A 144,179-nucleotide genomic window follows, 5' to 3' on the forward strand; every position below is an offset into this window, starting at 1 on the left:
GTTACTGGTTAAGTATTTCAATGTAAAATGTTATAGTTTGGGTGTATTAGAAGACTGAACTTTAGTTTTTTGTCATTATTAAAATGGGAATTTTGTTTATGTTTGAGCTTAACCCCACTCATAAAGACAGGCTCTTTTTTCGGATTAATAACTCGCTGTTTATGTGACTTTTTGGAGTAACTCCCTGTGACTTTTTGGAGTAACCAGCTGTTGATGTGACTTTTTTTGGTGGAAAGTCAGTTGCTGAGTATTTTGGGGGTTGCACACTGTTTAAATGTTCAGTAGTGAATGTCTTGCTTGTTTGTTCAAGGTATTATAATGATAGACATTGCCTTTATAAGAACAGGAAGTAGTACAGAGTCTCATTGTCAGTCCATTTTTATCTCAAGAATAATGTCACAGAATGTGCTTGTATTGATTGTCAAGTTTAGTATAGTTATGAATAAGAATAGTTATGAATATAATAGTTAAATTTTCAAATGGACATCAAGTACAATGGTATTTTGGGTGATTAGCCTGGGCTCATGTTTGCACAAACTTCGTTAGCGCCCGTGATAAGGGTCTAGACCGTATTTTGAAAACAGGTCATCTTCTATGTTTAATAACCTATTGCATTACACTATATATTATTAAGTCAACAATATCAAGTGCATGATCTGTTGTCATTTTAAAAACAAATTAACCCAAAACTTCATATTTTTTCAAGATATATAATTCCATATTTCAAAATTTTCAAAATCTTGTATTTTACGTTTACCTACAATTGTACTGGCTTAAAATTGAAGCAAACTGAAGCGAGGGAGGACAAAGAGGAGAGCTGTCAATCCCCATGTGCCATTACCGGGTATATCTGTGACGTGAAAAAAAATGACCATTTTATTCATGTAATGAAAAATAAAATGATCATTATAATACCCATTGAAAAAATAGATTGTCACCCACTCCATCATTAAATAAAAAAATACTATTATTCTGACCAGTGTAAAAATAGTGGTCATTATAACTACAAATTTGAAAATACCGGTCAAGGCCAGAAGTGACTTTTTAAAGGGGTCTGAGGGGTGTAAAAAACAGAGTTAAAGTGAAATGAAAAATTATTATAACCTCCTCACTAACCTAAAAGCACAAATAAATATTCAAAAGTTTTGAAAATTAAAACTTTCCGAAACGCGACGAAATTTCCGAAAGTAATCCGGACGCTGTTGTATGTTATTCAAGACAAAACACACACATATACATCTCTCTGGAACATGCTTTCCGGGGAATTTAGTGAGATACTCGGCACATGTTGCTGGATATCTGAAAGCAGTTACATACCATTATCACCTTTTATAAAACTTAAAAATTCAAATACTTAAAACATAAGGTGGCACAGTCACAAGTTGATCTTTTGTGTGAAGCACTGAAACTCTGTCATTGGTTGATTATCGCAATGACAGAGAGACGTTTGGAGCAAGTAACTCTTGATCATCTTGATCACACAAGGTTGTTCAGGTCATATCGACAATACTCTTTATTTGACTAGGCTTAAGAGATCAGGTGGATTGCAATACATCACCTTATTCAAAAATAATTAAGATTTATAAACTTAAGTAACCTTTTAAAAAGTTAAGCTACGACAAACAACTTGAAACATCAATATATACAAGAAATAATCTGTATTTTATTGCAAACTATAAAACATACAGCTTCTCATAGCAATCAATCATCTGTAATGATCTAGTTAGACTACCCCCTCTCTTTACCAAGATTAGACATAGAATACCTTAACAGCATATTCTTAGTACACTAAAACACCTCCAATTCTAAAATAATTATGAAAAATCATGCATTTTACAATTTCAACTCTCCAGATCAGCACACCACCAAATAAAACAGGTGGGTAAATTTGCTTTAAATCATGCTGGTAAAATTAAAATTGCTAATCTATTTTGAACCAAAAAACAAAAGTATTTATTTTTTAATAATATAAGTATATGATACTGTACATTAAAGTAAAAAAAATGATGAATATTTTGAAATTTCATTCGGCAATGATCAGATTAAGGTTCATTAGATGTGTACCTAATTTAAGAGTTTTTGGGAAACTTGTGAAAGTAAAATCAATTCAATTCAAATGCACAAACATCCACATTCTAGCTGTAATATTTCTAGTACATGTCTCGCAGATGATATACATGAGCTTTAGTCTCAAACATTACAAAATTCCGCCAAACATTTGATCAATCATCAAAAATCAATGGTCTCTGTGTAGCAAACAATGTAAAAATGACAACAGTCAATACACACTTCCCTGGGCCACAAATTAGAATGAAAGCAAAGGACGTGTAATAAAAAAAAATGTCACAGCTGCCGAAAAAGTTGAAAGCGTAACTTCAGGAATATCCTAATGCTACCAAATTCATAACTTTGAATCGCAAACATCTTTACAACAGTAAAACAAATCTGTTTAGGTGGATGGACAAAACAAACAAAAATTTCATTTAAAATGACAATATTAGGAAAATAAACTTTCTTTACACATGAAAAAAAACAAAATCATCTTAAAATGAAGCTTGGTGTATTGCTACAAACACAAAACCTAAAACAAAAACACTCCTTTCATATAATGTATTAAGTCTGGGCAGACACTGTATTGATGTTTTCTATTTACATAACAATTACAGTGCCAAGTTAACATGTATCGAGCTGTTACACAGTAAAATAATGACATAAATACTAAATCTGAGGTGAAATAACAAAGTAAGCTAAGATACAGAGATTTCAAATATGTTGCCAATGCACATGCATTTGTAACATGGTATACAAACATCCAACCAACCACCTGTATTTCACATGAAGATTAAGAAAAAAAAATCAATTTCAGTATATATAAATAAAAGAATTAGAAAACACAGTAAGTTAGACTACTTAATGTAAATGAGGTAAATCCCTATCTTACACATATCAGTACATTCGAAACAATGACAACATATTCATCAGTAAATATTGCTATTTATCAATCAATATCAATTTCAAAATTACATTTAACACCCTCAAATTATATGACACATCAAGTGTAAAGGCCACATGTTGCATTGAATGATCATGATGTAATGTACCCTGTGAGAGAAACTACTGTGGAATATTTTATTTTCGCTGGAATTAATTTTCGCTGAAAAGGCTTTTTGGGCGTTTTGCTTGGAATTTATTTTCACTGGTTTTTGAGGAGTTTAATGTGAAATATAGGAAAAAAAAGTATATTCGCTGGATTTTATTTTCACAGAATCATCCTTTCAGCGAAAATAGCAAAAATAAATTCCAAGCGAAAATAAAGTATTCTACAGTATATAATAGTTTTGGAAAACAAGAATTGAATAAGGCACTGCTATAATCCTGACCAATTATTTCATTGAGTTTATAGGCTTTCTATTTTGGAGGAATAAATAGATTATAATAAGATACAGTTAATAATGATTTCAAGTAATGATTTGATTGTAAAATTTATTATAGATCATAATATCAGTTCAAAGTTTCACATAATTTGCATTTTCAAAGTTCATAGATTCCATTTGTTGAATATCTACATTTTGTTAATACAAGTTTGTATGATTTGAATTTTTTAGATAAAAGATTAGTAATTTAAAGTTAATCTGTAAACTTGAATAATTTTAGTAATACCAGGTGGGAACTTTCCATCACACCAAGGAATAACACCAGCTTGAAAAGAGTCGCCCAAATGGTATAGTCGTAATCTACACTCTGGTGTAACTTCACTTATATTCAATGCATTAATTTAAAAACTTATTTATATGTATCTATACACATGTGCTATGTACCAGTTAATACAAATGCAATCCATTGTGCTGTGTATAACAGACCAACAGTACACCAGAAGTGCAAAGTCTATTTTCCAGATGTGGTAGCTTATTTAACCACAAAAATATTTAAAAAAAATGTTTTAAATTTTAGAAAATCAAAAATTTGTTAACAGTTATAAGTAATGTTATTTTGTACACAAATAAAAAAATTTAAAAAAAAAAACACTGTGCAATTTTTAGCTGTTAGCATAATCTTGTCTGTTTTTAGAGATTACTAAAAAAATCCACAATTTTCACTGCATTCTTTCAAATAATATCTTAAAATAAACATCATTTAAAACACATTTCAACAGAATTAAAAATAATGAAACACTGTCTGTACAGCAAAAATAACAAGTGGATCTATGGCAGTGGATCACATATAATTAGGGAAAATAGTACTACAGTCATTTGCAAAAAAAATTGAAAGATGTATAAAATATTTGGAATAAGACAAACTGATACTTGGCATCTGGCTGTTTGCCAATTTGCTTAGTAGTTTATTGAGTATTTACTGGCTAATACTCATTGCAACTTAGAATACCAGCCAATTTACATCCAATACTTAAAACATAAATAAAAAAATTCTTATTGTTATAGATGCCCAATATTTGTTTATAGAGTGGCTTGTCTCTCCTCCCTTGATTGCGATGTGTATATATTTCCGTTTAATGCAGCTCTCTGTAGGACTGGGGTTGTTGCTGTTATATGGGTTTCATGTGAACCTGATTGTTTGGCTGCAAAAAAAAAGAGAGAATAAAACAATCAATTCATGAAAATTGTTTTAGAATTTAAATAATTAAATTATTTAGAGTACATACAACTTAATAATCGCACAACAACGCAGAACATTATATACAACCCACATGAAGATAGAACACACAGACATTGTATTTATCCGGGTAAGAGCCCAGGGTGCTGAACATTGAAAATTGCAAAAAATAGGGGTGGGCCTATGCCCGGACATCCCTGCAAAAAAAATGAAAATTCATGAAAATTTACAACACGCAGATCGAACTGCGGCAGGGAATAGAATGACAAATGAAAACATGCCACAGAAATAAATGAACAATATGCAACATTAGAAGTACAAAAACAAAAAATTATTGCTTATAATGTGACAAATAAACCAGAAATAACAAAAATTGACAGTGAGAAATCGTTTGAATTAGGATTTCCCCACTGCCAAACAATAAGCACGCCCAATACGTGTGAACTCAAAATGTACTAAAATGTCAGGGGTTAAACTGCGTAAAATTATTTCCGGTTTCGACAAATTATGGAACAACTGTCATACATGATCAATAATAATTTACAAATTTACATTACAAATTATGAAAGTTCATTGTTGTTCCAAAAAACTTATCAGATCTTTATTTGTATGTTCATTGCCATCTAGTCAAAAGTCTCAAAGTTCAAGTCGGCGTCAATGTCGCCGTCGAACAAAATCTCTACAGCTTCGTACTGAATTTCATCCATGTCATGCACACAATTCACACTTTTAATCCACGAATTTCACTGTCTGCAGCTTGGCATTTTTAATTCATGTCTAATCACAATAAAGAGACAAGAAAAATGGGGTCGCTCTGCTACGATGGCAGACTTTTGTTCACAGTCTGATTGGCTGATTTGATTGGCTCTATCATCATAGAGGTCAAGTCAACACTGCTTTCTTATCAGACTAGACGCTCATCAATCATGGTGAAAGTTATCATTCAACAAGTATTTGTGGTTGAAATGTCTCACTATATGGATATCGCAGTGGGCTTGTAATAGGAAGATTTTTTTTTCCCAATAAGAGAAGAATAATTTTCATGACAGAAATGCAGCAGTAGCGGTGATGAAAGACGTTAAAAAAGTTGTCAGTCTTCGGCATGACATTGCAAAATGGCTGGCCCCAGTTATGGATTCGCAAGCTGCTACCAAATATTTTATGAAGCCAAAACAATGTGCTTTCAACCACTCTCCCAGGTACGGGTTGCTACAATATTGCAACATTGGTTTCATTGTCGATGACGCTAAAGTTCTATGACATCATAGCCAATGTATAAAGATTAGATTTGACTTCATAACTGAATATCTGTCTATCTATCAAACACCATACATACCTGCTACAGACTTTGTGGCTTGCTTCACTTCCTGAGCTAATGCTGCTTTCAAAGACAGCAACTCTTCTCTCCTGTGTTTTTCTTCCTCTATTTTATCTTTAACTGCCTCGACTTCGGCTTCCATGTCCATCTTGTACCAGTCTGACATGCTATTATTAATAAATACACAAATAATAAAATCAGCAAATAATTGGCAATCAGTGTTGATCACATGAGTTCTTTTGTACAGTGCGAACATGCAGTAGAATATTGCAAACAGACAAGACATCAGAAGATATCACATTGATATTGATAACATGCCATACTTGGCAAAATTAAAACTTTTCAAAGTATCAAATCTACAGCAAAATCAATAAACCTTCAATAAAACAAGAAAAACATAAATTCAAATATAATATAACTCAACAATGCAATAGTGATTAGTGTGTAGGTGCACAAGCAGCTAGTGCACGTATGCATACACAACATAGATTATCTAGATACCGGTAGATACAACAAGCAGCTTTTAGACACATGCAACAAGACATTCACGCTGGGTAGGACAAGGAAACAGTGATCAGGATATCATTGGAACACTACAACAGAGAGAATGATAGTATAACTTCAGCAGTCAGCATCCAAGGAGTTGGAAGCCAAGTACACAATAAGTACAACCACAACACGCACAGAAGCATTTTCTAAATCTACATGAAAAGCATAGTGTGATGTTACCATGGTTACTTACAATTCTCTAGGATGCCAGTCTTGTAGGCTATGAGAGAGAAGATATAAGCAACAAACAGGCGTTTCCATGATGGATTTTCACCAATAGCATGCGATGCAACAATACACAATCAGGACAAAAATAAAGCAAAGACAAAAAACAGACAGAGTCAGAGTAATTTGCAAAGGTATTTTGCAAGCAATAATGTATTTGCTGGCACATATATTTAAAAAAAATATTAGCAGAAGTAGTTATTCAAAAACAATAGCAGCAGTGCCGAAAATCTGAGTATGCAATCAGATTACAATCACGTTATTGGCCCACTCACTCAATGAAAGAATCAAGTATGCAATCAGATTACAATTACATTATTGGCCCACTCACTCAATGAAAGAATCAAGTATGCAACCAGATTACAATCATGTTATCAACCCACTCACTTAATGAAAGAATCAAGTATGCAACCAGATTACAATCATGTTATCAACCCACTCAATGAAAGAATCAAGTATGCAATCAGATTACAATCATGTTATCAACCCACTCACTTAATGAAAGAATCAAGTATGCAATCAGATACAATGACATTATTGGCCCACTCACTCAATGAAAGAATCAAGTATGCAATCAGATTACAATCATGTTATCAACCCACTCACTTAATGAAAGAATCAAGTATGCAATCAGATACAATGACATTATTGGCCCACTCACTCAATGAAAGAATCAAGTATGCAACCAGATTACAATCATGTTATCAACCCACCCATTCACTCAATGAAAGAATCAAGTATGCAATCAGATACAATCGAGTTATCAACCCACTCACTTAATGATAGAATCAAATATGCAACCAGATTACAATCATGTTAGCAACCCACTCACTCAATGAAAGAATCAAGTATGCAACCAGATTACAATCATGTTATCAACCCACCCATTCACTCAATGAAAGAATCAAGTATGCAATCAGATACAATCATGTTATTGGCCCACTCACTCAATGAAAGAATCAAGTATGCAATCAGATACAATGACATTATTGGCCCACTCACTCAATGAAAGAATCAAGTATGCAACCAGATTACAATCATGTTATCAACCCACTCACTCAATGATAGAATCAAGTATGCAATCAGATACAATCATGTTATTGGCCCACTCACTCAATGAAAGAATCAAGTATGCAATCAGATACAATGACATTATTGGCCCACTCACTCAATGAAAGAATCAAGTATGCAACCAGATTACAATCATGTTATCAACCCACCCATTCACTCAATGAAAGAATCAAGTATGCAATCAGATACAATCGAGTTATCAACCCACTCACTTAATGATAGAATCAAATATGCAACCAGATTACAATCATGTTAGCAACCCACTCACTCAATGAAAGAATCAAGTATGCAACCAGATTACAATCATGTTATCAACCCACTCACTCAATGAAAGAATCAAGTATGCAACCAGACTACAATCACGTTATTGGCCCACTCACTCAATGAAAGAATCAAGTATGCAATCAGATACAATCGTGTTATCAATCCACTCACTTAATGAAAGAATCAAGTATGCAATCAGATACAATCGCGTTATTGGCCCACTCACTCAATGAAAGAATCAAGTATGCAATCAGATACAATCACATAATCAACCCACTCACTCAAAAATGGTCAAAAAATTCTATTATAATATTTAAAGTTGTTTTTCAAGTAAAATATGTACTGAATGAACACAGAAGCTACCATTTTTCTTGTCAATAGCCAAAGAATTCAAGAATTCAGTTGTGATTTAGTTTTCATCATTTCAGAAGTGTCATAAAGTCATTGAATTGCATGCAGAATTTTCTTTTCAACTATCAGAGATGGACTATATGACAAAATTAATATTTGAAGTGAAGCACTTGTGACTATTGAACTCATGTTACTATTGCATCTGAGTGAACTTGGAACATTATATACTTCCAAGGTCAGTTGAAGTACAATATAAAAAGCAATGCATGATGGGATTTATTGTATTGATGATAACAAATAAGTTAGTTAATAACTGCTGCAATATGTCAGTATTCAATGAGTATAAATCACGAACATCATAACTTTCAGATTTGATTCTTTTCAAGTTACTCAATATTGAAATGGCTTTCAAATACGTTGCCAACAATACATAATAATAATAATAATAATAATACAAATGTAGTTATTACGCTACTGTAATCTGCTGTGGATACACAGTAAAGTAAAAATAGTGTAAAATAAAATATAAGTAATGCAACTAAAAATAACTACAAATTTAAAAGGTCTAATAAATACAAAAAAAATTAGAAAGTAATGAAATTCAACATTGCCAGTTTATCTGCTTCATTTTGAATCACTTACTCACTCATACACATATATACACACACAGGTGTTAATATTAAATACATTACATTTCTCCAAGGAAAATATATATTAAATGTGTTTGTGTGTTAAGAAACATACCAAAACAAGTTAAAATTGAAAAACAAATTGTGAAAGCAGCTAGAGCCAAAGAATAGAATATATAGAAATCAGCATGGGTAATCATAGTCCTGGTAATATTGGAAGAAAGAGGTATATTAATTGGATTGGAACCGCTAAGCATTTCTCTTCCAACTGAGACATATAGCACATGTGGTGACGTGAACAAACTAATTGATGGTGTAATTAACATTAAGCAAATGACGGTGCCGCTTTTATGGTAATTTGCATTATACAAATCTGTGAGGTATCACATAATTATAGTGACAACCAACACTATTCTCATAACACTGTCATCTCAGCATGTGCTTCTTTTTTGCGTGTAAAACATGAAAAAGAATATGATTTGTGAAACTCAAGATTAAATGTATCTAATATATATGCAAGATGTGTTTCTGATTTCATCACAGCCAACAATACAGTACACCTACCTGTGATGAGAGAGCATTTTCTTAAGGTGTTCGACTCTATCATCTTTTTTGACTTTTTCCTCCGGAGATAACTCCTCTTCATCGTCTTCGGGTACATATCGTTCAGGAATCCATACTTTTGGTGGAAGACCAAGCTGATGATGGAATGTGATTAATAATAACTAACATAACTTGACATTATTGATATGAATACACCAATTGGTGGATAGAAACAGGCGTGCATGGCCAACTATTTTCACAGTAATAGACATATACATGTAATACGTTGTTCTATGATTTGCCTAGTGCTGTGTTTGATCCAAAGGATATACGTCATATCATCTATTCATTGAGTTCAGTTGGGGGAGAAATCTGATAAGGCGTGATTGCAGTTTCATTCACATCTTTTCTCACATTTATACTACTGTAATTATTAAACTGCAGCAGTAAGAGTTAAAAAAAGATATAATTTTCATAGATTATAATATCATGGCAGTCGTCTTGATCCGCACAAGTGATTCATACACTTATAGCCAAAATAAACAGTCACGCCAAAATAAACAGTCGGCCCCTGTGCCATCCAGATTATAATTTCTTAGATTATCGCATTTTTGACCCCATCATCAATAACGTTTAATTGCTGTACAGATTTTCTGCTGTTCTACGTTTCAGCAGGTTTGATAATTTCAAATTAAAACATTCACAAATAAGGGACCATAATAGTATTTATCATCATCAAAATCATCATCCTAATGGATCAAACACTTAATACATTTTTATACCACTAGTTCACTTCAACACTGTACCACCAACCCATTACCAAATCAAATATTTACTCAACTACAGACACGAAAATCAAAACATATCTATATACAATAGACAAAAAAATGTATATAATGAATTAAATATGACAAGCGATTAAAATGCCAAGCAGTGCAGTGCATTATCCCGTAAGTAAAAAAAGCATACATGCACCAATGGTAACTTGTTGAAAATATTTAAGTACCCTACAGTCAAATTCACCATATCCAGGAAAGCTAAAACAGGAAACGAGGGGAAAAAGTACAAATACACCAAAATATGTAGTACTTCTAATGAAGGTTGTGTGATACATGACTTTAAACCACAATTATGAGAAGATAATTGATTCAAATAGAGACACTAATATTGCGTTTTTGTTTGAAAATTGATAATGAGTGTCTGAGTGTCTAATTATCGGATTTTTGGAAAAACTGCAGCCTGAATCGTAAGTTACACAAAATTTATTTAAATATATTTAAATTCTATCAAACAGCAATAGTTTATTATAAAGTTTTTTAGTATAATTAACGTTTGATACGAGTGAATGAAATAAGCACTATAATACAATGTTTGAGAACATGAAGAAAAAGGGTAGGAATTAGTCTTGTAAGTTACACAGCAGTCATGCTGGATTAGTCTGGTACCAAAGTGGGGAGAGAAGTGATGGTAAGACATGAAACACATGGACAATTAAGCACTGAATGTTTAAATTAATTGAATGATCAATTGACAGAATTGAGCACCTTGTCATAAGGGCCAGCTGCTTCAAAGAATAGATCTCGGAGGTATCGATTCTTAACACTGAGGTAGGTAGAAGGCTTTATACGATCAGACGATATGATGTTTCCGTCATCGTCACGAACCAACTGATGCAACAACATGAGGGGGGTATTACATATAGTAAACAGTATGAATGAATGAGAAAGAAAGAAAAGATTGAAAGAAAGAAAGAAAGAAAAATATGTTAGTATTAATTGCTCATTTGTTTTACTATTATTGATAGGACATATAATTAATATAGCCATGCATAATATGTATTGTCTTTCCTTTAAGTAGCTGCAGCCGTTGTTCATATTTGATGCAAGCAAATGTAAATCTGTTGACACAATCATATGGATCAAGCACTAACACACGTTTATGATTTTGTATTATTATGACATTGCTGATAACACTTTTCTGACTTTACGAGTAGTATATCTAAATAACCTTCATAATTTGATTTGTAAACAGAATTAAAAATTGACCACAGGTTCATAGACTCAGAAAATTCAGTCAAAAAACTGCTGACGAAACCGTACTGTTTTGCTACAATGCACACTCGGTGCGGAGAAAACAGAGAGTAAACATAAGGCAAGATGGCGCTGACATCTTGACCTTAATTGGTCATGTGTTACATGATGTGGAAGAAAATCTTTGAGGTCATGGGCTTCCCCTGGCCTAGATTTCTCTCTCCCTCATTGGCTGAATCGTAGATTAATGCCTGCAGTTCAAAATAGTCATTTTGACTGACCGGAGTCCATGGTAGGTAATTGAACGTAGTGAATTTTTTCCTTCAGCAAATATATATGCCAAGTGAAATTAATGTACAGGCATCTTGGTGCTGAGAAACCATAACGCTAGTTGTAGTAAAAGTGAGTTTAGGTCACCTCTAGAGGAACTAAAAAATATCTTTAGTAGTCCATAAATGTGGTTGCCATGGTGACTAAAATTGATACAACTTCACAAGGGCTGAATTGTATCAGAATTTTGAGCTGATAGATTGTTTTTTATACAGCATGCATCAAATATGAACAAAACTTGACAGAGTAAAACATACAGTGTATCATGCATGGAAAACATACAAAAGAAGACAAAGAGAAAACGGAGGGGTGGAAAGGGGGGATGGGCGCAGATACATTTACAGATGTACAGATTAAGTTATATTAAAATCAATAATCAACTGCTACAGTTAACTGATAAACATACTATTATAGTATTACATACTGGTTTCATCTAGAACAGAGTACATGTAATTATACAATGTTTTTGGTCATGAGTCCCAGGTGTTGTTTGAGCAGTGGTCTTACCATTTGTAATGTATTACTTTTTAAATATTAAGCTCGTGTTTTCAATTTTATGCAACATTATTTAATTATTTGTATTCATACTGACCTTCAAGCAATTTTTGTTATATATATTAAAATTTGCATTACATATATGTGGCCTTCCTAATATATTTTGATTTATGTTTTACACACCCCCCCCCCCACCCCACCCCACCCCACCCCTACAGAGATTGCACCATAGAATAATGTGACACTTCTATTCATTTTCATTAATCTGTTTCACCTACTGCAATTGGAATTCAATGCTGAATAAATTTACTATATATCAACCTGTCGCTAGTATATCTGGGAGGTAATTAAAATCAGTCTTAGTTTTAAAAATAAAATTGCAACATGGAGTGTGTGTAAATTAAATTGCTTTATTTTACATTTTTTACTCAATAAACGGATAGTTCGATACTATGATACATGTACCACTGCTAAAATAACACAGGATTTTAACCAATAAGAAAAATGCCAATCATGTTAAGTTTTTTTTTTATACAGCAATATCGCTGAATTAACAAAAAAAACATAAAGTAAGCAATTTGGTGTTTGATTTAGTAATAGTAACATTTTTTTATTTTATAGTCGTGAAAAGCATAATAGAAATTACATGGGTTGGTGCAAATGTAATTAACAGCTGTGAACGGTGAATACAAATCTGGGAATGAATGATTAGCCCTGGTTTGGTAGATAAAAATACCTAGGCATTAAACCCAGGAACAATGAATTCAAATCTGAGAAGAAATTAGACAAAGTATTAAAAACCCAGGAACAGTAATTACAGAAAAACCCAGGTTATAAGAGAACTTGAACAAAAAAATATAACAGACAATGCAATTAAAATGAGATAATAGAAATAAAACACAGAAACTGTTACAGATGAGTTGATGTGAACAATATTTGTTGTTGTCCAAAGACAGATTTCAGAAAATATTATAATACGAGATGAAAAATATAAGACTAATTTTGATTGATTCATTGAAAACTTCCGGAATGGTTAGCGGGAGGTTACCCTGCCTGTAATATACTCACCAGACCAAAACCAGTGGATTCATCTTTCACCACACTTTTATTTTCACCTACGACATAGTCAGGTGCATTAAAACCACTCGTGGCACCACCAGCCAGTGATTTCATGGTTTTTTCTAGATCAAGAATGGCTAGATCATCTTGAACTCTCTGAAATATAAAACATGACTGAAATGAAGAATCCAGTGCAACTACTAGACATTCTCCAGTGTATTGCAAGGCTAACTATCAGAAACATTTGGTACTAGGTACAAATTCTACCAAGCAGATAAAATTACATTCAGTGATGGTACTTAGTGTTTTGAGACTATAATTTGACACTATTTGTGGATAGGAATGAAATGTGGGAAATAATTAACAATTCAGCCTCGATATGAATTATACTGGTAGTTCCAGGATGTTATTCAACTCAAACACGAACTTGGGCTAATAAACAAACATAGAAAATGAATCAAAAGTAGACGAATTCCGGTGTCCAGAAAATCTTAAATAATTTGGTAAATATTCCCTGTCCCTTGTAAATATTCATACCAGTACATTGTATAATAATATGGTCAAAAAACACCAATAAACATACCACGTCTGAGTGCAAATATAACATAACATATGACAAATCACTACTAGGATAGATGCACTTTGAATACAGCCAAAACAAACGTGTGGCTTACAAGCACTTCCACTAGAGATCAGCTTCCAATAGATTAACTTTTTGTTAGTAACATGAACTACCAACAATTTATAAGATACAGGTATTCAAATTGTACATCCATATATGGTGACATATCAGTCGAACCCTAATGTTTGCTTTCTCAGACTATTAAACTCAATTGCACTTCTTGAAATACATGCTTGTCTTGTGGTCACCTCACAGTTTGTGTGACTTCAAATTGGAATCTTCATCTCATAGTGCACAGTTAAATAACCTTATCTTATAAATCATTGGTAAAATCTACACATGATACATTCACAAATATTGCAAGATGCTGGACATGCAATCTAATCTGCATCTTCCCATGTCTTCCTATACATCACCAAAAATAAAATTTATGATACATTTACCGATCATTTAGTTTTGTTCATCAAATGATTATCTCTGGAGTGTCAATTTTTGTAACGGATTGGTTGGTGCATGGTTAAATGAGAACGCTTTTGAAATAAAACATACGGTATTTTTGGGTGAAATTGCCACAATGTCACAAACTAGATTGAACACAAATGCCAATAGATGTATGCAAATTAGGATGTTGAAATGCACTCCCCTGATTGGTGTATAAATAATGCGATAGATGCGAGATGAATAAATTCGCAATAATCCTCAGTTTTGAATGTAGCATGCACAATTCGTTCAAGTTTCTGCTGAATAATTTGTGTTAAAACCAATGAAATGAAGACAAAAATATCTTTTGTACATCGGCAATAAGCCATCATCCAGTAATTAACATTGCACAGAAACAGTCCATATACAAACTCATTGCTGACTGGCTGCATGTGTCATGTTTCTGTCAATTATCATGAATAATACCCAGGCCAGGTTTATAGTGCTTATCTTGTGTTTCAACACTCTAGGTGCCAACCAGTCAAGCTGCACTGGAAGCTTATAAATAATGAGAACTGAATGAATCACTCCACACTTTTATGTTTCTGCTGTGTAACAATATTTTGTTAATGCTGAAGCGTTACATGTACATGTATGTGTACAATAATATGTGAGGAGGAGGGGGGAGGGAAGTGATGAAAAAAAAAACATTTAAAATACAAGATGCACAAACGATAAAAAATAATTCTATAAAATAATTCTATAACTAGTCTGAATCAAAGAACACCAATCGGGAAAGGTCTTGAGAGATATTAAATACTACAAAATATACTGCTGGTAAATTTATACCACAATACAGTAAGAGGTGCATGTTAATGAGATGTTAAGAATGACAGCATAATTCATGCATTGGGAGACAGCAAATAAACTATGACAGATTCATGCAATAAACGATAACAGCAAGCATTATCAATCACAAACTATATTGAGTTATCACCACATGCCTGAGAGGAGTCCACATCAGATACTATATACCGACTGTCTGCATTTAAACCACTAGGTAACGTTTGGGATCTTTTTGCCCGTACTGCAGCACGCTCAATAGCACTCTTTGATCTTATTCTTGGCTGTAAGGAGTTAGCAAGTAAAATTAAATAAATTTAACCCAAAAAAATAGACATGCATGCATAAACATAGGAACTGAAATAGCTTGTTTAAAGCAGGAGGGTGGTCACCTGAGCACCCGCAGGAATTGAGTCCCATGCGATGATAACAACACACGCTAAAAACACAAAGGCTCATGGGTAGCCGCTTGTTTGTAAACAATGACACGCTATGGCCATCTGACGCATGCGCAGGTGACGACTCCCTTGCTTTAAATAGTATTAAAGCCACACTGTAGATGTAACTGCATGTGTGTGTGTGACAAACAACGAAGGTATTATATCGCGTCTTTTTTTTTTTTTTTAGAAAGCTGCTAAAAACCCAGTGTGCATTTGAAGGCAAGGAAGTAAATACAGTAAAATGACAAACCAAATTTAGTCTTGGGCTTGGTCATAGTTCAACGCATTTTGTGACAAAAAAGTATTTGCTAAGACCCAGTTTATTATTTTATAGACAAAGTGTATTTGAATGTACTGAAGTACATTATGATGTGCGTGATTGTACATCAAAACCAAGCAGAGAACAGAATAACATCACAGTAGAATAGGCACAGTTGTGATCAGTGTGTTTAAATACCTGAAATGTGCAAATAAAATGAACCATCACAGCTTAATTCCATATATGCGATGTATATCACATCAATCCAGCTGGGAAAGACTATCATCTTCCTGATAAAACTAACACTGCATTATGCGTATTCAAAACAGCATGCTGCATAAAAAGGACAGAACTTACATTTACGCCATCTGTAGATCTCAATCCACCTTGTCTTCTGTACTCGTTTGGTATCGGTGGGGGAGCTGACTGGAGAGGGGCTTCAACCCTACTTCTATGCATAATTGGATCTTCTCCAGCTGACAGCGTTCTCTGTCGTCTTGTTGTAACGGTAGTGGTGGTCCTTTCAGAATCAGAATTTGCACTTGATGGCCGCCCAGTGGTTCGAAGCTGATCAGTTAAACGAGGGTAAGCATCATCTGAAAAAATACAAAAGAGTGCATGAAAAGTCTGAGCAGGTTAGAGAAGCATATTGTTTTTGTTGATTATACATGCTTGCATACTACATCACTGGTTTATGAAAAAAAAAATAAGAGTTTGATCTGACAATCAACCAATTAGCTGCTTAGATTATAATCACATGACTACATCCAGCCAATAGCCAACACTTACATCTCCCACCAAGTGAGTTGCTTCTACCATCAGGAGATCTTTGAACCCCCATATACCTCCTTGAAGGCAGTGTTCGCGATTTCCTTGCAGGACTTGTATATGTTCTATCTGCTGAAGATGATCTCTGCCGCAGCTCATCCCCATTGACTTTCTTCATTTCCTTTTCACGACTCCGCCGTTCAGACTCTCGTTTCACTTCTCTCATAGTATGTTTCGACTTGTCGCTTGCACTAACTGTACGTGGATGGCTGGCACTGGATTTAGGAGTGTACTGAGTAGCATCAGCCGGGGAGTCGGATCCTGTTTGGTAATACTTGGGTGGAGGGGGTCGGTTTGGCTGTTGCATAGGTGAAATGACTTGTATAGGTTTAGTCTTGCTTCTAGATGGAGCTGATGAAACTAGCTGTGTTGTTGTGTAAGTCTGATCTTTAGGAGGAGTGGCAGAATAAGATCTCTGTGTTGCAGGAGGTGGCTGTGCTAGTTGTTGTACTTGTTTCTTCATTTTCTACAAAGATTAAAAGATATTCATTCTACAAGAGACTTTCATATTGTATTGTTGATTATGATTTGGGTACATTTCAGCAATATTTAGCAATCACAGCAATGCCTATGTGTTTGCAGCTGGGTTAAAATTAACAGTGCCTGTCTAAAAAAAATTGAACTGTCAAAATGAAAAATAGCAGTTGCTAGTTTGTAGCAATAGATTTATAGTCCAGTTTCATAGTATAGTTTTTGTTGATTACTTACGGTTATCTTGTTTTTTACAGGTAATTTTCAATAAAAATTGGACAACTTTGTAAAGAATTTGCCTGAAATGTTGTACGTTTCGAAAATGACGGGCGTGGTCTGCATTCAGCTAACAAACTTTGAAAGTTTGAAATCACCATTATTCTACTCTGTGTAAACCTTTCAATGTCGTTACTAAGCATATTGGAAGTAGTATTTCGAAATGAAAACAAAAATTCACATACCTGTACTTTTTTAAAACTGTCTGATCTTTGAGGTGCTGCAGCTTTGGGCGGTGTTTTCATCTGAGATATATCCTTTGTACTCAATGAATCCAAGTCAGTCACCATGTAAGGACCAGAAATGTGGCTATCATCAACATGGGTCTTCTCGCTTAGATCTTTAATCTTAGATTCTGAAAATCATAAATTGAGCAAAACAGAAATTAACCATCAATGTGTACAGTTTAATGGAAAGTAATAGTGCTCGTTGCAATTTCAAGATCTTACGAAAAATAGAACTGCTGTAATTGTAGAACATGGTATAATATAAGAACAAAGACATTTTCAACTTTTAACAAATTATGTTACTTTGTCACAATTTGTTAGTGATTTACTGTGAATCTGAAGGAAGTCTATTATGTATCTTGTGAAATAATCCCAGTGCCACAACAGGGGTAAATATAACTGTCATTATTTTAGTTTTTGTTTTTATAAATTCATTTCATAGAATTTCAACAGCATCCTGATTTAGCATTACCTTCTACTGCTAATTCTCGAACTTGTTCCATTTCCGCTTGTAGAGCATTTTTCTGCCGTGATAAATCATCAATGATAACCTGTGCTTGATTCAGTTCTTTTTCTAACTTAATCTTTGCTCTCATGGATTCCTGTGACTAACAGAACACAAGTCATTGAAAATGACACAGTCCCCGTTAAGTTCTCTTTGTGCTCGTCATATTAAAGCGGAGGGGTTGTCGCGAGCATGTCCTTGAAACTTGAGTTCCAAGTGGCATATACAACAGATTGTTTATTTACATCAAAACACGTGTTTCGTGTCATAGTAATATGGCCAAAATAAAAACAGTCGTTATTCAGCCATCTTTGATCTGATTATGAAACACACTGATATGTATGATGTATGTGCCAAATACGAATGAAAATGGTACATATATTGTGGAAATATAGTAGTAAGGCCAAAAAGTCAGATGGCTGTCAATCAGCCATCCTTGACCAGATTTTGAAACGAATTGTCATGGACATGCATCCTAACATGTATAAAGTACATGTATGTGCCAAATTTGAATGAAAACTGACAGAGCACGTCCAAGATATTGCATAAAAAAACAAAAACAAGATGCCTGCCAGTCGACCATCTTTGATCCAATTGCAAAATAAATCGTCATGGACATGTATCCTAACATGTATAATCTATGTACCAAGTTTGAATGACAACTGACAAAGCATGTCCAAAATACAACATTTTCAAAAAACAAGATGGCTGCCAGTCGGCCATTTTGAATTGAATCGCTAAACCACTGCATGTGCATATGTCCCACATAAGGTACTAGGCACATGCAAAGAATGAACGGAATCGGTCCACAGGATTCTGAAATATGACGTTGGATAGACTGACACACGGACAGACGGACACACAGACGGTCGGACAGACAAACTCAGGAACTCACGGACGGTCGGGGACATGTATCCTAACATGTATGATCTATGTACTAAATTTGAATGAAAACTGACAAAGCATGTCCAAAATACGACATTTTCAAAAAACAAGATGGCTGCCAGACGGCCATCTTTGATCCAATTGTGAAATAAATCATCATGGACATGTATCCTAACATGTATAATCTATGTACCAAGTTTGAATGAAAACTGACAAAGCATGTCCAAAATACAACATTTTCAAAAAACAAGATGGCTGCCAGTCGGCCATTTTTAATCGAATCGCTAAACCACTGCATGTGCATATGTCCCACATAAAGTACTAGGCACATGCAAAGAATGAACAGAATCGGTCCAAGGGATTCTGAGATATGACTCCGGACGGACGCACGGATGCACGGACACATGGACGGACGGAGACCGAATTATAAGTCCCCGTTTTCGGACTTCGTCCGAACGGGGACTAATAAGATGGTTGAAAATATTAGATCATAAAAATTGAAAAAAAGAAGTACTGAAACATATTGACTATCAACAGAATAAACCTGTTATTGATAAGAGAGTACAGTATGACTTTATCAAAACAAAAACACAAGACACAATTCAACAAGCCATGCATGGCACAGCCCCTCTTGATTATCAAATTTAAGATATATAGTTTTGCTTATAGTAATATAGTTTGAACATAAACATGTCAGAGATATGGATCCAGAAGCTGATGCTTGGTTATAATTAAGATGACTGACATTCAGTCATCTAATCGTATCCAATCGTCAAATGAGTAGTTTTCCACATTGAGAGATATTGCTCTTGAACAGCATTAATTAAAACAAAATTGCCACCAGTCGGCCATTTTGAATCAGATCGTCAAACCAATCTACATGTATCTGTATATCTATGTCAATCAGTTAAAGCATGTTGAAAATATGGCACTAGAACTGCATTAATTAAAACAAAATTGCCACCAGTCGGCCATTTTGAATCAGATCATCAAACCAATCTACATGTATCTGTATATCTATGTCAATCAGTTAAAGCATGTTGAAAATATGGCACTAGAACTGCATTCATTAAAACAAAAACGCTGCCAATATAACTTACAGGAGACTTGTTTCTTCTCTCAGCTTCATCCTGCATCTTAGTTCTAAGAATTGTGATTTCATGTTCTAACTTCATATTTTCATTTGTTATAGTCTCTAGCTCCTGCGTAAAATATACAACAGAGAAATAGAATGACAACAAATCCATGCATCAACTAAAAGAGCTGTACTGGCGACCAGCCCTCGTAAAACAACAATCATCATCAGAATGTTTTGTCCCCAATTTGTTTTGTACGTGAATGAAACTGAAACCATCACTTGGCATCCTCATTAGGTCTGTGGCTTACTCGTTAAGTAATTAAAAGGTTGACCTCCTTTTTAGGTGTTCATCTTAGCTTTCTTCCTACCACTCACAGCCAACAACAACAATGTTATTGGCAATTGATCAACTTAAATTTGTTATTGTTACAGCATTTGGGGATTTCAAGTGAAAAACTGTGAAAGCATTAAGTGGATCACACACAGTATTACGATATTAAAGTCAGTAATGACACTCTGTAGAAATACATGCAGGCACTGAATGGAGTATATTAGACAAAGGAGGGATCTTTACACCAAATACACAGTCATGCAAAGTTAAAGTCAGTTAAATGAACTGTCAAAACTAGGCTAAGTCAAAGAAGCGATAGACAGAGAATAAGATTGGGCAGTCAGGGACTGCTGACGATAATTTATTTCATAAACCGGCGCTTGGTTGGCGCATGCGCAGAAGCCACCATATCCAATAAAACAGATGATTAAATTGCCAAGGTTTTTGCAATATGTTTTTATTTTATTGTTTTTCACAAAACCCAAATAACAATATAGGCTCAGTATAGTAATTTTTAGTACCATACATGTGTCAAACTTCAATAAAATGGTGTTTTTTGAACCATTTACTGTTGGTGTCTATGGTAAAAAGTCAGAACATATTTCATAATTTACTTTGGTTATCTAATTATGTTATTTAGTATAAATTGTTCCAAGAATGTCCATTTTTGCAGACAAAAATATTTTGAACTTGATAAAAACAAAAAATGTGATCCAAAGGCATTCATGATGAGACCATTTTGAAACTAAAAATTAAAACTAATAAATTTTTCACCTTTATCTCTTAGCTTAAATGTCCATTAAATAATGTCCTTAACCAATTTTCCAAAAGAGATTATTTGCTGATATATAGTTTTACTGTCTAATAATTTGTCTCTTAGTATTGAATTTAATATAGGCATTGAATTTCCTTTATATTTCGTGGTGATATGTCATTTCTAAAACAATTATTAGACACATTTTGTTCATTACAAACAAAAATAATACTGTAATTTAATTTTCACTGCTACAAAATGTTGTGATTTCCACAACTCACAAAATTTGTTGCAAAATTAAAGTTACTGTAGTTTTAAGTGTGAGATTAACTACAAAAAAACAAAAAAAAACTAGCATTCAGTGCAAAAAAAAAACACTCCACACATCATTACATATATACAAATCTCATTTACATTAGAAATGAGCTTGATCCAAAAAAGTTGATGCAAAATCTGAAAAATAAGGCGGTTTAGAAGATGATTTTACCCAAGTATCAGTTTGTAAATTTTGGAACAGGAAACTACTTCAAAAACTTCAATCAATATTTCCAAAATTGAACTAAATATATCAGGGAAAACATTCTCGATAGTATGTTTTATTTATTCTAATCAGTGATACAAAGTTTCTGACACAGGTTTTCTTTTCATCCAAACTATTATACGAAAATCAAAGAAAGCTTAGAAAGAACTCCCGTGTGCTGAGAGTATTGAAGACATAGTAAAAATTAATTCAAAATTACTTGTACTTGAGATATTGATGGAATAGCTGAAAACTAATTATGTAAATCAGGTAACTGATATGAACAGATTTAAGTGTAAAACTAATAAGGTCTGCACAATGTACCTAGTTTCATTGAAATGTGATTAGAACCCAAAAAATATTAATTATTATGCTAATTAGAGAGTTAATATGAACAGATTTTAACCCAAAATTAATCAGGCTGTCTATTGTCCTAGAGCATTTATGTACCAAGTTTTATTCAAATGTGATGATCAATACTTGAGATATCAGTATTAATTAATTATGTTAATTAAGTGATTAAGAAGCATACATATTTACCAAAAACTAATATGGTGTATAGTCCTAGGTTCATTGAAATGTGATGGGTACTCTTTAAAAGTTTCATTGAAATTCAATGAGTGGTTTGTAGACATCAGTGCAACAGCCACAGAACAGCAAAAAATTAACTAATTATGCAAATTAGGTAATTAATAGGCACAATTATTTATTCCAAAATTAATCAGGTCTCTGCATAGTCCTAGAAAATGTCGCAAGTCTCATTGAAATGTGATGATTAGTACTTGAGATATCAGGTGAAAAGCTGAAAATTAACTAATTATGCTCATAAGGTGATTAATATGCACAAATATTTACCCAAAAACTAATTAGGTCTCCGCACAGTCCTCAAGTAACTATGTACCAAGTTTCATTGAAATGTAATCATTACTACTCGAAATATCAAAAGCTGAAAATTAATTAATTATGCAAATTAGGTAATTAATATGTACTGATATTACCCTAAACACTACCAGGTCTGTGCAGTGTCATATGACATCTATGTACCAAGTTTTATTGAAATGTTATGATTAATACTTGAGATATCAGTGGAAAAGCCGAAAATTGATTAATCATTATGTAAATTAGGTAATTAAAAATATTAACAAATTTTTACCCAAAACTAATCAAATCTGCGCATTAGTTCAGAGCATCCATGTGCCAAGTTTCATTGAAATCCAATGAGTGGTTCTTCAAATATCAGTGGAACAGTCATGGAACAGCTTGAAATCAGTTAATTATCATTCAAATTAGATAATTAATATTCATAGATTTTTACCCAAAACTAATCAAATCTGCGCACTAGTTCAGAGCATTCATGTGCCAAGTTTCATCAAAATCCAATGAGTGGTTCTTCAGATATCAGTGGAACTTTATTTTAGCTGGAATTAATTTTCGCTGAAAGATGTTTTGGGTGTTTTGTATGGAATTTATTTTCACTGATTTTTGATAAGTTGAATGTAAAATATCGGGAAAAATTGTATATTCGCTGGATTTTATTTTCACTGAATCATTCCTTCAGCAAAAAAAAACAAAAATAAAGTAATTTACAGTATGGATTGAACAATGACATGCTGTTTGTGCAGAGAAATGGATGCAGTGCAAAGAAGAGCATCAAAGTATCTTTACTAGACCTAGTCAGAAATAATAGTGAATCATCAAAATTGGGGACAGTAGACAAATATTATTTTGCAGCATATCACCATGGAAACAAACGTAAAACTAATTTCCAATCTTTCTTGACATGAACATCTCACGAAATTTGACATTGTGATTCACTTAATATATTGTTATCTTACTTATACTTGTATATTTATGTGGTTACATATACATACAGTATGTTGCACATGTAACAACATAAATACAGTATGTTGCACATGTAACAACATAAATACAGTATGTTGCACATGTAACAACATAAATACATAGATAAACCATAGGAATTCAGAAATATTTAGACTGTGAATGTTTGTCGGTTGAGAATACAGATACCGCATACACCAATGTTAAATAAATCTCAGCCAGGAAAGAAAGATAGATTGTTATTGTGGGCATTCAAAAACAAATCAACACTTGTACAAGCGAGTAACAAATTTGAGTTAAATGCATCACATACCTTACTACCATCAGCCAACATGGCTCGTACTTTGACAAGCTCTTTTTCCAGTACTATTCTTTGTTTTTCTATTTCATGATATTCTGTAGGATTATCTCTATACTGATCTAAATGCTTGTTAATCCTTTCAAGGCCCTTCTCAATTTTATCCTGAAAAAGAATTTTTTTTTTAAAGAAACATGTTATAATGTTTGTGTATGACGTTTGTTTTTGCTTTAAATACTGTAAAATATGTCTTTTTCGCGAGCATGTCTTTTTCACGAATTTAGCGAGAGAACTGATTCGCTAATTCAAAATGTCACTAATGACTTTTTATCAATTCAAAATGGTCGCCAAACAAAGAAATCAACAATGACAAAAGAGATTCGCAAAATCAACATTTTGCTATTACCTCATTTTACCACAATTCACTAAAATTGCATGCCGCTTTTTCAACATGTTTTACAGTACAGTTCCCTGCATGACATACATTGTATCACTGTGAATAGTATATATACTGGTAGTGCAACAAAAACAATATTCCATGTCTGGGATAAGAATGTGTGCCACTATCCTGGCACATACAGATAATTTTACAGTTAAATTTCCCAAATTGGTACTCATTTGTGAATGAAAATCAGTGAGTGGTTTTGGCCTGCCCACTGAGTTTATGGCACACACACCCATGGTACGTATAGTAAGCAAATAACACCGAATAAACGGCAAGGTAAAGACTATGTCTAATTATAGTAAACACGTACTGCGTGCGCGACTCGAACCGGCGCTCGCGTACGGCACCTAATCACCTAGCTTCACGCCACTACACGTCTTCCCCTCGACCACCGGGCATCCCCAAAAAAGGATGCTTAATAACCGAGCTTATTACGTGCAGAGAACATGAAACCCGTCCACGGTACGTATAGGTACTTTTGACTTTCTTTGAAGTTCAACCTCTAATCGAAACTCGCAAGCTATCAATCATGGGTTTTGGTCCACAAGATATGAACTTGAATGGTGCATTTCAGCCCTAAAAGTATTGAGATTTAGCAACCACTTACCATATCTTCTCGAAGCCCACTCACGTAAGTAGAACAGTCTTGCAATTTCCTATCTAAATCATACAATCGTTGAAGCTTTTCCTAAAACAATCAAAATCCAACAACAACTGCTTTACTGTTTTAAAAAGTGTGCTTTTCTGTATACAAGTGACATAATTCAGAGAGAAGACAGCAGTAACAGTAGTAATTGAAGTTAATTGTGAGTGGTTATAATCAAGTTTAGTTGTTTTTTCTGGATCAACTGTGAATTGAATGTGGGGTTACTGTGTGTGAATAGTTAAACTGCTGTGAATGGGTAAATAGTTCTACGGGATTGCAGAAGAGGTTTTTGCCCTTAAAGGTGGAGAAGTATAAAACAACAAAACAAAAGTAGACAAACCCAGAACTGATCACCAAAAATCATGGCAAGCCAAGAGAAAGATGAAAGTCATGCAAAAAAATACTTGATTTTGAAATAGCCAAATATTAAAAAGAAGAACGGGTCACTACTAATTATGTTAAATTGCATTGTCGACAAAATGTTGTTTTAAGCCTTTGGCATGGCAAGTAGTATGTGTACTGTAATAAATGTAACAGCTACGATATTCGCAAAATATCTATCTGCCTTGCCAGCAATGGAACATCGCCATGCAGTTCCATGGTTCTGGTATTGATTGAATTTTCAGAATTCATCAAGTCACCGAATAAGATGCAGGATTCTCAGTTTGATGACAGAAGATAATAATATTTGATAAATTTCTATTTAGAATTGGTTTGAAATGCACTCAAGAATCTAGACTGACAAAGTCCGGACTTCTTTTTTATTTTACAAAAAGAAATAACGCATCTGCATCTGCGAGCATTTGATTAATTATTCATGATGGGTGTGTGAAAGTAAACATGACTGTTTAAAGGTTGACTCGATTCAACTGCACAGATGGACACTTTCTAAGTGCTTACTGAAAACAAGTCGATTTAAATGTCCAATGTGTATAAGTAGTCTTTCAAAATCGCCAGGACCTCAGAAGTGAAAGGTCACGTACATTAACATAGATAGGATATGACGTATACAGCTGCATTCGTTGTCAATGCTAGTCAACAACTTTTAATTACCATAATCACCGGAGTGATTCCGCTCCGGTTTTCACTCCAACGCAGGGAATCGCCTGCAGATGCGTCCAGTCAGGATTTCTTTCACAGTCATGCTAGTTTTTAGGATCACGTTAAAAAGGCTAAATTGACAATTATATTTTTTTGTAAAACAAAAAAAAAGTCCTGACTTTGCCAGTCTATCAAAAGTCTTGCACTGTATCCTGTATAACCATTAGAAGGACTCTGAGCAACAGAATTTGAAATATCAAAAATTATGCATTTCCTAGGTTAGTTGGATTTAGCGTACCCGAAGCAGAATCTGAACAGGAATGCCTGACTGGATTTATTGGAGAGAAGACAATAACTGGCATAATACATCAGTTTCCATTTATTATTACTCACGAATACGTTAACTTTCAGATTTTATTTTTTAACAAGTTACTCAAAATTAAAAGAGCTTTCAAATTGCCGACAATACAACTATAAACACACTAACTGCCTGAACTCCAAGAAATACACTCATTTTTTTTTTTTTGCCGCAAAAGTGTATTAAACAAGTGCTTCTGAAGCATTCATTTATTAAAGTATGAGTAATAACAAAATAATTATAATTAAAATATTTAATTATGATTTGAAAGACGACATTTTGTTTGAAGAATTTTTCGTAACCTTCTCAGAATGGCCAATCATTAAGGAAACAAACTAAAGTAAATTGCAAATAAATTTCATCGAGCCTTGCTAAATTCCACCTTTCTGTATCCCACCTGATTATTTGATTAAATTGTAAGTAAGACCAATGATAATACTCCGGGATTAGTATTATTATTACCTCTAAATCTCTATCATCTTTTGTTTCCAATTTTTTAAGTTCAGCTTCATGGTCATGCACCAGCTTATCCTCTTGGAGTTTTCGCGAAAACTCTATTAGTCTCTTTGGAGGGGTGTATTGGTCGCCACGCAACTGATATTGATACTACAAATCAAAAGAATACACACAAATTGGAGGGAAAAAAACATACAAATCAGGAAAAAGGGTTGGGAATGAAAACAAAGTAGATGGAAATAAATATAAAGTAAAATCATAAATAACGTTTTGTCTTTTTAGTTAAAAAAAAAGATTTTAAATATAAATTCAAAGTGAATTATACTAAAAATTCAAAAACATTGATTTTATCCATGGTGCATATACGTCTATAGGATGTTTCAGAAAACATAATCATGTGTTTATTTATTAACAGTTTATATTGGTTATAAGAAATATGATGATGCAAGATTAGTTTGTTAAATCAAATTAATTTAAGCATTAATAATTGTTAGCTTGAATCCCAAAGTGGGACATGGATGACAGCAAGTGCCATACAAGAGTAATACACAGTAAAATAAGACATTCACTTGTACTGCAAAAATAAAAATAAATAAATTAAACATCGCCCTCTATGGTACAAGCAATAAGATCATACAAAGCACCTTACATACATACATGTACTGTGAAACACTTCATTTTAGCTGGAATTAATTTTTACTGAAAAGAATTTTCGGGTTTTTTTTTATATGGAAGTTATTTTCATTGATTTTTGGCAAGTTGGATGTCAAATATAGAAAAAAAGGTATATTCACTAGATTTTATTTTCACCGAATCATCACTTCAGCAAAAATAAAGTATTTTACAGTATCCTGTTTGACACTGGTCAATAATGATGGCTGTGCTTGCGCACACCAAAACAGACAGTAGGGATTTCTAGCAGGACAGAATGAATTTTTCCAGGAGGGATTTCTCGCAGGACAACGAGGATTTCTTGCAGGATGGCAGGAATTTCTTGCAGGACAGAAGAGATTTTTTTTAGCAGGACTGTAAGGATACAGCACACGATTATTGGGAGTCAACTTTTTAGTTGAATAAAGGCATAATCATGCAAGTCAACCAATTTTTCATTATTTCACGAGGGGAGGAACAAACTCAAATCAAAGCAAACACACAAAAATGCAAAAGTTACGATGCTGGTTATCCATGTATCATTTTAAAGGGCGAGAACTGGGCCATATAACAGATACAAATTTACATATGTATATACATAATATTTATATTTTTTGATGCATGATTCTGAACTCAAACCCAATTATTATTGCACCCTTTCTAGCCAAATATTAGATAATCTATATTCTCAGACACCCCATTGCCCTATGTGGGCAATTCTCAGAATTTCTTTCTGTTAATGGAGATGGCTGTTGCACTGAAAAACATTGCATTTTGCAAATGACTGTTTATATGATAATATTTCCTTCAGGAACTACTAATTGTATTGCCAAAAAACGTGACACACACATCAGCAGAAGAATTCAGCACTAAAAGAACCCCCCTACCTTGTATAATTCTTGTACAACCATAGCATTCTCTCCTCCATACAGACTTCCCATTTTGACTAAATTGTCCACCAAATTAATCAGCGGCCTACTGACATCAAGGCGTTTTTCAATTTCATCATTTTCCTTTTTCATTTCCTCATACTTCCTCTGGTGCTCAAATAATTCCTGTTGGGTTCTTCTAAAGTCATCATTGTACCTATCGACAAATAACATACCCAGTTATATGCCGGTAATATAGTCACACATATGAAACACACATTCTGATTGGTTGAAATTGTAAACTAAAAAAAAATTTACAGCAAATTCAACCTTGTATATCATGGATAAATTTTGACAGTTAACAGAATGTTAATTAGTTTTATCATTCTTTTTATATTGATTCTCAAGTATTCCTTCAACATGTCCAGATAAACTGGGCAGCGTTGTATATGTGTTATAAGAAGTGCATTCACAAATGTATATGCTGTGTTCAAAAAAGTTTACACACCGGTTGATGTAATAACAGAAGCCTTCAAAACTTGTACATACATGTACTCTGGAGAGACCCTGTGTACATATTGCCAGTGATATTGGTGCCTTGTGTTGAAGCATGTGTAATAGCAATGTTTTTTACTGAACAAATACAGTGTATTCCTGCTGAACAACCAAGTTAAATATATGATACTCACTGTTTTCTATAAGATTGGCTATTTCCTGTGGGACCATGTGGATGTGCTAATATATCTTTCTCCAGTTCTATCTGCTGCTTCAATATATCTTTAGATTTTTCCATACCAGCATAATTTCGTCTTAACTGAATTAACAATAACACTAATTCCTCGTGCTGAAATAAACAATATTTATGTTACTGTTACACCCATGAACCATCATCTTGTTGTTTTCAAAATGTTTTTTTTTCATACATATAACTATTAATATCATGTTCTAAGGCATTTACATTTAAAGAAGATAATATTTATTATTCTACATCTGTCACCGTAATGCCATAAGTTACAGCATGTCGTAATTTTGCAGTATTTTACAGAGTATTTTCATTCTACCATATTAGGAAATGCAAATTCCAAATTTGGAATGATTACGCGCATAAGTGACCTCTAATAATAAAAACAAACATGGCTGCCACCAGGGTTTGAGCGGACTCCACACAAAGAAGTTTGCTGATTCTGTTCTAAACTTTTTGAATTTCGGCATTCCCATGATGTATCTTTGGAAGGCGAAGATGTAGAATAATAAGGTTATTACGAGAATACCTCAAAGTATGCACTCAGACAGTACGCCGTCGCACCAACCTCCGCTGGCGTTGGTCGATACTGCTGCTGTACTGTCTTTGTGCGTACTTTGAGGTATCCTATCCTATAATAACCTCATATTATACTGCACACATGTAGATCCCTTCAAATGAATCACTTGAAGTGCCTCAGTTGTCACACAATGCACATTTCATATTACACATACATGTACCATGTGTATTACAGCGTTCCCATACAGAATACGGTGTGGTGTGACAACTGTATTAGTTTATTGTATCAAATAAATAGTTTCAGGACTCACTGTTTTGCCCATGAGATCACCAGCTGATATACTAAGTCTTAATCTATGCCCATTCATTGTCATTAATTCGGGTGGTTTCTTTGACAATTTCTTCATGCGACCACCACCACCACCACCACCACTTCCAGGTGGGGGCTAGAAAGCAATAAGTATATTATTGGTGAGAAAAATTTGAGCAAATATAGAGGAAACATGTGAGAAAACTTAAGAACACAAAGTTGGTACATGCCACCTGCAAAAAATATAATCAAATAGAAAATATACATGTATTCCCCATATAGAAAAGAACAGCTGACACTAAACCCAACCTGCCACCGACACACAATGGAATATACCATCTGTGATAATAATTCCTTTTCTATGTATTTCACAAAGTATACCTTTGTATCCATGCGTCTCATTACTTTATCTACAAGATCTTCAGCCTGATTTCTGTATTGCTGTGGTTGCTGGTGGTATCCTGTCTCTAAGTCCATGACATCAGTTAGATTTCTAGACTTGCGTTCAATGTCTTCTAAACTTCTACTGCTTTGTGATCTGTAAGTGTGTTCTTGTGTTCCTCTAGGTGAATACTGTGATCGATTGGGACCTGTAACAAAGAGTTTTTTTAGCAGTTATTGATAGCAAACTCAAAGGAATATGACATTTTAGTTGATTGCCAACCAGGAGAGATATGAATGGGTGGCCCACCATGGTTTTCATGTAAAACTATGTGGAAAAGACTTACTTAATGCATGAGGCGATTCCTCCTGATGGGTGTATAGGTGTCTACTATCTACTGCCCTCTCCGACTGCTGATGAGATGGATATACTTGTCTTTCTGCAGAGTAATTTGGATGGGATCGATCTGTGGCATCAGTTTCCGAGTAATAACCTGATGGTGCCTTGTTAGGTGACCTGCAGTAATTAGTACATTATATCTCATATTATTTTCAATTTCAACACAAATGCTAGACTCTCAGAAAGTTTAAAACTAGGTGTTTCAGAAAGTAATTTTTACCAAATTGACACATTACACATGTAGGGGCACGTCTTGTCACACTGTTCAGGAGAGTCACAATAATTAGCCCAAAGCACAGTTTTCTGATCGTCGTTTTCACAAGTGACGGTTGTCAGACAGTGAAAATGCCTGGATGATTGCTCCTGAAAAGTGTCAATAACATGATACGCTGCAAGTGGTATCTAAAAAAGATTAAAAACAATGAATTTAGCTCACTTTATTTAAAATGCTGTACTCACCTATAATGACCATTCTGCTGTCTATGCTGTTGTTGAGGAGCAGGTCGTTTATCAGAAAATATATTGAATGTGTAAGGACTTTGTATGACAGTCCTCTGTTCTGTTCCCACACCTACTGGGCTCTGAAGAAATGAACGCTGCTCAGGGGACTTGCCTGGTTGCTGATAAGTGTTTGTTTCTGGAAACCGAAACACAAGCGGCTCCATTTCTTTCTTTTTCTGCAGATTTCTAAACTGTTCCTCATTTCTAAGCCTCTCATCCTCTTTATGTTTTCTGCTATAGTCATTCGGAAGAGGAGGTCGATGCGGTGTTGTGTTGGTGTTTTGAGGTGGTGTTGACTTATACTGTGTTGTGGTGTCCCTCCTTGCATAATCATTTACAGTGGTAGTTTTTTGGACTGGTAATGACTGTGTGGAAGTCCTTAAGGCATCACTACTACTGCCTTCCCTTGTTTTAACCCAATCATGGAGTTTTCGCAATGACTCCTGTCTCTGCATTTCCCTTGGACTGGATGGACTCAATGATTCAGGACTATAGTACTGTTGCTGTTGTTGTTGTTGTTGAGAAGGACGAAGTGGCATGGTGTGGTACTTCTCAGCAGATCGGATTGGCTCCTGGCGAGGTTCTTGAACTGGATATGAACTCTGTGATGGCAAGGTACCATACTTGACAGAATGTGATCTATCATTAGGAGGTAGGTCAATTTGCTGTGATTCTGGAGTTTGATAGGATGCATTCCAGGGCATTGTGGGGTACCTGACAGCTGGGGATCTCTGGTAATGTGCTTTTGATGGCAGAGTATGGCTTTGGCTACGAGGGTGCATGTCACTTGAAGGAACAGAGCTTGGAGCACCACTGTTGCCAGAATCCAAACTATCTCTTTAAGAAACAAGATGAAACAAGATGTTAACATTTGAAATATTAAGTGGTTATAACATGTGGTATATATTTATATTTTTTCGAGCAAACAGTATGAGAAAAATATCAATATTGCTTCAGGCAATACCACTTGTTATCGCCTGTATTAACTGTGAATAAACTCTTTATCATACCTTCAACTCTATCTGGTGTAAAATCACAAAACTGATCACAAGAATGAAGACGATCAAAAAGAGTAATGTCTGGGAGCTGAGAGCACAGTGTGTGCATGTTCTTAATGATTACGCAAGTTTATACTACAAAATGACAGTCACAGTGGCTCATCAATACTGATGATGATGAACATTGTGGTGAAATATTATGAAAAACCCAATAACTGTTTACACTGTCAAGCTCTTTTGAATGCTGGAGTCTCTTTGTGCCTCATTTCACAAAATAAACCTGTACAGCTGAAATTAAGTCCACTGGTCTCAATGTACACCAAATTGTGCATCAAAATGTTGGCATACAAAAGATTGAAATGATATAAAAACACTGGAAGAAATCTTCTACAAATATATTTACAGTAAATACACAGTTAATGACAAAGAAATGAAATCGAGAAACAAACCTTGGCCTGAGTTCAGTGGAGTATACTCTCTGTTGAGGTCGCTGGGTCTCATTTCCTGGAAATAAAATTAGTATTTTCACTCATGAGTAATCAAGAAATATTACGTGCTATATAACTGATAATGAAAATTTTCTCTTTTATTCGATCTATTCACCGTTATTCTCAACATTATTTTTCAGCTGCAGATAAAATACGGTACATTCTCAGCTTTTTTTCTAGAAGAAAACTGCAAAAAGGAGTACTGCAATGCAGCGGCGCCACTAAGTGGGGGAGATAGGGTTCTCCCCATCAGGGTGTAGAGTTTTTGATAATTCTAAGTTAAAATGGAGCATTCTATGGCTTCCTTAGGGCCAAAATTACGATCAGACAGGTCACAGTTGAAAACTGTGGCCACATGTGATCCCAGGTCAATCAGAATTTTATGGCTGCCAGAGGATCTGCTCCCCAGGGTAAGGGGGCGCATGGCCATGGCATGAGGGCGCTGCGCCCCTGTTCTCTTGTTTAAAAAAATCCCTGCATTCTCAAAAGGACATGTTACACTAATAGCTTGAAGGTTTACATACCAGGCTGTCTTGATGGGTATGGATTAGGTGTTCGACTGTTCACATGGTCACCATGTGAAGGATCTCGTCTGTGTGGATGCTGTGTGTGATGTGATTCTATCCGATCAGGTCCAGAATGCGGTCGATTCTTATTTGGGGATTGACGACTACGAGATGAAAACGTCTTGAATCCAGCTTCATCATCATCTTCATCTGGAAATCTTTGATTCTGGTTATCTGGCCTTTGATGTGAATCAGGTGTTCGGGAATCATTATGCGGCCTCCTATCATCAGCTGGCGGCCTTCTCTCATCAGCTGGCGGCCTTCTCTCATCAGCTGGCGGCCTTCTGTCATCAGCTGGCGACCTGTACTGAGAATGGTCAGCTGGCGACCTATAACGAGGATCAACTGGGGAAGCAAACTTTTGATTCCTTGCAGGTGATCGGTACCTGGGCTCCTCAATAGGTGATCTATAATTATGATCAAGAGTCCTTGCCCTGGGATCATCACCGGGTGTTCTATTCCTTGAATCATTACCTGGAGATCTAAGGCTATTGTAACTGTCAGGTGCACCTCTTGGAAGAGAGCCACCATACTCATTGGTTACCCGGGGAAGAGTTCTAGATTTAAAACCAGCATCGTCCTCATCCTCCCTATAGCTACCATTTTCTGTTGGCGTTCTACTTTCAATTAACTCCCTAAATAGGTTGAAACATAAAACACAATGACTCCACAATGGACACTTTTTAAGCTGACACAAAAATAAAATATTATTGAAAAATATTAAAGTGCAGTTGTCATCGCGCAGTGCGTGTTTGAAATTCATGTAAATAAACAATGTATTTTACATGCATTTTATACGTCGCTATGAGTCCCATATCGAACAGAACGCAACACAACGACTATCGCTCTTTAGCTTGGTTCAAAATTTACATACCCAGAATCCCTTCGCAATACAGTTGCTAAGGTCAACGACTTTATCCATTTATTCATGTCATGTTCTGTTTCAGCATGAAAATGATATGTCATCATATTTGCATGCTCACACTGAAAAAATTAATAACATTATAAGTTACCCTTTAGTGTCAAGCCCTGATGCCATAATTCGCACAGAGTATCTGCATTCTAACTTATTAGAAATAAGAATTCCATACTAGGAAATAAGAATTCCATATTAGGAAATAAGAATTCCATATTAGGAAATAAGAATTCCATATTAGGAAATAAGAATTCCATGTTAGTAAATACAACTAAGTTCACAACAAAAAATAATAATTATATAATTTTCACCACCTACACAGTAGACTAGATCCTTGCCTTCTAAACCAAACGGTTGATACAAAATTATTAGAAAAGGTATATACATTGTATAATCATAAAGAACAAGATCTGTTATGCATTAATACACCCATTGTAGTACTGTATTCATACATTAGTGTGTGGCATCCTCATGCATGTAATACCCTTATTTTCATAGTTTGTTATTTATTCTTGAATATTGAAAAACAAATCATTTTTGCAATATACTTATACAGTTTTTAATGAAATTTAAATCCTAGCTAAAACAATCTACAAATATCATTGATTTTTTTTTTCCAACTAAGATTTGTTTGTAACTCAGTAGCATCAACACACATTGAAAATCCCAGTGAATAATTAATCCCTTTACAGTATATGTATTTTATAAATATTTTACTGTAAACGTATAACCTTTTTGGTGGCATTTAATTTCTCTATTTTGTGAACATTCACTGGGTTTCAATAATTTAGAGAAAAAATGATTTCTATTGAAATTTGTAATGTTCTCATGGATTTCACTTAGCAGTTTTTACTTACATGTTTCAGTAAAAATATTACAATTAAATTCTAGAGAATACAAAATGAAGATATACAGTTGAAACTAACCTTGAATGCATATTTTTTATGAACCTTATCTTCTTGTATAACAGGACTAATAGTATAGCTTGGCAAGAGAACTGACATCAAAATATTCTCCTCCTCAGGACCTGTAGATAAACACAACTACACTTAAAGTGACACTGTCATCAAAACTCATCTGGGCATATCTGTTCAATTTGTGTGCATATTTTTGTGTTTTTTCTATCCTCTGTCTAGTCTGTATCTACATCACGCACACTAAGCAGTTCATTCAGATGGCTGTGGCTGTGAAGCTGCAAAGTGATAACTAGTACTTTAATATCAGATAAAAACCTGAAATTATTATTAATCACGACTTTAATTTGGTGAACTACACACTGTAGCTTGCATTTATTTGCCTTTCTGTAAATGCACACTAAGTTTGCAGCCAATCAAAACTGCTTGCTATGCAAGATTCAATCTCCCAGGCAGAGTTCTATTTCTAAGAATATATCTCTGCCACCATGTAATATTATGCTCGTCGTCACAGTGTTCCTACCGGTACTTTCAAAGACGTCCACAAAAACATTGCCATGCAAGTGTTTGATTTTCAAACCCGACGAATGTGTACACAGATTGTTTACAGATTCTAATTAAACTTTAATGACAATTATCAATAATTTAACACAAATTTTGCTGTTGTCCTATAAAACAGCTACATCCATACTATGACCTAATTGTTCAATCATTGAATCACAAAGATTGCCATTTACTGTGGGTGCATGGTCATAATAATTGATATTTTGATAACATACAATAAATTTTTTGTGCAATATGAACTGAATAATATATATATATAAACAAACTTGGTTCTTTTTCTCATATTGCCTGTATGCATGTGACATCACTATGCTCTAAAACGTCTGGCAAAACAGGCTCGTGTAGTCAGTGTAGTAAACTTGGACTGCCAATTGCAGGCAATTTGAATTTTTTTGATTCAGTAAAAATCAAATCTAGTGAATAAACCTTTTTCTCTATATTTTACATTCAACTCATCAAAAATCAGTGAAAATAAACTCCATAAAAATAGCAGAAATGCCTTTTCAGTAAAAAATAATTCCTGTTAAAATAAAGTTTTTTACTGTATCACATATTGTTGAAGGCCGATTTCATGTGCCCAATGAAATATTCAGTAAATAAACTTTTAGGATTTCAATTTGAATAGAAAACAAAGAGTGAACACACTTCCTGTACATGGAATGCCTTTCATAAAAGACTCATGTTGGACAAAAATAAAAACAAAAGCTGAAACCACAAATGTTCTACCACAGAGGGCGCTAAACAATTATTATCAAATGTTGAAAGACACAAAAGCATTTCTATCACACACAGGAATGTGTAATCTACTTATGTCAATAATTTAAAAAATGTAAGAGTTCTCCAGACAGAAAATCCAGATGCTGTAAAATGTATACAAATGCGCACTTAAACAATTCATAATATTTTCAATACTTACTTTTATATACAAATAAGCAAAAATCTGACAAAACACACCATCTCTTTCTCCATGTCTTCAACCCACTACTGTCCTGTTTATACAGCCACCCACGTACAGTCACATTAGACTTGTCTCTCCGCTTCACAGCAGGGGCTGCCTTCTTAGGCACAGTTTTCTTGACAAAATTTGGTTTCTCCATGTCAGTATTGGTGGAAAATGAGCTTACACTCAGCTGGTCTTTCTTTGGGGACCTTTATGGGAATTAAACAAAGAAACATTGTTGATGTGTTGTATTTAAATTTAAGTTAAGTAATAGTATTAAGTTAATGGAAGTATACAAACAAATCCTCTGATTTAAAACCCACAAATGTCAACAGTGAACCAGCAGTCTCGATCTTCTGTGATGTTCAAGAATTGTTAGGTACATGCTAATTTCATTTCTGTTGTAGGTATTATACAGTTTCCAAAACAAAAATTCAGTATCATATTTGCTCAATTCGAAACACATTCCCTTACACAGATGTGAAAACCCACCTATTGCTTCTTAACCAATCAGAATGCTTCATTGTGGAACTTTATATATACTACATGTATATAGCTTTTTCTCCTAGTTCTCATAAATTATATATAGATTATGTACTGAGGGTAATGTCAAAGATGAAACATTGACCAAATAAACAATAAAGGCTAGGTTCAAACTCAAAGCTCACACAACAGGTGAGGAGATAGAAATGCTGCTTATTGGGCTATGTATTTGAAACATATCGGTCATTGGCTTAAGAGCTATCCTCAGGAAATCCTAGCATTTTCTCCACAAAGACCAAAAACTCTCAGAAAATGGTACTTTGGGATGGTTGTTGAGACTCCCCTGAACAGTGTAACAAGATTAGCCCTACGTGTGTAACATATATAAATTTGGTTGTTCGGGATTACTTCAAAGTTGAGTTTGTGTTGTTTTCTCGAATTTTCACCGGCTCAACCGGCGTTCCATAGCAGCGCGCACAGAGCCCATAGAAATGCATGTACAGTGGTGCGCGTCTTAGCAACGTGGAACGTCTGGTGACGTAGCTCAGCCCTCGAGGATAAGATGTTTTTAGTTACATCATGAATATTGATCATTATGCAAATCTTACATATAATAAATAAATGAATTTTATGAGAACAATGACTTTAACATTAATAAACACACATACTTTTACTAATGCAATATGTAATGAACACTTTTTATAAAATATTGCACTTAAAAATAGGGGCATGGTCCCATTTCCATCACAACAATTACATGTAGAATTGATGACAGGAAATACAAAATGACTTCAAAAGTACAACAATTTCACAAAACTGTACATCTATAGATGGTTTGGGGTTTTTAAGTCAGAAAAGCCTCTTCAAGATATAAAGTCCTTCCACAATAAAACATCTTGGTCTGTCAGCCTTTATATCCCAGAAGAGCCCTTGTACTTAAGTTTAGCTTTATCTTGTACTTGAAAAGTCTATACTCATGATCAAAATGAATCATTTTTCAATAATCCAGCATAAAATAAATACAATATCTTTACGTGTTTATGTGAATTTCTAATATATGCATATTTATTGTGCCCATCTTTGCTTGTCCCATTATTTTAAACAACAATGAATCCCCCATAGTGCCATATTGGATGAGAAGAAGAGTCTATGGCAAAGATAATGTGTGAGGTGAAGCCAAACAAACACATTATCATGCCTTGACCCTTCTCTTATAAATCACCGGCATCAGAATTAAACAAATTTAGTTTTGGGGCTTTTTGTTAAAATGAATTTACTGGCGAGTAGAGTTTACATTATGTAAATTCTGATAGTAGTGATTTATAACATAAAATAGAACCCATCATTTATTCCCTAAATATTAAAATAATTAAAATAATCACCAGTGAAAAATAACGTTCTTATATTAGTTTATAAGTTTAATATGCAAGATTACAAATCCAATAGAATTGTGGGTAAAGTAACACACTGTTAAGAGATTATAGCTATTTCAACAGGCACGTGAAAAAATGTCAAAATAACTCTTACCAATAACGTGGTATAACATGCACTGAGGTTTTAAATGGTATATTTATTTACTTATAACACATTGTAATTCAGGGATTCGCCTTCACAACCTCTTTTATTAAATCTCCTAGCTTCCGAAAAAAAAACAAAAAGCTATTTGTTCAAGCACGGATTCAGGTATGCAGACGAAGTGAGATTCTACCGCAACAAAGCATGCTTTCAAAGCAACGTTATATTTAACTGAATAGAGCCTAATCTCTCATTTGAAGAGAACAAAAATAGCAATCAGCGTCATACAGAAAACATGTGACAACAACAAACAGAGCTTTCTTTTAAAAATAGAAATATGCTGTCGTTATTTCCATCAGTACTACCTAGTGGTATAACTTAATTTGCTGGACACAATGGTGGAATTGTTGTAGACTCAGAAGAAGAAATATATACTGTAATATTTGTGATGGTAAAGTCAGGAACGAGATCAGCCGCCACAGCGCGAAATATTAAACGAATGAAACTGAAAGGCACTCGCATGTCAGTTTATTTATGTCATCAATGATTCTCATGTGTGAATATGTGTATAAGAATTCACAGACAAATTTGATACATGTAGCTATTTCTGTGGTGAACTTTGACACTGTGATCACAACAGGTCAAGGAAAGGTCAAATAAATTAGCCTACATATATATGTACATGGTCATAGAGAAGGAAACTTACGATTGAAAAATAAGTTTTTATTTGATACATGTATATTGAATTAAAAATTTTCAGAGATCTTTCACTACTAAAATTAAAAATATGTACCGGTAAATAGTAAAATATGTATAATTTAAGAAGTATAAAAATACATGTATCATCAATATATGCTGTACATTATGTATTTAAAAAGTAACATGTAAAATGTACACTACCATTAGTATCATAGCTTTTGTTACAGGTTCATTACTAAAAGAAGAGGTACATGTACATACATTGTACTTATATCCACGTACACATGTGGGGCAAATTTTATTCAACGTGTGTAGCTGGTTGCTGAGTGTATTGACAGATGAATATAAATAATGTACAATGAAAGTATATTTTATAACAACAATGATGTAATAGGTATGACCACCTCAGCCATATTACACTGCACCATACACATGTTGTGATAATGGTGTCCCTTTAACTTTTGACCTTTAACCTTTTGAACACCAATATCAACTTTTATCATCTCAATGCCATTAAAAATTAATCTACAGAATTTTGTCTACGCTGATCAAGAAGTAGAAAATCCATTTGGTCCAAAGTTATAAAATAGAAATAATAGAAATGTACATAAAAATTGATGGCATTCAAAATGTACTCTTACAATGTTAACAAAAGATACCTACCTTTCTACAAGGTAATGTAAATCATCGGTTAATTCAGGTTGACCAGTGGATGGATGGTTAAATGTCGTCTTCCTTTCATTATGACTGCAACAAAACAATATCAAACCTTAGTCAGCAGCTGACATCAGGCAAACAGCAGATGGGCAGGGCAAACACAGCAAAACACAATCAATTGAATGAAAAATAACATAACAGACAGCAGAACAATAAGGGACATATAATTTTTATATCAGAAACTTTTTTTTTAAAAATGCTATTTGTTTACATAATTTATTTTTTTAGAAATGTTGTTCATTACCATGGTAACATATACATATTACAAATAATTGGGAATAATATACCTGACATTAATTTTCATATATGTATCAGAAAAATTTCTTAATAAATTTTGTTTACATTATTTTTCAGTTATTTCTTTTTAATAAATGTTGCTCATCACCATGACAACATATACAACTTACAAATAAATGAGATTAACCTATCTCACATCATAATTTGCATCTGAAATTGTGTACGATATTTACTTAAAACAGACAACTTTAAATTTAACACTCAACATATGTGATCTTATTTGACGCCCATCTATTACGTAGTTATATTTAGTATTAAGGTCAGCCAGGAGAATTATATTCAAAACATTATAATTATAGCATATAATAAATGCTTCTGCAATGAATGACTGTTATGACAAGATAATAACTGCCATTTTTGATAAAATAGTATTGTTTCTATGGCAACAATTCATATCTTTGTGAATTCAACTTCATCAACAAGGCAAAGTTCTGTATTTATTTTCGCTAGTGTTTAATTTCACTATTTTGAAGGACGATGGTCGTCACATCGTATGTGTTCGAAATTTCATGTAAATAAACAATGTATTTTACACGTGTTGTATACGTTGCTATGAGTCCCATATCGAACAGGACGCAGTGCAACAACCACTGCCCTTAAATGTTTTGTGCATATTTCCTAGGTTTTTATATTCACAAATTTGCCATGGAAATAATGAGTTTGACTGTTTTTTTATATTTTCAATTAGATTTAATTTACTCATACCAGATTTAACTCATCTGGGAAAAAAGCAAAATTAAAACCCAGTACCATAATTGGCACATGTATATTGCTAAATGATAGAATTTAGTTTGAATATCATCAAGCAGTAATTACTGGCTACATAAAATATACATGTACCAGCTACAACTTTTACACCCTTTCCCCTGAAAAAAACACACACACCCAGACTTCCTTTGAATGCTTTTCACTCAAATGCAGAATGAACGGGTGGTGGTCAGTATGCTAATTACAATTCTTCAGTGAATGCCGGGAGCGTGTCATATTTCTATAGCAACGTTATAATCTACTTCCAAAGTAGCTTTTTAGCCTGCCACACCCCAAAGATCACTGTATTTTACAACCATATTGTGTACATGGCACTGGTTTTGATACTACAGTATATTTACCAGTTAAATCTGATAAAAACGAGTAAAAAGTTCTCAATATATTGCAGTAATATGGACACAGTCAGCTGTAGATTAATATTCAAGATAATCATCCAAGTAAAAACAAGAATTAAAAGAGCAAAAATGAAAATATTAACTCTCAAGGCAGTGACTCAACAAAACTGAAAAAACATTCCTGACTGTTTAATAAGACTTGTCAGAAATCTAAAAACAGCCAACAGTGTGGTATGCATGACTAACAACAAATATTTGTTGGTAAAGTGCAAAGTTTACATGTGGGATCCAACATGTAAAGTCCATGAGAAGGAATATATTAAGGAATATATTCAGAGAATGAGAGACAATCAGCAGCAATCAGTGCAAACCCTCGCTGTCAAAAGATTTAATTCAGTTTAATAATTTTAAAATTACCTGGTACACAAAACAAAAAAACATTCTCATCACTTTATAATAATAACGTGAAGAAATGGGTTTGTAGTGTCACTGTGGGGAATATAAGTTTCCACTTTCATGATCTATGTAATTGCATTGATAGGGACAATATTTCAAAAAGGCTGCTGGTAATTTTGCTGTGTTTTTATTCACTGTTTTGATGAAAAAACGATGCTATTAAGGCTGTTTGTCAGCAACTAACCTTACATGTAATTTACCGGAGCAATTCCACTCAATTTGAAGTGTAAAATAACTGTGAATCACCTGTGTGTTCTCAATACATGCATTCATTCTTTATAGAGGCTATCAACAAGTACATTGAAAAAAATACTTCTAAAATCTCAAAAGTATTGGTACAACATTACTTTAACAATAGCTTTGAGGCCATTGTAATCACTAGGGTGACCAGAATACAATAGGTATTCTCATGGCCGTTATACCAGACAATCTATTTAGAGAGATATACAGTTCATTGTTGTTTATTTAGAATATACCACAGCACAGTATGCTAGTAAAAAGAACATTAACCCCATTGCTATATACTGAATTACCAACAATGCACATGAATCAAGATTTTACTAAAACTCACTACAAGAGAATCAATTATATAATTAGCAAAATCTCTAGTTTCAAATAAAAGCTGGTACAATATAACCATTTTTTGAGAAATATTCAAATGTGTACTTTATTTTCCTGACTAACCTTCGTTAAAGAGCGACTGTTGTTGTGCCACATTATGTTCAATCTGCGTTCAATAGACTATACAAAAATGCTTCAAATACATTATTTACATGAAATTCAAACGACAACGACCACCATCACCCTTCAATTATAGTAAAATGCACAAGAATCCCAATCAAACAAGATCCATTAACAACATTACATATGCATTTCCGGCCAATGAATTTATTAACTCCGCATAATTGCTTTCAGGACAGCACATACATTGCAATCCGCACAGTTCACTTCTGTACGTGTTCTCTAGACATTAATTTATTTTTCAATTTAAAACTCAGACAGGATATTCAGCATCATTCAATATAAATGCAATACATCAGTAAAACATCTGCAGGACTCTAAAGGGCATAGTATAGAATAGAAATAATAAGATATTTAGGCTATGATATTTGTAAATAATTATGCTCTGTACAAAGTTTACACTTAATTACATACATCAACAATCAAAAAAAAAATGCAACATTTGAAATTGATGCAATACACTGCCACAAGCTTCAAAAGACCAGCAAACTTAATTTTCAAACCAGCGAATAAAAATGTATTTTATATAAAAAAAAATTATTAAAAAGTTAATAATTTATATGTAATCAAATCATATAGAGATGTCTACATCACACACCAAGGAAAGAGCATGCAAATGTTCAATACAGATAATGGACGGTGTACAGAATGTATGGTTATAGTACATGTATAATGTAAAAAATAGTTTTGGTTTAGACATGCAATGTTCAGTTTAGACATGTTTATTTAATTTAATTTCTACAATGCATACACTAGTCTTTTATGCCATGAAATCAGACTGAGTACAACTTTCCATACAATAATGAACTAATACTCTGCTACACTGCCAGGCAAAAAGGCAGTGACCTAGTTTTCAGAATAATCAGACCAGCTGTTGTTGTTGTTGAGGAAATAAAACAACAAAAGCACAGTTTGATCACGTATATTCAAAACATGAACTGAGTGACACAAGTCTGTACAATTTGTCAGATTTTTAACAAGACTTTTTACAGTTCATTTTTCACAGTAATCAAAAAATTGTCTGTAATTAATAATGACAGCAACATATAAATATAGTAATGGGATTAGATTTACATCAGGCAGATTACTTGTAAGATTAGAATATTTCATTGAATGAAAAATATTTTCAATATAATAAACATTTGGAAGTAGATAAAAATAAAATTTTACAAGGGCAGCATGAGAAAGACATTATACATTATAAATATATAACTGGTATCAATACAAATCAATATTATAATTACAATTTATATTTTGTCTGTTGAGAAATGAACTTTAAAATTTAATTTAAAATATTATTAAGACATTTTATGACATTGTATATATAATAGACTAGAATCAGTCAATTGACTGCTAACTTTATAAATACTATGATATGAAGATTCTAAGGTCAAACAAGGTCATGTGCATTGAAGCAGAAAGGCAAATACCAAACTTAATTGTAAAAACCAAATCTAGTGTTAAATCTACAGACACTTGACAAAACTGTTAATTGGATTAGGATTATTAAAAGAAGGACAGTAAAATGATTTGAAGTGGAGGGGCCAACTGTACTTTATCTATCAGAGTTCAATCGCACATTAACACAAGAAGAAAAACAAAATCTGTGATGAACTATATTAAGGCAATATCATTTGTAATATTACAAGGAAGATGCTGTACCATTCATTCCTATGGAATTCATTTGTGAAGTATCACATTTTATGCATACATTAATCGATGAAATAAAGTCTCATACATGTATTATGCATTTTTTATTGCAGAGTCACACAGAGAGTCAGTCCTATCATACACATTGTGTGGAATGCAAACAACACTGATCAACTGGATGAAAAGCAGCTTGACAAATTTCATATTTATTAATTATTCATCCATCTAAAGATTAATCACTGTGCAACACTTTGGGCAACTCTTTCAGATTATTAAACATACATGCAATCATATATAAAAACCAAAAACAGATAACTAAGACTCTCCCCAGCTGACGCAACAGAAATGATCATCTAGCACACAGCCAGTACAACTAGAAGACAACAAGGTAACCTTATACTATTCTATGTCAATATTTCCTGTAGCAAACCGGAATTCATAATAAAAAAGAATTGTATCTATTTATCTTAATTTTAACATTTTTTCAATTAAATGTTTCATGTTGAATTTTTAAGATTTAGTAATTATGCAATGTAATTTACCCAACAAAACATTCATGTCAACCCAGACATGCAGCAAAATCAGATGACCGACCTTTGACCTCCAACAATTTAATAAAGTAATATTGGTCTCCACTACATGCACTAGCTACAAAGTATGAATCTAATCCAGCTTATGTTACCGGACAATTTGATGTCTACGTCAAACACAATAATTTCAAATTCCCTTCAAACTACAACTTTCCAAAAATTTCCAAATGAAAATATAAAGATATAAAATAAAAGCATTTCATTGAATGATAAACATTTTTAATATAATAAATATTTCAAAGTAGATAAAAATAAAATTTAACAAGGGCAGCATGAGAAAGACAGTATAAATATACATGTATAACTGGTATCAAACAAATCAATATTATAGTTACAAATTATTTTGTGTCTGTTGAAAAATGCACTTTTAAATTTGATCAGAATATTATTAAGACATTTTATGACATTGTAAATATAATAGACTAGAATCAGTCAATTGACTGCTAACTTCATATACTATGATATGAAGATTCTAAGGTCAAACAAGGTCAATATAAAGATATAAAATAAAAGCATAACACAACTAAATTTTGTAACATGAGAAGGAATGTAATTTCCATAAGATTGCGTGTCATGTTGATGATTAAATTAAGTTTCATAACAAATTAAAATTACTGGGATGAATATTTGATAACGTTAGATTTATACATATTTTTTTTCATTTCTTTGGGGCTTAAACTGTGGAAAAGAAATTGCAATCTGAGATATCTTACAGTTAAAAGTCATTACAATCCAAGACACTGCCTACGCTCCACATGACACATTGTGTACTATAGAGTGTCACATGAAAACTTTAGAAAACCATTATGGAATAGCGATATGAATTATAGTATGAAAGAAATGGTAGCAAGAATATATTTACATAATTAAACAATTGTAAAATATTCCCCCTGTAAAAAGAATATATACTGTCCTACTATGTCCTCCATCCATGCTCATATCACTCAATTACAGATATACCTCTTTGTAATTCATGTAACATCCACACAAAATAATATTAGTGCAACATACAAATTAAGAGAAATCCTACCTTGATTAGATTGTAACATCTAAGACTATATTAAAACAGTTAATGCCAAGAATCGTGCAAGGATGAACTGACTAGTAATCGAGTCAGCTGAGAAATGACACAATATGGCCAGATGTCTAGGTACAGATGAAACATGATGCATGTAGATTAAATGCCTTACAAATATAGACTGAAATGCATATCACACAAAGTTTTGACATACTTCAATTTCTTATTACACCCACAGATATAATATTCCTATCATTGTGCAACAGTGTGCCCTCTAGCAGGCCTGATTTTGTAGGGATCCAGAGTAAAAATGGAAACTTCAAAATTCAAGGGGAGATCGGTCTTCAAGAAAAAAATTGTATGCGACAGTACAGGTAAATTGAGGCATGGACAAAAAAAATGTGGTTCCTGATTTCTTTTGTATTTACACTTTAATATTTTGTTTTAAAAATGTGAATTTCATTTTACCAAGTAACAAATTCCATAACTACATCATAGTACATGAAAACTAAGTTATTTTGCAAGACCAGTAGATCAATGCACAAATTTCTGTTGTGAAAACGACACACCAGTGAATCAACACAACTAGTTGTGTCATAGCAAATCTTTGCTCTTCAATTTCAATAAAACATCATTTCACAGAGAATCTAGCATATTATACACAAGGTTAAATTAATTTTATCTAAAGAGAAGCTTAGATTGTAAACTCTGAATTAAAAAATATCTCTAGTTAATCTATTCGTGACTGGTTTCAAAATTCCCCAGCACATAGCATGGATTAGGTTTCCCAATTCATCCTTTCGAGACTTGTAGATAGATCTCAGGTTTTAAACTGGAGGGTGAGATGTACATTTCAAACCACACTTTTTGGAAGAGCTGATGGGTAATGAAGATGGTATTTAAGATGCGTCATGTTCTATAAATTCAGAAAGCTGGATATTTCAACTCTTCATGTAGTAATTTTTTTTATTCATGGGCAAAAATTTTGAAAAATGTAGAGTGTATTTCATTGAACAAGCAGATACTCTGGTAATTCAAAAAACTATGACACTGATCAAGTTGTAATCAAGAATTCCTTAAAATGCTCATCCTAAAATTCTATTATATTTAATAATTTAAAATGCATTACTCAAATGAAACTCTGGAACACGAAAAGATAAGAAATCTCTTAAAAATATGGAAAACATTTCACCAGGAATCATTCCAAAATTGCAATTCCAAAAACCTACAAGTCCAAATCACTATGTTGTTGCAATGTAAAGAAATTAAAAATTAACAATGGAAGATAATGAGAAGTGACTGGATGCACAGAGCATGCTGGGTAATTCCCCCATTGAACTTTAAGTGACATCTTAGATTCCCCTTGACCCCCTAGATAAATGACATAAAAGACAGATAACTGAAGTATGTATCAACTCTCTTCTGTCACCAGTACACTAATTACATACCCACTGTCAATACATTGACATCTAAGGGACAACTTAATAGGTGCATACATGTATGTGAATGTATACAGTACTGACTTACTGTAAAAAGGTTAATTATTCACTGGATATTAATTTTGCTTATTTCGCTGACTGGAAAAATACGCTAAATTAAAACCCAGTGAATATGTGAAATTGAGCATAGAACCCATTATCTAAATGATAAAACCGTGAAGTTAAAACACAGTGATAATGCCTGAAATGCAAAATCAGCGAAATTTAAACCCAGTGAAAATTAGTCATTTTATAGTACCAAACTGTACAGTATTTGTTTATCTTCGGCATATGCTGCTATGAAAACAAAAGCAACTGTCACCACATGAACACATCAACATGGAAAAACAAGACAACGGAAGATGGAAATAACTTAGAGGTGGCTTGTCAAACAACACTGGATGAGTCTGATGATGTCAAACTGTCAACTTTATTTAAACAAATAAATAGGAAGTTTAAACTGATGACTAAATACAACAGAATCAGGGTGTAACCTATAACATTTTCCACACTTTTGATCATATTGATGGCAGCATCAATCCATTACTTACAGATTTCAATGAGCTCAATGAACAGATATACTGTAAGGGTTTGACCATTAGAAACGTCTGCACAGAGAACTATGTTGACATGACAGGAGAAAAACACGTTTATAAAAAAATATTTCACACACTTGATCGAGAAAACCAAAAGAAATATTCACAACATCATCATGTTAAAAACAATCTAACTCAAAACTAAGTTAAATAAACAAAATCATTTGCGCATAAGTTCTAAAGTCAGTGCTCCGCCCCCACCAACACACCTACCCCCACGCATCCTATCAAATTACTAATAGATAATCCCTAAGTTCTAAAGTCAGTGCTCCGCCCCCACCAACACACCTACCCCCACGCACCCTATCACATTACTAATAGATAATCCCTAAGTTCTAAAGTCAGTGCTCCGCCCCCACCAACACACCTACCCCCACGCACCCTATCAAATTACTAATAGATAATCCCTAAGTTCTAAAGTCAGTGCTCCGCCCCCACCAACACACCTACCCCCACGCACCCTATCAAATTACTAATAGATAATCCCTAAGTTCTAAAGTCAGTGCTCCGCCCCCACCAACACACCTACCCCCACGCACCCTATCACATTACTAATAGATAATCCCTAAGTTCTAAAGTCAGTGCTCCGCCCCCACCAACACACCTACCCCCACGCACCCTATCACATTACTAATAGATAATCCCTAAGTTCTAAAGTCAGTGCTCCGCCCCCACCAACACACCTACCCCCACGCATCCTATCAAATTACTAATAGATAATCCCTAAGTTCTAAAGTCAGTGCTCCGCCCCCACCAACACACCTACCCCCACGCACCCTATCAAATTACTAATAGATAATCCCTAAGTTCTAAAGTCAGTGCTCCGCCCCCACCAACACACCTACCCCCACGCACCCTATCAAATTACTAATAGATAATCCCTAAGTTCTAAAGTCAGTGCTCCGCCCCCACCAACACACCTACCCCCACGCACCCTATCAAATTACTAATAGATAATCCCTAAGTTCTAAAGTCAGTGCTCCGCCCCCACCAACACACCTACCCCCACGCACCCTATCACATTACTAATAGATAATCCCTAAGTTCTAAAGTCAGTGCTCCGCCCCCACCAACACACCTACCCCCACGCACCCTATCAAATTACTAATAGATAATCCCTAAGTTCTAAAGTCAGTGCTCCGCCCCCACCAACACACCTACCCCCACGCATCCTATCAAATTACTAATAGATAATCCCTAAGTTCTAAAGTCAGTGCTCCGCCCCCACCAACACACCTACCCCCACGCACCCTATCAAATTACTAATAGATAATCCCTAAGTTCTAAAGTCAGTGCTCCGCCCCCACCAACACACCTACCCCCACGCACCCTATCAAATTACTAATAGATAATCCCTAAGTTCTAAAGTCAGTGCTCCGCCCCCACCAACACACCTACCCCCACGCACCCTATCAAATTACTAATAGATAATCCCTAAGTTCTAAAGTCAGTGCTCCGCCCCCACCAACACACCTACCCCCACGCACCCTATCAAATTACTAATAGATAATCCCTAAGTTCTAAAGTCAGTGCTCCGCCCCCACCAACACACCTACCCCCACGCATCCTATCAAATTACTAATAGATAATCCCTAAGTTCTAAAGTCAGTGCTCCGCCCCCACCAACACACCTACCCCCACGCATCCTATCAAATTACTAATAGATAATCCCTAAGTTCTAAAGTCAGTGCTCCGCCCCCACCAACACACCTACCCCCACGCATCCTATCAAATTACTAATAGATAATCCCTAAGTTCTAAAGTCAGTGCTCCGCCCCCACCAACACACCTACCCCCACGCATCCTATCAAATTACTAATAGATAATCCCTAAGTTCTAAAGTCAGTGCTCCGCCCCCACCAACACACCTACCCCCACGCATCCTATCAAATTACTAATAGATAATCCCTAAGTTCTAAAGTCAGTGCTCCGCCCCCACCAACACACCTACCCCCACGCACCCTATCAAATTACTAATAGATAATCCCTAAGTTCTAAAGTCAGTGCTCCGCCCCCACCAACACACCTACCCCCACGCACCCTATCACATTACTAATAGATAATCCCTAAGTTCTAAAGTCAGTGCTCCGCCCCCACCAACACACCTACCCCCACGCACCCTATCAAATTACTAATAGATAATCCCTAAGTTCTAAAGTCAGTGCTCCGCCCCCACCAACACACCTACCCCCACGCATCCTATCAAATTACTAATAGATAATCCCTAAGTTCTAAAGTCAGTGCTCCGCCCCCACCAACACACCTACCCCCACGCACCCTATCAAATTACTAATAGATAATCCCTAAGTTCTAAAGTCAGTGCTCCGCCCCCACCAACACACCTACCCCCACGCACCCTATCAAATTACTAATAGATAATCCCTAAGTTCTAAAGTCAGTGCTCCGCCCCCACCAACACACCTACCCCCACGCACCCTATCAAATTACTAATAGATAATCCCTAAGTTCTAAAGTCAGTGCTCCGCCCCCACCAACACACCTACCCCCACGCACCCTATCAAATTACTAATAGATAATCCCTAAGTTCTAAAGTCAGTGCTCCGCCCCCACCAACACACCTACCCCCACGCACCCTATCAAATTACTAATAGATAATCCCTAAGTTCTAAAGTCAGTGCTCCGCCCCCACCAACACACCTACCCCCACGCACCCTATCAAATTACTAATAGATAATCCCTAAGTTCTAAAGTCAGTGCTCCGCCCCCACCAACACACCTACCCCCACGCACCCTATCAAATTACTAATAGATAATCCCTAAGTTCTAAAGTCAGTGCTCCGCCCCCACCAACACACCTACCCCCACGCATCCTATCAAATTACTAATAGATAATCCCTAAGTTCTAAAGTCAGTGCTCCGCCCCCACCAACACACCTACCCCCACGCACCCTATCAAATTACTAATAGATAATCCCTAAGTTCTAAAGTCAGTGCTCCGCCCCCACCAACACACCTACCCCCACGCACCCTATCACATTACTAATAGATAATCCCTAAGTTCTAAAGTCAGTGCTCCGCCCCCACCAACACACCTACCCCCACGCACCCTATCACATTACTAATAGATAATCCCTAAGTTCTAAAGTCAGTGCTCCGCCCCCACCAACACACCTACCCCCACGCACCCTATCAAATTACTAATAGATAATCCCTAAGTTCTAAAGTCAGTGCTCCGCCCCCACCAACACACCTACCCCCACGCACCCTATCAAATTACTAATAGATAATCCCTAAGTTCTAAAGTCAGTGCTCCGCCCCCACCAACACACCTACCCCCACGCACCCTATCACATTACTAATAGATAATCCCTAAGTTCTAAAGTCAGTGCTCCGCCCCCACCAACACACCTACCCCCACGCACCCTATCACATTACTAATAGATAATCCCTAAGTTCTAAAGTCAGTGCTCCGCCCCCACCAACACACCTACCCCCACGCACCCTATCAAATTACTAATAGATAATCCCTAAGTTCTAAAGTCAGTGCTCCGCCCCCACCAACACACCTACCCCCACGCACCCTATCACATTACTAATAGATAATCCCTAAGTTCTAAAGTCAGTGCTCCGCCCCCACCAACACACCTACCCCCACGCACCCTATCAAATTACTAATAGATAATCCCTAAGTTCTAAAGTCAGTGCTCCGCCCCCACCAACACACCTACCCCCACGCATCCTATCAAATTACTAATAGATAATCCCTAAGTTCTAAAGTCAGTGCTCCGCCCCCACCAACACACCTACCCCCACGCACCCTATCAAATTACTAATAGATAATCCCTAAGTTCTAAAGTCAGTGCTCCGCCCCCACCAACACACCTACCCCCACGCACCCTATCAAATTACTAATAGATAATCCCTAAGTTCTAAAGTCAGTGCTCCGCCCCCACCAACACACCTACCCCCACGCACCCTATCACATTACTAATAGATAATCCCTAAGTTCTAAAGTCAGTGCTCCGCCCCCACCAACACACCTACCCCCACGCACCCTATCAAATTACTAATAGATAATCCCTAAGTTCTAAAGTCAGTGCTCCGCCCCCACCAACACACCTACCCCCACGCACCCTATCAAATTACTAATAGATAATCCCTAAGTTCTAAAGTCAGTGCTCCGCCCCCACCAACACACCTACCCCCACGCACCCTATCAAATTACTAATAGATAATCCCTAAGTTCTAAAGTCAGTGCTCCGCCCCCACCAACACACCTACCCCCACGCATCCTATCAAATTACTAATAGATAATCCCTAAGTTCTAAAGTCAGTGCTCCGCCCCCACCAACACACCTACCCCCACGCATCCTATCAAATTACTAATAGATAATCCCTAAGTTCTAAAGTCAGTGCTCCGCCCCCACCAACACACCTACCCCCACGCATCCTATCAAATTACTAATAGATAATCCCTAAGTTCTAAAGTCAGTGCTCCGCCCCCACCAACACACCTACCCCCACGCATCCTATCAAATTACTAATAGATAATCCCTAAGTTCTAAAGTCAGTGCTCCGCCCCCACCAACACACCTACCCCCACGCATCCTATCAAATTACTAATAGATAATCCCTAAGTTCTAAAGTCAGTGCTCCGCCCCCACCAACACACCTACCCCCACGCACCCTATCAAATTACTAATAGATAATCCCTAAGTTCTAAAGTCAGTGCTCCGCCCCCACCAACACACCTACCCCCACGCACCCTATCAAATTACTAATAGATAATCCCTAAGTTCTAAAGTCAGTGCTCCGCCCCCACCAACACACCTACCCCCACGCATCCTATCAAATTACTAATAGATAATCCCTAAGTTCTAAAGTCAGTGCTCCGCCCCCACCAACACACCTACCCCCACGCACCCTATCAAATTACTAATAGATAATCCCTAAGTTCTAAAGTCAGTGCTCCGCCCCCACCAACACACCTACCCCCACGCACCCTATCAAATTACTAATAGATAATCCCTAAGTTCTAAAGTCAGTGCTCCGCCCCCACCAACACACCTACCCCCACGCACCCTATCAAATTACTAATAGATAATCCCTAAGTTCTAAAGTCAGTGCTCCGCCCCCACCAACACACCTACCCCCACGCACCCTATCAAATTACTAATAGATAATCCCTAAGTTCTAAAGTCAGTGCTCCGCCCCCACCAACACACCTACCCCCACGCACCCTATCACATTACTAATAGATAATCCCTAAGTTCTAAAGTCAGTGCTCCGCCCCCACCAACACACCTACCCCCACGCACCCTATCAAATTACTAATAGATAATCCCTAAGTTCTAAAGTCAGTGCTCCGCCCCCACCAACACACCTACCCCCACGCATCCTATCAAATTACTAATAGATAATCCCTAAGTTCTAAAGTCAGTGCTCCGCCCCCACCAACACACCTACCCCCACGCACCCTATCAAATTACTAATAGATAATCCCTAAGTTCTAAAGTCAGTGCTCCGCCCCCACCAACACACCTACCCCCACGCATCCTATCAAATTACTAATAGATAATCCCTAAGTTCTAAAGTCAGTGCTCCGCCCCCACCAACACACCTACCCCCACGCACCCTATCAAATTACTAATAGATAATCCCTAAGTTCTAAAGTCAGTGCTCCGCCCCCACCAACACACCTACCCCCACGCACCCTATCAAATTACTAATAGATAATCCCTAAGTTCTAAAGTCAGTGCTCCGCCCCCACCAACACACCTACCCCCACGCACCCTATCAAATTACTAATAGATAATCCCTAAGTTCTAAAGTCAGTGCTCCGCCCCCACCAACACACCTACCCCCACGCACCCTATCACATTACTAATAGATAATCCCTAAGTTCTAAAGTCAGTGCTCCGCCCCCACCAACACACCTACCCCCACGCACCCTATCAAATTACTAATAGATAATCCCTAAGTTCTAAAGTCAGTGCTCCGCCCCCACCAACACACCTACCCCCACGCACCCTATCAAATTACTAATAGATAATCCCTAAGTTCTAAAGTCAGTGCTCCGCCCCCACCAACACACCTACCCCCACGCACCCTATCACATTACTAATAGATAATCCCTAAGTTCTAAAGTCAGTGCTCCGCCCCCACCAACACACCTACCCCCACGCACCCTATCAAATTACTAATAGATAATCCCTAAGTTCTAAAGTCAGTGCTCCGCCCCCACCAACACACCTACCCCCACGCACCCTATCAAATTACTAATAGATAATCCCTAAGTTCTAAAGTCAGTGCTCCGCCCCCACCAACACACCTACCCCCACGCACCCTATCACATTACTAATAGATAATCCCTAAGTTCTAAAGTCAGTGCTCCGCCCCCACCAACACACCTACCCCCACGCATCCTATCAAATTACTAATAGATAATCCCTAAGTTCTAAAGTCAGTGCTCCGCCCCCACCAACACACCTACCCCCACGCACCCTATCAAATTACTAATAGATAATCCCTAAGTTCTAAAGTCAGTGCTCCGCCCCCACCAACACACCTACCCCCACGCACCCTATCACATTACTAATAGATAATCCCTAAGTTGATCCTTATTTTTGGCACTATAAATATTTTTAAATTCCTAAAAAAAATGCCAATATGACGCGCGTCACTGACGAAGCAAGATTTACTGTGACGCATCTATGGTAGTTGTGCCAATTCACTGGCACATCACTGATGCAACAGAAAGTCATATATTGTCATTGTAAAACATGAAAAACCAATCCTTAGCCATCCTCAGAACAGAATGCAGCGTGACCACACAAACTTCCAGAAACATATCATCAAATAATTTTTATATACACAAGTCATAGTTTTTCACTTTGTTTTCCAATTACTCAAGTGTCACAGTTGGCTCTAGGTTATAATGCGGGAGGTGGTACATGTATAAAGAAGGTTTGAGCTTAATGATGTGGAAAAATATAAAGTAAACAGAATCAGTTTCTCTAACTATATGGTAGATGATATTACTGCAACAATTCCACAGCAGTCTACAAAGGAAGAGAGGTCAAAGGTTGACTTCATTTTATATGATGATATATGTCTTCATTTGAAATTCAATTTTGCTTTATTCTTAATAAAATTCAGTGAAAACGCATATACATGTAACTTCCATTTGAAATAAATTCACAAAAGTTCTTCAGTAATTTTCACCAGCTTTAAAAAACATCTTCACACTACATTCATTTGTTAGCATTACATGTACATGTAATGTTGAAATATTTTGGTATATTTCTTTAAGTAATAAAATACTCCAAACGAGACGTGATGTAACGGATGCATTGTAATCCCTATACAGTAATAAACATCAGTTATCACCTGTAGGCTCATTATTACATCAATATTTCATTTCAATTTCTTTTTCATTGGAGGCTATTGTATACAGACCGTGGCCCCCTTCAGCATAGTGCCCTGTTTCCAAACTACACGTAATTTTTAACCAAGAGACTGTGCAATTAGATTGGATCTGGCACAAGTGTTTAGACATTTAATGTACTGGGGATTTCCAGACATATTGATTTCATGCTTAAATCATAGGTATAGCTTTTGAGTTTTATACATGTACAAAGTATGTACGCAATCAATAGGGTTTAAAACCATTAGATCAGCGCCTTAAAAATTGTAACGTTTATACCTTGGCTATAAAAATGTCTATGTCTGCATAATCGTCAAAAAGCGGTTCCACTGGTGAGGAAGGAAATTAAAGGGCGGTAGTCGTCGTGCCGCGTCCTGTTCAATATGGGACTCATAGCAACGCTCGTAAAATACATTGTTTGTTTACATGAAATTCGAACATGCACTGCGCGACGACCACCGCGCTTTAAACTTATCAATCAGTTAGACTCACTACAAAAACTAACTCTCTGAACTATTATCTAAATCACTAAATGCTGACACAAGTATTGTAGAAGTATAAAGCTATTATAGCCATGCAGGTACGGCTTCCTCTGTCACTTCCAAATATAAAACATATGCCTCTACTTTGAAAGGTGGTTGTCAAAGCACAGCATTGTGTTCAATATGGGACGCATATCGAACGTACACAGCACAGGTATGAAAAATAAATTGTTTGTTTACACTAATTTGAACATGCCACAGTCATTTAATGCAAATTTAATACATGTGCATGTGTAACAGGAATATCGAACATGTCCTTCATAGATCAATTTGCATGTATATGTTGGAACATGCAATTGTTTCCACATCAGTCAACTCATCCCTGCCACTTGGCCATTTTCTGACAGCAAATAACAATAAAATTCAACCAGCTGAAAAACCCTGTACAAAAGTGTTATGAACACATTCAAATGTAATGTGGATCTCTTTAACTTGTATGGGCAGCATGTTTCATTTTTGAACCGATTTAATATGTTTACATCAAATGAATCAACAATGCAGCATGTGATGGAAATACAATCACAACACTGAACATCAACAATCACACAGACACAAATACTATACTATGTTTTTACTGGCATTTTTAGCTGTTATGTCTCACTAAATTGAGCCTAAAATTGATGTACAATAAAGAGGTTGTCCTGACAATACAACAAAGTATAAGCAGCTAGGTAATAAAGAATTCCATCAATCCTATTTTATTAAATACTGAAAATACTGAATGGATTTGTACATACTTTAATTCTGCACCATTACATGTACGCTGCAGTGAATTCTCACGCTGTCGTCTACAAGGGAGTGAGGTGAACTGACTCAATGTTAAACCTACACTGTGAACTCCCAGGGTGGAAATATGACAACTCAGTTGGATTCAAAACAAAATAATGATGTGATGGTTTTTAATTTCACAGAAACAGTCACGCCCAATAAAAAATATTTAATATCATTTTTTTTTTAATTTGATAATTTTATATAATTTGTTCACTAGAAATATTTAATCAACTTAAAGGCTTATCAATCCAAGTTCATTGTCAAATGACAGATCAGTTCATATAAGTGACATCAAAGGATATTGGTGAGACACACAATATATTTTATGTCCACAGTGAAATACTTTATACTTTATTTTCGCTGCAATTTCGCTAAAAAGCTTTTTGGGTGTTTTGTATGGAATTTATTTTCACTGATTTTTGATGAGTTTAATGTGAAATATAGGAAAAAAAGTATATTCGCTGGATTTTATTTTCACTGAAGCATCCCTTCAGCGAAAATAAATTCCAAGCGCAGGGTTCTCCACGAGGGGTTTTTACAGGGCGCCGCGCCCTGTTATCTGAAATTGGCGCCCTGTTTAAATTGTCAGCGCCCTGATATATTTCCTGTGCGCCCTGCATGATCCCAGACAAAGAATTGTTTACAAAACAGGCCAACACTCATTGTCTTCCGAAGATGATTCATCGTGCTCAGGGTAATTGGTTCATTGTTTTAAAGGCCCAGGTATACTATAAATACGCTCCTAAACAATAGGGATTATTTCCTTGCTTGTCACGCTGTAGTAAACAGCTCCAGCCAAGCTCCGGTAAAAACGTGTTTTCTCGAACTTACAGGTCGATTATGTCGTGCCAAAGTGGATGCATGTGACTATGAATATCACAGCAGTGACTGTGTGTAATATTTATGACAATAAATTGTGTACGAGCTGAGATTTTGGCGGATAAAAGTAAAAAACATGAACCGGGGAAAGGGATGCGCGACTAATCTTGAATAATTACTACTGTCAATCAAAGTCACGTGATGTTGGACCGCTGAAACAGGATGCGTCATAGGCTATGCAAGTGATTAACACCATGCATTAGAATAGCCACACCTCCAATTCACACTTGCCCGGGGCAAGTGAATTGGGCCTTTAAGGTGCAACTGTGAAAATTCCGGTTTGTTATTGCAGCAGGTCACCGTGAGGTGATAACACCACTAGACAAAAAATTACAAGTTTTTTCAACACGATTAAAAATGAACATGTGGCCAAGAAAAGTGCATTACCGTACCCATATTTTTACTGCCAGGGTGACGTCAAATATATAAAATCGTTATCGGTAAAACTATTCGTTAAACACAAGGTCTATGGTTAAAACCAAGTTCACGCCGTGACTAGGTAGCGGCAACATCGTCACCGCCGAGTGGAACAAAGGCAGCAACCGGGCAGCTATGCACTTGCATGATCGGTAAACGACCAGCGCAGCCAACGTACCATCACAGACATTGCTGATCACCAAAAAGTCCACACGAATGCTTGCTTGAACATGTAAATGTTTATATTTAAATGTCACTATTTAAAGTTGAATTTTCTTTAAATCATGATTTAAAAACCCCGGTAAAACGGCCATGCTTTCAACTCGCAACATAAGTGGAGGAAATAAATTTACTTGTGTTCTTTTGGAACAAATATTCTGATTGGTTGTTTTTCGCGCTTTGGCCAATCAAAAGCATCGTTACATAGTATCAGGGTGCACACAGTAAAATGAACTGTTTCCGGGTCATAGCTGATTTCAACGAAGCAGACATCAACAAACTTTCGATTCGAATGAAAATTATTCTTTTAAGTATGTATTTTGTTTTTTATACCTAATTCTATTATTTTTGATAGTAACTGTTAAATGCATATCGAAAATCTTCTATTGTGTACATTTTATTTCGTTTGATCACCTTGGTTTTTGGTGCCATTCATGCAAGTTTTTTAATGAACCAATTACGAACGTTTGTGCGACATACATTTTATTTTGCTTCGTCCAAATAAATATAAATCATAAATATAAATTTTTGCTAAAAATTAAGTAAAGCATGTATGTATCTATTTGGGAAAATAAATTAACAAACTTGTTACGTCTTTTTCTGGACTCGATCATTACTTGTAAACAACTTATGTCGCCGCTTGAGGAATCGTGCAGCTAAAATCAGCTGATTCAGTGATTGTACGTGCTGACGTTTACTTAATAATAGCTCTTCAAAATTCCTATTCATTTTGTAATAATAAATATATATTATGCATATGTAATAATATGTAGATTAATAGATTTTTTGGTTTCCATTTTTCAACATCATTGCCAATGATGCACGTTACAAATGTGCCACGCCCACTTCACATTGGCGCGCCCTGTTTAATTTTCAAACCGTGGAGAACCCTGAAGCGAAAATAAAGTATTCTATAGTACATAGTAATATAGCACAAGGAAATCTTGGTCTTTTGTTTTTATATGAAATTAATAATTATATACACATAATCAAGCAGCATTTCACAGATAATATTTTTTTGTGATTTGCATTTTTTGGACTGGATATGTCATCATATACTGATAATAAAAACTTGTTATTCACTGTAAAATTCATGGCACAGCTGACCCATACAAGCCTTTGGTTAAAACAATCAATGGTTGATAACCTGCAACAACTTTTTCAATGAGCAGATGGCGAATTACTTAAGAAATTCATATATACTGAAAACAGAAAAAATACATTATTTTTATCATTAATCGCTTTTTATCATCAATTGCAATTTTTGTAATACTTCCACATATACAGCAGGCAGCTGAAAGTTCAATAGAATCAATTATGTAACAGGCATCCTTGAATAACCTTTCCCCTTATCTCAAGGCTTCCCTTGTATCAGCCTACAATGTATGGCTAGCAATGCAGCCTTCACTTAAATTGTTCCATATTTCAATATGTCAACAGTCTGTTATTTTTACATTTGAACACTTGCTAGACTGAAAATACTACTCTGTCAACTTTTGATGGCAGTAACGCACCATATGTCACAAACTGTTTTGTCATAAGCACATTTACAAGTGACTGGAACACACAGTCTCATTCACCGCTAATGAACCAAGCTTTAATTCATCGTAGAATGCACTTGATGTCAAGATTTTAAACAAATATAAATTGAAGTAAGCATACATTTATAAATTATACAAATGTGCAGCTTGTTGAAGTCTATTGAAAGTTCTGTAAACAATTTCCAATGTACACCTACCACTAGCCCCCCCTCTCATTTGCTCCCTCAAATTAATTGTATATGCTACTCTGGAGGAGACCTATAGTTACCATGGCATACAAAACTGTATTGAGGGGCAGAGGATTAGGGTTTGAATTAGGATAAGGGTTAGGGGTACATTGGAAAGTCTTTCCAGACAACCCAATGGATCATCTTCGCTAGCCAAGGTTTAAGTTTATTCGGCCAAGCCTCTAAACAGACCTTGGCAGAACGAACATCAAATATGCATATTCTAACAGCGCCCCCAGTAGTCAGTTGCGGCTAATCATTGTCCAATCAGTTTGCGCGTTACAAATCTTTGGAGTTTCATTTTAAACGAAATGGTGGCGCCCATGAATCGTGATATATGTAATGATAAAATTGCGAAAGTTTTCGGTGTTGGTGCCCTCAAGCCTCATCAGGTACAGGCAATCGACGCAGTTTTGTGTGAGAAGGATGTCTTCATAGCGACAAAAACAGGAAGTGGAATTTTGTTTTATAATTTAGTACGTCCAAGCTGATTGGGCGGCTTGTTTCGAGGCGCGCCCAATCAAATCTCACTGCTTAAGATACACAATTAGCCTATGCGATCCTGCGCGGTATCGTGTAGAGGCCTATACTATAGGTCGAAGACACGGGACTGTGCGATTCGGACAATGCCAATGGATAGAAAGAAAATTGTCACTCAGATAACAACTAATGATACTTTTAATTTGTCTGAGGCAGACTAGGGGGTCTACTGCTGATGGTAACAATATCCTGTGCTAGGGAGTCATGCATGTCCTAGTACAACAGCTGAATTCCAGCAATGCATCTCTTTAATCAAATGGCCACCTGATCTCACACAAACACAGACACTGTCAATCTTATAAAGCTTCCAATAACAGTGAATGAAATCCATTAATTCAACCTTCAGTATTGTTTATTATTCCAGTATCACTGCAACAGATGCAACTCGTCAATACCACCAATTCTGTTCCACTTAGAAGTGAACATCAACATATATTACTTTATTTTCCCCAACACTAGACCAACAAATGGCTATCTAAGAACAAATGTATCCAGGGGAGGGCTTGGGTAGTGGAGTAATTCCCAATTTTTTTACTTGATTTTTAGCATGTGGTATTTGTTTATGTTTTCAGTTAATAACAGCCAAAATGTCATTTGTGGCTAGATTTTTTTTCTGGGAATTTAGTTTGAATTCAAGTGAGCATCAGGATTTTAAATGATCCACATCCCTTACACATGCAGTAAGTATACAACCATTTGAGAGAGCTCTTGACCACTCAGAAACAACTGTAAGCATGTTTGGTGCCATATAATCAATGAAGCAGTTTCAATGAATGCTTCAGTGTATCAACAATTTTTCATTAAAACATTTCGGCAATACATTTAATACTATAAATGATGTAAAAAGAGTAACACAAAACGAAATGTACTGACAAGGAAGTGCCAAGGAATTGATAACAATTACATGAACATAACCATCTGTGACTAGAATCTAAGATTAAGTTAACTAAGACTCAATTGTATCTTTTCTATTTTGTCAGATAATGGCAACATACATCAATATTGACAAGAGATTGGTGTTCATTACATATATCGGTAATAGTAATGGACCATGCATGTCAGTATGTATGTACATGTACTTACAATACACAAGTGCATGGACATCATATAAATTATGCACACACCGTCAGAACGCAGTCCTTATTTACATCATGGCAATACAAGTATGAGATATTTATAGACCACTAGTACATATACTAATGTATGAAGAGTATAATATTAATGGTATACCAGCAATAATTTTATAACTACATCACAAATGTATTGCACTTTGGAATTTGCAAAGTATATATAATAGACACCTGGGTTAAATTTCCAATAAATTATTTTAAAAAAATGTTTCAAGTGAATTCACTTGATGGATGGGTGATATAGGAGAGACTGTTGAAAGAGCAAGCACAGCTTATCAGCTTCCTCAAACGGAGGCCAACAACTATAATTTTAGTCACATGTAGATGTACTGCTAGGGGAACTTGAAGCCAGTGATTGAAGAGACCAACTGACTGGTTAAATAGATTATCTGACAGGTACACATGTTCTGATCATCAGATAGCCTGAGGTATGATTTATGTCAGAAATACATTGTACAAGTGTATATATTTCCTTTGTACATGTACCATGTGTATACATAAACTGGAGAAACAACTGTGGCCATAACAACATCAATAGCACAGAAAAAGAAGAGGGCCATTTGATTGTTACTATACTATTTACTATTTAGGGACTAACCACCCCAAGAGGCCAGTATCCTCAGGGGCGGACATCCGGGCATTTTCACCGCCTGGCAACCCACGGCGGTGAAAACAAAGGCCCAAAACTCGCAGAAAACGGTACTTTGGGAAGATTGTTCAGATTCCTCTGAACAGTGTAACAAGATTAGCCCTACGTGTGTAACATATGTAAATTTGGTTGTTCAGGATTACTTTAAAGTTGGGTTTGTGTCGTTTTCTCGAATTTTCACCGGCTCGACTGGCGTTCCACAGCAGCGCGCACAGAGCCCATAGAAATGCATGTACAGTGGGTGCTGTGCGCCGTAGTAACGTAGAAAGTCTGTGACGTAGCTTCGCCCCCGAGGATACCACAAGATTTGGACAGGATAAGTTTCCATCGTATACACATCCATAGCGATATGGAGTGAACTGACCAAATCATGGAGTGATGCGATAAGCAATAAAATGTTACAATGATTCAAGGTGAAACTACACAGAATTAACAGTACATGTGCTAAAACTATGCATATATACTGAGAATATATATATTTATGACAAAATATTAATGTGCAGCCATATATTTTATGTGAATCATAAACTGACTATATCCTTGAAGTCAGACTCTACAAAAGTAAGTAGGCTGTACAATACTGGTACTGTAACATAAACAAAGAACCAATATGATATACAAGTGGGCACCCCATTAGTCTACAGATGCCCATTTAATGACATTTAACTGCTAACATTTCCTCCTACTCTAAGCTATTTACTTTAATAGGTTGTGGTTGGCTCTTTCACACTAGAGCAATTTATTCAGTCACTTCAGAGCTTAAAATCCAATTATTAGTAGAACAAAAGTTTTAAAACACCAATCAGCTGATTTTCAGTCAACAACTCATGGTTTTATAACATGTTTTTGCATATAATGCGCAAGGACATCTCATTATTACTGTTCCACAATTTTGTAACTGAAATTGGCTAAACTTTCTGAAAACTCATTTTGGAAATGCATGCAATCACTTTTAAACTTATTGTATTTTTGTAATTGGACCTTAAATTGTTGTGTGGTTTAATGATGGACACCTGAGACAACAACTGACAATATTACAAATGAAATAAGTTTTGTTTGTATCAGTAATATAAATATGGTCTTGATATATCTCTAGTTTTGCATTGATGGAATAAATATAAAAAAAAAAAAATCACACCGACATTCACTGGGGTTGTAAAGACGGGGGGAGTCACACTGAGTAACTTTAAATCACATCACAAGAATTTCTATCAACAAACAAAATAAAACTTCTCATCACAAATTCACAAAATAGTCTCGTTTATAGTTTGCACATTCATTCAGAATTTTTGTCTGCAGGCTCCAAAATTAGGGTTCATTTCCAGAAATATTGAAGAATATACTAGAAAAAAAAAAGTGCAGAAAAATTTTGGCGAGAAAATTGGGTGGTGAAAAGGTTAAATGGTTTACAGAATAGAGGGCAAGTTAAAAATGACAAATATTATTCTGGCGATACATAATACTTACTACAGACACACATCTCCTGGTTAAAAACATGTAGTCTTGTGGGACCAACATTTGATATGCTAACTTATGTTAGATACATAACAAATTAGTAGCATCAGATGGCAAATTAAAACTAGTGGCATCTCACACTGAATATTGAATTACAAAAACAACTTTCCTAACACAAAATACCTCAAAATAAACCAGGACAGGGCAATGAACTCTACAACATGAATTGTAATATTAAATGTATGTTTTCTGGTCAATTTAGCTATGATTCAATAACTTTTGTGCATTGTTTGTGACTCTAATTCCATCATGGATTGAAGCTTCTAAAGTTTGTATAAAGAAAGGTGTATTTTAGGTCTGTGCCTCCACTCACTGCAAGATTTGGCTCCTCTACATGTACACCTGTACCTCCACTCACTGCAAGATTTAGCTCTTCTACATGTACACCTGTACCTCCACTCACTGCAAGATTTAGCTCATCTACATGTACACCTGTACCTCCACTCACTGCAAGATTTAGCTCTTCTACATGTACACCTGTACCTCCACCCACTGCAAGATTTAGCTCATCTACATGTACACCTGTACCTCCACCCACTGCAAGATTTAGCTCTTCTACATTTACACCTGAACCTCCACTCACTGCAAGATTTAGCTCTTCTACATGTACACCTGTACCTCCACTCACTGCAAGATTTAGCCCTTCTACATGTACACCTGTACCTCCACCCACTGCAAGATTTAGCTCTTCTACATGTACACCTGTACCTCCACTCACTGCAAGATTTAGTTCTTTTACATGTACACCTGTACCTCCACTCACTGCAAGATTTAGCTCTTCTACATGTACACCTGTACCTCCACTCACTGCAAGATTTAGCTCTTCTACATGTACACCTGTACCTCCACCCACTGCAAGATTTAGCTCTTCTACATGTACACCTGTGCCTCCACTCACTGCAAGATTTAGCTCTTCTACATGTACACCTGTGCCTCCACTCACTGCAAGATTTAGTTCTTCTACATGTACACCTGTACCTCCACTCACTGCAAGATTTAGCTCTTCTACATGTACACCTGTACCTCCACTCACTGCAAGATTTAGCCCTTCTACATGTACACCTGTACCTCCACCCACTGCAAGATTTAGCTCTTCTACATGTACACCTGTACCTCCACCCACTGCAAGATTTAGCTCTTCTACATGTACACCTGTACCTCCACTCACTGCAAGATTTAGCTCTTCTACATGTACACCTGTACCTCCACTCACTGCAAGATTTAGCTCATCTACATGTACACCTGTACCTCCATCCACTGCAATATTTAGCTCTTCTACATGTACACCTGTACCTCCACTCACTGCAAGATTTAGCCCTTCTACATGTACACCTGTACCTCCACTCACTGCAAGATTTAGCTCTTCTACATGTACACCTGTACCTCCACTCACTGCAAGATTTAGCTCTTCTACATGTACCACCAACTCAATGCATCTTAGCCCTCCCATCAAGCATGACAAACTTAAATGAAAAAGCCAACAATATTTGCTATGTTTTCTCGGTCAATTCCAATATTGCAGTTTCAAAAAGAGTTCAAAAATAACCAATTGTGGTTTCAATTGCAGGTTACAAAAGACATAATACAAACACTTCTTTCCATCATTCTAGTATCCGTGTTGAATTAAATGGTTGACCTTTTTCTCTGTACACTCTTCCCTACATCCCGCTGTTAATATGAACACACAAAGAAAATGACAGGCATAGACCAAACTGAGAATCAAGTGTTACTGTAACACAATAATGAATACATCCTTGACATACTGCTGAGTGTCCACTCAGTGTGTCCGTAAATAAAATGTTAAAGTGGCAAGGACTATAGAAGTTCATTCCAAGTGTACAATGCAGTTTTAATTGATAGCAGAATGTCAATCCCATAATGGTTTCTTCTCCCAAAGTACAATGTCAAGTTACACTTATAATGGAGAACTGACCCACTACTTTCAACATACTGTGAAATACTTTATTTTATAGCTGGAATAAATTTACGCTGAAAAAGCTTTTTGGGTGTTTTGTATGGAATTTATTTTCACTGATTTTTGATGAGTTGAATGCGAGACATAGAAAAAAAACATTCACTGGATTTTATTTTCACTGATTTTTCTACAGTAAACAATACTGGTTCGTATTGATGCAAAATCGGTGACTTATTGGACGTATTTTTGCTGTACTGTTTTTGAAATACAGCTACATTGTAATATCGTGTTAATTATTAGCATACTTCCATAGCATTAAGAATGAACAAGTCTTTGGTACCCTTATATTACTGGTGGGAATAATTACAATATTACATATCAATCATTAGATTGCATGGTTTAAAGTTCTGAATCCAGACACTCTATTTTAAGGCAAAATCTGATAAAATTGTCTAATATTACCACCTAGGTCATTTAGTTTACAATGTGCCATTTTACACTGTGCCATTATATTACGCCTGAGCTTGCGAGGGCACGTAAGCCGTACGATCGAGGGCAGCAAAAGCTGTGTCCAGTCCATAAAGTTTTTATCATATATCTTATATGAAAAAAAAAGTCTTTAGTTATGTTATTTTTTGCTCCTCTAGCCCAAAAGCAAACCTATTCGATTTAATCTGGGTTTCGATACAGGCCTTTTTACTGGCACTGATTTAAACAGGGGATTCTAAATGACGCAAACGCATGAACAACTCTCACAAATGAATGTCGGCAAATATATCCACAAATTACGTTTTAATGAAACAGCAAATAAACAGAAATTTATAACAATATTTTAACGGTAATAAATACAAACTCATTATAAACTTTCTTTCTTAAGAATGAACACTACAGTCCAACTAAGTTGGTCATTTACTGACCGTCCGAATAATACATAACAGACATTTTCATGTTGTAGCTGCAAGTCTTTCGGTATATTTCCCATCCACTGAATAATATTGTCAGCACTATCGCAGCGCAGACGATAATCTCAAATTATGCACGCTGTTTGTAAACAGAAAGTAGTTCCAGGAAATAGATGTGTTTACTAAATATGGTAAACAGGGCAAGGGCGTGATATGGAAAAATAATTGCACTGCTCTGCTCACACATCGGGATTCTCATATCGTTATGAGGCCGGGCAATACGAGGTATATGATAATTCATATTATGTTTGTACAGTTATATCAAATCCACATGTGAAAGTTGATCTAATGATCTTGGTGGTCATAATACAATCAACCTTTCACATCCTCCTTTTAAGAAATAACACAACTTGATGTGTGAAGAGTGTACAAATGTACATGTAGTCTGAATCAGATTCCGTATCTTATACATCACACAGCTGCTTGGATCAAGGGCCTCCAGCACTGTAAAACACCTTTTTATCACTTTCACTGGAATTTATTTTTGCCATTTTCGCTGAATGGATAAAACAATGAAAATCAAATCCAGTGAAAATACTTTTTTGTCAGTATTTTACAGTCAACTCATCGAAAAATTAGTGAAAATAAACTTCATACAAAGCAGCAAAAATGTCCTTTCAGAGAAAATTATTTCCCGCTAATACAAAGTAATTAATTAATTAATATTCAACTAATTTCCTAGATTAAATTTAATTAGTTGACATGAAATGTAAATTATTGGTTTCTAAAATAGTTTCACGTAAAACCTAAAAACAAAACTCATTTTATTTATTAAAAACAATATGCCTGCAATACACAGAATCTGGTCTTATATAACACGAGACTCTCAGAGTTAGTCTTACTGGGTCAATGCATATTCAACACTTTGAGTGGCATCATTTTTCAAGTCAAATTTTGCATGCTTTTATGTATTTTTCTATATTTTCGGGAATAATTTTTGACCAAAAGAACATAATTTCATATTGTCTATAACTTTTGATAACAATTTTTAAAAAGTTATGAAAAAATTATTTGGGTTTAAAATTTGTAATCTGTGACAAAAGACGACTTCGGCAGTCAAAGGGTTAAACAAGTAGGTGGAATAAATAATATATAAGGTAAGGGTAAAAAGATCAAAAAAGGTCTCCAGGTGACAGGATCAAGCAGTTGACTAACTAATATGTCTACTTATGTCAAATTTGGATATATGAACTGGTCTACTGATCAAGTAATGAGTTGACAGGCGATGGTTGATCAACCAATCACAACCGCCGACATGCAGGGGGTGAGTAGCTGGTTGACTGCTCACAACAATGTGATGTTGATCTACAAGAAAGACTAGGGTTGTTACATACTTCAAGCCTAAATGGTTTAAAACTTACAAGCACACCATATTCATCACATACCATGTAATTGTATACGTCTTAGGTGAGAGGAGAGGCAGAATGTAGAATGTAACAGTAGAAAAGTCAGACATGCAGTCATGACAGCTAAGACCTGTAAGCTAAGTTTTCAATTAAAGGGCTATTAGGAAAGCCTTATAGAAGTTATAATTTCATATGTGGGAAAAATAAAAACTACATAATCATCTAGATGAGAATTGTCAATGTGGCTTTCTGATCCACGAATCCATGTCAGTCTAGGTTTAGAATGGTTAGAAACTTATAACTTCACTGACCCTGCTGATTGATTTAACTCTGGCTCCAGCAATAGCCAAAATAAACTCCAAAAAGAGAACGAATCATATTTTTTTCAATTTTACTCTTTGTGCTCAATGATTAATTAAAGCCATAAGAAATGCCAGCAACATGAGACACCCACTCACATTGCATAGCAGTTACCAATATGTCAGCTAATGAGGGCGTAGACTGACCTATGCTCACATCAATATTCATACAGCCAGCGTGAAAACATTTAAAGAAGACATACTACGAGTTTAACATGTATGAGACAGATTCTTATGTTAACAGCATGCAGTCTGACATTCACACCCAACTTTTTTTTTAAACTAATTGCCATGGCAATGGGTTGAAATCACTGAAACATTAAAACAAATATACAGACATGGTAACAGCATATAGTTTACAAGACATTAAATTTATATTTACCAAGCAAATGACAAAATTATTTATATTTCTTACGAGTAATGCAAACATTAACTTGAGCACTGCATTTGCTAAATTTATCAAAATTAATACTGCTTCAAGATATCATCACCTCAATTCATAGAATGTTTGTTGGTGTTTACTTTGTTTTTTGTTTGTTTTTTTATTTTTGGCTATGTACTGTAAAATCTGTATTAGAAGCTGTGGCTTCTATTACAATGGTACATTGCAACGGATGGGATGCGGCTTCTATTAGAGCATGTACACATATGAGAATTTTTGGTCCTCAATTATTCAAAAAGAATGGGTGCGACTTCTATTTAGGATGCGGATTCTAATACAAATTTTACGGTAATCATTTTTCTTTTTCTTTTCTTTTATTTTTTGTGTTCTCAATAAACTTAAACTTGGACATATTTATTGTATACTAATTAATATGTGCCACATTAAGTGACTGTCTCACTGCCTGCAACAATTGTATATCTTCATTTTATTATCACAGCAATTCCTTTCATTGTCATACTCAGGTACAACCAACTTTGCAAGTACGAGTAAACAATTACCCCCCCCCCCCCTAACCAACTTCAAATTACTGTACAATTCATCTTTCACATGCAAATCATCCACACAGACACTGAACTCATAAACGTGTTATGAATGAAAGAGAGTACATTCAATGGTAGCTCAGAGGTCTACTACAATGTACACGTAAATGCATCCATACACGTATGATGAATTTCTGTAAACCGTTGAAATGCCATAAAGTCGTCGTCTACAAAATGTTCAAAATAGGTTCTATGTGATGTATACAACACTAGAAAGACACACAATTTTAGTTTTAATAAACACAATTGAAAAACGTGAAACAACAACTGTGGCGTTTTAGATATTTGCTGTTAAAACATTGCTAATTTTAATGATTTAAGGGCAAAAGCAGGGAATACCAGATTTCCTTCACTTCCTGCTTTACTGCAATGACTTTCTCTATTTCACACAACTCTCACATAATCAATCCTTCAAATATTTCACATAATAAGATGCAACTCGGATGAGAGGACCACCACATACTCTTTATTTATTTATTTATTTATTCTGAGAAATTTAGAATGACAGATATGTCCGCTATATTCCCAGATGACGAAATACATCCTGGTTGTATGTACCCAACCCAAGCTGATGATGACATCCTGCAGGTTAAAAAGTTGACAAAAATTTAAATGTTTTTTTTTTTTCTGAATGGAAATAATGCTTTACACTGGTCAGCTAAATCTGAATTTAAGTACACCACAGTAGTGTAGGATTTCAACTTCACATAGGCATCAAAGATAAGTGCCTTTATCCCATTGAGTGGGTCTTCGTGGCCTTTGATATTCCCTACTAGTATACAATTCCTATAAGACCAAGGCAATTTTTGTTATTTCGGCCTTGAAAATGGGTCTCTGAATTAAAGTTCAAGCCCTGGTAATCATATTGTTTGTGCTCAATATGGGTCATATTAGAGTATACAAAACCTGTTTATTTATGTTTATTTACATGCAATTGCAATGTGTGTGGTAATGGCTATGACAATTGTACACACTGTATATCAATACCTTTAAATCCTACACATAATGGATGGAGTAAAACTTGATCTCAAACTATCACTTTTCAATGAACAGTAAAGGGACTTAAAAGAACTGTTTGTGGTTACTATGATTTCACAGCATCTGGCTTAAACATATGTAATATACATACATACGGTACTCCAAATCCAAGAAATATAGAAAATATTTCTAAACATGTACCAGTAAAATACAAGCATTGTACATTGTATTTGCTCTATTATTATTGTATACATGTACATGTTTATGCTTTGCTTATTCAGATGATAGAGGAATGTTCATGGTCTAACTAAGTTATTTTTATACAACAAATACAATTTTGGGTTTATGTGCATTTCTGTAAATGTTGTGCTTCTAATAGGAAAAATATGGTATATAGTATTAATACAGAGACAGAGAAACGACATCACCACTTTAAGAAAACCAATCTTGACTTAATAACTCTGGGTGACCATAATTAAGTCTAAAATTGCCAGTTAATCACCAGTGCACAAATCTTTGTTAGCCTATTGATTATAAGGGGTCATTGGAATATTTACCCATAGCGATCGGAGATCAACAGTCTCCATGGGAACTTTCAATTTCACTTCATGTCACATCATTACAAGGAGTACAAGGTTTAATATTAAAACCATATTAACTAAGTGGATCCAGATATTTGCATTAAAGAATAATGCATGTTCCATTCACTACATGCTTGAAGTGAGAGGGTCGTCACCTGCGTATGCACGGGAATTGAGTCCCAAGCTCTGTTAACAACACACGCTAAAAATGCATGGGTCATGGGGTAGACGCTTGTTTGTAAACAATGACACGCTATGGCCATCTGACGCCTGCGCAGGTGAGGACTCCCCTGCTTTAAAACACATGTTGAGAATCAATATACACTGTATGTCAAATTTCTTAGACATGCATGAATTCCAATATCAATAGCTTTTGTGGTTACAGCGAAGGTGTGCTCTCATGGAGGTACATATATTTGTCCTGAGGCAAGTAGCTGAACTAAAGTATTACTTGTATAATGTCTGCATAGTATAAAGGCAAAGTCACTCAAACAATTCACCTATGCTGCCAAATTCAATATACTGTAATTGATCTATTAGCAGCACATTTGTTTATGTAAATGACATATACATACACCTACACACTAATTCATTTATAATACCGTAAAAACCCTCAAATAAGAGCCACTTTGTAACACTTTCATTTCTGGGTGGTGCTTATTTGAGGTAACATGTTGACAACTTTGTAGCCAGTGGCTCTTAAACCAGGGTCATCAAACTTGTTCATTGTGAAATAAGGAAGGGGATAGGCAAACACACACACAACCAAAATAGACAAGTAATTATTAATGATGTATCATTGCAATTAATTTATTCTGTAAAAATACTGTTATGGGAATAACAAATGTCAAATAAATACGACGATTCGACGTTTCATCGATAATGTGTAGCAATGCCTGAAGTCGGATTTGGTAGCACTTTCAGTGTCTGACCCTACACTCGAATCACTTGTACCTCCGTTGTACAATTGTTTACCAAGTTTGGTACGGCAAACTTTTTTCTTGAAAACTGGGAATAACTTGGGTGGCTGTGGCTGGCGTTGTGGTTGATTTGGTGACGATATAAAATAGTTTCGGATAGAATTGATCTGACCAGCAGCGACAGGAGAAGACATACTTGCAAAGCAAGCATGGAACGAATGAAGAAAATGATGCCCAATCACTTGTATTTATGGCAAAAACAATAAATAAAAACACGTTTTTCTATAGATTTTTACAGCTTGGGTACTTGGGCATTGTTTTAATTGCGCTAGACGTCTGACAGTACAGCTTTGGTTTATATTTCCTGTTTCATAATCAAGCCAGCTTATAATGATATGTTAATGATATTCACGTACTTCACAGTCCACGCAAACGGGGTCAAACTATAGCCCCACCCCTATATAACCAAATACGAAACGATACCGAGAAAGTAACAATTACATGTATTAAAAATAATTTCCTGTGACCAATCGGAGAGACGAAATCATTCACGAAAGCCCAGGCCTGTTACAAGGCATTTTCTGATTGGTACAAGTTCAGATTATTTTCAATTCTCACAAATAGCTAATTTAAATATTTGGGTCAGCGGGTCACGTAGACTTCACTTTGCTGTAAGACAAGTTGATCGCGCAAGTTTGTGGAACTAATCCATTCGACTTCAATTTTGATTATTTTCGGCAAGAGAGTCCTCTCCAAACTAATGCCAGTTATTTTGTTACTTCCCTGAAGATTTTGTCTCGAATCACCCCAAAACGAACGTCTCAAATGAAATGCAAAAAATAACCCAAAATCACGATCAGCGAGAGTGGGCTGCGTAATCATTACATTCTCACAGTCGGAGCATTACAGCTCCCCGGTCGGAGCTACGTCACGATCCCTCAAACGTTGCCAGGACCGGATTAACACCTCTGTTTTCCCCCACGCTAAGGAAAAAATCTTTTGTTTTCTGCTGACTTCCTGTTCCGGTCCGTCTGTGAGAATGTATTTTCGATACCTCCGATTTTCCGATAAAGGCGTTCTAAAATCGTGACGTTCTTTACTTGGTTATAAAGACAACATTGACAATGAATATCCATGGAGCTGAAAACAAAATCTTTTTTTAGCTCCATGGAATATCTCAACGTGATCCTTCGGTGTTTCGGCAAAAAACATACTAGTAGTTACTATGAATAGTTTGTGAATTGGTCGATTGTGTGTCAGAAATATAAAATGGACAAGTTGACAGTCACATTCACGCTCTCAGTTCATTTCTTTCGTCTATCATTCTTCCGTTCTCAATTACACAGGACGTCAGGCAAGTTATGGGGATAATCTTTATTTGTCTCACACCTTCTATGGGGCAATAAACAATGCAGGGTGGAAGTGAGGCACGACAAGCTCGGTGTCTGCCTGATTGTAAACAACCTGGCGGCTGGCGCTTATTTCAGGGTTCTTATTGACAAAACCACTCAACTCTTGGTGGCTCTTAATGGAGGGTCAAATGTAACAAATTTTCACTGAGTGGCTCTTAATTGAGGGTGGCGCTTATTTGCGGGTTTTTACGGTAGATCAAATATGGTAAATGTTATATTAAGTATTTGCTCCATTAGAAGAGCATCCTTGACAGAAGCCCCAGCAAACCAAAAATATAATAGGCACACCTCTATGATTCAGTGCTTGTACTACTAATGTAGTGAATAATAGTTTTAAACTATTATAACACCTGTTATATAAAATATAATACTGTAAAAGGATTAATTATTCATTGGGTTATAATTTTGCTTATTTTGCTGACTGGAAAATGTGCTAAATTAAAACCCAGTGAATATGTAAAATTTAGCATAGAACACATTATCTAAATGATGAAACCGTGAATTTATAACCCACTGAATATGCCTGAAATGCTAAATCAGCAAAATTTAAATCCAGTGAAAATTAGTCATTTTACAGTATACAATAACATTTTAGCTGGAAATACTTTTCACTGTAAAGACCACTTTCTATTAAGTCTACTTTCACTGATTCATCTCTGCAGCAAAAATAAATTCCAAGTGAAAATAACGTACTTTACAGAATTCTGACATACCTAAATAATTTACCCAATACCTCTCAGGGCACTGAATACCTTCAAAATGTAAGCCTCAAATTTGGGTCAGTTAATAAATCCTGCGCAAAATTCAAAAATACACACAACTTGTTGAACTTGTGGCAGAACTTGTACATGTATGGAACTGCAGAAGCATAAAATCAGACAGGTCATGTACACTATACAAAGATTTTCCACTTCACTAACAATTTTAATACTGAGATTTGAAACTTGTACAGATTTGTTCATTGCCATGGTGTGTTCAGTCAGTCTCAGGATTATTTTTTTGAAAAGATCAATATTGGATTGAAATAATGCAGTACATGTACAATACATGTAAGTACCATAAGCACATTTTCAAATGCTCCAGAAGTGATGGTGGTTTTATTTCACCATTTTGGTTATCATTATATTTATAAAATGCAATATGGTTTTGTCTACTAGTACATACAGTTTTGAAAGTTGAGCATTTTGTTGATAGGATAACCATGCTGTACCAGCAGTTCAACAATTTCTCACACATTTACAATGATTATACGGTAATTTTTAAATTATTTTCCATTGTTCTTAATGCTGTAAAGGGGTTAATTATACACGCGGTTTTAAATTTGATTATTTCACTGACTGGAAAATGCGCTAAATTAAAACCCAGTGAATATGTAAAATTTAGCATAGAACACATTATCTAAACGATAAAATCATGAATTTAAAACCCACTGAATATGCCTGAAATGATAAATCAGGAAAATTTAAACCCAGTAAAAATTTACAGTACTATCAATGCAAAAACCTTTTCACAACTAACAAAAGTATTACACAAAGTGTTAGAATAATCCACAATGATACAATGCAGACTTGAACTTGACAAAAACACCTGTAGGCAATTGCCCTGATGCTCAACCAAGTCATGGTGCCTTCAATATACCCATACATTATTCCTGCAATTGCTTAGGCAATTTTCCAAATTTTGACCTTGAAAATGGGCACTGTCTCAATTCCCAAGTTCAAGTCCTATACATCGTCTATAAACCAAAGGTCAGGTAAACCTTCGACAATCATCGATATACATTGTAGATACCACCTTTCAGACCAGTGTTTAACTATTAACCTTCAGAACCTAAAAAATTGCCACCCCTGGAAACTGCTGTTGCCATGTTACAATTGAAAAGATACAGCACACCACTTTACACAATATAGCCCAAATTAAAGCATCAAATATCACACAAAAATGTATTCATGCATATGGATGTCTTTAAATTCCTCCAAAGCAACTCATAAAATGTCTCTAAAAAACAACTTGCAGCTAATTCTATGATGTTATTACCCTCTCGATATTATTTCCAGCTGAGTAGTTTCAGAATAACTGAAATGTCACGCCAAACACGCTGAATACAAAAGCTGTGATACCAAGCATTCCAATGTGTTTTCCTACATAAAATATGACCCAGTCATGCTCCCAGACATTGGCTGACTTTTAATCACACGTGTAGGCTTAAGTGTCATTCAAGTACGAAGAAAAATAATACAGCCAGAGAAAACAAATTCCTATGAGACACTGATAGTGAAAGCTATGCAAGATGAAATGTCACCAACAGTTATCCACCACCATTTTTATTTATTTACTATATTTTGGAACAAACGGAGATAATTTCTTATTATTTACATATTAAAAACGCTGAATAAGTATTTCATTGGTTTATTTTGGTTACTTGCGTGACAAAAGTCGAGTATGGAGTTTTAAAAAGTTATTACCTGTTAATTACAAATGTATGAACCAAGAGGCAGTTCAATCATTTTAAGCTGTGTACCAAAACAGTGTTCTCACCAGACACAAACATTTGCCACATGGTTTTTATTTTTGTCTACTATAGCGGACAAACTATCTCACGAAAATGCGACAAATTAAAAATTTTAGAATAAAATTTCAATAACATACTTATTCTTATATTAAACATTTAATACTGGGAAATCTACAATGAATAATTCATGAATCTGGGCATGCTACATGTATCTCCATTAAACAGAGAACAAAATACTTTCTGATCTCTCCACATCAAGTCGTATGTACAAATGTAGATGAGTAAGTGTCTCATACTTTTTGAATTGATAGGACAATTCTAACCCATATATTTAAATCCACAAGACAACACTAGAAATATATCAAAAAATTTCAAAATAGCAACAACAAATGTAATATGCAAATCAGAAACAAAGATTTAAATATTTAAATAATTTAAATAATCCGAGAAGTACACGTAATCTCAAGTCAATAGCAGAGCTACTACTAAAAGTTTTAGACTCTATAATACATACACTTAAGTCTAGCAGTTACGTGCCTGTCAGAACAACTCCCACTTTGTTTGGTGAGAATAACCCAATCCTTTTTTTTTTATTCTGAAAAGAAGTTAGTCAATCATCCGTTGTTTTGACCTCTTTAAGAATACACCCACACCTTATAGGTGTGTCTGATGACATCAATGTTGTTTTTTCAAAATAACCCAACAACGATTTATAACTGGCATGCCTCATAAGTCAAACAGGTACAAATAAAACTTGTATACTATAAAACCATTTATTTTGACTGGAGTTTAATCTCACTATTTTGATGTTTTGGATATATTCACCGGGTTTTTTAAGCTCACGAATTTAGCATGGAAACAATAAGTTGTTTTGTTATTTTACATGTTTACATAGATTTAATTTAACGGATTCTACTCATTGCCGAAAACACTGAATTATTATTGCATTTATTTAGGGTGTGGTTAAGAGTTCAACAAATTTAGTGTTAGTTCAAGCTGATAGTTACAACATGGTTGCTTATTTGCATATACTTTTCCCACAGTAGACATAATTAAAGCGGGAGGGTCGTCACCTGCGCACGCGCGAGGAATTTAGTCCCAAGCGACGATAACAACACACGGTAAAAATACAAAGGCTCATGGGTAGAAGCTTGTTTGTAAACAATGACACGCTATGGCCATCTGACGCATGCGCATGATGACTCCGCCGCTTTGACCTTTACTATTGTGCAAGTTAGGCATGGGAAATCTGTCATACTTGAAAGGCTCAGGGAGAACACTGTATTAGTGGTAACAACTGGTTAAATTTCACAATCAAAGTGTACCAGAAAACAAAGTCAACGCACTATACATGCACATGTATGGCCGGTTTGTGAGAAACAGTTGTCAATGGATTTGAATAAATTAGACAGTTATTAGAGTGATGTAAACATAAAACAAAACATTACTGTCAATGTAAAAATCGAACAAAAATCAATACCTGACAAACATTTTTTTTTTTTAAGTCAGTGCTGTGAAATCATCTTACTATTATAAATCATATCAAAACATTGTAACTATGAAATAAAGTAAATGAATTATGTGATCTAATAATAATTGTGCAGTTTAGAAAAGTTTGTTAGTTTGAATAATTAGAGCAGAGTGACATGTGCTACAATGTTAAAATAACAAAGTATTCACTCCATGACATACATGTATATAGTTTATAGAGGCACATGTACTTGAATAGACATCAATACAACTGATTACTTTGGTCAGGTTCATGGTCAATTAAATGTACAGGCAGAATAACTGAACTGCGAACACAAACACACTGAATTCAACACTAAATCGCTAGGTTTCATTTGTACGAGGCATATAAACACAGTAAACAAGCAAGGTGATCTCTCATTGGCTTGCCATTTCAGATTTAGGGTTGAGAAGCCAATCAGGGATGATGTTATATCAAATATAAAAATTCATCTGAATAATTGATATGATATATATTTTATACAGAGATTAATTCAGCAATTCTTCGTACAAGTTCAGATAATAATTTTAAATGAGCACAGAAATGATAATATATTATATGGATATTTTTTTATTTAAATGGAACCCTTATTTGTACTAAAATGAGGACAACTCTGATATTAGGACTCCAGGAAGCAAAATTTGGGATAAATTATAACCATAGATTTATTCTATCATACATGAAATTTATAAACTATTTGCATGAACGGAAACCAGAAACTTTTATTATCTTGCACCCTTCCGTTTCCATGATGGATAGTCAACAGTTGCTGTTAAAATTTTCTATAAGTATTTCCTGACTGTGTTAGTGTCACTCTGTCACAAATCACAATACAACTCTATTAAGACATATGCAGTTATTATTATACCAGTGATAAATTTAAGATGTAGCAATTAGTCTGCATATTTCCATAAATCCCATTAGTAATTTGGGAAACTAAGGACATCACACCAAATAATATAGTAACTACACACATATGTAGGTCATACATATTTATTTTAGATGAAATTAATTTTTCTATTCAAAATGACGATAATCACTTGGTGGTACTGCTGTCGTGGTAATCACACAAAGTTTTGTTTTTGCATTTCAGTATTTCTGGTTAAAACTATGGTAATTAGGGGCTATTTCATTCGTATACCACATAACAATTTTGCCTAGTAGGTATTTATTAGGGAAACACATTATCATCAATAAAAGTTACATTTAATATTATTTTTTGGTAACAAAAGCAAGAAAAACTTCATTTTTTAATATTTAGTTCTTTTCATTTTTCCCAAAATTAACCTGCATCACTTTTCTTATATTAAAATTTATCATGATCTTTAAAGCAACATGATCTTATAGCTGTTTGGTTTAAAATTAATGAAAATGTGAAAATTATTGCATTCAAATTTGCGAGGAAGAAAAAAAATAGGGGTTCAATTGGTTAAAGAGTGTGCACTTTTAATAGAGCCGACCTTGTCAATAAATTATATTAAGTAAGCTATGATATTATATAATAATAATTATTGGCACAGAATGAGGATGACCTTTGACTTGCAATTGTTGATGAAAGTATTAATATAATATGCTGACATACTTAGAATAACTTGAAATTTAATAAATATACCACTATAATAATTATTTGCTTTCAGTCATTTTGCTTGAAAGTGATATTTACTCCAAAAAATCAGTTGAAAATTATTGCCAAAATACAGTAAAATGCATGGTTTTAACGAATGAACATTATTTACTCAAACATGAAATTGGAACGCAGTGTTAACAGTGTAAATATACCAGCAACTCTGTACAATGTAGGTGGTTTGGTGACACACAACGAAGGAAACAAATAAACAAGTTCAGTGCAGCAGATTTCTTCTTTTTTTTTTAATTAATAAAAGTCAACATCTGGGATTCTGAGCCACAGCTCTACACAGGCCTTTCAGCATGACAGGTTTAACCATACTGAGCTATTGAAATGTTATACTTGAAATGTCAAAAAAAAGAAATGGTTATTGATAATACTGATTATGTCCATTGTAATAATAATATTGTCCTAATATAATAATGGCACCATTCATATGCAAATGAGTCATCATGGTTTGACAGTCAGAAAAGCATCGCAAACAAGATTCACAATGTCACGCGGTGAAAGCAGACTTGCATTCAATGGCAGAGTGAGAAGGTGACAGCTATGTTAGAGAAAGTTAGCAGGCCAAATCATCCAGTGTTTTCCCCCAGAAATTTAAATCACTATAGTGGTAAAAACATATTATTAATTAATTAATTGTCCTGTCCTGTTAAAGTGAAAATGAAGTGATGTTAATAGAAACTAGAATAGTAATTAACATCAAGACAGTTACATGATACTACGTGTATTAGCTAATTAGCTAATTAAGTTGGTGATACAATAAATACAACGTAGATGATTAACGCATAATCTAACGTACAGTGAATTTAACTGCTACTGTAAAACCATTTATTTTCACTGGCATTTAATTTCTCTATTGTAATGCTTTGAATAATTTCACTGGGTCTAAGTTTATGAAGTTGGTAGTGAATCAATGAGTTCTATTGTTATTTTATGTGATCACATGAATTTAATTTAGTGGATTTTACTTAACAAAGAAAATACCAAAATTAAAAACCAGGCAATAATTAAAGTGTTTACAGTATGTTATTTTTTCTGCGAGAAAACTGATTATGGATGGAGGGCAGTAATCCTGCTTTAACTTTTGAAATTAAATTGTGTCCATGTACTGTATTTATTCTATTAGAAGTGCAACTCCCATGCAAACCAAATGCTACTAACAGAGCAAATACGGTACATATTTCACCAAGGAGTACACACAGACCATTATTTGGATGCATGTATAACATTTGTTTTCAATTCACATGATCTAGCAAAAATCAGTTTGAATCATAAAGACAGTGGCAGTTTGCCTGCAACAAAATTTTCCCTGAAATTTGTACCTCCATAAATTACACAGTAGCTTTAAACTGTCAAACAACGAGAATGAAAAACTGAAAACAAACCTTGCTCTCTTCTGCACTGACCGGCAACAATAGTGGCGGTGGCATGAAAACCGCAATGCCGACTGATAGCTCCACTCCATACATTGATTCTATTTATGGTCATTTTATACGACATCAATGACTTCATACAGCACTATAAATAGTCTACAAAGAATGCCTGCCTACAACTAAAGTAAGATTTTCTGAAACCACAGCAGTGACATGTAAAACTTTTTTTCACATTCCAATGGAAGGAAATTTCAACTTAAGTTACATTTAATTGCATAAAAACTGTTTATTTCATTAGCATCCTGAACCAGTCTCGCAACCTTCCTGCAGGGAACACGTTGAAATTAAACATTTACAGGAACTCTTCAACAACTTACATTTTAGATTTTATGGGAAAATCACAAAATAAACTCCTGCAGTTAAATTAACAAATTAGGATGAAACACAGACCCAGAAGTTACACTCCCATTCAATTTACTACAAACTAATCTCAGAGGTCCAAACAGCAACTCATTCAGAAAATTTATGTATTAAATCACTGGTCTGTTAAATTTCCACTCGTATCCAATTTCTTTTACAATAAACACCACCACAAATTACTTCAGAAAACACAGGCGGACTGTTTTCGTACATTTAAAATCATTTAACAAGTTTGTTTTCTATAATTATCAAGTTCAATTTGTTGTTTGTGTATGGTATGTTTTAATTAAAAAAATGGCTCTATTATCAGTTAATGACTAATTGTTTGAAAAATATTAGAATGTTTTCGTCATTTTTGGGTGATGATAAGAGAAAGATCAGTTGCTTGTGTAGTCAGTAATTGCCATGGTGGAAAATTATTCATACCTAGTGGGGCCAAGCTTTTTTAGCATGATGCTCCGCTTTGGTAGTTTTGTTTTCAGGTGACATTAGACCAGGTCGATGATCCGACCTCTGTCAACACTCACCTTTGACTTAACATGAAATGTACTATACATTGACAAGAAGATAAGCAAAGGTTGCAAAACTCTCACCTCATACATGCCCAAATATAGTTGGGTCATGTGACCTACATGTTATCGACCCAAGCCATGACAGAATGCGAAGTAAAGTACCTTTAATGGAAGCATATACCGCAAGCGGTTATATGAACAGATTCTTAGAATTTTGTCATTATTTTTATTTCATCTCTTTCAATGTATGTGACGATACTGATAAACTTATTATATTAATGAACTGCAAGCACACGTGAATGTCCCAATTATAATAATACATGACAATGACATGGTATGACAATACCACGTTTAATTTAAATTTATCAAGCTTAAAAAAAATAATTTTATTTTCTACTCCAGATTTGGAAGCTGTGTTCATCGTCATAATTTTTTTTCATTAAGTTTCTAAATAAAATAAATAAATGCCAGACAGCAAACAGAGGTAGTTGCTCATATGCTGTTAAACATTAGCCCAACCACTGTGTTTTTAAAAAAAACAACAGTCTGACGTTACAACATGCACCATACAGAGACTGGTATGTTGTGTATAAATCAGTTTCAAAATCAACAATTTAGAACATAGTACATTATTTTTCATGAAAATCAAAAATTACAACTTATTTCATGTGCTTATGTAGCCAATTATGCTATATTTTTAATATTTTTTTCACAGAATATTCAAATTAAATTGTTTTAGTAGAAAATGGTTGATTGTAAATGATATGGTTTCAGATACATGTAAATCCAACCTTCCAATTTTACTCATACAACTATTCAATGTCATATGAAACTAGTATGTTTACATATGAAAATTAGTTTCTAATAAAAGCAACAGATTATTATGTAAATTGGCAGACTAAACAGTACATTAATTAGGCATAATTGTACATTATACAATCATTTTGACAAAGTAAATAACAAACTAAATTGACATCCTGTTATTCATCAGTATAGAAGCCACATCCCTAAGGGACGACGTCAAAAGATCGATGTCGGATAAAAAACTTATTTCCTTTAGTTTGGGGATGGGGGGAGTATTTGTAGTTCTATCCAATCATGGACAGAAATAACCGAAAAAGGAAAAAAAACAGAAAAATGGTTTGGTTCGAGTGTAAATCTGTGCGTCAAATGAGGTGCATTTGTAAACTCTCTTTACACCCACCCGACAACCAACTGCTATGCAATACTACTGTCCGATTGTCAATTTGTATTTAATAGTCAATGTAGTCTGACGCCATGACCAATATTTATCAATTAAGTTTCAGTGGGGGGTAGGGGGGTTTGAAAAAAAACTAAAGTAATTAAGTTTTTTATCTGACATCAATCTTTTGACGTTGTCCCTAAACATGTCTGCATCTAGATACAGTATACATGTACACAAACACAGAGATATTAATAGGATGTACCACCATGACACAAACAAGTCTAATATTAGAGGTCAATGTCCTTACATAGCAACTTGATGGATGGAGGATAGGGAGAATGATGTTCATATAAATTACATCTTTAAATTTAAATTAAATTAATACTAAATAAAATTATAAAAGTTAAATAAATATAATATTTAATACAGAAACGTAGGACAGTATAGCTGACAGATCGTGTAGTTATTTTTTGCAAAGTATGCCAATGTTAAAAACTGCTAGAATTTTGACCTCGATGGATGGGATTCTCGTATAGACGTTGCCAGGTCTATCATCTCAATTGGTGCACGGCGTTCATGGAGCGATCGTGTTGTGTTTTGAAGCGAAACACTGAATTAGCAAAACAAATCTATGGAACTGTTACGTTACGTATTAAATTACAACACTGAAAATGACAATCGGGCGAAGGTGATGAGAAGTTTATCTGTTGGTTTAAATTTAGTAGAAGTTGGTCACTTATTAGAACGGTGTCTGCCCCTATAAAGCGTCTCCTTCTCTCAAGTTTTCTTTTTAAATCAGATGACGCATGCAACTGTGTTAATACAAATACTTAATGACAATGAACACTTACTTTACAAAATACGGAGCACCTTCTGGTGTGACGGTCTCCTCCCATCCACGAGGAAGATCTGTCAATACAGAGAGGAAGAAAAACACAGGAATCAACTCAACGCCGGGACTCACCACGCATGGCAGTATGTGGAATCTCCTACCAGGGACTTCGATTTGCATACACAATTCCAAATATAGAGTGTTGTTTAAAGACGATCGTGCTCCATAAACAAGGACAAACTGTTAGAGACCGCACACCATTCACTTACCTTGTCGGGGACGGTTCCCAGTCGAGATCGGTTCCCCGAGGAAGGGGTGCAGCCATGACGTGGTCTGGGATTCGTCACTTTGGAAGAGAACGATACACAAAGTTTTAAAATGGTACACAAGGTCATATGTAAACGTGATTATCTGGAGATTTAAATTATGTGTCTTACTTGATGAAAAAGACGCGACCGTCTTTCGAAACACCGTATGTCCACGGCGGTGGAAGAGGTTCATGGAGTAACTTCTCCGCCATATTTGTAAACTACAACCTGTGTACATCCTGACAATCCCTGACGCTATTTGTTTTATTGAACACACTCCCGTTTAAAGATGTAAATTCTGCTTAACATCGCGGTTTTTTTTTCTTTTTCAAAATATACTTCGACAAGATAATATGACTGACAGGCACACGCTTAATTTTACAAAGTGTCAGTGATGAATAGTTCCAATTACGCGAAACAAAGAAATAGATATACGCAGTAGTGTGAATCGATTAACGGGAAGGTGAGCGGAGGAACGAACAGCAAAACAACACAGGTATATTCAGGACACTCTTTCAATAATAGTACAAACCGATTGGTTGATATATATCACGTGGGCCTTCTGTTTAAAGTGTGCATTGTTCTATTTACGTATACTTTTTGGAATGTTTCAAGAAAGAATTTGAAAACGTGGTCTTTTGCATGATACCATGAAAGGGAATATTGAAATGCAATTACCACTGAATACGGCCGCTTGTACCTTTTTCTCTACTTTATACGCCACTCACTCACAGTCAAGTCAGTCAGCTGTTCAGCTTGCGGAGCTACTCTTTTTTTTAGCTCCATGGTCAGCTGTGCACATCAGCCGTACACATGACTAAACAAAACTTCAATAAGTGAATTTGTTTACAAATGCACAGGTACATTATTTTTGTAAATTATGTGGGTGTGTCTATTTCTCGTGGCTCCCTCATCGGTGAAGTTAGCGCACATGTTTGGCCGAGTCGAGTGAGGGCGCCCCTTAACTGCTCTGTAATATTCACCATGAAGTGACATATCTGCGGTGAATAGTTCCAGACACAAGGAAATACAAGCATACAATCATCAGTTACGCTGAACAATAACTTCGTTCAAAAAACAAAAACAACTTTAAAAAGGCGCCCGCAAAAAAATCAAAATGATACTTGAATTGTTTACCTCCATATAGTGTGCGAAATCGGGTATTAATTTAAAAGTGCGACACTGTACGAAGAAACGTACTCCTCCTATGCGCATATATTTATTCAAAGTCTCTTGTTTAATGTGTGTGCTTCGTCACGTCGTGTTGATACCTAATGAATAATACAATGAACACGCAGTTGATAATTAAATGTCTGGTCTATTTAATGGTGATCTTATCCAGTTTAGCGCAATACGTCTCCACAGAGCAATGACAAATGAAACGAATTATATCGGCTATATTACTCTTCATGTGGACATCAGACAACTAATTAGTTGTTTGAGTGTGGACACATGTTTAAAGATATATTATCGATCATCTGACCCATTTCTGCTTATTTGAATTTAAATTAAAGCCCACATTACCTAATTCGCATACTAGTATTTAGGTAAACAAATGACACAATGCTCATAAATGCCTTTTAATCGTGTATACAATGTTCAACTTATCCAAAAACTTGGCAAAGTGAAAACTGTGGTTATGATTTCGATATTTTAAATTGTCTGCTAATTATCAAATGTCGCTATTTTAGCTTGTAGTCAATTCATGTACTTTTCGCACAACATGAGTACCACTATTAGGGTATATGCATTTGATCCCATTTCTGACACCAAAACGTCACAGTGTAAGGCCTGCTTATTGCTATTGAGAGGGGCACCCACAGGACTCATACTGGACAGGGGGTTCTTTCACTGCTAGAATGGGGTGGACAAGACAAAGACAATAGTGCTGGAAATGAAATGCACATTATACACCAAAATATCAAGATAAGTCTCCTGGCTTTAATACCTCTCAAAATAAGTACAAGAAACAATGCACAGAAAAATACAATGAATAAATTCACTAAAATAGGGGATTGTCTAGGGAAGTGTGCATTGGTGATAACTAACAGTTCCAGGATGTATAATGGATGACAGCCAATGGCTTCTGTAACTCAAAGACGAATAAATACAGGAGTCTTACTTGCTTTCAGGGGAACGCTGTTATTCTGGAGGGCACCGCTGAAAGCAGGATATCGCAGAGCAGTTCATACAAGTCTCACAGAATGATGATTGAAGCTTGTATCACTTATTTCACAATATCGCTGCAGCTATACACCAGAAGGGTACTCAGTTGAAATTATGGGCCCCAACTGTCCTCATTCTAGCCTATTTATAGGCATACATGGCCCAGGTTCAAAGACACCACCTGGTTTCCACATGAGCCAACCAGAATGTGGTCTTGCCAGCAGCCGTCTTATGTAGGCAGCTCAGTAGATCACAAACATCTTTTTTTATATATATTTTAGGCATAGGACCCACCACATTAACCTACTGTTTACTTCTCGTGCCTTGTTTAAATAAATCAATGTCTGGTGATCAGTTTCCAAAATAAATTCTAGTTTCACATTTTGCACCATTTTCCCACTAATGTGCATGTTATTTTTCAAAATTTGCACTCTTGTTCCACTATTTTACACTCTAGTTTCACACTTTGCACCACTTTTCCTTTAACTAGAGTGCTAATGTGCACGCTAGTTTCAAACATCGCACCCTTGTTTAACTATTTTACACTGTTGTTGCACACTTTGCACCTCTATCCCACCAATTTACACACTCGTTTCACACTTCGCACCACTATTCCACAACTTTCCACTCTAGTTTCACATTTTGCACCAATTTTCCACTACTTTGCACCACTTTTCCTTTAATTAGAGTACTAATGTTCACGCTAGTTTCACTCTTTGCACGACTATTCCACTACTTTGCGGTCTAGTTTCACCCTTTGCACTACTACTCCACGATTTTCGTCTCTAGTTTCACACTTTGCACAATTTTTCCACTAATGTGCATGCTAGTTTCAAACTTTGCACCACTATTCCACTATTTTACACTATAGTTTCACACTTTGCACCCCCATTCCACTATCTGGTACTCTTGTTTCACACTTTGCATAACTTTTCCACTACTTTGCACCCTAGTTTCACACTTTGCACCCCCATTCCACTACTTACTACTCTAGTTTCACACTTTGCATCACTTTTCCACTAATGTAGACACTAGTTTCAAACTTTGCACCACTATTCCACTACTTTGCGGTCTAGTTTCACCCTTTGCACTACTACTCCACGATTTTCGTCTCTAGTTTCACACTTTGCACAATTTTTCCACTAATGTGCATGCTAGTTTCAAACTTTGCACCACTATTCCACTATTTTACACGATAGTTTCACACTTTACACTCTAGTTTCACACTTTGAACCATTTTTCCACAATCTGGCAATCCAGTTGCACAGGTTGCACCAATTTTTCACTACTTTGCACTCTACTTTCACACTTTGCACCACTATTCCATTACTTTACACTATACGTTTCATACTCTGTACCACTACTCCACTACTTTGCTCTCTCGTTTCACATTTTGCACCACTATTTCACTTCTTTGCACTCGAGTTTCACACTTTGCACCACTTTTCTACTAATCTGGACGCTAGTTTCAAACTTTGCACCTTTATTCCACTATTTTACACTCTAGTTTCACACTTTGCACCACGTTTTCACTACTTTGCATTCTCCTGTCACACTTTGCACCACTATTCCACTACTTTACACTCTAGTCTCACACTTTGCACGCTAGTTTCAAACTTTGTACCCTTATTCCACTATTTTACATTCTAGTTTCACACTTTACAACACTATCCCACTACTTTGCACTCTAGTTTCACACTTTGCAACACTATCCCACTACTTTGCACTCTAGTTTCACACTTTACAACACTATCCCACTACTTTGCACCCTAGTTTCACACTTTGGACCACCATTCCACTACTTACCACTCTGGTTTCACACTTCGCACCACTTTTCTACTAATGCGGACGCTAGTTTCAAACTTTGCACTCTATTCCACTATTTTATACTCTCGTTTCACACTTTGCACCTCTATCCCACTACTTTGCACTCTAGTTTCACACTCAGCACCACTATTCCACTATCTGGCACTCGAGTTTCACACTTTGCACCACTTTACCACTAATTTGCACCTTAGTTTCACACTTTGGACCACCATTCCACTACTGACCACTCTAGTTTCATATTTCGCACCACTTTTCTACTAATGTGGTCGCTAGTTTCAAACCTTGCACTATTCCACTATTTTACACTCTGGTTTCACACTTTGCACCTCTATCCCACTACTTTGCACTCTAGTTTCTCACTTTGCACCACTTATCCACTACTGTGGACTCTAGTTTCACACTCAGCACCACTATTCCACTATCTGGTACTCGAGTTTCACACTTTGCACCACTTTTCCACTACTTTGCACTCTAGTTTCACACTTTGTACCACTTTTCTTCTAATGTGGACAGTAGTTTCAAACTTTGCACCCTTATTCCACTATTTCACACTCTTTTTGCACACTTTACACCTCCATCCCACTATGTTGCACACTAGTTTTACACTTTGCACCTTTATTCCACTACTTTACACTCTAGTCTCACACTTTGTATGCTAGTTTCAAATTTTGCACCTTTATTCCACTATTTCACACTTTACACCACTATCCCACTCCTCTGTACTTTGCATCCTTATTCAACTATTTTACACTCTTGTTGCACACTTTGCACCTCTATCCCACTACGTTGCACACTAGTTTCTCACATTGCACCACTTTACCACAACTTCGCACTCTAGTTTCACACTTTGCACCACTTTTCCACTACTTACCATTCTAGTTTCACTCTTTGCACCACTATTCCACTACTTTGCACTTTAGTTTCACACTCACACTCACACTCACACAACTATTCCACTATCTGGCACTCTAGTTTCACAATTTGCACCATTTTTCTACTACTTTGCACTATAGTTTCACAATTTGCACCATTTTTCTACTACTTTGCACTATAGTTTCACACTTTGCACCACTATTCCACTACTTTGCACTATAGTTTCCCACTTTGGACCAACATTCCACTACTTACCGCTCTAGTTTCACACTTTGCACCACTTTTCTACTAATGTGGACGCTAGTTTCACACTTTGCACTTCTATCCCACTACTTTGCAATATAGTTTCACACTTTGCACCACTATTCCACTATCTGGTAATCTAGTTTCGGACTTTGCACCACTTTTTTACTAATGTTCATGCTAGTTTCAAAGTTTGCACCACTATTTACTATTTTACACTCTAGTTTCACACTCTGCGCCACTTTTCCACTAATGGGCATGGTGGTTTCAAATTTTGCACTACTTGTCCACTATCTGGCACTCAAGTGTCACACTTTGCCCTATATTTTCACACTTTGCGCCACTATTCCACAACTTTACACTCTAGTTTTATCCTTTGCACCGCTATTCCATTATTTTCAGTCTAGTTTCACACTTTTCTCCAATCTTCCACTGTTGAAAACTAAATCTGAATTGTGATTACTTATCTCCAAATCATTAATTAAAAATACGTCAAAAACCAAAATACTAGAATTATTAGAAATTTCCTTGGCCATGATTAGCCACGGACCGGAAACGTGTCGATTGGTTGACCACAATGCACCTCTGTTAATATGATGCTCAATTATTTGTACCCTACAATTTATTGTTAACGTTCCAATTTAAAATACGGTTCCGACTGAAAATAAAATTGTTGAATGTGTATTCAATGTGGTTAGTTTATGCCTCGCTAACTTAACAAACCACGTATTTCATTACACACTATTTGCATTAATACTAGTATAATAATCACTGCAAATGTTTTGATATTAAAACATATTTTAATGTATCATCCATCTGTGCTACTGCTCTCACGTGGTTCAAATTAACTGCATTCATTCAGTCCCATTATTAGTCTGTGCAGTGTTTTTGCGATACACTGAAATAAACAGTGTGTGTTATTATTTTGTAGGAAACTATATAGGAAAAATACACAAACACGCAAGGATGAAATATATTCAAAAGGCCAAAATCAAATATGGTAAAATAAATAGAAGTCAAGTTATGACTAAAAATTTGATTCGCCTAATTCGCTGACGGCCGTTTTGATAATGACGACAAATAGAGGATTCATCCTAAAATGGTGCTATCGTTTCGTAATCAATTTCTTTGTTCAGGAAGGTCTATAGCACGAGATGCAACAGGTGTCGTAGAATTCGGTGTTCATTTGTCGATGTAGTAATCCTGGCATGTTAGGAACAATCAACATGCAATTAATTAAACTCAATTAAAACGCAATCCTGTTTAGAGTTGTAATTTATTTAAGTTTATACTTATAATTAAATTGCCACTAGGGTTGCGTTAAATTCAATTGAATATAATGTACTTATCTAAATTTAAAGCGGGGCAGTCGTCACCTGCGCATGCGTCAGATGGCCATAGCGTGTCATTGTTTACAAACAAGCGTCTACCCATGAACCTTTGCATTTTTAGCGTGTGTTGTTAAAGGGCGGCAGTCGTCGCGCCGCATCCTGTTCGATATGAGACTTATACTGTGCGTGCGAAAATGCGCGTATGTCGCGTTTCTAAAATCGGGTACCTATTCATGATACTATTCGATGGGGTGTTCATTTTAAGAATTAACGTCTTAATACTGTAAAACCATTTAATATTTTCACTGACATTTAATTTCACTATTGTGATGTTTTGAGCATATTCACTGTGTTATTTCATGAATTTGTCAAGGAAACGATGAGTTTTAATGTTATTTTACATGTTCACGTAGATTTAATTTAGCAGATTTTACTTATCAGTGAAAATAGCAAAATTAAACCCAGTGAATAATTAATGCATTTACAGTATATGATATGAGTTGCGTAGCTTTGCGCCCCCACCGTTGACTACTTTGTAATTATACCATTACAAATAACTAATAATAAAGCACAATAACTCATTCATGGTTAAAAGTTATAGCATCTTACAAGAATACAAATATGAATGTTAATTGTAAATAGGAAAAACTAATCAAGGAAATTCTCTCAATTACTGAAAGGTTTGCAACGAACGCCCTTGGCGCGATGAATGTCTTCTCTTCTCGGCTGATTAAAGCGCCATCAGCGTTATCAAACTCATCGTAGCCACCCGAGGAAGACCAGCAGATAATATATTCAAACGCATCTTGAACGGCTATAAACCTCTTGGAATATCCGCCTCAGAGGGCGTTACGTAAAATTCTACTTTGTTTATTTTACGTGAGTGCGCGTCAGTGTGCATATGTAAATGATTGCAGTTTGAAAGTACTGTTAAAACATGTTTAAATAGCTACCTGCCATTTTAGCGAATTTGACTTCATGCATGAATTAACTGAATCTTAATTTAGCTAAAGTGTCAACAATTTCATTGTGAGAATGTACTTTATTCTAAATTAGTGACATCTTGAATTAGCGAAATTACAGATTAGCTAAATTAGCTAAAAAGACATGTTTTACAGTATATAGTAAATATCGCATTCATTTTATTATCACACGTGTGCCAGCTGACTGTGGACACACTATCAGAGAAGTAAAAACAAATCTATCAATATCTCGCGTACAACGATATGGCCTGATTCAGTTCAAAGTTTATACATAGGTACTATACTTCAAGATAATACAACACCATGTTTTGTTTTCAGATTTGATGAAATTTGTCGAAATGGCGGCCATTTTGTTTAATATCTTAAAATCACAGTCTATAACGTGTCCGGGACTGTTTCTCGGAGCTGAACAGGTTGATTTCAATCAAACTTTGTATGGTGATCATGCATATTGGGTTGTAGGTACATGTCACTTTTCTTCGAGATTCGGCCGACTGGCGGTCATTTTTTTTTTTTCCGTTTTCGTGCTGATTCCTCTGAAAGATATGGCCTGATTCAGTTCAAAGTTTCTACATAGTTAGTATACTGAAGGTTAACACAACAACATGTTTTGTCTTGAAATTTGATCAAATTTGTCGAAAGGGTGGCCATTTTGTCAAAAAAAACGTAAAATCATATTCTGTAACATGTCCTAAACTGTTTTTTGGAGCTGAACAGGACGATATGGCCTGACTCAGTTCATAATTGAATAGGGCATTTTCAATCAAACTTTGTATGATGACCTTGCATATTAGGTTATGATGCAAGACATATTTCTTTTGGAGATACTTGAACAACAATACCCGACTGACTGCGTTTTTCTTTCATGCTATTTCCTCTGTAAGATATAGTCCAATTCAGTTCAAAGTTTCTACGTAGGTACTATACTGACAGTAACACAGTCTATAATTTGTGTCAGTGTTAAAAAACATTGATATTTCATTTCTACATGTCACTTGTACTGAACATTTACATCGACTACAGCTAATACTGAACGGGGACTATGCATTATCAATGCTTGTTGTACTATCCCTAATCGATGCGAGTAACTTCGTGAAATAACCGAGAATGAGTAGCTCAACAATACTAGGTAAAAGTTAGGTTATATATGTAAAGAAAAAAACTACATGATATCTCAGAGAAGGCTCACATTCAATCACTTCTATAAATCTGATATATCATTTCCGCGAATTCGGTAATGATACAATTGCTGATAATACGGCTCAGAGTCGTGAATTGATTGGACAACAATGTCTGGTAGACGAACATCATCGTCCGACGGATCATGGTATGACGACACAAACCCAGAACTTCCACGAACAGTGCTGTACCAAGCCTCCATATTTGGTATTGACATCCCATTTACTAATTTTCCCTCATCCCAGTGCACCATACTGTCCTGGTACTTCAGATTCATCTTGTTACAATATCCCTTCATGATTGCCTTGGGATTATCCAACAAATCATCAGCATCAATAACCACTGGGTTCTGTCCTAGCGTATCTTTCACATAGCTGTACAACTGCCACAATTCACGGAACCCAACTTCTTCTGGCCGAAATGACATCGATTCGTCAACACAGCGCATGCGCGCAATATATTGTGATCGTATTGCTTTAGACGGCTTTCTAATCAAGAATGAATGTTTAAAATTATCTGGCAAACAATCTAGATGTGACATTAAAAAATATGCGAATTCTTTGAAAAACACAGTGTTACTGTGAGGATGGTCATACTCAAGTTTCTTCTTCACTTCACGAAACATCACACTAGTCCGGTATGGAAACTGTTGCATTGTATCAAATACACGTTGTTGACCGAGACGAACATCCTCTGTAAATGGTTGGTGAAAAACAACTACCCCTTTCAAAGTTGAAATGGAATGTTCAAACGCTGTTGAAACACATCGAAGTGTTGTCCACAATGCCACTCTGTTATAATTGTAGTCTGCCATTTGGAAACGTTTAAATGAAATTACTGTCGGTGAACGGCGAACAATGTATTCCGTTTGGTTGTGCTCTAAATCCAATAAATGCGATGACGTATGTGTGACGCAGTGAACTGATTCATTTCGGTCACTAAACTCAATTCCCATATACGGCCTCCATATGAATACAGTGACAGGGGTACCATAGAGAGGGGGCTCAAACACAAACACAATAATCGTGCAAAATGAATGGAGCGTTGAGAAAAATATTCTATTGTCGAAAAAAAGTAAACGCTCACTCACAGTCCCTCGACGTCAAGGGACTGTTGCTCACTCGAGCATAAATCACTATGGTCGAGAAAAAAACGTGATGAATTGTGGGTAATTTAAAATGGCTGAAGGTCGAGTTCAATTCTATGAAAATTTTCATTATTTAGTTATCATAATATTTAGGACTTGTAAACCATTTCAATATTCGTATTATTTATATACACAGACTCTATACAAGTCTGGTCTGCATTATTTATATATAAATAATTTTGAGACCCTCATTTTTTATAAATCATGAAAACGCCACCAACGTCCATGGTTTGCAAATAAAGTTATATTCGCCGAGTTGCAATTAATCATACTTTTTGATGTTCACGCTACCTTATTTACATTCAATGCGCATATTCAAATTTATTCAGCAAGGAAATACTCGAGTTTGTATTATTATTTACAAATAACGAGCTTACTTAAATATAATGATATTTATTTATAAATAATGCATTTTGCTGCCTGATAAATAATATTACACACTTTTCTGATTATATACGAAACACAATTGTTTGTATATAAATCACATAAATATAAATAAAGAATAAAATACGTTGATCCTTGGTTTGTAAATAAATGCTGCAACAAAGATTATTTTCATAGAATTGAACTCGACCTTCATAATTTGTTATGTGTATAACATATCTCAAGTAATAATTAAATAACATTTGAGTAATGAAAGTGAAATTATTTATTTATTATTTATTTATATGTACATATATTTATTATATATATAATTATATTACGAATATTATTATGTATAAATAAATTAAACATGTTAACTCATGTTTATAAATATTAATGGATTTGAAATATCATTATTTATTAATAATGAAAAATCACCGTAATACATATAATAATGGTGTCTTTAGGTTGACCGATAAATCGGATCCGACAAGTCTAAAAAAACAAACATAACTCATGATTTCTATATAATGGATTTGAAATATCATTATTTATTAATAATGAAAAATCACCGAATTGTTTACATATAATAATAATGGTGCCTTTAGGTCGACCGATAAATCGGATCCGACAAGTCTAAAAAAACAAACATAACTCATGATTTCTATATAATGGATTTGAAATATCATTATTTATTAATAATGAAAAATCACCGAATTGTTTACATATAATAATAATGGTGCCTTTAGGTCGACCGATAAATCGGATCCGACAAGTCTAAAAAAACAAAAACATTATATTTACGAATATAAAAACTTGCATTGGTCATTAGCTATGTATATAATAAATAAAGTGAACAGTTTTATGTCAACACATGCGCACGCGCGGAAATTGAGTCCCAAGCGACGATAACAACACACGCTAAAAACACAAAGGCTCATGGGTAGACGCTTGTTTGTAAACAATGAAACGCTATGGCCACCTGACGCTTGCACAAGTGACGACTCCTCCCGCTTTAACTACATAATAACTTCTAAACACAGATGGTTTGCAAGCACCCACCCATTACATAGTTTTGTTAAATTGATACGTCATCTCAAATAGACGTACCCCGTCGTGATTATTGTTGCAATTTTGCATACCGTTAAAGTGCGCTACACTGGAATACTTGAATGATCTGATTTCAAACATCATGTATGTTCGTAAACATGTGACAACACATTCTTGTGGTACGAGGTGCAGAATACGGTCATCTTATATGCCTGAGATTTTTTTCTCTTGAACGCTTTTTTAGAAAACTGAAGGATACTGAAACTTTTTAATGAATCGAATCATGAGATTTGGGACAGGATATTTTTCTAAATTTGTTTCACTTGAATTTTTAAATAGGTTAACACTACGTGTACTGTGTGGTCTTATGATATGAGTTGCGTTGCTTTGCGCCCCACCGTTGACTACTTGGCAATTGTACCATTTATACAAATAAAAAAGAAAGCACAATACCTCAGGCATGGTTAATATGGATAGCATCTTACAAGAATACAAATATGAATGTGAATTGTAAAAAGGAAAAACTAATCCGAGAAATTCTCTCAAGTACTGAAAGGTTTGCAACGAACGCCCTTGGCGCGATGAATGCCGGCTTTTCTGCTCGGCTGAGTAAAGCGCCATCAGCGTTACAAAACTCATCGTAGCCACCCGAGGAAGACAGGGAGACCAGCGGATATTGTATTCAAACGCATCTTGAACGGCTATAAACCTCTTGGAATATCCGCCTCAGAGGGCGTTATGTGAAATTCTACTGTGTTTATTTTACGTGAGTATACTTTTGTTTAATACTTTTGTGACAAGGTTTAAGGTTCTTTTATCTTATGAGTGGCGGTCAGATATCTGCTCGTTAGACAAACTAGATATATTTGTCTCTTTAACCGGAACGATGTTTATTTTCTGTCAAAGTCCATGTCCATGTACAAGCTTTATGGCGTCTGTGCTGCTCATTCCACTGCCTAAGAACAGAGAGAGAGGGCGTGGTACTCTCGAGAGAAACCAGCGCTTATGAGAACGATTTAATTTTGAACTAGAATTTCTTTATTTCGTAGCTTACATTGACCGGCCGATCTTCGACAGAGGAATATTGCTTCCGAATACCCTTACTTAATCGAAATTGCCTATCATCAAATGTGGACAGCACATTATTAAGCATGGAAATGTCCCCGAAATACTTTCGCGTTTGTCGAATCCCACGCGATGTTTGACGCGACTACGACGCTATGACCTTTGTTTGTCCTGTTTTTACGTTCGATTTCACGCATAACGCGTGATTCTCGCAGTGAACGGAAAATGGTCTATTGAAAACGAATTACATATTTTACTTGTATGTAATTTTTACTAAGAAATTAGAAACCGTTATATATCACATTTCTATATTACTGACATTAAATTTATTACTTTTTTTACAATCCCAAATTAATCACTTTCACAACGTGATGCAGCTTTTTACCACTGAAGTATTATTGTAACTGGGAAATACACTGGAATATGTACTAACTGGGATATGTATTAACCTTGTTCGGGCCGATGGCCTTTTTTCTGGTAATAAAGATCCTATATATTAATTAAAACGCAACCCTATATAGGAACGCGTTTTAATCTAAGTTAATTAAACTATATATAAAGTTAACCTAATGTGTGTCGTTACAACGACGGTAAGACGTGTATATGTGTGTCTGTCAGATATATTATACATTTAACTTGTCGAATCTCCGTGCACTTAAAGTGCATGTGCAATGCCCACCCTCACGTTTCCCTTTTTTTTCTTTTTTTTTTGTCTATTTTTTTTTTTTTTTTTTTTTTGAAAGACAGTTTTTAGATGTTGTGTTGTGGGCAGTTGCAGTGAAACGTATAGTCACAGTGTAAGTATTCACACGTTTCTAATCGATCCGAAGGTGCGACATCAGTGGACGAAAGCCACTTAACCTCAGACTCTTTTTGGGGGGGGGGGAGAAACTGTCCTCGTCCATGAAAAAAACAACTAGGTTTAAAGAGAAACGCCGACAACATAAACCTGGCGCAACACTTTTGAAAGAAATAGATTCCGGACCATGATCACCAAGGCGGATTTCAGAAGAGAGAGAGACGTCCGGCAAGTGTTTCAAATGAGTTAACTTTTTTTGCGATCCTGATTATCGTTTTATAGAAACCATTTAGTCCCTGTTAAGTAAAAGGTAGCAATAATTTTGACAGTGAAACGAAAACGAAGAGTCGGACAAACAGGAAATTACACAGCCTTACACACTGCTAATTGTTTTCATTTTCGAAGGCTAAAAGTTTCTTAATTGTTTGGTGATTGGTGTTGAATGTCGAATTCACACCTCTGTTCTTTTTTTACCTCCATGCTTGCAGCTTGATCTGCGTAATAATTTATAAAATAAGAACCCGGGCTTGGTCAATGTGTTTCCACCAAATAAAGTTTTAATATGATGTTATAATTATGACAATCACGCCATGGATCACGCTAACTCGAATCCACTCTGAATTTATCTGTATCGATCCCGATTATTGTTGTTATCTAATTAAACGCAAATTTTAACGCACTTGCCCTCGTCGTGACCCGATGCGTTCACCTATTTCAACAAAATTTCAATTTATTTCCACGCGGCTGTCATTTATTTAGTAAATGTGATTTGTCGTTTTTTTAATTATTTTATAGTGATCACAAGTCACTTCGCGATGAGCGTCTTTTGCGGTCAGTAATATTTACCGCTGCCATGGCAACAGCCAGAAACTGGAAACTTTGAGGGCGCTTGACTTTCGCGGGTTCCGTTTGCAAGCCTGTAGTTCAAATGCCCTTGATGCCCGTAAATATATCATATCATATCATATCATATCATATCATTACATCTATTTATATATATATGTGTTTACATAACTATTTTTGTTGAAAGTGTTTGTCTACTCAAGGTTACCAGAGGTCAACTATTTTTGTTGAAAGTGTTTGTCTACTCATCTTATATATCATATCATATCATTACATCTATTTATATATATATGTGTTTACATAACTATGTGTTTACATAACACTTTCAACAAAAATAGTTGACCTCTGGTAACCTTGCCCTTTTTTATATAATATTATTTCTTTTATTATAGTTAAGTTTCAATATGAATATGCATTGTCCTAACTAATTTTGAATACAAACAAGTTTTAGGATTAAAACAGCAGTGGGAAAGCAGTCTACCAAATGTCCTTGATAGATGTCAATATCTTACAAAACATTGGTGCTTAATTTGTTTTATTTTAAGGGACATAATTTCCAGCTTTATTCAAAGTAATTTAGATATTTTAGTATAAAAACCAATGCCTCATCTCAGAAAAAAGTGCTGCATTTAGAATGCAAGATAACAGAAAATCTTAGCTGGCTTTTGTCCAAGTATTTTGCATTTTGCTTTTTATGTATTTTTTGTTTTAATAACTTTGGACTAAACTAAAATTTTCTAGTGACTTCAGATCACGATCAAAAAGTTGGCACCCAATTCATAAGAGTGCTTATATCGATTATCTGACATCTGATTATATGTTAAGATTGTATTGGTAGGTTTGCAAATGTGTATCAGACTATGCAAAAACTCTCTCCATGAGTTGGTTTTGAAACCCAGTCTAGTATTCCCATGGGATTTGGGAGATACATAACCAACGATATTATTTGCTTCATTGAACACATACAACAATGCATTTTTCCACTGAGATCAGTGACCTTTGAATGTATATCACCAGTGATCAGTCAAGTAGAAACAGTCAAAATATTTTATCAGATTTTCACAATTTTTGCATAATATTTTCACACAGAACATATGTCGTCCATACTGACGGAAATTTTTATACTGATAAATTAGGTGACCAAGTTCGAAAAAAAATTGGAATAGAATTAGTAAAGTTATTGTGCTCACAATAACAACAATTATTAACGACGACGACGACAATAACGACGACGACGGAAACAACATCGACGACATACCTTTTCTTTCCATCTTTGATGATACGAGCAAGGTAAAAAATAGTATGACTAGTTGGAACATGAGAGATTAGAAAAACACTGTACAACGTTTATTGACAGCTGTCTGATGTATTATCAACATTAAAATAGTTCTATGACTTGTTTGTAAAACGCCGCTTACTGTGTGGCTCACACTTTAATATTTTGGCGGGTCAGACACTATGTGGTTTTGGGTACTGATCTGTGTCATTAGGTGAAAACAATTGTGGTTTCATTGTTCCTGGATTTGTATGTGCGAATTAATTTCTTATCTCTGTTCACTGTAGTGTATGTTTATTGACACAGCACTGACTTCAGAAAGTACAGGTCACTTATAAACTACAAATATAAAACTAAACTTACAAAATTACAAAACTAAAGAAAAAAAATAATACACTTATTAAAATTAATGATAACAAATAAAAAAGCTACACATATTAAAGGCAAGTACACAAAGGTATAGGTAAAAAAACAAATGGTAATAATAAAATCTCAAATAAGTACATAGCAATAGAAATGAGTGCATTGTACAGTTGTCAATGAGAAAAAAGAATGAAGATTTAATTATTCAGGAGACATTGTTGTCTCATTTCAAATACATTTTTTCAGAAATTGCGGAAGGGGAGTGGACATTTGTTTGTTACTCATCAAAGAATTGAATTTCTATTCATTATTGTAGTATGATCAAAATGGTTTTACGTCATGCTTGACGAGATGCACAATACACCGAAGAACCACTGTCATAATGAATGACCTGAATTTCAATGGAAAGAATGTTTTGAAATCTGATAGGCATTTTGCAATGAACAATGTTGACTGCATTAAACGGCATTTTTTGGGTATCAATATACCGGTATACATTTCAAATCTTTAAAGACCAGCCTATTTGGATTTACTACGTTCTGTGACTGTTACCCAATGCTTAGCCTAGTGCTGGAGACAGCTGCCATTGGTGGCGCTATACAATACAGTCTATATAGGCTTACCACGTTTTAGTAAAAAAAAAAAAAACGTAAATTTTTGTACATGTTAAATTAAGTGACTGGAAGCATGCACACTAAAAAAGTATTGCAACTACTGTAATAGCATTTCAATATGTACCATAACTAGTACTTGTTATCAGAAACATATTTTAGTTTTAGCTGTACTCTAGCCCAAGTCAAAAATATTTTATCAGACATTTGAAGCAATAATGTTGAATTATTTTGCAGTAATCGCCACTGACCGTTCATTACTATGTACTAGTAAAACATGCCAATAACATGGACTATACGAACATTTATGATATTGTTAAATTATTGTCTTGGCGCTAGGAGGGTCGGTTATAAAACAAGTAATAAAAGACATGTTTTATAGACCAGCTCCTTAAACCCAACTTGAGAGGAGAAGAAGTGTACCTTGATTAAATCATATGAAAACTAAACGTACGTACATACATGCATAGTAAGTAGCAATTAGGAAATCTAGTGTAATCGTGTCTCCATGTTAATACAATGTCGCACACATATTCTGTTGCGCTGCTTCTTTTCATATGATATGATTTATTTGTTTCCTGGGTTGATATTTATATCCGAATTTGCACAAAACTTTAGTTTATTCATGAATAATATCATACGTGGAGATTTTCAGTGTAGTCTCGTCAAGTTTCTTTGCGAGATTATATGCTCATGTTATTTGTAATTTCCCGTTTTAATGTCGTCCCAACACGTAAATAAAGGTTATTTTCATCTACATTATTTGTAGCCTGACAAGTTGGCGTAGGTGGCGCCCTGGACTGCTGCGATCCCCACCAACGATCGCAGCAGTCCAGGGCGCCACCTACGCCAACTTGTCAGGCTACATTATTTGTAATGAATGAGATTTGGTTCTTAACAGATACACATGAATGCTCATATGGGAACGCGTTTTATCGTTCATTTACTATCACAGCTCCTTTAACATCATCATCTGCATTGCAGCCTTGGCTGAAAGAGCTGTAACATACTGCTGTGCCATGATAAATAGGCTCAATATTACCGCTTTGGTCAATCGTATCACACAAATTTTGAAGCGATAGGTGATATGTCTTTAAACGACGTTGTCAGTTTTCCTCCAACATAAATATATTATATACATATTCCAATTACCGTAAAAGTTGGGACATGCATGTAAAGAAAAAAAACTACATGATATCTCAGAGAAGACTCACATTCAATCACTTCTATAAATCTGATGTATCATTTCCGCGAATTCGGTACTGATACAATTGCTGATAATACGGCTCAGAGTCGTGAATTGATTGGACAACAATGTCCGGTAGACGAACATCATCATCCGACGGATCATGGTATGACGTCGAAAAGCCAGAACTTCCGCTAACAGTGCTGTACCAAGCCTCCATATTTGGTATTGACATCCCATTTACTAATTTTCCCTCATCCCAGTGAACCATACTGTCCTGGTACTTCAGATTCATCTTGTTACAATATTCCTTCATGATTGCCTTGGGATTATCCAACAAATCATCAGCATCAATAACCACTGGGTTCTGTCCTAGCGTATCCTTCACATAGCTGTACAACTGTCACAATTCACGGAACCCAACTTCTTCTGGCCGAAATGACATCTATTCGTCAACACAGCGCATGCGCGCAATATATTGTGATCGTATTGCTTTAGACGGCTTTCTAATCAAAAATGAATGTTTAAAATTATCTAGCACACAATCTCGGATGTGACATGAAAAAATATGCGAATTCTTTGAAAAACACAGTGCTACTGTGAGGATGGTCACACTCAAGTTTCTTCTTCACTTCACGAAACTTCACCCCAGTTTGGTATGGAAACTGTTTGTCGACCAAGACGAACATCCTCTGTAAACGGGTAGTGGAAAACAACTACCCCTTCCAAAGTTGAAATGGAATGTTCAAACGCTGTTGAAACACATCGAAATGTTGTCCACAATGCCACTCTGTTATAATTGTAGTCTGCCATTTGGAAACGTTTAAATTAAATTACTGTCGGTGAACGGTGAACACTGTATTCCGTTTGGCTGTTAAATCCAGTAAATGTGATGACGTAAGCTCGGTTACGACACTCAATTCCCATATATGGGCTCCATGAATACAATGACAGAGGTACCATAGAGAGGGCACTCGAGAACTTAAACACAATAATTGAGCAAAATGAACGGAACGTCGAGGGAAAAAAACTCTATTATCGAGAAAAAATAAACGCTGTTCCCGGCGTCCTTTGCAGGATGGCGCGTGACCCTTGTTACGCAGAATGGTAACCTGTGTCCTACTTATTATTTATAAATAAAATAAACATGTTAACTCATGATTTTTATATAACTGATTTGAAATATCATTATTTATTAATAATGAAAAATCACAGAATTTTTTACATATATTACGCTCAAATCCATAAAAACGCTATATAAATAAATGCACAAACGTCACCCCATATGGACACTAAAAACCCGGCTAAGACCACTTAACGAGATAGTTGTTACTTTTCGACAAGAAATATAATATGAACATTTCACCCACTGTCGGTACGAAAATAATGATCTAGGCATTTTATACTTGTATAGGATATGGGAAAGCATGAGAATGTCAATCTACTTCTACAAGCTATTTCTGAAGGGGGACAAAACTCTAGGATTTTATGTTATATTCGTGCTCGCTGATGCTCCTGGATAAAGTATAATTAAAATAGCGAATAGTTCTGTAATTGGGTTGTTACTCGTCGCTTGGCGGCCATCTTTGTTTTCTTGCATATTTCTTTGCGTTTCAAATATTCCTCACAGTACGGAAAACACTTTCATAGTTCCTCCCCAGAACTGAATTTCTGTAAGACAAAAAAAAAATGTAAAAAAATTATCCACGAATAATGATTTCATTTCATTACATAAAATAGTGTGCCATTGGCCATAGAGTTGTTATAATTCGTTGTGTATATTTACGAAGAATATAAAAACGTGTACAGTTTTGTGTCAACACGAAACACATTGGAAGCAACACATTTTCTAAAAGAAATATTACCTGCGGTAACGTCAGCGTTCTTTATTTCGCTGCCATGTGTACCTAACAGCGCCAGAGACCGTCTTCTTGATGTCCCGTTTCCATGGCCACGCATTTTCGCACACTCACCTGGGCGACAGGAGCCGGAGTGAACTTTCACATGAACACAATCGTTTCCCACAGGGCGACCATTCAGTCCAAGCGTAGCCAGTGAAATTATTCTAGATATCGAACTAGAAGTGGGCCCGGGTGAGCTCCATTCTCCTTGAATGGAGGCGAAATCATCAGGAATTCCCCGTGAATTTCCAATACGGCAACAGAATGATCAAGGTGACTGACTCGTAGTTGATTTCCGAGAGCTTTTCTCGCTGTCAATTTTGATTAATTTCCACTGACACTGATAAAACATTTATATTAGAGTGCTGAAATAAGAAATATTGGATGCATTTTAGCTGATATTTATACCCACTGAAAACGCATGACATTGATCTGCTGAAAGAGGATTCGGCAAACAGGCATGTGTCACCAATCTGATGTGGTACCCGCATACATCAGATTGGTGACACTGTTCCTTCGTGGCACATGGGACTTCAGCAGAGCGGATGGAAATAACAAGAGCTCTGTAAAATGTATGGGAGCTAACTACTAAATGACATAACACATTTTATTGGATAGTTATATTATGGTTGCTCAATGAGAGACGGATTGACATGGTTCTGTTTCAGTTACGTTCAGTTACGTTTGTACTTAATCGTTTTCTGACACCCGAGAACGTAACGCAAACGAAATTAGAACAACACGCTACGCTCCCGTTACGTACGCAAATCTTAAACTCTCTACTGTCATAGTACGTCGACTCCATGGGTACGAGAGCGATATCAACTAGTACTAGAAACCGTAGTACGTAGGGCTCCTGACGCCTCTTACAGTAAATGAAGAGTGGGAACATAGTCTGGTAACATTGTAGCTTGCGCTTGTTTTTGATCTGTTATAATTTGTTATTGGGCTTCCCGTCGACTGAAAGTGTGCAAATAACCGAAAAGCCCCCTCCCCAGCGATTCAATAAAATGAAAAGTTCCAAATTCAACGGTCAAAAACCAAAATACTAGATTACATCTGAAAAAAAATATCAGAAATTCACTTGGCTATTATTAGCCACGAACCGTATCGGTAAATCTACCGAGTTGTCTTACTCCGACTCATCACTGACAAAGAATATAATTATAAAAACAAATTTATATCTTGGTTCCAACAATGCATGCGACAACAACCACATGAACCAGTAATTTATAAATTGTGATAACATTTAATTTTGTATTAACAGATATCATTTTTGATTGGCGGATTGTTTCACCCCTGTTACACAAGCACATCATTTTGTACAACTGTGTTTTTAACTATAGTATAATTTCAAAACACAGATTGTTTGCAAGCACACACCGCATTACATAGTTTTGTTAAATTGATACGTCATCTCAAATAGACGTACCCAAATAGACGTGGTTTATGTTGCAATTGTGCATACCGGTAAAGTGCAATACACTGGGATACTTGAATGGTCTGATGTACAAATACCAGTTGCCCAATTTATCAAAAATAACACGAACCTTAGACAGCAACATCTTCTGGCAAATTAACATAAATACTTTTCTCCTTTAATACGTTTTTTTTTTCTCATTTCCATCTTTCATTGATTTACTGTTTATTGCTTTTTTTATTATTATTATTTCATCTATTTTTTTCCAATATTATTACCAACATTTATTAATAGTTTTTTGTAATTGTAGTCTATTGATTTATTTTTTAAACCATTGTTGTGCTTTAGACAGTAATTCTTGTAAAATTTGTATGTTTTATATATGTGTTATAGCAGTTAGTGTAACCATTTTAATTCCTTCTGAGGAATTTTAAGTGTTTCAATAAACCATATATACAAACATCATGTATGTTCATAAACATGTGTATACAACAACAAATCCTAGCGGTGTGATGTGCAGAATACTGAATACTGTCATCTTTTACGCCTGAATTTTCGGAGAATTTTTCTTTTGAATGTTTTTTTAGAAAACTGAAGGATACTGAAATTTTGTAATGAATCGAATAATGGGATTTGAGACAGGATATTCTCTAAATGTGTTTCACTTTACTTTTTAAAGAGGTTAACACTTGTGTATGGTCTTTAAGTTAGGAAATATGATTAACAATCACATGTCTTTTCTAGAATAGAAAAACAAAACTTTAGAACTTTATACGAGGACTTTGTCGCAAGTCTGGGGGTCCGAGTTATGAGTAAAAACAACTGTTTGTTAGAAAACGCCATGTGAGGGCGCAATTTATTTGGAAGCGACGACCGTCATTTTGAAATAATGTGTTCATTGTGTTACGTTGTTTATGAAGCCCGGTTATGAAGCATATGCTGTGAATATAACAACATCCTGGTCAGTATAACCGTTATCGTTATGCATGCTAAATATATTCGTGTTAACAAGTCAAATTCACTTCGAGATACAAACTATAACGTGGTGGTGTAGATATCGGAGATATGTGACTTGCACACACTGTAGTTTACAATGGAGGCAGCATGCTATGCAATCTAAATCTACTGGGTGTGCATTGTATTAAGCCAGCTAAGGTTATGAATTACTGGATAAGAAACATACTAAAATATTCACATTTTATAATTTCATAACTGTAAGATGTACAAAATTATTTATTTCTAATCTAGTGTTTGGCTATTGCTACTGTCATCAGATTGTCTGTCTGCTGTTCAGGCAATTTCTGTTTTCTTTTAAACTGCATGGTGAATGAAATACTCTAGATAATAAATACATTGTCTATCTGTGTTTGTAACTTATATTAGTGTGTGTGTGTCTGTGGGTGTGGGGGTGTGTGTGTGTGTGTGTGTGTGTGTACTTGGATTGCTATATGTTGCGAGGACAAAAATACAGATATATAGCTACTTCCGAGGACATACACACCTTCCGAGGACCTTTTTCATAGTCCTCGGAAAACATAATTTATATTAATAGTTAATTCGATTATTAATACGTTTTGCGTAGCTTACGTTTAGTATCGGGGGAAGGTATGGTTCACGTTATATTAATATTAATATAATTATACCATACCTTACCCCGATACTAAACCTAAGCTTCGCAAACATTTCTATGTTCAGTCACGGGATATTCAACTCTTGTTTAATTAAACTTAATTAAAATGCAATTCTCCATTGTATTGCATTGTAATTGAGTTTAATTAAACTCCAATTAAAACGCAACCCTATATAGGAACGCGTTTTAATCGAGTTCATATCGCAACTATATTAAAAGTTAATTCAACTATATTAAAAGTTAATCCAATGAAGTCCTCGGAACATATTGCAATACAAGTATGTGTGTGTGTGTGTGTGTATAGAAATATAAGTGGAGCCAGTGGTCCTGATACACACCAACAAAGTGGAACCTTTTGTACAAGTAGAGCCACAAACATGGGGACTCACAATATTTCATAATTTATATTAATATCGAATTTAAGTCAAGTTTGTGAAGCTTAGGTTTAGTAAAAGGGAAAGGTATGGTTCAATTTATATTAATATTAATATAATGGTACCATATACCTTCCCCCGTTACTAAACCTAAGCTTCGCAAACATTTCTATGTTCAGTCAAGGGATATTCAACTTTTATTTAATTAAACCTAATGAAAACGAGATTCTACATTGTATCGCATTGTAATTGAGTTTAATTAAACCCTAATTAAAACGCAACCCTATACAGGAATGCGTTTTAATCAAGTTCATATCGCAATTATATTATATTGTGTTCTTTAGAAACGGTGGCTATTATATCGGCTATACAAATCCTTTTCTCATTTCAGAAGATGGCAGAGCTGAAGACAGAGTCGTCGTTACCACGTGGAAAAAGACCAATTTTATCATGGAATGCTGTGGTGTACTCGTCAACTTCTTTGGGTTCCACAATGATGAACTCTGTTTTCCAATTCTACTACGTCAAGTTGTTCTTGAACCAGTACAAGATTACAGAGGATTGGTTCAACATAGCTCAGACAATCTATATGATTTGGAACGCAGTTAATGACCCCTTGTTTGGTTACTTTCAAGACAATTCCAAAATCTTTCAAGAGAGACGCTTGTCAATATTATATGGAGCGCCACTATATGCACTGTGTTTCCTGTTGCCATGGTTTCCATGGGCTGGGTATGAAGAGTCACCGAATTGGGTGGTTGGATTACATCTTCTCACAAGTCTCTGTCTCTATGATTCACTTTTTACATTTGTTCTTCTGGCCCAGTGTGCGATCTTTACTGAAATGTCCAAGCAGCATGGTGTGCGACTTCAGCTCATTAAATACGGCCAGTGTGCTTCTTTGATTGGTTCCAGCACAGTGCTTTGGGCAGAGTTGTTTTCAGACAGTTTACATAATTTTCATATGTTCCAGTGTTACTGTATCTGTGTAGCTTGTCTGAGCTGGATATTTATGCGTTACACTGGAATCCACGCAACTACTAACTATAAAAGCCAGGGTGAAAGCAATTCCCCAAACGCAAGAATCCAAGACACAGAAAATAGTATATGGAAATTGTCAAAGCAAATAATATCTGAAAAAAACTTTTTAATGTTTGTTATAATGAATTTTTGTCAAGTTTTTCATCTTGCTTTTGGGAGTAATTTCCTTGCCATATTTGGTGATGCTTTAATCCCATCAGAAGACCTGTCGCCGTTTTTCCGGAAGTTTCTATACGGATCATCATCCATGGTTCCCAAGGTAAACGTATTTCATATTATTTGTATTTTAGGTTATCACAAGAATATACTGCAAAGTATGCACAATGAATACCGAAGGTCAGTGTGACCAGTACTGCCTGAGAACATACTTTGCAGTATTCTCTTGATAATCTTATTAATATCCAACTATTTTTGGAAGATTTAAGACCAAAATGTTTTGTGTAGGTGACAGAATTTATAAGGGAAAATTCAAACGTCCAATGAGTGCAGATATGTTTTAGAATGTGTGCTGATACAGCTTTTAGGGAATGGCAATTGTTATTGTTTTTGATGCTAGATGTAAAATAATATTAGGTTATTACAAGGATACCTCAAAGAATGCACGAAGACAGTACACCGCAGCCGACCTCCGCTGTATGTCGGTCGATACTCCAGGTGTACTGGAGGTATCCTCATAATAACCTTATTATTAGGGTTTCGAGCCCTATGGGGCGAAACCCTTTTGTAATTGCTATGTTTATTATTAGGGTTTCGAGCCCTATGGGGCGAAACCCTTTTGTAATTGCTATGTTTATTATTAGGGTTTCGAGCCCTATGGGGCGAAACCCTATTGTAATTGCTTTGATTATTATTATTATTATTATTAGGGTTTCGAGCCCTATGGGGCGAAACCCTATTGTAATTGCTATGTTTATTATTATTATTATTATTTTTCCGCCGTTTTTTGTAACCACTGTAACTTGAAAAATAATGCTGCGATTGACTTGCCATTTCGCATTCTGATAAAGGGCCATGAGTTGTGGTGCATATCCCAAAACCAGCTATGTAGGTCACCTGACCTGGCCGCCATCTTAGGTAGAACACAGACCGGAAGTACTCAATTGCACCACTTTCTGAGGGTCTAGGAACTTCCGGTTTTTTTGTGTGGCATCATTTGCTCATGTCTAGCAAATATAAGCAATAAAATCTTTAGCGGTCATGTGACCTTGGCCGCCATATTGGATTTTCCGAAAATTGACAAAAAACTTTTAAAATCTTCTTCTCGAAAATGGCTCATTCATGTGATTATACATTTGCTTTGCAGCACCTATGGCCATAGCTCTACAAAGTGACTGAAGCAGATTTTTGAAAAATGGCTTCCTTTGGCAGCCATCTTGGATTTAGTAAAAAGTGAAAGTACGCTATAACTTATGAACAATTTGCCAGATTTAAACCAAAGTTGGCATACAACATCCCTTCAATAAGATGATCATGTGTTCATAAAAATATTTCCCATGATTCAAGTGGTTTTGGCGGCCATATTGAATTTATCAAAAAATTGCAAAAAACCTCAAAAAATTATCTTCTTAAAAACTGCTTGTTTGTTTGACAATCAATTTAGCATATAGTATCTCTGTTGATAGCTCTACAAAGTTATTGTAGCATATTTTCGAAAAATGGCTTCTTTTGGCAGCCATCTTGGATTTAGTAAAAAGTGAAAGTACACTATAACTTATGAACGATTTGCCAGATTTAAACAAAACTTGGCATACAACATCCGCTCAATGAGATGATTATGTGTTCATGGAAATATTTCCCATGATTCAAGTGGTTTTGGCGGCCATGTTGAATTTATCACAAAAATTCAAAAAACCTCAAAAAATTATCTTGTTAAAAACTGCTTCCTTGTTTGAAAAGCAATTCAGCATATAGTATCTCTGTCGATAGCTCTACAAAGTTACTAAAGCAGATTTTCGAAAAATGGCTTCCTTTGGCAGCCATCTTGGATTTAGTAAAAAGTGAAAGTACGCTATAACTCATGAACAATTTGCCAGATTTAAACCAAAGTTGGCATACAACATCCCTTCAATAAGATGATTATGTGTTCATAAAAATATTTCCCATGATTCAAGTGTTTTTGGCGGCCATGTTGAATTTATCACAAAAATGCCAAAAAACTCAAAAAATTATCTTCTTAAAAACTGCTTGCTTGTTTGAAAAACAATTCGGCATATAGTATCTCTGTTGATAGCTTCACAAAGTGACTGAAGCAGATTTTTGAAAAATGGCTTCCTTTGGCAGCCATCTTGGATTTAGTAAAAAGTGAAAGTACGCTATAACTCATGAACAATTTGCCAGATTTAAACCAAAGTTGGCATACAACATCCCTTCAATAAGATGATTATGTGTTCATAAAAATATTTCCCATGATTCAAGTGGTTTTGGGCGGCCATATTGAATTTATCAAAAAATTGCAAAAAACCTCAAAAAATTATCTTCTTAAAAACAGCTTGTTTGTTTGACAATCAATTTAGCATATAGTATCTCTGTTGATAGCTCTACAAAGTTACTGAAGTAGACTTTTAAAAATGGCTTCCTTTGGCAGCCATCTTGGATTTAGTAAAAGAGAAAAAGTTCTATAACTCATGAACTATTTGTCCTTGCATTAAGTTTATCACATTCCTGTGAAATCAAATCCATATGTTGTGTAGTTTGTCTGCTATCTTGCATTCTAGACATGAAACGTTCGTCAAATAATCACATCGAGCAAGTGCAATTTGTCATGAGCCACGCAGGCTCGAAACCCGTCATCGCTGCTATGCAGCTATATTTAGGGTTTCGAGCCCTATGGGGCGAAACCCTATTGTAATTGCTTTGATTATTATTATTATTATTATTATTATTATTATTCTTCCGCCGTTTTTTGTAAGTTCTGTAACTTGAAAAATAATGCTGCGATTGGTTTGCCATTTTGCATGCTGATAAAGGACCATGAGTTGTGGTGCATACCCCAAAACCAGCTATGTAGGTCACATGACCTGGCCGCCATCTTAGATAGAACACAAACCGGAAGTGCTTAATTGCACCACTTTCTGAGGGTCTAGGAACTTCCGGTTTTTTTGTGTGGCATCATTGGCTCATGTCTAGCAAATATCAGCAATAAAATCTTTAGCGGTCATGTGACCTTGGCCGCCATATTGGATTTTGTGAAAATTGACAAAAAACTTTTAAAATCTTCTTCTCAAAAATGGCTCGTTCATGTGATTACACATTTGCTTTGCAGCACCTATGGCCATTGCTCTACAAAGTGACTGAAGCAGATTTTTGAAAAATGGCTTCCTTTGGCAGCCATCTTGGATTTAGTAAAAAGTGAAAGTACGCTATAACTCATGAACAATTTGCCAGATTTAAACCAAAGTTGGCATACAACATCCCTTCAATAAGATGATTATGCGTTCATAAAAATATTTCCCATGATTCAAGTGGTTTTGGCGGCCATATTGAATTTATCAAAAAATTGAAAAAAACCTCAAAAAATTATCATCTTAAAAACTGCTTGCTTGGTTGACAATCAATTTAGTATGTAGTATCTCTGTTGATAGCTCTACAAAGTTACTAACACAGATTTTTGAAAAATGGCTTCCTTTGGCAGCCATTTTGGATTTAGTAAAAAGTGAAATTATGCTATAACTCATGAACAATTTGCAAGATTGAAACCAAAGTTGGCATACAACATCCCTTCAATAAGATGGTTATGTGTTCATGAAAATATTTCCCATGATTCAAGTGGTTTTAGCAGCCATCTTGAATTTATCAAAAAATGCAAAAAACCTCAAAAAATTATCTTCTTGAAATCTGCTTGCTTGTTTGACAATCAATTCAGCATATAGTATCTCTGTTGATAGCTCTACAAAGTTACTGACACAGATTTTTGAAAAATGGCTTCCTTTGGCAGCCATCTTGGATTTAGTAAAAAGTGAAAGTACGCTATAACTTATGAACGATTTGCCAGATTTAAACAAAACTTGGCATACAACATCCCTTCAATAAGTTGATTATGTGTTCATAAAAATATTTCCCATGATTCAAGTGGTTTTGGCCGCCATCTTGAATTTATCAAAAAAATGCAAAAAATCTCAAAAAAATATCTTCTTAAAAACTGCTTGCTTGTTTGACAATCAATTTAGCATATATTATCTCTCTTGGTAGCTCTACAAAATTACTGAATCAGATTTTTGAAAAATGACTTTCTTTGGCAGCCATCTTGGATTTAGTAAAAAGTGAAATTACGCTATAACTCATGAACAATTTGCCAGATTGAAACCAAAGTTGGCATACAACATCCCTTCAATAAGATGATTATGTGTTCATAAAAATATTTCCCATGATTCAAGTGGTTTTGGCGGCCATGTTGAATTTATCACAAAAATTCAAAAAACCTCAAAAAAATTATCTTGTTAAAAACTGCTTGCTTGTTTGATAAGCAATTTGGCATATAGTATCCCTGTTGATAGCTCTACAAAGTTACTGAAGTTGATTTTTAAAAATGGCTTCCTTTGGCAGCCCTCTTTGATTTAGTAAAAGAGAAAAAGTTCTATAACTCACGAACTATTTGTCCTTGCATTTGTCCTTGCAGTTTATCATATTCCTGTGAAATCAAATCCATATGTTGTGTAGTTTGTCTGCTATCTTGCATTCTAGACATGAAACGTTCGTCAAATAATCACATCGAGCAAGTGCAATTTGCCATGAGCCACGCAGGCTCGAAACCCGTCATCGCTGCTATGCAGCTATATTTAGGGTTTCGAGCCCTATGGGGCGAAACCCTATTGTAATTGCTATGTTTATTATTAGGGTTTCGAGCCCTATGGGGCGAAACCCTTTTGTAATTGCTATGTTTATTATTAGGGTTTCGAGCCCTATGGGTCGGAAACCCTTTTGTAATTGCTATGTTTATTATTATTATTATTATTATTCTTATTATTTTTCCACCGTTTTTTAAAGCACTGTAACTTGAAAAATAATGCTGCGATTGATTAGACATTTTGCATGCTGATGAAGGGCCATGAGTTGTGGTGCATACCCCAAAATCAGCCATGTAGGTCACATGACCAGGCCGCCATCTTAGGTAGAACACAAACCGGAAGTGCTCAATTGCACCACTTTCTGAGGGTCTAGGAACTTCCGGTTTTTTTGTGTGGCATCATTGGCTCATGTCTAGCAAATATCAGCAATAAAATCTTTAGCGGTCATGTGACCTTGGCCGCCATATTGGATTTTGTGAAAATTGACAAAAAATTTTTAAAATCTTCTTCTCAAAAATGGCTCGTTCATGTGATTAGACATTTGCTTTGCAGCACCTATGGCCATAGCTCTACAAAGTGACTGAAGCAGATTTTTGAAAAATGGCTTCCTTTGGCAGCCATCTTGGATTTAGTAAAAAGTGAAAGTACGCTATAACTCATGAACAATTTGCCATATTTAAACCAAAGTTGGCATACAACATCCACTCAATAAGATGATTATGTGTTCATAAAAATATTTCCCATGACTCAAGTGGTTTTGGCGGCCATCTTGAATTTATCACAAAAATGCCAAAAACCTCAAGAAATTATTATCTTAAAAACTGCTTGCTTGGTTGACAATCAATTTAGCATATAGTATGTCTGTTGATAGCTCTACAAAGGTACTGAAGCAGATTTTTGAAAAATGGCTTCCTTTGGCAGCCATCTTGGATTTAGTGAAAAGTGAAATTACGCTATAAATTATGAACAATTTTCCAGATTTCGACAAAACTTGGCATACAACATCCACTCAATAAGATGATTATGTGTTCATAAAAATATTTCCCATGACTCAAGTGGTTTTGGCTGCCATCTTGAATTTATCACAAAAATGCCAAAAACCTCAAGAAATTATTATCTTAAAAACTGCTTGCTTGTTTGACAATCTATTTAGCATATAGTATCTCTGTTGATAGCTCTACAAAGTTACTGAAGCCGATTTTCGAAAAATGGCTTCCTTTGGCAGCCATCTTGGATTTAGTAAAAAAGTGAAAGTACGCTATAACTTATGAACGATTTAGCAGATTTAAACAAAACTTGGCATACAACATCCGCTCAATGAGATGATTATGTGTTCATGAAAATATTTCCCATGATTCAAGTGGTTTTGGCGGCCATGTTGAATTTATCACAAAAATTCAAAAAACCTCAAAAAATTATCTTGTTAAAAACTGCTTCCTTGTTTGAAAAGCAATTTAGCATATAGTATCTCTGTTGATAGCTCTACAAAGTTACTAAATTAGATTATCGAAAAATGGCTTCCTTTGGCAGCCATCTTGGATTTAGTAAAAGAGAAAAAGTTCTATAACTCATGAACTATTTGTCCTTGCATTAAGTTTATCATATTCCTGTGAAATCAAATCCATATGTTGTGTAGTTTGTCTGCTATCTTTCATTCTAGACATGAAACATTCGTCAAATAATCACATCGAGCAAGTGCAATTTGCCATGAGCCACGCAGGCTCGAAACCCGTCATTGCTGCTATGCAGCTATATTTATTATTATTCTTATTATTTTTCCACCGTTTTTTAAAGCACTGTAACTTGAAAAATAATGCTGCAATTCATTTGCTATTTTACATGTTTATAAAGGGCCATGAGTTGTGGTGCATATCCAAAAACCAGCCATGTAGGTCACATGACCTGGCCGCCATCTTAGGTAGAACCCAAACCGGAAGTGTTCAATTGCACCACTTTCTGAGGGTCTAGGAACTTCCGGTTTTTTTGTGTGGCATCATTGGCTCATGTCTAGCAAACATCAGTAATAAAATCTTTAGCGGTCATGTGACCTTGGCCGCCATATTGGATTTTCCGAAAATTGACAAAAAAATTTTAAAATCTTCTTCTCAAAAATGGCTCATTCATGTGATTATACATTTGCTTTGCAGCACCTATGGCCATAGCTCTACAAAGTGACTGAAGCAGATTTTTGAAAAATGGCTTCCTTTGGCAGCCATCTTGGATTTAATAAAAAGTGAAAGTACGCTATAACTCATGAACAATTTGCCAGATTTAAACCAAAGTTGGCATACAACATCCCTTCAATAAGGTGATTATGTGTTCATAAAAATATTTCCCATGATTCAAGTGCTTTTGGCGGCGATATTGAATTTATCAAAAAATTGCAAAAAACCTCAAAAAATTATCTTCTTAAAAACTGCTTGTTTGTTTGACAATCAATTTGGCATATAGTATCTCTGTTTATAGCTGTACAAAGTTACTGAAGCAGATTTTTGAAAAATGGCTTTCTTTGGCAGCCATCTTGGATTTAGTGAAAAGTGAAATTACGCTATAACTTATGAACAATTTGCCAGATTTAAACAGAACTTGGCATACAACATCCGTTCAATAAGATGATTATGTGCTCATGAAAATATTTCCCATGATTCAAGTGGTTTTGGCGGCCATGTTGAATTTATCACAAAAATGCCAAAAAATTCAAAAAATTATCTTCTTAAAAACTGCTTGCTTGTTTGAAAAACAATTCGGCATATAGTATCTCTGTTGATAGCTTCACAAAGTGACTGAAGCAGATTTTTGAAAAATGGCTTCCTTTGGCAGCCATCTTGGATTTAGTAAAAAGTGAAAGTGCGCTATAACTCATGAACAATTTGCCAGATTTAAACCAAAGTTGGCATACAACATCCCTTCAATAAGATGAATATGTGTTCATAAAAATATTTCCCATGATTCAAGTGGTTTTGGCGGCCATATTGAATTTATCAAAAAATTGCAAAAAACCTCAAAAAATTATCTTCTTAAAAACTGCTTGTTTGTTTGACAATCAATTTAGCATATAGTATCTCTGTTGATAGCTCTACAAAGTTACTGTAGCAGATTTTCGAAAAATGGCTTCTTTTGGCAGACATCTTGGATTTAGTAAAAAGTGAAAGTACACTATAACTTATGAACATTTGCCAGATTTAAACAAAACTTGGCATACAACATCCGCTCAATGAGATGATTATGTGTTCATGGAAATATTTCCCATGATTCAAGTGGTTTTGGCGGCCATGTTGAATTTATCACAAAAATTCAAAAAACCTCAAAAAATTATGTTGTTAAAAACTGCTTTCTTGTTTGAAAAGCAATTCAGCATATAGTATCTCTGTTGATAGCTCTACAATGTTACTGAAGCAGATTTTCGAAAAATGGCTTCCTTTTGCAGCCATCTTGGATTTAGTAAAAAGTGAAAGCACGCTATTACTTATGAACGATTTGCCAGATTTAAACAAAACTTGGCATACAACATCTGCTCAATGAGATGATTATGTGTTCATGGAAATATTTCCCATGATTCAAGTGGTTTTGGCGGCCATGTTGAATTTATCACAAAAATTCAAAAAACCTCAAAAAAATTATCTTCTTAAAAACTGCTTGCTTGGTTGACAATCAATTTAGCATATAGTATCTCTGTTGATAGCTCTACAAAGGTACTGAAGCAGATTTTTGAAAAATGGCTTCCTTTGGCAGCCATCTTGGATTTAGTGAAAAGTGAAATTACGCTATAAATTATGAACAATTTTCCAGATTTCGACAAAACTTGGCATACAACATCCACTCAATAAGATGATTATGTGTTCATAAAAATATTTCCCATGACTCAAGTGGTTTTGGCGGCCATCTTCAATTTATCACAAAAATGCCAAAAACCTCAAGAAATTATTATCTTAAAAACTGCTTGCTTGTTTGACAATCTATTTAGCATATAGTATCTCTGTTGATAGCTCTACAAAGTTACTGAAGCCGATTTTCGAAAAATGGCTTCCTTTGGCAGCCATCTTGGATTTAGTAAAAAAGTGAAAGTACGCTATAACTTATGAACGATTTGCCAGATTTAAACAAAACTTGGCATACAACATCCGCTCAATGAGATGATTATGTGTTCATGAAAATATTTCCCATGATTCAAGTGGTTTTGGCGGCCATGTTGAATTTATCACAAAAATTCAAAAAACCTCAAAAAATTATCTTGTTAAAAACTGCTTCCTTGTTTGAAAAGCAATTTAGCATATAGTATCTCTGTTGATAGCTCTACAAAGTTACTAAAGTAGATTATCGAAAAATGGCTTCCTTTGGCAGCCATCTTGGATTTAGTAAAAGAGAAAAAGTTCTATAACTCATGAACTATTTGTCCTTGCATTAAGTTTATCATATTCCTGTGAAATCAAATCCATATGTTGTGTAGTTTGTCTGCTATCTTTCATTCTAGACATGAAACATTCGTCAAATAATCACATCGAGCAAGTGCAATTTGCCATGAGCCACGCAGGCTCGAAACCCGTCATCGCTGCTATGCAGCTATATTTATTATTATTATTTTTCCGCCGTTTTTTGTAACCACTGTAACTTGAAAAATAATGCTGCGATTGACTTGCCATTTCGCATTCTGATAAAGGGCCATGAGTTGTGGTGCATATCCCAAAACCAGCTATGTAGGTCACCTGACCTGGCCGCCATCTTAGGTAGAACACAGACCGGAAGTACTCAATTGCACCACTTTCTGAGGGTCTAGGAACTTCCGGTTTTTTTGTGTGGCATCATTTGCTCATGTCTAGCAAATATAAGCAATAAAATCTTTAGCGGTCATGTGACCTTGGCCGCCATATTGGATTTTCCGAAAATTGACAAAAAACTTTTAAAATCTTCTTCTCGAAAATGGCTCATTCATGTGATTATACATTTGCTTTGCAGCACCTATGGCCATAGCTCTACAAAGTGACTGAAGCAGATTTTTGAAAAATGGCTTCCTTTGGCAGCCATCTTGGATTTAGTAAAAAGTGAAAGTACGCTATAACTTATGAACAATTTGCCAGATTTAAACCAAAGTTGGCATACAACATCCCTTCAATAAGATGATCATGTGTTCATAAAAATATTTCCCATGATTCAAGTGGTTTTGGCGGCCATATTGAATTTATCAAAAAATTGCAAAAAACCTCAAAAAATTATCTTCTTAAAAACTGCTTGTTTGTTTGACAATCAATTTAGCATATAGTATCTCTGTTGATAGCTCTACAAAGTTACTGTAGCATATTTTCGAAAAATGGCTTCTTTTGGCAGCCATCTTGGATTTAGTAAAAAGTGAAAGTACACTATAACTTATGAACGATTTGCCAGATTTAAACAAAACTTGGCATACAACATCCGCTCAATGAGATGATTATGTGTTCATGGAAATATTTCCCATGATTCAAGTGGTTTTGGCGGCCATGTTGAATTTATCACAAAAATTCAAAAAACCTCAAAAAATTATCTTGTTAAAAACTGCTTCCTTGTTTGAAAAGCAATTCAGCATATAGTATCTCTGTCGATAGCTCTACAAAGTTACTAAAGCAGATTTTCGAAAAATGGCTTCCTTTGGCAGCCATCTTGGATTTAGTAAAAAGTGAAAGTACGCTATAACTCATGAACAATTTGCCAGATTTAAACCAAAGTTGGCATACAACATCCCTTCAATAAGATGATTATGTGTTCATAAAAATATTTCCCATGATTCAAGTGTTTTTGGCGGCCATGTTGAATTTATCACAAAAATGCCAAAAAACTCAAAAAATTATCTTCTTAAAAACTGCTTGCTTGTTTGAAAAACAATTCGGCATATAGTATCTCTGTTGATAGCTTCACAAAGTGACTGAAGCAGATTTTTGAAAAATGGCTTCCTTTGGCAGCCATCTTGGATTTAGTAAAAAGTGAAAGTACGCTATAACTCATGAACAATTTGCCAGATTTAAACCAAAGTTGGCATACAACATCCCTTCAATAAGATGATTATGTGTTCATAAAAATATTTCCCATGATTCAAGTGGTTTTGGGCGGCCATATTGAATTTATCAAAAAATTGCAAAAAACCTCAAAAAATTATCTTCTTAAAAACAGCTTGTTTGTTTGACAATCAATTTAGCATATAGTATCTCTGTTGATAGCTCTACAAAGTTACTGAAGTAGACTTTTAAAAATGGCTTCCTTTGGCAGCCATCTTGGATTTAGTAAAAGAGAAAAAGTTCTATAACTCATGAACTATTTGTCCTTGCATTAAGTTTATCACATTCCTGTGAAATCAAATCCATATGTTGTGTAGTTTGTCTGCTATCTTGCATTCTAGACATGAAACGTTCGTCAAATAATCACATCGAGCAAGTGCAATTTGTCATGAGCCACGCAGGCTCGAAACCCGTCATCGCTGCTATGCAGCTATATTTATTATTATTATTCTTCCGCCGTTTTTTGTAAGTTCTGTAACTTGAAAAATAATGCTGCGATTGGTTTGCCATTTTGCATGCTGATAAAGGACCATGAGTTGTGGTGCATACCCCAAAACCAGCTATGTAGGTCACATGACCTGGCCGCCATCTTAGATAGAACACAAACCGGAAGTGCTTAATTGCACCACTTTCTGAGGGTCTAGGAACTTCCGGTTTTTTTGTGTGGCATCATTGGCTCATGTCTAGCAAATATCAGCAATAAAATCTTTAGCGGTCATGTGACCTTGGCCGCCATATTGGATTTTGTGAAAATTGACAAAAAACTTTTAAAATCTTCTTCTCAAAAATGGCTCGTTCATGTGATTACACATTTGCTTTGCAGCACCTATGGCCATTGCTCTACAAAGTGACTGAAGCAGATTTTTGACAAATGGCTTCCTTTGGCAGCCATCTTGGATTTAGTAAAAAGTGAAAGTACGCTATAACTCATGAACAATTTGCCAGATTTAAACCAAAGTTGGCATACAACATCCCTTCAATAAGATGATTATGCGTTCATAAAAATATTTCCCATGATTCAAGTGGTTTTGGCGGCCATATTGAATTTATCAAAAAATTGAAAAAAAACTCAAAAAATTATCATCTTAAAAACTGCTTGCTTGGTTGACAATCAATTTAGTATGTAGTATCTCTGTTGATAGCTCTACAAAGTTACTAACACAGATTTTTGAAAAATGGCTTCCTTTGGCAGCCATTTTGGATTTAGTAAAAAGTGAAATTATGCTATAACTCATGAACAATTTGCAAGATTGAAACCAAAGTTGGCATACAACATCCCTTCAATAAGATGGTTATGTGTTCATGAAAATATTTCCCATGATTCAAGTGGTTTTAGCAGCCATCTTGAATTTATCAAAAAATGCAAAAAACCTCAAAAAATTATCTTCTTGAAATCTGCTTGCTTGTTTGACAATCAATTCAGCATATAGTATCTCTGTTGATAGCTCTACAAAGTTACTGACACAGATTTTTGAAAAATGGCTTCCTTTGGCAGCCATCTTGGATTTAGTAAAAAGTGAAAGTACGCTATAACTTATGAACGATTTGCCAGATTTAAACAAAACTTGGCATACAACATCCCTTCAATAAGTTGATTATGTGTTCATAAAAATATTTCCCATGATTCAAGTGGTTTTGGCCGCCATCTTGAATTTATCAAAAAAATGCAAAAAATCTCAAAAAAATATCTTCTTAAAAACTGCTTGCTTGTTTGACAATCAATTTAGCATATATTATCTCTCTTGGTAGCTCTACAAAATTACTGAATCAGATTTTTGAAAAATGACTTTCTTTGGCAGCCATCTTGGATTTAGTAAAAAGTGAAATTACGCTATAACTCATGAACAATTTGCCAGATTGAAACCAAAGTTGGCATACAACATCCCTTCAATAAGATGATTATGTGTTCATAAAAATATTTCCCATGATTCAAGTGGTTTTGGCGGCCATGTTGAATTTATCACAAAAATTCAAAAAACCTCAAAAAAATTATCTTGTTAAAAACTGCTTGCTTGTTTGATAAGCAATTTGGCATATAGTATCCCTGTTGATAGCTCTACAAAGTTACTGAAGTTGATTTTTAAAAATGGCTTCCTTTGGCAGCCCTCTTTGATTTAGTAAAAGAGAAAAAGTTCTATAACTCACGAACTATTTGTCCTTGCATTTGTCCTTGCAGTTTATCATATTCCTGTGAAATCAAATCCATATGTTGTGTAGTTTGTCTGCTATCTTGCATTCTAGACATGAAACGTTCGTCAAATAATCACATCGAGCAAGTGCAATTTGCCATGAGCCACGCAGGCTCGAAACCCGTCATCGCTGCTATGCAGCTATATTTAGGGTTTCGAGCCCTATGGGGCGAAACCCTTTTGTAATTGCTATGTTTATTATTATTATTATTCTTATTATTTTTCCACCGTTTTTTAAAGCACTGTAACTTGAAAAATAATGCTGCAATTCATTTGCTATTTTCCATGTTCATAAAGGGCCATGAGTTGTGGTGCATATCCAAAAAACAGCCATGTAGGTCACATGACCTGGCTGCCATCTTAGGTAGAACACAAACCGGAAGTGCTCAATTGCACCACTTTCTGAGGGTCTAGGAACTTCCGGTTTTTTTGTGTGGCATCATTGGCTCATGTCTAGCAAATATCAGCAATAAAATCTTTAGCGGTCATGTGACCTTGGCCGCCATATTGGATTTTGTGAAAATTGACAAACAAATTTTAAAATCTTCTTCTCAAAAATGGCTCGTTCATGTGATTAGACATTTGCTTTGCAGCACCTATGGCCATAGCTCTACAAAGTGACTGAAGCAGATTTTTGAAAAATGGCTTCCTTTGGCAGCCATCTTGGATTTAGTAAAAAGTGAAAGTACGCTATAACTCATGAACAATTTGCCAGATTTAAACCAAAGTTGGCATACAACATCCCTTCGATAAGATGATTATATGTTCATAAAAATATTTCCCATGATTCAAGTGGTTTTGGCGGCCATATTGAATTTATCAAAAATGCAAAAAACCTCAAAAAATTATCTTCTTAAAAACTGCTTGCTTGGTTGACAATCAATTTAGCATATAGTATCTCTGTTGATAGCTCTACAAAGGTACTGAAGCAGATTTTAGAAAAATGGCTTCCTTTGGCAGCCATCTTGGATTTAGTGAAAAGTGAAATTACGCTATAAATTATGAACAATTTTCCAGATTTCGATAAAACTTGGCATACAACATCCACTCAATATGATGATTATGTGTTCATAAAAATATTTCCCATGACTCAAGTGGTTTTGGCGGCCATCTTGAATTTATCACAAAAATGCCAAAAACCTCAAGAAATTATTATCTTAAAAACTGCTTGCTTGTTTGACAATCTATTTAGCATATAGTATCTCTGTTGATAGCTCTACAAAGTTACTGAAGCCGATTTTCGAAAAATGGCTTCCTTTGGCAGCCATCTTGGATTTAGTAAAAAAGTGAAAGTACGCTATAACTTATGAACGATTTGCCAGATTTAAACAAAACTTGGCATACAACATCCGCTCAATGAGATGATTATGTGTTCATGAAAATATTTCCCATGATTCAAGTGGTTTTGGCGGCCATGTTGAATTTATCACAAAAATTCAAAAAACCTCAAAAAATTATCTTGTTAAAAACTGCATCCTTGTTTGAAAAGCAATTTAGCATATAGTATCTCTGTTGATAGCTCTACAAAGTTACTAAAGTAGATTATCGAAAAATGGCTTCCTTTGCCAGCCATCTTGGATTTAGTAAAAGAGAAAAAGTTCTATAACTCATGAACGATTTGTCCTTGCATTAAGTTTATCATATTCCTGTGAAATCAAATCCATTTGTTGTGTAGTTTGTCTGCTATCTTTCATTCTAGACATGAAACATTCGTCAAATAATCACATCGAGCAAGTGCAATTTGCCATGAGCCACGCAGGCTCGAAACCCGTCATCGCTGCTATGCAGCTATATTTATTATTATTATTCTTCCGCCGTTTTTTGTAAGTTCTGTAACTTGAAAAATAATGCTGCGATTGGTTTGCCATTTTGCATGCTGATAAAGGACCATGAGTTGTGGTGCATACCCCAAAACCAGCTATGTAGGTCACATGACCTGGCCGCCATCTTAGATAGAACACAAACCGGAAGTGCTTAATTGCACCACTTTCTGAGGGTCTAGGAACTTCCGGTTTTTTTGTGTGGCATCATTGGCTCATGTCTAGCAAATATCAGCAATAAAATCTTTAGCGGTCATGTGACCTTGGCCGCCATATTGGATTTTGTGAAAATTGACAAAAAAATTTTAAAATCTTCTTCTCAAAAATGGCTCGTTCATGTGATTAGACATTTGCTTTGCAGCACCTATGGCCATAGCTCTACAAAGTGACTGAAGCAGATTTTTGAAAAATGGCTTCCTTTGGCAGCCATCTTGGATTTAGTAAAAAGTGAAAGTACGCTATAACTCATGAACAATTTGCCAGATTTAAACCAAAGTTGGCATACAACATCCCTTCGATAAGATGATTATATGTTCATAAAAATATTTCCCATGATTCAAGTGGTTTTGGCGGCCATATTGAATTTATCAAAAAATTCAAAAAAACTCAAAAAATTATCTTCTTAAAAACTGCTTGCTTGGTTGACAATCAATTTAGCATATAGTATCTCTGTTGATAGCTCTACAAAGGTACTAAAGCAGATTTTAGAAAAATGGCTTCCTTTGGCAGCCATCTTGGATTTAGTGAAAAGTGAAATTACGCTATAAATTATGAACAATTTTCCAGATTTCGATAAAACTTGGCATACAACATCCACTCAATAAGATGATTATGTGTTCATAAAAATATTTCCCATGACTCAAGTGGTTTTGGCGGCCATCTTGAATTTATCACAAAAATGCCAAAAACCTCAAGAAATTATTATCTTAAAAACTGCTTGTTTGTTTGACAATCTATTTAGCATATAGTATCTCTGTTGATAGCTCTACAAAGTTACTGAAGCCGATTTTCGAAAAATGGCTTCCTTTGGCAGCCATCTTGGATTTAGTAAAAAAGTGAAAGTATGCTATAACTTATGAACGATTTGCCAGATTTAAACAAAACTTGGCATACAACATCCGCTCAAGGAGATGATTATGTGTTCATGAAAATATTCCCCATGATTCAAGTGGTTTTGGCGGCCATGTTGAATTTATCACAAAAATTCAAAAAACCTCACAAAATTATCTTGTTAAAAACTGCTTCCTTGTTTGAAAAGCAATTTAGCATATAGTATCTCTGTTGATAGCTCTACAAAGTTACTAAAGTAGATTATCGAAAAATGGCTTCCTTTACCAGCCATCTTCGATTTAGTAAAAGAGAAAAAGTTCTATAACTCATGAACTATTTCTCCTTGCATTAAGTTTATCATATTCCTGGGAAATCAAATCCATATGTTGTGTAGTTTGTCTGCTATCTTTCATTCTAGACAAGAAACATTCGTCAAATAATCACATCGAGCAAGTGCAATTTGCCATGAGCCACGCAGGCTCGAAACCCGTCATCGCTGCTATGCAGCTATATTTAGGGTTTCGAGCCCTATGGGGCGAAACCCTTTTGTAATTGCTATGTTTATTATTCTTATTATTATTATTTTTCCGCCGTTTTTATAAATCACTGTAACTTGAAAAATAATGCTGCGATTGATTAGGCATTTTGCATGCTGATGAAGGGCCATGAGTTGTGGTGCATACCCAAAAACCAGCCATGTAGGTCACATGACCTGGCCGCCATCTTAGGTAGAACACAAACAGGAAGTGCTCAATTGCACCACTTTCTGAGGGTCTAGGAACTTCCGGTTTTTTTGTGTGGCATCATTGGCTCATGTCTAGCAAATATCAGCAATAAAATCTTTAGCGGTCATGTGACCTTGGCCACCATATTGGATTTTCCGAAAATTGACAAAAAACTTTTAAAATCTTCTTCTCAAAAATGGCTCATTCATGTGATTATACATTTGCTTTGCAGCACCTATGGCCATAGCCCTACAAAGTGACTGAAGCAGATTTTTGAAAAATGGCTTCCTTTGGCAGCCATCTTGGATTTAATAAAAAGTGAAAGTACGCTATAACTCATGAACAATTTGCCAGATTTAAACGAAAGTTGGCATACAACATCCCTTCAATAAGATGATTATGTGTTCATAAAAATATTTCCCATGATTCAAGTGGTTTTGGCGGCCATATTGAATTTATCAAAAAATTGCAAAAAACATCAAAAAATTATCTTCTTAAAAACTGCTTGTTTGTTTGACAATCAATTTAGCATATAGTATCTCTGTTGATAGCTCTACAAAGTAACTGTAGCAGATTTTCGAAAAATGGCTTCTTTTGGCAGCCATCTTGGATTTAGTAAAAAGTGAAAGTACACTATAACTTATGAACGATTTGCCAGATTTAAACAAAACTTGGCATACAACATCCGCTCAATGAGATGATTATGTGTTCATGGAAATATTTCCCATGATTCAAGTGGTTTTGGCGGCCATGTTGAATTTATCACAAAAATTCAAAAAACCTCAAAAAATTATCTTGTTAAAAACTGCTTCCTTGGTTGAAAAGCAATTCAGCATATAGTATCTCTGTCGATAGCTCTACAAAGTTACTGAAGCAGATTTTCGAAAAATGGCTTCCTTTGGCAGCCATCTTGGATTTAGTAAAAAGTGAAAGCACGCTATAACTTATGAACACTTTGCCAGATTTAAACAAAACTTGGCATACAACATCCGCTCAATGAGATGATTATGTGTTCATGGAAATATTTCCCATGATTCAAGTGGTTTTTGCGGCCATGATGAATTTATCACAAAAATTCAAAAAACCTCAAAAAAATATCTTGTTAAAAACTGCTTGCTTGTTTGAAAAGCAATTTAGCATATAGTATCTCTGTTGATAGCTCTACAAAGTTACTGAAGTAGATTTTTAAAAATGGCTTCCTTTGGCAGCCATCTTGGATTTAGTAAAAGGGAAAAAGTTCTATAACTCATGAACTATTTGTCCTTGCATTAAGTTTATCATATTCCTGTGAAATCAAATCCATATATTGTGTAGTTTGTCTGCTACCTTGCATTCTAGACATGAAACGTTCGTCAAATAATCACATCGAGCAAGTGCAATTTGTCATGAGCCACGCAGGCTCGAAACCCGTCATCGCTGCTATGCAGCTATATTTAGGCTTTCAAGTCCCTTCAGGCTTGAAAGCCTATTGTTTTTGTTATGTTTATTATTATTATTATTATTATTAGGCTTTCAAGTCCCTTCAGGCTTGAAAGCCTATTGTTTTTGTTATGTTTATTATTATTATTATTATTATTATTATTAGGCTTTCAAGTCCCTTCAGGCTTGAAAGCCTATTGTTTTTGTTAAGTTTATTATTATTATTATTATTATTATTATTATTATTATTATTATTATTATTATTATTCTTCCGCCAACTTCAAACAACTTCTTCTCTGAAACGGCTGGACCGTTTTGCCTGAAAATTTGTATATACCTTCTACATGTCATGCCATTAAAAGTGACTGAAACAGATTTTCGATTAGTCACGTGGTTCGGCCGCCATCTTGGAACTCATTAAATATGCATGTCTCTTGTATCTCAAAAACTATTGCATGTACAAATATGGAACTAACGGTATATTGAAGGCAACGGACAAGAGAATTGGCCAAAATATTCGTTGACCATATATGGTCATAGAACTCATTAAATATGCATGTCTCTTATATCTCAAGCACTATTGCATGTACAAACGTGAAACTGACGCTATATTGAAGGAAATGGTCAAGAGAATGAGCCAACATATTCGTTGACCATATAAGGTCATATACCTCATTAAATATGCATACCTATAATATCTCAGGGACTATTGCACATACAGACATGGAACCATTGCTATATTGAAGGCTTTGGACAAGAGAAATTGTCAACATCTTCAATGACCATATATGGTCATATAACTCATTAAATATGCATGTCTCCAATATCTCAAGCACTATTGCATGTACAAACATGGAACTAACGGTATACCGAAGGCAATGGACAAGAAAATTGACCAACATATTCGTTGACCATATATGGTCATAGAACTCATTAAATATGCATGTCTCCAATATCTCAAGCACCATTGCAAGTATAAACATGGTACCAATGATATATTGAAGGCAATGGACAAGAGAATTGGCAAACATATCCGTTGACCATATATGGTCATAGATCTCATTAAATATGCATGTCTCTAATATTTCAAGCAGTATTGCATGTACAGACAGGGTACCAACGCTATATTGAAGGCAATGGAAAGAGAATTGGCCAACATATCCGTTGACCATATATGGTCATAGAACTCATTCAATATGCATATATACAATATCTCGAGCACTATTGAAGTTAGAGACATAGAAATACCGCTATAATGAAGGCATTGGGCCAGAACGTCATGTAACCTACACGTATATACATTGCACAAATCAAATCTTCAAACTTTTTTTTCCAAATTTAATAGTGTTATGGTCCCTTTTCTTGAAAGCCGTTAATAGCTGCTCTGCAGCTATATTTATTATTATTATTATTATTATTCTTCCGCCAAGTTCAAACGACTTCTTCTCTGAAACGGCTGGACCGTTTTGCCTGAAAATTTGTATATACCTTCTACATGTCATGCCATTAAAAGTGACTGAAACAGATTTTCGATTAGTCACGTGGTTCGGCCGCCATCTTGGAACTCATTAAATATGCATGTCTCTTGTATCTCAAAAACTATTGCATGTACAAACATGGAACTAATGGTATATTGAAGGCAACGGACAAGAGAATTGGCCAAAATATTCGTTGACCATATATGGTCATAGAACTCATTTAATATGCATGTCTCTAATATCTCAAGCGCTATTCCATGTACAAACATGGAACAAACACTATATTGAAGACAATTGAAAAGAGAATTGGCCAACATATCCGTTGACCATATAAGGTCATATACCTCATTAAATATGCATACCTATAATATCTCAGGCACTATTTCACATACAGACATGGAACCATTGCTATATTGAAGGCTTTGGACAAGAGAAATTGTCAACATCTTCAATGACCATATATGGTCATATAACTCATTAAATATGCATGTCTCCAATATCTCAAGCACTAATGCATATATAAACATGGTACCAATGCTATTTTGAAGGCACTGGGAAAGGAAATTGGCCAACATATCCGTTGACCATATATGGTCATAGAACTCATTTAATATGCATGTCTCTAATATTGCAAGCAGTATTGAAGTTAGAGACATGGAAATAGCGCTATAATGAAGGCATTGGGCCAGAACGTCGTGTAAGCTACACTTATATACATTGCACAAATCAAATCTTCAAACTTTTTTTTCCAAATTTAATGGTGTTATGGCCCTTTTTTCTTGAAAGCCGTTAATAGCTGCTCTGCAGCTATATTTATTATTATTATTATTATTATTATTATTATTATTCTTCCGCCAACTTCGAACGACTTCTTCTCTGAAATGGCTGGACCATTTTCCCTGAAAATGTGTATATACCTTCTACATGTCATGCCATTAAAAGTGACTGAAACAGATTTTCGATTAGTCACGTGGTTCGGCCGCCATCTTGGAACTCATTAAATATGCATGTCTCTTGTATCTCAAAAACTATTGCATGTACAAACATGGAACTAACGGTATATTGAAGGCAACGGACAAGAGAATTGGCCAAAATACTGGATGACCGTATATGGTCATGCAACTCATTAAATATGCATGTCTCTAATATCTCAGGCATTATTGCAAGTACAAAGATGGAACCAACGCTATATTGAAGACATTGGACAAAAGAATTGATCAACATAGTGTATGACCATATATGGTCATAGAACTCATTAAATATGCGTGTCTCTAATATCTCAGGCATTATTGCAAGTACAAACATGGAACCAACGCTATATTGAAGACATTGGACAAAAGAATTGACCAACATATTCGATGACCATATATGGTTATATAACTCATTAAATATGCATATCCATAATATCTCGATCACTTTTAAAGATATAGACATGTACCCAAACCTATATTGAAGACATTGGACAAGAGAATTGACCAACACATTCGATGGCCATATATGGTCATAGAACTCATTAAATATGCATATCTATAATATCTCAGGCACTATTGCACATACAGACATGGAACCATTGCTATATTGAAGGCTTTGGACAAGAGAAATTGTCAACATGTTCAATTGCCATATATGGTCATATAACTCATTAAATATGCATGTCTCCAATATCTCAAGCACTATTGCATGTATAAAACATGGTACCAATGCTATATTGAAGGCAATAGCAAAGAGAATTGGCCAACATATCCGTTGACCATATATGGTCATAGAACTCATTTAATATGCATGTCTCTAATATCTCAAGCGCTATCCCATGTACAAACATGGAACAAACACTATATTGAAGGCAATAGCATAGAGAATTGACCAACATATCCGTTGACCATATATGGTCATAGAACTCATTAAATATGCATGTCTCTAATATTTCAAGCACTATATCATGTACAGACAGGGTACCAACGCTATATTGAAGGCAGTGGAAAAGAGAATTGGCCAACATATCCGTTGACCATATATGGCCATGGAACTCATTAAATATACATCTGTATAATATCTCGAACACTATTGAAGTTAGAGACATGGAAATAGCGCTATAATGAAGGCATTGGGCCATAACGTCATGTAACCTACACGTATATTCATTGCACAAATCAAATCTTCAATTTTTTTTTTTCAAATTTAATGGTGTTATGGCCCTCCTTCTTGAAAGCCGTTAATAGCTGCTCTGCAGCTATATTTAGGCTTTCAAGTCCCTTCAGGCTTGAAAGCCTATTGTTTTTGTTATGTTTATTATTATTATTATTATTATTATTATTATTATTATTATTATTATTATTATTATTCTTCCGCCAACTTCAAACGACTTCTTCTCTGAAACGGCTGGACCGTTTTGCCTGAAAATGTGTATATGCCTTCTACATGTCATGCCATTAAAAGTGACTGAAACAGATTTTCGATTAGTCACGTGGTTCGGCCGCCATCTTGAAACTCATTAAATATGCATGTCTCTTGTATCTCAAAAACTATTGCATGTACAAACATGGAACTAACGGTATATTGAAGGCGACGGACAAGAGAATTGGCCAAAATATTCGTTGACCATATATGGTCATAGAACTCATTAAATATGCATGTCTCTTATATCTCAAGCACTATTGCATGTACAAACGTGAAACTGACGCTATATTGAAGGAAATGGTCAAGAGAATGAGCCAACATATTCGTTGACCATATAAGGTCATATACCTCATTAAATATGCATACCTATAATATCTCAGGCACTATTACACATACAGACATGGAACCATTGCTATATTGAAGGCTTTGGACAAGAGAAATTGTCAACGTGTTTCATGACCATATATGGTCATATAACTCATTAAATATGCATGTCTCCAATATCTCAAGCACTATTGCATGTACAAACATGGAACTAACAGTATACCGAAGGCAATGGACAAGAAAATTGACCAACATATTCGTTGACCATATATGGTCATAGAACTCATTAAATATGCATGTCTCCAGTGTCTCAAGCACCATTGCAAGTATAAACATGGTACCAATGATATATTGAAGGCAATGGACAAGAAAATTGGCCAACATATCCGTTGACCATATATGGTCATAGAACTCATTAAATATGCATGTCTCGAATATCTCAAGCGCTATTCCATGTACAAACATGGAACAAACACTATATTGAAGGAAATCGAAAAGAGAATTGGCAAACATATCCGTTGACCATATATGGTCATAGATCTCATTAAATAAGCATGTCTCTAATATTTCAAGCAGTACTGCATGTACAGACAGGGTACCAACGCTATATTGAAGGCAATGGAAAGAGAATTGGCCAACATATCCGTTGACCATATATGGTCATAGAACTCATTCAATATGCATATATACAATATCTCGAGCACTATTGAAGTTAGAGACATGGAAATAGCGCTATAATGAAGGCATTGGGCCAGAACGTCATGTAACCTACACGTATATACATTGCACAAATCAAATCTTCAAACTTTTTTTTCCAAATTTAATAGTGTTATGGTCCTTTTTCTTGAAAGCCGTTAATAGCTGCTCTGCAGCTATATTTCTTATTATTATTAGGGTTTCGAGCCCTATGGGGCGAAACCCTTTTGTAATTGCTATGTTTATTAGGCTTTCAAGTCCCTTCAGGCTTGAAAGCCTATTGTTTTTGTTATGTTTATTATTATTATTATTATTATTATTATTATTATTATTATTATTATTATTATTATTCTTCCGCCAACTTCAAACGACTTCTTCTCTGAAACGGCTGGACCGTTTTGCCTGAAAATTTGTATATACCTTCTACATGTCATGCCATTAAAAGTGACTGAAACAGATTTTCGATTAGTCACGTGGTTCGGCCGCCATCTTGGAACTCATTAAATATGCATGTCTCTTGTATCTCAAAAACTATTGCATGTACAAACATGGAACTAACGGTATATTGAAGGCAACGGACAAGAGAATTGGCCAAAATACTGGATGACCGTATATGGTCATGCAACTCATTAAATATGCATGTCTCTAATATCTCAGGCATTATTGCAAGTACAAAGATGGAACCAACGCTATATTGAAGACATTGGACAAAAGAATTGATCAACATAGTGTATGACCATATATGGTCATAGAACTCATTAAATATGCGTGTCTCTAATATCTCAGGCATTATTGCAAGTACAAACATGGAACCAACGCTATATTGAAGACATTGGACAAAAGAATTGACCAACATATTCGATGACCATATATGGTTATATAACTCATTAAATATGCATATCCATAATATCTCGATCACTTTTAAAGATATAGACATGTACCCAAACCTATATTGAAGACATTGGACAAGAGAATTGACCAACACATTCGATGGCCATATATGGTCATAGAACTCATTAAATATGCATATCTATAATATCTCAGGCACTATTGCACATACAGACATGGAACCATTGCTATATTGAAGGCTTTGGACAAGAGAAATTGTCAACATGTTCAATTGCCATATATGGTCATATAACTCATTAAATATGCATGTCTCCAATATCTCAAGCACTATTGCATGTATAAAACATGGTACCAATGCTATATTGAAGGCAATAGCAAAGAGAATTGGCCAACATATCCGTTGACCATATATGGTCATAGAACTCATTTAATATGCATGTCTCTAATATCTCAAGCGCTATCCCATGTACAAACATGGAACAAACACTATATTGAAGGCAATAGCATAGAGAATTGACCAACATATCCGTTGACCATATATGGTCATAGAACTCATTAAATATGCATGTCTCTAATATTTCAAGCACTATATCATGTACAGACAGGGTACCAACGCTATATTGAAGGCAGTGGAAAAGAGAATTGGCCAACATATCCGTTGACCATATATGGCCATGGAACTCATTAAATATACATCTGTATAATATCTCGAACACTATTGAAGTTAGAGACATGGAAATAGCGCTATAATGAAGGCATTGGGCCATAACGTCATGTAACCTACACGTATATTCATTGCACAAATCAAATCTTCAATTTTTTTTTTTCAAATTTAATGGTGTTATGGCCCTCCTTCTTGAAAGCCGTTAATAGCTGCTCTGCAGCTATATTTCTTATTATTATTAGGGTTTCGAGCCCTATGGGGCGAAACCCTTTTGTAATTGCTATGTTTATTAGGCTTTCAAGTCCCTTCAGGCTTGAAAGCCTATTGTTTTTGTTATGTTTATTATTATTATTATTATTATTATTATTATTATTATTCTTCCGCCAACTTCAAACGACTTCTTCTCTGAAACGGCTGGACCGTTTTGCCTGAAAATTTGTATATACCTTCTACATGTCATGCCATTAAAAGTGACTGAAACAGATTTTCGATTAGTCACGTGGTTCGGCCGCCATCTTGAAACTCATTAAATATGCATGTCTCTTGTATCTCAACAACTATTGCATGTACAAACATGGAACTAACGGTATATTGAAGGCAACGGACAAGAGAATTGGCCAAAATATTCGTTGACCATATATGGTCATAGAACTCATTAAATATGCATGTCTCTTATATCTCAAGCACTATTGCATGTACAAACGTGAAACTGACGCTATATTGAAGGAAATGGTCACGAGAATGAGCCAACATATTCGTTGACCATATAAGGTCATATACCTCATTAAATATGCATACCTATAATATCTCAGGCACTATTGCACATACAGACATGGAACCATTGCTATATTGAAGGCTTTGGACAAGAGAAATTGTCAACGTGTTTCATGACCATATATGGTCATATAACTCATTAAATATGCATGTCTCCAATATCTCAAGCACTATTGCATGTACAAACATGGAACTAACAGTATACCGAAGGCAATGGACAAGAAAATTGACCAACATATTCGTTGACCATATATGGTCATAGAACTCATTAAATATGCATGTCTCCAGTGTCTCAAGCACCATTGCAAGTATAAACATGGTACCAATGATATATTGAAGGCAATGGACAAGAAAATTGGCCAACATATCCGTTGACCATATATAGTCATAGAACTCATTAAATATGCATGTCTCGAATATCTCAAGCACTATTCCATGTACAAACATGGAACAAACACTATATTGAAGGAAATAGAAAAGAGAATTGGCAAACATATCCGTTGACCATATATGGTCATAGATCTCATTAAATATGCATGTCTCTAATATTTCAAGCAGTATTGCATGTACAGACAGGGTACCAACGCTATATTGAAGGCAATGGAAAGAGAATTGGCCAACATATCCGTTGACCATATATGGTCATAGAACTCATTCAATATGCATATGTATACAATATCTTGAGCACTATTGAAGTTAGAGACATAGAAATAGCGCTATAATGAAGGCATTGGGCCAGAACGTCATGTAACCTACACGTATATACATTGCACAAATCAAATCTTCAAACTTTTTTTCCAAATTTAATAGTGTTATGGTCCCTTTTCTTGAAAGCCGTTAATAGCTGCTCTGCAGCTATATTTATTATTATTATTCTTATTATTTTTCCACCGTTTTTTAAAGCACTGTAACTTGAAAAATAATGCTGCAATTCATTTGCTATTTTCCATGTTCATAAAGGGCCATGAGTTGTGGTGCATATCCAAAAACCAGCCATGTAGGTCACATGACCTGGCCGCCATCTTAGGTAGAACGCAAACCGGAAGTGCTCAATTGCACCACTTTCTGAGGGTCTAGGAACTTCCGGTTTTTTTGTGTGGCATCATTGGCTCATGTCTAGCAAATATCAGCAATAAAATCTTTAGCGGTCATGTGACCTTGGCCGCCATTTTGGATTTTGTGAAAATTGACAAAAAAATTTTAAAATCTTCTTCTCAAAAATGGCTCGTTCATGTGATTAGACATTCGCTTTGCAGCACCTATGGCCATAGCTCTACAAAGTGACTGAAGCAGATTTTTGAAAAATGGCTTCCTTTGGCAGCCATCTTGGATTTAGTAAAAAGTGAAAGTACGCTATAACTCATGAACAATTTGCCAGATTTAAACCAAAGTTGGCATACAACATCCCTTCGATAAGATGATTATGTATTCATAAAAATATTTCCCATGATTCAAGTGGTTTTGGCGGCCATATTGAATTTATCAAAAAATGCAAAAAACCTCAAAAAATTATCTTCTTAAAAACTGCTTGCTTGGTTGACAATCAATTTAGCATATAGTATCTCTGTTGATAGCTCTACAAAGGTACTGAAGCAGATTTTTGAAAAATGGCTTCCTTTGGCAGCCATCTTGGATTTAGTGAAAAGTGAAATTACGCTATAAATTATGAACAATTTTCCAGATTTTGACAAAACTTGGCATACAACATCCACTCAATAAGATGATTATGTGTTCATAAAAATATTTCCCATGACTCAAGTGGTTTTGGCGGCCATCTTGAATTTATCACAAAAATGCCAAAAACCTCAAGAAATTATTATCTTAAAAACTGCTTGCTTGTTTGACAATCTATTTAGCATATAGTATCTCTGTTGATAGCTCTACAAAGTTACTGAAGCCGATTTTCGAAAAATGGCTTCCTTTGGCAGCCATCTTGGATTTAGTAAAAAAGTGAAAGTACGCTATAACTTATGAACGATTTGCCAGATGTAAACAAAACTTGGCATACAACATCCGCTCAATGAGATGATTATGTGTTCATGAAAATATTTCCCATGATTCAAGTGGTTTTGGCGGCCATGTTGAATTTATCACAAAAATTCAAAAAACCTCAAAAAATTATCTTGTTAAAAACTGCTTCCTTGTTTGAAAAGCAATTTAGCATATAGTATCTCTGTTGATAGCTCTACAAAGTTACTAAAGTAGATTATCGAAAAATGGCTTCCTTTGCCAGCCATCTTGGATTTAGTAAAAGAGAAAAAGTTCTATAACTCATGAACTATTTGTCCTTGCATTAAGTTTATCATATTCCTGTGAAATCAAATCCATATGTTGTGTAGTTTGTCTGCTATCTTTCATTCTAGACATGAAACATTCGTCAAATAATCACATTGAGCAAGTGCAATTTGCCATGAGCCACACAGGCTCGAAACCCGTCATCGCTGCTATGCAGCTATATTTAGGGTTTCGAGCCCTATGGGGCGAAACCCTTTTGTAATTGCTATGTTTATTAGGGTTTCGAGCCCTATGGGGCGAAACCCTTTTGTAATTGCTATGTTTATTATTAGGCTTTCAAGTCCCTTCAGGCTTGAAAGCCTATTGTTTTTGTTATGTTTATTATTATTATTATTATTCTTCCGCCAACTTCAAACGACTTCTTCTCTGAAACGGCTGCTCCGTTTTGCCTGGAAATTTGTATATACCTTCTACATGTCATGCCATTAAAAGTGACTGAAACAGATTTTCGATTAGTCACGTGGTTCGGCCGCCATCTTGGAACTCATTAAATATGCATGTCTCTTGTATCTCAAAAACTATTGCATGTACAAACATGGAACTAACGGTATATTGAAGGCAACGGACAAGAGAATTGGCCAAAATATTCGTTGACCATATATGGTCATAGAACTCATTAAATATGCATGTCTCTTATATCTCAAGCAATATTGCATGTACAAACGTGAAACTAACGCTATATTGAAGGTAATGGTCAAGAGGATGAGCCAACATATTCGTTGACCATATAAGGTCATATACCTCATTAAATATGCATATCTATAATATCTCAGGCACTATTGCACATACAGACATGGAACCATTGCTATATTGAAGGCTTTGGACAAGAGAAATTGTCAACATGTTCAATGGCCATATATGGTCATATAACTCATTAAATATGCATGTCTCCAATATCTCAAGCACTATTGCATGTATAAACATGGCACCAATGCTATATTGAAGGCAATAGCAAAGAGAATTGGCCAACATATCCGTTGACCATATATGGTCATAGAACTCATTAAATATGTATGTCTCTAATATTTCAAGCACTATTGCACATACAGACATGGAACCATTGTTATATAGAAGGCTTTGGACAAGAGAAATTGTCAACATATCCAATGACCATATATGGTCATATAATTCATTAAATATGCATGTCTCCAATATCTCAAGCACTATTGCATGTACAAACATGAAACTAACGGTATATTGAAGGCAATAGAAAAGAGAATTGCCCAACATATCGGTTGACCATACATGGTCATGGAACTCATTAAATATGCATATATATAATATCTCGAGCACTATTGAAGTTAGAGATATGGAAATAGTGCTATAATGAAGGCATTACATTGTGTAACCTACACGTATATACATTGCACAAATCAAATCTTCAAACGTTTTTTTTTCAAATTCAATGATGTTATGTATGGCGTTTACTTGAAAGCCGTTAATAGCTGCTCTGCAGCTATATTTATTATTATTATTTTTCCGCCGTTTTTTGTAACCACTGTAACTTGAAAAATAATGCAGCGATTGACTTGCCATTTCGCATTCTGATAAAGGGCCATGAGTTGTGTTGCATACCCCAAAACCAGCTATGTAGGTCACATGACCTGGCCGCCATCTTAGGTACAACACAAACCGGAAGTGCTCAATTGCACCACTTTCTGAGGGTCTAGGAACTTCCGGTTTTTTTGTGTGGCATCATTGGCTCATGTCTAGCAAATATCAGCAATAAAATCTTTAGCGGTCATGTGACCTTGGCCGCCATATTGGATTTTCCGAAAATTGACAAAAAACTTTTAAAATCTTCTTCTCAAAAATGGCTCATTCATGTGACTATACATTTGCTTTGCAGCACCTATGGCCATAGCCCTACAAAGTGACTGAAGCAGATTTTTGAAAAATGGCTTCCTTTGGCAGCCATCTTGGATTTAATAAAAAGTGAAAGTACGCTATAACTCATGAACAATTTGCCAGATTTAAACCAAAGTTGGCATACAACATCCCTTCAATAAGATGATTATGTGTTCATAAAAATATTTCCCATGATTCAAGTGGTTTTGGCGGCCATATTGAATTTATCAAAAAATTGCAAAAAACCTCAAAAAATTATCTTCTTAAAAACTGCTTGTTTGTTTGACAATCAATTTAGCATATAATATCTCTGTTGATAGCTCTACAAAGTAACTGTAGCAGATTTTCGAAAAATGGCTTCTTTTGGCAGCCATCTTGGATTTAGTAAAAAGTGAAAGTACACTATAACTTATGAACGATTTGCCAGATTTAAACAAAACTTGGCATACAACATCCGCTTAATGAGATGATTATGTGTTCATGGAAATATTTCCCATGATTCAAGTGGTTTTGGCGGCCATGTTGAATTTATCACAAAAATTCAAAAAACCTCAAAAAATTATCTCGTTAAAAACTGCTTCCTTGTTTGAAAAGCAATTCAGCATATAGTATCTCTGTCGATAGCTCTACAAAGTTACTGAAGCAGATTTTCGAAAAATGGCTTCCTTTGGCAGCCATCTTGGATTTAGTAAAAAGTGAAAGCACGCTATAACTTATGAACAATTTGCCAGATTTAAACAAAACTTGGCATACAACATCCGCTCAATGAGATGATTATGTGTTCATGGAAATATTTCCCATGATTCAAGTGGTTTTTGCGGCCATGATGAATTTATCACAAAAATTCAAAAAACCTCAAAAAAATATCTTGTTAAAAACTGATTGCTTGTTTGAAAAGCAATTTAGCATATAGTATCTCTGTTGATAGCTCTACAAAGTTACTGAAGTAGATTTTTAAAAATGGCTTCCTTTGGCAGCCATCTTGGATTTAGTAAAAGAGAAAAAGTTCTATAACTCATGAACTATTTGTCCTTGCATTAAGTTTATCATATTCCTGTGAAATCAAATCCATATGTTGTGTAGTTTGTCTGCTATCTTGCATTCTAGACATGAAACGTTCGTCAAATAATCACATTGAGCAAGTGCAATTTGTCATGAGCCACGCAGGCTCGAAACCCGTCATCGCTGCTATGCAGCTATATTTAGGGTTTCGAGCCCTATGGGGCGAAACCCTTTTGTAATTGCTATGTTTATTAGGGTTTCGAGCCCAGATGGGTCGAAACCCTATTGTAATTGCTATGTTTATTATTATTCTTATTATTTTTCCGCCGTTTTTTCTAAGCACTGTAACTTGAAAAATAATGCTGCAATTTATTTGCTATTTTGCATGCTGATAAAGGGCCATGAGTTGTGGTGCATACCCAAAAAACAGCTATGTAGGTCACATGACCTGGCCGCCATGTTAGGTAGAACACAAACCGGAAGTGCTCAATTGCACCACTTTCTGAGGGTCTAGGAACTTCCGGTTTTTTTGTGTGGCATCATTGGCTCATGTCTAGCAAATATCAGCAATAAAATCTTTAGCGGTCATGTGACCTTGGCCGCCATATTGGATTTTCCAAAAATTGACAAAAAACTTTTAAAATCTTCTTCTCAAAAATGGCTCATTCATGTGATTATACATTTGCTTTGCAGCACCTATGGGCATAGCCCTACAAAGTGACTGAAGCAGATTTTTGAAAAATGGCTTCCTTTGGCAGCCATCTTGGATTCAATAAAAAGTGAAAGTACGCTATAACTCATGAACAATTTGCCAGATTTAAACCAAAGTTGGCATACAACATCCCTTCAATAAGATGATTATGTGTTCATAAACATATTTCCCATGATTCAAGTGGTTTTGGCGGCCATATTGAATTTATCAAAAAATTGCAAAAAACCTCAAAAAATTATCTTCTTAAAAACTGCTTGTTTGTTTGACAATCAATTTAGCATATAGTATCTCTGTTGATAGCTCTACAAAGTTACTGTAGCAGATTTTCGAAAAATGGCTTCTTTTGGCAGCCATCTTGGATTTAGTAAAAAGTGAAAGTACACTATAACTTATGAACGATTTGCCAGATTTAAACAAAACTTGGCATACAACATCCGCTCAATGAGATGATTATGTGTTCATGGAAATATTTCCCATGATTCAAGTGGTTTTGGCGGCCATGTTGAATTTATCACAAAAATTCAAAAAACCTCAAAAAATTATCTTGTTAAAAACTGCTTCCTTGTTTGAAAAGCAATTCAGCATATAGTATCTCTGTCGATAGCTCTACAAAGTTACTGAAGCAGATTTTCGAAAAATGGCTTCCTTTGGCAGCCATCTTGGATTTAGTAAAAAGTGAAAGTACACTATAACTTATGAACGATTTGCCAGATTTAAACAAAACTTGGCATACAACATCCGCTCAATGAGATGATTATGTGTTCATGGAAATATTTCCCATGATTCAAGTGGTTTTGGCGGCCATGTTGAATTTATCACAAAAATTCAAAAAACCTCAAAAAATTATCTTGTTAAAAACTGCTTCCTTGTTTGAAAAGCAATTCAGCATATAGTATCTCTGTCGATAGCTCTACAAAGTTACTGAAGCAGATTTTCGAAAAATGGCTTCCTTTGGCAGCCATCTTGGATTTAGTAAAAAGTGAAAGCACGCTATAACTTATGAACGATTTGCCAGATTTAAACAAAACTTGGCATACAACATCCGCTCAATGAGATGATTATGTGTTCATGGAAATATTTCCCATGATTCAAGTGGTTTTGGCGGCCATGTTGAATTTATCACAAAAAATCAAAAAACCTCAAAAAAATATCTTGTTAAAAACTGCTTGCTTGTTTGAAAAGCAATTTAGCTTATAGTATCTCTGTTGATAGCTCTACAAAGTTACTGAAGTAGATTTTTAAAAATGGCTTCCTTTGGCAGCCATCTTGGATTTAGTAAAAGAGAAAAAGTTCTATAACTCATGAACTATTTGTCCTTGCATTAAGTTTATCATATTCCTGTGAAATCAAATCCATATGTTGTGTAGTTTGTCTGCTATCTTGCATTCTAGACATGAAGCGTTCGTCAAATAATCACATCGAGCAAGTGCAATTTGTCATGAGCCACGCAGGCTCGAAACCCGTCATCGCTGCTATGCAGCTATATTTATTATTATTATTCTTATTATTTTTCCACCGTTTTTTAAAGCACTGTAACTTGAAAAATAATGCTGCAATTCATTTGCTATTTTACATGTTTATAAAGGGCCATGAGTTGTGGTGCATATCCAAAAACCAGCCATGTAGGTCACATGACCTGGCCGCCATCTTAGGTAGAACCCAAACCGGAAGTGTTCAATTGCACCACTTTCTGAGGGTCTAGGAACTTCCGGTTTTTTTGTGTGGCATCATTGGCTCATGTCTAGCAAACATCAGTAATAAAATCTTTAGCGGTCATGTGACCTTGGCCGCCATATTGGATTTTCCGAAAATTGACAAAAAAATTTTAAAATCTTCTTCTCAAAAATGGCTCATTCATGTGATTATACATTTGCTTTGCAGCACCTATGGCCATAGCTCTACAAAGTGACTGAAGCAGATTTTTGAAAAATGGCTTCCTTTGGCAGCCATCTTGGATTTAATAAAAAGTGAAAGTACGCTATAACTCATGAACAATTTGCCAGATTTAAACCAAAGTTGGCATACAACATCCCTTCAATAAGGTGATTATGTGTTCATAAAAATATTTCCCATGATTCAAGTGCTTTTGGCGGCGATATTGAATTTATCAAAAAATTGCAAAAAACCTCAAAAAATTATCTTCTTAAAAACTGCTTGTTTGTTTGACAATCAATTTGGCATATAGTATCTCTGTTTATAGCTGTACAAAGTTACTGAAGCAGATTTTTGAAAAATGGCTTTCTTTGGCAGCCATCTTGGATTTAGTGAAAAGTGAAATTACGCTATAACTTATGAACAATTTGCCAGATTTAAACAGAACTTGGCATACAACATCCGTTCAATAAGATGATTATGTGCTCATGAAAATATTTCCCATGATTCAAGTGGTTTTGGCGGCCATGTTGAATTTATCACAAAAATGCCAAAAAATTCAAAAAATTATCTTCTTAAAAACTGCTTGCTTGTTTGAAAAACAATTCGGCATATAGTATCTCTGTTGATAGCTTCACAAAGTGACTGAAGCAGATTTTTGAAAAATGGCTTCCTTTGGCAGCCATCTTGGATTTAGTAAAAAGTGAAAGTGCGCTATAACTCATGAACAATTTGCCAGATTTAAACCAAAGTTGGCATACAACATCCCTTCAATAAGATGAATATGTGTTCATAAAAATATTTCCCATGATTCAAGTGGTTTTGGCGGCCATATTGAATTTATCAAAAAATTGCAAAAAACCTCAAAAAATTATCTTCTTAAAAACTGCTTGTTTGTTTGACAATCAATTTAGCATATAGTATCTCTGTTGATAGCTCTACAAAGTTACTGTAGCAGATTTTCGAAAAATGGCTTCTTTTGGCAGACATCTTGGATTTAGTAAAAAGTGAAAGTACACTATAACTTATGAACATTTGCCAGATTTAAACAAAACTTGGCATACAACATCCGCTCAATGAGATGATTATGTGTTCATGGAAATATTTCCCATGATTCAAGTGGTTTTGGCGGCCATGTTGAATTTATCACAAAAATTCAAAAAACCTCAAAAAATTATGTTGTTAAAAACTGCTTTCTTGTTTGAAAAGCAATTCAGCATATAGTATCTCTGTTGATAGCTCTACAATGTTACTGAAGCAGATTTTCGAAAAATGGCTTCCTTTTGCAGCCATCTTGGATTTAGTAAAAAGTGAAAGCACGCTATTACTTATGAACGATTTGCCAGATTTAAACAAAACTTGGCATACAACATCTGCTCAATGAGATGATTATGTGTTCATGGAAATATTTCCCATGATTCAAGTGGTTTTGGCGGCCATGTTGAATTTATCACAAAAATTCAAAAAACCTCAAAAAAATTATCTTCTTAAAAACTGCTTGCTTGGTTGACAATCAATTTAGCATATAGTATCTCTGTTGATAGCTCTACAAAGGTACTGAAGCAGATTTTTGAAAAATGGCTTCCTTTGGCAGCCATCTTGGATTTAGTGAAAAGTGAAATTACGCTATAAATTATGAACAATTTTCCAGATTTCGACAAAACTTGGCATACAACATCCACTCAATAAGATGATTATGTGTTCATAAAAATATTTCCCATGACTCAAGTGGTTTTGGCGGCCATCTTCAATTTATCACAAAAATGCCAAAAACCTCAAGAAATTATTATCTTAAAAACTGCTTGCTTGTTTGACAATCTATTTAGCATATAGTATCTCTGTTGATAGCTCTACAAAGTTACTGAAGCCGATTTTCGAAAAATGGCTTCCTTTGGCAGCCATCTTGGATTTAGTAAAAAAGTGAAAGTACGCTATAACTTATGAACGATTTGCCAGATTTAAACAAAACTTGGCATACAACATCCGCTCAATGAGATGATTATGTGTTCATGAAAATATTTCCCATGATTCAAGTGGTTTTGGCGGCCATGTTGAATTTATCACAAAAATTCAAAAAACCTCAAAAAATTATCTTGTTAAAAACTGCTTCCTTGTTTGAAAAGCAATTTAGCATATAGTATCTCTGTTGATAGCTCTACAAAGTTACTAAAGTAGATTATCGAAAAATGGCTTCCTTTGGCAGCCATCTTGGATTTAGTAAAAGAGAAAAAGTTCTATAACTCATGAACTATTTGTCCTTGCATTAAGTTTATCATATTCCTGTGAAATCAAATCCATATGTTGTGTAGTTTGTCTGCTATCTTTCATTCTAGACATGAAACATTCGTCAAATAATCACATCGAGCAAGTGCAATTTGCCATGAGCCACGCAGGCTCGAAACCCGTCATCGCTGCTATGCAGCTATATTTAGGGTTTCGAGCCCTATGGGTCGGAAACCCTTTTGTAATTGCTATGTTTATTATTATTAGGCTTTCAAGTCCCTTCAGGCTTGAAAGCCTATTGTTTTTGTTATGTTTATTATTATTATTATTATTATTATTATTATTATTATTATTATTATTATTATTATTCTTCCGCCAACTTCAAACGACTTCTTCTCTGAAACGGCTGGACCGTTTTGCCTGAAAATTTGTATATACCTTCTACATGTCATGCCATTAAAAGTGACTGAAACAGATTTTCGATTAGTCACGTGGTTCGGCCGCCATCTTGGAACTCATTAAATATGCATGTCCCTTGTATCTCAAAAACTATTGCATGTACAAACATGGAACTAGCGGTATATTGAAGGCAACTGACAAGAGAATTGGCCAAAATATTCGTTGACCATATATGGTCATAGAACTCATTAAATATGCATGTCTTTATATCTCAAGCACTATTGCATGTACAAACGTGAAACTGACGCTATATTGAAGGAAATGGTCAAGAGAATGAGCCAACATATTCGTTGACCATATAAGGTCATATACCTCATTAAATATGCATACCTATAATATCTCAGGCACTATTGCACATACAGACATGGAACCATTGCTATATTGAAGGCTTTGGACAAGAGAAATCGTCAACATCTTCAATGACCATATATGGTCATATAACTCATTAAATATGCATGTCTCCAATATCTTAAGCACTATTGCATGTACAAACATGGAACTAACGGTATACCGAAGGCAATGGACAAGAAAATTGACCAACATATTCGTTGACCAAATATGGTCATAGAACTCATTAAATATACATGTCTCCAATATCTCAAGCACCATTGCAAGTATAAACATGGTACCAATGATATATTGAAGGCAACGGACAAGAGAATTGGCCAAAATATTCGTTGACCATATATGGTCATAGAACTCATTAAATATGCATGTCTCTTATATCTCAAGCACTATTGCATGTACAAACGTGAAACTGACACTATATTGAAGGAAATGGTCAAGAGAATGAGCCAACATATTCGTTGACCATATAAGGTCATATACCTCATTAAATATGCATACCTATAATATCTCAGGCACTATTGCACATACAGACATGGAACAATTGCTATATTGAAGGCTTTGGACAAGAAAATTGACCAACATATTCATTGACCATATATGGTCATAGAACTCATTAAATATGCATGTCTCCAATATCTCAAGCACCATTGCAAGTATAAACATGGAACTAATGGTATACCGAAGGCAATGGACAAGAAAATTGACCAACATATTCGTTGACCAAATATGGTCATAGAACTCATTAAATATACATGTCTCCAATATCTCAAGCACCATTGCAAGTATAAACATGGTACCAATGATATATTGAAGGCAACGGACAAGAGAATTGGCCAAAATATTCGTTGACCATATATGGTCATAGAACTCATTAAATA

At 35.2% G+C, this 144,179-nt stretch overlaps 3 protein-coding genes across 9 annotated transcripts; 1 reads left to right on the top strand and 2 right to left on the bottom strand.

Annotated features, from left to right (window-relative positions):
* Positions 1–1,643: 1,643 nt before the first annotated feature.
* LOC100371867 (uncharacterized) lies at positions 1,644–83,924 on the bottom strand. Of its 7 annotated transcripts, none has more exons than XM_085499763.1 (30): positions 83,809–83,924; positions 83,641–83,717; positions 83,391–83,448; positions 40,137–40,220; positions 36,753–36,985; positions 35,285–35,385; positions 34,317–34,426; positions 33,401–34,077; positions 32,838–32,892; positions 31,349–32,227; positions 30,837–31,006; positions 30,490–30,698; positions 30,110–30,244; positions 29,227–29,381; positions 28,556–28,754; positions 27,024–27,167; positions 25,124–25,204; positions 24,087–24,236; positions 20,352–20,453; positions 18,334–18,463; positions 17,820–17,989; positions 16,849–17,353; positions 16,417–16,655; positions 15,522–15,644; positions 13,485–13,631; positions 11,106–11,228; positions 9,583–9,716; positions 6,672–6,698; positions 5,948–6,096; positions 1,644–4,576 (listed from the first exon to the last, which is right to left on the bottom strand). In XM_085499763.1, the coding sequence occupies exons 1-30, from the start codon at positions 83,889–83,891 to the stop codon at positions 4,455–4,457; spliced, it is 5,571 nt and encodes a 1,856-aa protein (XP_085355889.1). In that variant the 5' UTR covers positions 83,892–83,924; the 3' UTR covers positions 1,644–4,454. The 7 variants fall into 7 exon arrangements, with proteins under 7 accessions (XP_085355889.1, XP_085355888.1, XP_085355893.1 ...); XM_085499762.1 differs by having other exon boundaries at positions 18,334–18,469; XM_085499767.1 differs by lacking the exon at positions 27,024–27,167 and having other exon boundaries at positions 18,334–18,469.
* Positions 83,925–92,050: 8,126 nt separating this feature from the next.
* LOC144350673 (uncharacterized) lies at positions 92,051–93,153 on the bottom strand. Its single transcript, XM_078008767.2, has one exon. It carries the CDS (start codon positions 93,093–93,095, stop codon positions 92,304–92,306), a length of 792 nt encoding a protein of 263 aa, XP_077864893.2. The 5' UTR covers positions 93,096–93,153; the 3' UTR covers positions 92,051–92,303.
* A 13,601-nt stretch (positions 93,154–106,754) lies between these two features.
* Positions 106,755–107,774, top strand: LOC144350672 (solute carrier family 68 member 1-like; the record flags this gene model as incomplete). Its single annotated transcript, XM_085496709.1, has 2 exons — positions 106,755–107,609; positions 107,769–107,774. Coding segments are annotated over 2 exons (861 nt in total), but the record flags the coding sequence as incomplete, so codon positions are not given.
* Between the last annotated feature and the right edge of the window lie 36,405 nt (positions 107,775–144,179).

Source organism: Saccoglossus kowalevskii, chromosome 1 (assembly GCF_978046115.1).
Source record: "Saccoglossus kowalevskii chromosome 1, keSacKowa6.1, whole genome shotgun sequence".
NCBI classification, from domain to species: domain Eukaryota; kingdom Metazoa; phylum Hemichordata; class Enteropneusta; family Harrimaniidae; genus Saccoglossus; species Saccoglossus kowalevskii.

Excerpts from the sequence above, each read along its gene's own strand:
- LOC144350673 (XM_078008767.2), bottom strand. The coding sequence starts at position 93,095 with ATGGCAGACTACAATTATAACAGAGTGGCATTGTGGACAACACTTCGA.
- LOC100371867 (XM_085499762.1), bottom strand. The coding sequence starts at position 83,891 with ATGGCGGAGAAGTTACTCCATGAACCTCTTCCACCGCCGTGGACATAC. Across the intron at positions 25,205-27,023 it reads AAGATGATAGAGATTTAGAG|GAAAAGCTTCAACGATTGTA; the intron begins GTAATAATAATA and ends TGATTGTTTTAG. Across the intron at positions 17,354-17,819 it reads ACAGTTTTAAAAAAGTACAG|AAAATGAAGAAACAAGTACA; the intron begins GTATGTGAATTT and ends TAATCTTTGTAG.